At 41.4% G+C, this 144,179-nt stretch overlaps 4 protein-coding genes across 9 annotated transcripts; 3 read left to right on the forward strand and 1 right to left on the reverse strand.

Moving 5' to 3' along the window:
• Nucleotides 1-683: 683 nt before the first annotated feature.
• Nucleotides 684-32,967, forward strand: mettl9 (methyltransferase 9, His-X-His N1-histidine). Its single transcript, XM_043711397.2, has 5 exons — nt 684-1,151; nt 2,781-2,971; nt 5,829-6,038; nt 8,532-8,716; nt 31,654-32,967. The coding sequence occupies exons 1-5, from the start codon at nt 1,062-1,064 to the stop codon at nt 31,857-31,859; spliced, it is 882 nt and encodes a 293-aa protein (XP_043567332.1). The 5' UTR covers nt 684-1,061; the 3' UTR covers nt 31,860-32,967.
• LOC122560603 (immunoglobulin superfamily member 6-like) lies at nt 15,618-30,189 on the reverse strand. Of its 3 annotated transcripts, none has more exons than XM_043711401.2 (6): nt 30,070-30,189; nt 21,846-22,205; nt 20,161-20,252; nt 19,012-19,068; nt 17,945-18,031; nt 15,618-15,933 (listed from the first exon to the last, which is right to left on the reverse strand). In XM_043711401.2, the coding sequence occupies exons 1-6, from the start codon at nt 30,134-30,136 to the stop codon at nt 15,889-15,891; spliced, it is 708 nt and encodes a 235-aa protein (XP_043567336.2). In that variant the 5' UTR covers nt 30,137-30,189; the 3' UTR covers nt 15,618-15,888. The 3 variants fall into 3 exon arrangements, with proteins under 3 accessions (XP_043567336.2, XP_043567335.2, XP_043567337.2); XM_043711400.2 differs by having other exon boundaries at nt 17,930-18,031; XM_043711402.2 differs by lacking the exon at nt 17,945-18,031.
• Nucleotides 32,968-37,113: 4,146 nt separating the features above from the next.
• On the forward strand, nt 37,114-101,382 carry LOC122560601 (otoancorin-like). Of its 4 annotated transcripts, none has more exons than XM_043711396.2 (29): nt 37,114-38,987; nt 41,907-42,028; nt 45,113-45,141; nt 45,252-45,282; nt 45,378-45,405; nt 46,801-46,879; nt 48,935-49,063; nt 51,650-51,882; nt 55,660-55,763; nt 55,857-55,963; nt 56,480-56,619; nt 56,804-56,927; nt 58,114-58,329; nt 60,508-60,675; nt 61,897-62,037; nt 65,996-66,051; nt 66,613-66,730; nt 71,550-71,623; nt 71,719-71,854; nt 74,768-74,958; nt 75,687-75,780; nt 76,208-76,337; nt 77,994-78,181; nt 80,007-80,162; nt 83,689-83,831; nt 86,766-86,902; nt 97,481-97,578; nt 98,774-98,948; nt 100,659-101,382. In XM_043711396.2, the coding sequence occupies exons 2-29, from the start codon at nt 41,947-41,949 to the stop codon at nt 100,727-100,729; spliced, it is 3,378 nt and encodes a 1,125-aa protein (XP_043567331.2). In that variant the 5' UTR covers nt 37,114-38,987; nt 41,907-41,946; the 3' UTR covers nt 100,730-101,382. The 4 variants fall into 4 exon arrangements, with proteins under 4 accessions (XP_043567331.2, XP_087854022.1, XP_087854024.1 ...); XM_087997896.1 differs by having other exon boundaries at nt 60,511-60,675; XM_087997898.1 differs by lacking the exons at nt 71,719-71,854; nt 74,768-74,958.
• An 18,052-nt stretch (nt 101,383-119,434) lies between these two features.
• Nucleotides 119,435-135,230, forward strand: kdelr2b (KDEL endoplasmic reticulum protein retention receptor 2b). The gene is made up of 5 exons (XM_043711394.2): nt 119,435-119,616; nt 128,604-128,704; nt 129,361-129,519; nt 130,908-131,160; nt 134,288-135,230. The coding sequence occupies exons 1-5, from the start codon at nt 119,526-119,528 to the stop codon at nt 134,320-134,322; spliced, it is 639 nt and encodes a 212-aa protein (XP_043567329.1). The 5' UTR covers nt 119,435-119,525; the 3' UTR covers nt 134,323-135,230.
• Nucleotides 135,231-144,179: the final 8,949 nt, after the last annotated feature.

Below are 144,179 nucleotides of genomic sequence, written 5' to 3' on the forward strand. Positions count from 1 at the left end.
TTTGTCGCAAATATGGTACACCACAAAACTGAGAATTTTTACAAGACATGGCAACCCTTTTTGAAATACCTGGACACAGATTTATCTGCCACACTAACAAGGGCTTTTCTATAGCCGTAATGATTGTTTTTCATGAGTCCAATATCCAGGGAGGAGGAACTGTGAATGTATGACTGTTTTGTTTGGCTGGGCTGAGTTATTACTATTTATTTGTTTGTTGTTAGGTATTTATTTATTTAGTTAAATAGCTAGTTTAGGTTTTTTTCTTAATTTTATACTTCTCTATATATGTTCATACATTCGTATAGGAGGGTGGGTTGGGGAATTTCTTTTATAATTTGGGTTTAGTTTTGTACTGTTTTGAATTGCATTGTTTTGTATTTGTTGTAATATTTAAAAATCTATTTGTACTTAATAAAAATATATTATATAAAAAAATGATCACCACTGCCATTATCCCTCATCCATCGTTCGTGCTCACAAAACAAGGTCTTCAGTTTAAGAGCTTGAGTTCTTGACCTGGGAGCTCTCGCATATTCAAACAGCGCGCCTCCCTGGAAGCCCGGAGTAGCCAATCAGGAGCACTTTCGCCGACCCACCAATCAGGGCAGTGAACTGCGAACCAATCGGAGCCGCGGAAAACTGTCCAATGCCAAACTGGTTTGCGGGAGAAAAGTCACAGCCGGGAGCGGAAATCTCCGGGACACAGGAAGTCAATGGCAATGAGTGTCTCTGAGGCTGGATACAGAAATACAGCTTGAGTTTGGGATGTAGCCTTTCTGATGGGGTCCGTGCAGGCAGAGGTGGAGAGAGCATCCTGAACGCGTCTGCTGCAAGTTCAGCTTCTCTGCAGCCCCTGTTGATCCGGGAGCCCCGACAAAGAGGGGGAAGGGACGGGTCTCCTGTGAGAGGGGTTCCCTTGGAGTTCTCGGGACCAGACGGGGTAAGGGGTGGGTGGGTGTTTGCCCCATTCCCCCTCCCCCGCCGGAATTCCCAGAACGGCTGTGAAGCGAGTGCTGCTCCTGTTCTGCTACTTTGTTGCACTCTTGCAACTGAGGAAAATGTGGAGCAGTAAATACCTGCGGAGCCCCCTGTCCCGTTCGTTGCTCAGCAACATGAGGCAGCAAGGCGATGAAGAACACAAGTCCCAGGTAAAGCAATTTGTTTGGTTGGGAATAGGAAGCTGTTTTGACCAAGAGGGAAAAAAAATTTGGCCGTGCTATAGAAACCTTGTTGCAATCCATTTCTTAATGCACCTTTATTATTCTTCAATTGTCAAATTATCGTTTCATGGGGGTAGTAGAGGTAGTTATCTGCCTTGATTGAAGCAGGCTCGATAGGCTAAGTGGTCTACTTTTCCCACATTTTATAGTCCTGTGAGATAGATACTTGTAGTTTGACGTTCCACTCCAGAAAGTTGTGTACAATCTTGGATGATCCAGTGCTGTTCTGGGTTGGGGGGGGGGGGGGGGGGGCAGAGGGCCAGCCTTTGGGATCGGATTAGGGTGTTGGCAGAGGGCAGGCTGTGAGGTAGGATGGTGGCAGTTTGGTGCAGAAATGGCTGCCTGTAATTCTTGCTAGTGCAATAGCTGTCACAACACTTCAGTTACAAAAATAAATTGCTGTAGAAATTCACCGGGTCTGGCAGCAATTGTGGAGAGAAAGTAGAGTTAATGTTTCGAGTCCAGTGATGATCAATCTTCAGAGCTTTGAGGAAGTTCAGAGGAAGAGTCGCTGTACCCAAAACATTGTCCTATTGGACCCCAGACCTATGTTGTATAGTTTAAAGAATTGAATTTGAATTCTACTAACTGCTGTAGAAGGATGTGAGTTTATATCCCAAAGCCTTGACCTGGGCCTCTGGATTGCTAATCCAGTGACATTACTTCTTTACCACAATCTCCTCCATCCACCTATACTGGTGGCACTAGGGATTGTCCCACTGTCTTCAACAGGTCAATACACTAGTGCACCCTTAAACTGAGAAGATAATCATTAAATCAAATACAAAAATCTAATGGAAATAGAATAAACTTCTAATATGCTATTGATCGTGCACTCTGTGCTCTTGACTGCCACTTATTCTCAGGATGCTTCTAACATAGCAGTGGTCATCACATAGTCCTTCTCCAAGATTCCAGGACAAAAATAGGATTTCAAAGAGGTGGATATAGTGACTCCTCAGCCACTTCCTACACTTTTACTGTAGTCAATCATCCAATGATTAGACCTGGATCAAAATAAGATATTTTTATCAGTGACCAGAAGTGAGGATGAGAGGTTCATTTTAAGGAACATCTTAAAGGATATAAGAAAGAAAGTTGTTTTGGGAGAAAATACCAAAGCTTAGGGTACGGACAGCTGAAGGCACAACTACCAGTGATGGAGAGAGATATTAAAATCCAGGAGGTGCAGCAAGAGACCAAAATTGGAATTCAGAGTTTGAGGTCTGAAGTTGCTTGCAGAGGTAGAGTGTGTGAGATGAGGCAATGGAGGGATTTGTAAACCAGGCCAATAGTTTTAAAGTTGAAGCATTGTTTAGTCAAGAGTGAATATACAATAATGCTGACGATTGGGTGCAAGTAAAGATATGGCCAGCAAAATATTGAAAGAGCTCAAGTTTACCGATGGTGTGAGATGGAAGAATAGCCAGGCATAGGAATAATCAAATTTTGGAGGTAACAAAGGAAAAGGAGATTTTTGTAACAATTGTTTGTAGCATGTGTAATGAACAGTAATTTCTATTGAGGGTGCTGATGTTATTGTCTTTTTGTTTGCAGTGGTACACCTGTGACATGGAACTGCTGCCAACATGTCTGCAGCAACTGTTTGTTCAGAGTTATCTAGACGTGGGGACACGTGCGTTTCTCAGGCAGTGCTCGGAGAAATCCAGCTGGCTTTTTGTTCAGATTTATTACTCCCTTGTCACCTCTGTGTTTGGTCTGTTCATGTCCAAGACCTCCATCAATGGGTAAAAGGATTAATTTTTTTTTAAATTGTACTTTCACTTTTCTTACAAAGCTGCCTGATATTGGTGGCAATTCTCATCCCAGGGTGAGGTGTCTCCCAACTCCCCCACCATCAGAGATCATGAGTGTTGTGAAAGCCAAATAAAAGCATGATGTCCTTTTTAAGCTGAAAACGTTAATGAAAATTGATCTGCTCTGGAGAACAGACAATTGGCACTCTTTTGGTACGTTTTGAAGGTGGCCAGAGGAGTTCTGTCTTGGAGTCCTGGTCAATATTTATCTCTCAACTCACCCCAGTTGTTGTTGTTGTTGTTGTTGTTGTTGCCAAGTCCGATTCCAAACTGAAACTTGAGTTGATAGACACTTTATTAATATGATCTTTCACTGAAACCCAAATTACAATACTGCAGGTTCGGGTTTAACAATAAAACAAGTTTATTAGGCAAAAATAATGAAGATAAAATGTAACACATTGAAGATTTTGAATTATAAGATAAACTAGAATCCCATTAATCTCAAAAACCACTCCTTTATACCGGAGAGAATTTCCTTCTCTTTTATCTATATGGCATAATTTAACAGTGGCTTTGGTTCCCTCTCTTGAGAATCTGATAGCCTCTTCCTGGAGCCTTCAGACAATAGATTTTAGACTTTCTCAGCCTCAAATAACCCTTTGAGTTTTAATTGAACACTTCTCGTCTGGAACTTTTAAAATAAACTCATCATACTGAGATACCCTCTTTAAAATTACCTGCCTTTCTCAGGAGCAACTGAAAGACTTCTACACACTGCCCCAAATTGAAACTCAAAAGTATTTTTTTTTTTCAAGCTGTGGATGTTTCACCTGTGGACAAAAAAATCCGGTGTCTTCTATTTGAAAGTCTAATGCACTACACTGTTCACTTCATTTGCTTGCACTCTCTCCCCCACTGTAAACAGAACTCATTACTCTCTATGAAGTGTCTCTCTAATATTGTGATTTAAAAGAAATTGTCATGCCTACAGAAATTACAAGTTAATCATTAGACCCCTTCAGATGTACTGAAAATTAATGTCACTAGTTCAAAATTCAAAAATCCAAACTAATGATATTAAAGTCTACAAAAATCACATATGTAGCATTAACATGATGAAAACCAGATTATCTGTTCATAGAATCATATTTTTAATAACACAGAAGGAGGTTATTTACCCCTTATGTTGGTCCTGACTCTCCACAAGAGCAGGTCACCAAGTATCATACCTCTGCAGTTCCTCCAGTGACTTTGTGTTAAAACCCTGGAACTGCTATTTTGATCAAGGCATTTTTTTTCAAACCTTTGTGTCGAATGATTGACTTAAATTGATTGTTAAATGCAGATATAGAGTTATGGCGATGTACAGCACGGAACTGTTCTAATCAACCTATTTGGATTCTGGATCTAGATCCTAAATGCGTTCTTCCTCCTCAAAAATCTTTAAAATGCATGTTACTAGCCAGGCATGTATTGCCAGAACACTCTGCAGAAATGCTCCTTGAAATTTTATTGATCTTCACAGGATACATGTACCATCTGCTGAGAGATTTCAGAATCAATTTTTTTTTTTGTCTAAGGCACTAAGACCAGTTAAACACAGCAACACAAATCAGCTGTTTCACTGTGATCTTGGACTTCCTACTGGGAGGGCATTGACCCAATGTTGTGGAAAGTTCTGCTGGTGATTTACCTGTGGTTTAATTTGTATTTCTATTTTACAATAGGTTTAGCATATAATTATAGAGGCTTATAAAATCATGAGGGGTATAGATAAGCTAAATGGCAGTTGTCTTTTTCTAAAGTTTGGGATTTCAAGACTGTGCGGGGGCGCATATTTTTAAGGTGAGAATAGAAAGATTTAAAAAATACATGAAGGCCAATTTTTTTACATGGGGGGACTGGTTTAGTTTTGGATTATGGTCTGGTTGGATGGAAGGTTCTGTTTTCCATGCTGTATGATTCTGTGAGTATATTTGAGAATTTTTATTTTCTATTTATTTGTTCTCTGGGTGTACTGACCTGGTTTTTAAAAAAAAGTCCTTGGGGCAAGAAATATTTTTGAGTTAACCATATCATGGGGGGATAGAGACTATATGGACACTGGGTCAGGTGACAAGACAATAATTAAACCAGCTGCTGACAGGGTAGGTAGTAACTCTTAGAGTTGTCAAATTAATTTCTTCAAGGTGAAGTTTGAATTGATGACTTTTGGACTGTCAGTTCAGCACTGTGAACAGCCACATACCAATAGTGTTAGGTAAGGGGTAAATGTATGGGTGGGTTGCGCTTCGGTGGGTCGGTGTGGACTTGTTGGGCTGAAGGGCCTGTTTCCACACTGTAATGTAATCTAATCTAATCATACCAAACAGGTACATCTTATTGATTACTAAACAGAAATAGAGACATTGCAAGAGGTTAGTATCAGAATTCAAATGAAAGACTGTTAGGAAAGACTGAACAAGTTGGAGCTCACTTCTCCAGAAAAGAGATGGCTGAGGTTTGAACTGATCTTTAGAATTCTGAGGGTGTTTAACAGGATAATGGCTTTTCTGCTTGTGGGTAGTCTAAAAGAGGGTGCCAGATGTAAACAGCACGTAGTAATAAATCCAATAGAGATTTCAGGAGAAACCTCCTTAGCTAGAAATGGGGTGAGACGATAGGACCCATTACCAGAAAGTATTGTTTAGATAAATAGGCAAGATGCTTTTAAGGGGAGAGGCAATAGTGGGATACAGAGTGTGAGGTGAAGAGAGAATGGAGGAAACTCATGGCCTGGACCAATGGGTTGAGAGGCCTATTTCTGTGCTGTGCATTCTATATCTCTTTCTCTTCATTGATCCAGGCTGCTGGGGAGGGGATCGATGTTTGTCTTCTCTGAGGAGCAATTTCTTCAACTGCTCAGAGTGGGACCAGACTGGCGGGCAGCCAGAGTGCTTGATCTTGGGGCTGGAGACGGAGAGGTTACTAAAATCATCAGCCCCCATTTTGAAGAGGTCTACGTGACTGAAGTATCTCCCACCATGAAATGGCAACTTAAAAAGAAACAGTACAGGTAAAATAAAAACTTCCATCCTTGTACGTAGCAGGAGTTCTACAGAAGCATCTGTTTAGCTAGCTAATATTTAAAATACTATCTATCCCTGTTTGCTGGTCATGATTTTCATGTAGCTGAGTAATGTGCTGAACTATGCCAGAGCCAGTCAGCTATGTTTAATTGGGACAAAAGGTCTGGGCTGGATAAGAGCAGGTGTCCTTCCCTGAAGGATGACCAGATTGTCATGAAAATCTGACAACTTTATGGTCACTTTTAGTGATTACAGCTTTTTAATTTCCAATTGAAGTCAAATTTCCAAACTGCTATAATAGGATTTGAAACTCATTCAACTGAATTTAAGGAAAGCTGGTCCTAAAGTAATAATGTCCATGGATTGGTAATCCTGAAAACCACAGGGCTGTTCTGGGGATATGGATTTGAATTCTGCCTCAGTAGGTAGTGAAATTTGAATTCAGTTTAAAAAGCTGGAATTGAAAGTCGGTGTAATGGTGACTGTGTAACTGTTGTCAGTTGTCTTAAAACACCTTCCAGTGCACTAATATTCCTGAGCGGAAAGCTGCCATTCTTACCCAATCTGACCTAAAGATGACTTTGGACCCACAGAAAATAGTTGACTTTTAATTGCTGTCTGGGCAATAAGCAATGGGTAACAAATGCTAGCTTAGCATTTGTCATATTGCCATAGAAGGCTGTGGAGGCCAAGTCATTTGAGGGTATTTAAGAAAGGGAGAGATTCTTGATTAGTAATGGAATTGAGCGTTATGGGGAGAGAGTAGGAGAAAGGGTTTGAGAAACACATCAGCCATGATCAAATGATGGATCAGATGTAATGGGCCAAATGGCTTAATTCTGCTTGTGTACTTTATGATGTGGAGGAGCTGGTATTGGACTGGGGTGGACAAAGTTAATAATCACAAAACACCAGGTTATAGTCCAACAGGTTTATTTGGAAGCAGTAGCTTTCGGAGTGCTGCTCCTTCATCAGGTGGTTGTGGAGCAGGACCATAACCATAAGACACAGAATTTATAGCTTTTTGCTGATGAAGGAGCAGCAGTCTGAAAGCTAGTGCTTCCAAATAAACCTGTTGGACTATAACCTGTGTTGTGATTTTTAATTTAGTATATTTTATGGTCTTATGGTCATTGCTTCCTCACTAGTAAAGATAACAATCCATGTCTTCATTACACGAGACCTGACCATTCTAATACACTTCTAGCTGACCTCCCATATTCTACTGTCTGTCAATTTAAAAGCATCTAAAACCTGCTGTCTGAGCAGTGGCTCACACCTGCTGCCAGTCTCCCAGTACCTCTGTGCTTGCTGTCCCATGCTGGGTGCTGATTAGGGAACGCTTCAGTTTTAAACCTATCTTTGTTTTTCGATCCCTCCAAAGCTTCAGTTGCTCCCTATCCCTGAAATCTCCAGTTCCACAACTATTTGAGATCACTGTGTTCCACTAATTCTGGTCTTTGAGGGTCCTGATTGTGGAATTTCCTCCCTCCACCACCTCTTCCACACGCTTCTATTTTTAAGACTTCCTTTAAAATGTATTTCTTTGAGCTTTTGATCATCTCCCCTAATATTTCCTTACATGCCTTGCTGCTTGGTGTGAAATTTTGTTTCATAATACTCCTCTGCATTGCCTTAATGGTTAACATATTAAAGCTGATATACGAGTCCAAGTTCTGTTGTTGTAATGATTTACTAGGCAACTTGATGCTTGGATTTATCACCACGTTTCTGGCTAAAATATTACAAACAATTAAAGAAGAATTTAGCAAGTTATCGATTAGATCAAAAGCAAGTGAATGTAATAGTCACATTGTAACAGTTAGACACAGAAGAAGATATTCAGTCTATCTAGCTCATCTGTCCACCATTTCCTTGGTATGTTCTTAAGGACCCCAATTTCCATTGGTTGATAAGCAACTGTCTGGTTTCTATCCTGAAATTCAGTAAAGTTTCTTGTTCAACCCCTGACTCTGTAATCTGGACCACAGACTGACCAGCCTTTTTAGTAACTAAGACAAAAATGTTGTGTGTGCATTTCCTTCAAGAGCAGATTGTGTAACCAAACCCACCGATTCAGGTGCTGCTTTTTATGTGAACAATATTGACCAAGGTTGCATTGTCCTTCCATTTCTGGTAAAGATGCCTTTCTCAAAGCCAGTGCTTGCTCAGCCATTTCGTAGTAACCAAGGCCAGCATTCATTGCCATTCCCTGTTTGTCTTTTGAGAAGGTGGCAGTGTGTCCCTGCCTTGAACCGCTGTGGTCCTTTGGGTTATAGGCACACCGTGCCAATAGGGGAGGAATTCCAGGATTTTGGTCCAGTGACATTAAAGGAGTGACTGTGACTCAGAGGGGAACTTGCAGGCAGTGGAATTCCTGTGTACTTGCTGCTCTTGTCTTTTACAATGGTAGTTTACAGGTTTGGAAGATGCTACATTGAAATGTTTTACTCAAGATGTATTTCCCTTGCACTTTTTAGAGTCCTGGGGATTGATGAGTGGCAGGGCACTGGCTTTTATTACAATATGATTAGCTGCCTAAACTTGCTGGATCGGTGTGATCGGCCCTTGTCTCTACTGAAGGACATCAGGAACACTCTGGAACCGAGTAAAGGCCGTCTGATACTGGCTGTGGTCTTGCCCTTCCAACCCTATGTGGAAAATGGTAAGTTCCACAAAAAAGTTTAGGGTGGGAAGGAGATCTTGACATTGCAACCTTTTAGGTTAGTTCAGACATAAAGATTCTGCTGCTTATAATTGCAAAACCAGTGAGATAAAACTGAACAGGAACGTAACCCTGTCAAATCTGGATTGGAGATAAATGGCATCTTATTAAAACAGTCTGTGTGCAAAACTCAATGTGGATTATTTTTCTTTTCACAGCCTTTCTGTCAGCTGGAGGTGTGAGATTGCTCAATCTATTGAGCCTCTGACATTCTCACAGCATTGCCATCGGGCTGTTCAGTACAGGGTTGTCCAATACATTTGTCATGAGCTACATGTGATCTCAAATCCCGTTTGATGTGAACTTCAACCTTCTGTGTTTTCATGAGATGAAATCCAAAGTGAATGTTCATTTTCTGATCAATGCTGTTGATTAACTTCCTTAGTTACTATTTGATGATGGCTGTCTGCTGAATAAATCACTGGCAAGGTCAGCATTTATTGCCATCCCTATTTGCCCTTGGAAAAGTGGTGGTGATTTGCCTTTTGAACTCCTGTAGTTCATGTAGTGTAGGTGTATCCTCAGTGCTGTTCAGGAAATAGTTCCAGGACTTTCACCCAAACTGAAGAAATGGCAGTATATTTCCAAATCAGGACAGCATGTACTGATAACTTGCAGGTGGTGGTGTTTGGCTGCTCTTACAGTCATAGAGATGGAAACAGACCCTTCGATCCAACCTGTCCATGCCGACCAGATATCCCAACCCAATCTAGTCCCACCTGCCAGCACCCAGCCCATATCCCTCCAAATCCTTCCTATTCGTATACCCATCCAAATGCCTCTTAAATGTTTCAATTGTACCAGTCTCCACATCCTCTGGCAGCTCATTCCATACACGTACCACCCTCTGCGTGAAAACATTGCCCCTTAGGTCTCTTTTATATCTTTCCCCTCTCACCCTAAACCTATGCCCTTTAGTTCTGGTCTCCCCGATCCCAGGAAAAAGACTTTGTCTATTTATCCTATCCATGCCCCTCAATTTTGTAAACCTCTATAAGGTCACCCCTCAGCTTCCGATGCTCCAGGGAAAACAGCCCCAGCCTGTTCAGCCGCTCCCTGTAGCTCAGATCCTCCAACCCTGGCAACATCCTTGTACATCTTTTCTGAACCCTTTCAAGTTTCACAACATCTTTCTGATAGGAAGGAGACCAGAATTGCATGCAATATTCCAACAGTGGCCTAACCAATGTCCTGTACAGCCGCAACATGACCTCCCAACTCCTGTACTCAACACTCTGACCAATAAAGGAAAGCATACCAAATGCCACCTTCACTATTTTATCTACCTGTGATTCCACTTTCAAGGAGCTATGAACCTGCACTCCAAGCTCTTTGTTCAGTAACACTCCCAAGGACTTTACCATTAAGTGTATAAGTCCTGCTAAGATTTGCTTTCCCAAAATGCAGCACCTCACATTTATCTGAATTAAACTCCATCTGCCACTTCTCAGCCCATTGGCCCATCTGGTCCAGATCCTGTTTTAATCTAAGGTAACCCTCTTCGCTGTCCACTACACCTCCAATTTTGGTGTCATCTGCAAACTTACTAACTGTACCTGTTATGCTCGCATCTAAATCATTTATGTAAATGACAAAAAGTAGAGGGCCCAGCACTGATCCTTGTGGCACTGCACTGATCACAGGCCTCCAGTCTTAAAAACAACCCTCCTCCACCACCCTCTGTCTTCTACCTTTGAGCCAGTTCGGTATCGAAATGGATAGTTCTCCCTGTTTTCCATGAGATCTAACCTTGCTAATCAGTCTCCCATGGGGAACCTTGTTGAACGCTTTACTGAAGTCCATATAGATCACATCTACTGCTCTGCCCTCATCAATCTTCTTTGTTACTCCTTCAAAAAACTCAATCAAGTTTGTAATTTTCCCATGCACAAAGGCATGTCGACTAGCCTGAATCAGTCTTTGCCTTTCCAAATACATGTACATCCTGTCCCTCAGGATTCCCTCCAACAACTTGCCCACCACCGAGGTCAGGTTCACCGGTCTATAGTTCCCTGGCTTGTCTTTACCACCCTTCTTAAACAGTGGCACCATGTTTGCCAACCTCCAGTCTTCCGGCACCTCACCTGTGACTATCGATGATACAAATATCTCAGTAAGAGGCCCAGCAATCACTTCTCTAGCTTCCCACAGAGTTCTCTGGTACACCTGATCAGGTCCTGGGGACTTATCCACTTTGAACCGTTTCAACACATCCAGCACTTCCTCCTCTGTAATCTGGACATTTTGCAAGATGTCACCATCTATTTCTCTCCAGTCTATATCTTCCATATCCTTTTCCACAGTAAATACTGATGCAAAATACTCATTTAGCATCTCCCCCATCTTCTGTGGCTCCACACAAAGGCCGCCTTGCTGATCTTTGAGGGGGGCAAAAACAATGACTGCAGATGCTGGAAACCAGATTCTGGATTAGTGGTGCTGGAAGAGCACAGCAGTTCAGGCAGCAACTGAGGAGCAGTACAATCGACGTTTCGGGCAAAAGCCCTTCATCAGGAATAAAGGCAGAGAACCTGAAGGGTGGAGAGATAAGTGAGAGGAGGGTGGGGGTGGGGAGAAAGTAGCAGAGAGTACAACAGGTGAGTGGGGAGGGGATGAAGGTGATAAGTTGGAGGGGGAGGGTGGAGTGGATAGGTGGAAAAGAATATAGGCAGGTAGCACAAGTCATTGGGACAGTGCTGAGCTGGACGTTTGGAACTGGGTGAGGTGGGGGAAGGGGAAATGAGGAAACTGTTGAAGTCCACATTGATGCCCTCGGGTTGAAGTGTTCCGAGGTGGAAGATGAGGCGTTCTTCCTCCAGGCGTCTGGTGGTGAGGGAGCGGTGGTGAAGGAGGCCCAGGACCTCCATGTCCTCGGCAGAGTGGGAGGGGGAGTTGAAATTGTTGGGCCACAGGGCGGTGTGCGTGTCCTGGAGATGTTCCCTAAAACGCTCTGCTGGGAGGTGTCCAGATCTTTCAGGGATTCTCTTCCTAGTTACCCTTTTATCCTTTAATATATTTGTAAAAACCCTTTGGATTCTCCTTAATTCTATTTGCCAAAGCTATCTCATTTCCCAGTTTTGCCCTCCTGATTTCCCTCTTAAGTATACTCCTACTGACTTTATACTCTTGTAAGGATTCACTCGGTCTATTCTGTCTATACCTGACATATGCTTCCTTCTTTTTCTTAACCAAACCCTCAATTTCTTTAGTCATCCAGCATTCCCTATACCTGCCAGCCTTCCCTTTCACCCTAACGGGAATACACTTTCTCTGGATTCTTGTTATCTCATTTCTGAAGGCTTCCCATTTTCCAGCTGTCCCTTTACCTGCGAACATCTGCCTCCAATCAGCTTTCGAAAGTTCTTGCCTAATACTTTCAAAATTGGCCTTTCTCCAATTTAGAACTTCAACTTTTAGATCTGGTCTATCTTTTCCATCACTATTTTAAAACGAATAGAATTATGGTCGCTGGCCCCAAAGTGCTCTCCTACTGACACCTCAGTCACCTGCCCTGCCTTATTTCCCAAGAGTAGGTCAAGTTTTGCACCTTCTCTAGTAGGTACATCCACATACTGAATCAGAAAATGGTCTTGTACGCACTTAAGAAATTCCTCTCCATCTAAACCTTTAACACTATGGCAATCCCAGTCAATGTTTGGAAAGTTAAAATCCCCTACCATAACCACCCTATTATTCTTACAGATAGCTGAGATCTCCTTACAAGTTTGTTTCTCAATTTCCCCCTCGCTATTGGGGGGTCTATAATACAATCCCAATAAAAAGATCAACCCTTTCTTATTTCTCAGTTGAACCCAAATAACTTCCCTCAGCAGAGCTGTAATGCTATCCCTTATCAAAAATGCCACTCCCCTTCCTCTCTTGCCTCCCTTTCTATCCTTCCTGTAGCATTTGTATCCTGGAACATTCAGCTGCCAGTCCTGCCCATCCCTGAGCCATGTTTCTGTAATTGCTATGATATCCCGTCCCACATTCCTAACCATGCCCTGAGTTCATCTGCCTTCCCTGTTAGGCCCCTTGCATTGAAATAAATGCAGTTTAATTTATTAGTCCTACCTTGTCCCTGACTGTTTGACTCACTTCTGTTCTCAGCTGTACCCGTCTCAGATTGATCTCTTTTCTCACTATCTCCCTGGGTCCCACCCCCCAACCTTACTAGTTTAAATCCTCCCAACCAGTTCTAGCAAATTTCCCTGCTAGTATATTAGTCCCCTTCCAATTTAGGTGCAATCCGTCCTTCTTGTACAGGTCATTTCTACCCCAAAAGAGATTCCAATGATCCAAAAATGTGAATCCTTCTCTCATACACCAGCTCCTCAGCCATGCATTCATTTGCTCTATCCTCCTATTCCTGCCCTCACTAGCTCGTAGCACTGGGAGTAATCCAGATATTACTACCCTTGAGGACCTCCTTTTTAAAATTCTGCCTAATTCTCTGTAATCTCCCTTCAGAATCTGAACCTTTTCCCATCCTATATCATTGGTTCCAATGTGGACAATGACCTCCTGATGGCCCCTCTCCCCCGTGAGAACATTCTGCACCCTCTCTGAGACATCCTTGATCCTGGCACCAGGGAAACAACACACCATTCTGCTTTTTCTCTGCTGGCCACAGAAACGTCTGTTTGTACCTTAGACTACAGAATCCCCTAACACAATTGATCTCTTGGAAGCCGACATACCCCTCGTTGCATTAGAGCCAGTCTCAATACTAGAAACTTGGCTGTTCGTGCTACGTTCCCCTGAGAACCCATCACATTTTCCAAAACAGCATACCTGTTTGAAATGGGCATTTCCACAAAAGACTCTTGCCCTAGGTGCTGACCCCTCTCACCCTTCCTGGAGTAAACCCATCTATGTCACTGTATCTGAGATTTCCCCCCTCCCTTCTTATAACTGCCATCCATCACATACTGTTGCTGTTGCAAATTCCTCATCTGCTTCTATCTGTCTCTCCAACCAATCCACTTGATCTGATAAGATTCGCATCCAACAGCATTGATGGCAGATATAATCCGCAGTAACCCTTAAACTCTCTTTAAACTCCCACATCTGACAAGAAGTTCATATCACTGTAAAGGCCATTTTTGTTCCTTCACAATCTACATACCCAGAAAATAACACCGTCTTATTCCACTACAAACACTGCCCCAGGTTAAAATAATAGCTATGGCTTATATTTTAAGTTTAATCAAGAGACTTATCTCCAACAAACATATAATCAAGAAAGAATCCACTATACTCACTACTGCAGCCTTTCTCTATGACAGACTTAAAACAACAATTAACTTATCTGATTCTGTGCTGTGAACTTCACCCAATAGTTCCTCCAAGCTTAGTCGTTGAATTCAAACAGCAAAGGTAGCAACTGTGCAGGTTCTTTCTTTCTCGCTCGCTTTCTCGCTCGCTTTCTCGCTCGCTTTCTCGCTCGCTTTCTCGCTCGCTTTCTCGCTCGCTTTCTCGCTTGCTTTCTCGCTCGCTTTCTCGCTCGCTTTCTTTCTCTCTCTCTCTCCTGCACTGTCCTCACCATGTGCTTCCTTTGTCTGCTCTTCTCCCTTTTAAAACTGCTGTTGTTTTGACTTTTGTTTTCCAAAGTTCCAAAACAATGCAACAGCATATAAAATAGTAATTGCTGTTCCTGGAATTCAAGGAAATCACCTCCAACACCTAAAATACCTCAAAAAAAAGAGCAGCTCTTACAGCTAGAAATGTTTCCCATCCTCCATCTTGGATTACCCAGAATCCTTGTCCTAAATTAATCTAGTCCCATTTGCCAGCATTTGGCCCATATCCCTCTAAACCCTTCCTATTCATATATCCACCCAGACACCGTTTAAATGTTGTAATTGTCCTATCCTCCACCACTCCTTGTGACAGCTCATTCCATGTCTGCGGCACACTTTTTGTATGAAGAAATTGCCCCTTAGGTCCTTTGTTTAAATCTTCCCCTCTCACCTTAAACCTGTGCCCTCTATTTCTGGACTCCCCCAACCCAGGGAAAAGACTTTGTCTAATTACCCTATCCATGCCCCTCATGATTTTAAACATCTCTAGATGATAGAGTTTGCAGGATTGCAAGGTGCTGTTGAAGAAGCCTTGCTGAGTTGTTGTAAGGGATCTTCTGGATGTTACTCACTGCTGCCACTGTATATTGGGTTGGTGAAGGGAGTAGTTTTTAAGGTGGTGGAAGAGTGGTTGATCAAGCAGTTTGCATTCTCTTGGGTTCTGTTGGAAACCAATAAATGCCGTTTGACTATGGTATTATTTTCTAATCAACCTGGTCAGAGTGATGACACATCTGGAACAAGTGGGACTTGAACCTGAGCCTCCTGGGCCAGAAGAGCCCTCCCTTTTTTTTTTGCTCTAGTCAACCTTTTCAGCAATGTTATTACCCACCTCTGAAGTAGATGGGGATTTGACTGAGGCTTCCCAGTCCAGGGATAGGGACATTACTACTGTACCAAAGGACCCCCCCCCCCCCCCCTCCCCCGACTGTGGAATGCAAACTCTTTATAGGGTTATCAGCTTCTCAAAATATTTTGGTCTCCATCTATTGATCAATCTGACCCATATCATCAATTAGTTAAAATCACACAACACCAGGTTATAGTCCAACAGTTTTATTTGGAAGCACTAGTTTTCGGAGCACTGCTGCTTCATCAGGTGGACCCACAACCACCTGATGAAGGAGCAGCGCTCCAAAAGCTAGTGCTTCCAAATAAACCTGTTGGACGATAACCTGGTGTTGTGTGATTTTTAACTTTGTCCACCCCAGTCCAAAACCAGCGTCTCCAAATCATGATCACCAATTAGCACTTCATGATAGACTTCAGGATTCAGATCTGAATTTAATTAGTTCAAAGAGTAGTCTGAAAGAGGAAAGCAATGCTGTCTGGATATGACAAGGTCACCAAGAATGAAAAGCCTGAATGAAACACAGATTGAAATCTTAACACACAGGTCACCCTTGCATTGCTTCCTGCTGATTTAAGCTGGTTAACTGAGAGCCTCCTTTATCTTCTTTTCCACGTGAAAGGCCATTAACACTGTCCTGAGAATTCCATTCTTATCTTAGTTGCTTGGTGATTGAACCCTCAGGCATTTTGATAGATTCTGTCATTATGGGGTTGTGCCTCTTCCTGCAAATACAAAAGGAATACCTGTACATTATTATGCAGTAATGTGAAGGGTTGGTGCTGCACTGGGGTGGACAAAGTTAAAAATCAACAAGGAGAAAGTGAGGACTGCAGACGCTGGAGATCCGATTCGAGAGTGGGATGCTAGAAAAGCACAACAGTCAAGGAGCAGCAGAATTGACGTTTCAGGCAAGAGCCCTTCGTCAGGAATGAGGCTTGTGAGCCGAGGGGTCGGAGAGATAAAAATCCGAAAGCTAGTACTTCCAGATAAATCTGTTGGACTATAACCCGGTGTTGTGTGATTTTTAATGTTGTTTTTCAGTGGCCACATTAGAAACAGCTTTAAATCAGCCTGCCCTGCCCTGCCCAACCTGGGGTAGCACTAGACTTTAACTGGGTCGAAACTTCCTCGCTTGTCCTTGAGATAAACCAGACCTCGGCAGGAAAACTGGTGTAAATGACTGCAGATGCTAGAATCATCCAGACTCAGACCATTAACTTGCTCTCTCTTGATAGACACTGCCTGACCTGCTGTGATCTCCAGCATTTGTTGTAGGCAGGAAAATGATCCTTGTGTTTTGATGCAAGTCCGAGACTGCTCTTTATAATTCTGATCTAACCAAAGTAGGAGAGCACTTTTTAGGTTGGGAGTGAGGGCTGGTGAGATTTAGTAATGAGAAAGCACAGTGAAGATGAGTCCAGGATGGAAAGATGAAGGAATAATGAAACATTCTGGATTCTTTCCATACAGTTCAGCAGAAATCAGGTATTTTTCCAGTAGGTACTACAAAGGTTAGTTAGAACCACCAGCATCTACCACTTTCGCAGGTATGGTTACAACATTTAAAATAAATTTGGACAGGTACATGAATAGGAAAGATCTAGAGGGATATGGGCCAAATGCAGGCAAATGGGGTTAGTTCAGTTTGGAAAATTGGTCAACGTGGACAAGTTGGACCGAGGGGTCTGTTTCCATGTGATATGACTATCTACAAAATGCTCTGCAGCAATTCACCAAACTGCCTTCAACATCTTCCAACCTCCAGCCCCTCTCTCATACCATACGCAAGGGCAACAGGCAAGTGGAAACCCCACCACCTGCAAGTTCCCTTTCAAACCACACACCATTCCAACTTGAAACTATATTTTATCCCTTCACTGTTGCTGAGTCCAAATCCTGGAACAGCATTGAGTGTATCCACATCATCTGGACTGCACCAGTTCAGGAAAGTAGCTCACCATCACCTTCCCCACAGGAATGGGGATGGGTAATAAATGCTGGCCTTGACAGCAACATCTACATCTACACCCTGTGAATGGATTAAACAGAATGCTCCTCTGTAGTAACATACTAATCCTCAGGCCATGAATGCATCCCATAATGATCAATTGCAGGTTTAATGAAACTGATAGGTAGATGCAAGGGGACCTTACTGAAATAACTCTAGAGACTGGTATCACATCACCAAGTCACACTTTATTTACGCATGGAAAGTGTTTGACACTGATCCGACTTCCTCAGAGCCTGCTCTTGGGTGAACAGAATCCCTGACACCCCTGTTTATAGGTCAGCCAGGGCTCCCTGATTGGCCCAGATTAACAGACCCTGTCAGGGAACTCATTCTATGAGATCCACCTGACTGATCTCCTTACAATCACTACAGTTACTAGCAGGACATTTGGGAAGGCTTGCAACACCTATCTCATGAGATTTTGTGTCCTAGTTTCCAATAACTCTGGTCTCTTCTGATACTTAACAGCATGTGTATCTTTCCAGCATTTGTACGAGGCTGCAGTGAAATCGAAACTACTCCTAAGAGCTGATGTTTGAAAAACTCAGGTGGACCTGATTTTAATTCTGTGCATGTGAATGGGTTCTGAATCAGTTCAGTCTCCGCCAGTGACTCAGTGCAGCAGAAACCTGCTTCCTCTCATTCAATAAGCTCCCTGTACAGAGTTTTCCTCCACAAACAAAGGCTATATATACCCCGACTCTCACCTTTTCTGCACTTACTTCTACCTCTTGGTTTTTATTACTGTACTTTTTGTTGAATTCCTGAGCGAGCTCCTTGAAAGCTCGGCTCTTCTGTTCTTCATTTGGCTGTGGGCAGACAACAAAAAATAGACAGAAGTTTGGAGGGACAAATCTTGAAAAGATTACTTGTGTTTTGATGGTGCCGTTTGCAATCGTCAGATGTCCCAAAATGAATTAAAACTAATGAAGCACTTTTTGAATTGTAGCCACTGTTGTAACCTAGCAAACACGGCAACCCGTTTGTACAGAGAAACTCCCACAGCAACAATTTGGTATTGACCAGATAATCCAATTTTGGTGATCTTTAAGTATATACAGTGGCTGAAGATTTCTGGGTGAATATCCCTGCTATTCTTCAGAGTTGCGTCATTTACATTCATGAGAGTACAGGTGAAGAGATGGCACTTAAAAGTTGCATGTGCAGGAGATCCCCTGGCAGTGCTGCACTCCCTCAGTATTACACTGGGAACTTCAGCTGAGATTTGTGAGTTCAGTTTTTTGGAGTGGGGCTTAAAACCTTGTACTCTGAAAGCAAGAGTCTGTTTCTGGATTTGGGGTCGGTGGCTTGCTTAGAGTTTTTAATCAGTAGACAATCGTGAATAAAATTCTTGCATTTTTGTCACCCCACCTCCCAATTACTCTCCTGCAGTTACAGCTCTCCGTTGTGTTTGGAGGGGATTCATCATGAGAAATCTCTGGCCTTTAAACTGCAGTCTTTGTGGGAAGAAAAACAAATTGAAAACACTGACCTACATTTTAAGGCAGCAGCCAGTGGTTGCCCAGTGAGATCCCAGCTGTTAGAGTACTAAATGAGCAGTTTGCTGTTGTTAACTACTTTTGGAGATTTTGGTTAATGGAGGAGGATCTGATTGGACATGGTAGAGAGGGAGAATAGTCAATCCCTGCCCCTTCTGGTGGTTCTGACTGGTGTTTTGAACCCTTTGGATCAATACTGCCCAGAATAAGTAGGAAAATTGTTAATTTGTAACACCATTCTAAAAAGAAGAATGCTTTTCCAAGTTAAAAAGATAACAATGTATACATACGCTGTTTCTGCTGTGGTTATGATTGGAATTACCCTTTTGCATCAATCTGATGGTTTGCTGTAGAAAGATAGCAGTGAATGAGATATGCAGGCTGCACTGTTGACCTTAGTTTACAAATTTTGAAAATCCTGTCCTTGCCATTTGAACCACACCAAGTAGATGGCGCTAATCAATTTCCATTATCAAACACAGCTTGTTCAGCATAGCAATGGATTCTGGCAGTATTGGTTATGTGGCTAGACTAGTAATCTAGAGAAGGTGAATTTCAGTACAGTTAAAGGAAAAACATTGGGAAAAAATATAGAATTGGGATCATTAAAAGTGATCAAGATGCTGTTCATTGCCATCAGACCTGACTGGATCACAGCTGTCCCTTGGTCCCTTGGGGGGGGGGGGGGGGGAGGGGAGGGAGGAAACTTGCTGTCTTTATCAACCTGCAAATCCTTTCAACACATGCTAATGGCAGATAGGAAGTGGGAGGGAGCAATTCCTTCTTACTCACGCAATGGAAAGAATCTTTCTCCATAGTCATTACCTGATAACTTACAGCAAATATGCAAGTTATCGCATCAACCTGGGACTCCTTGGCGAAGGAGGTTGATGAGGTTGGTTGGACAACCGCAGTTTGGATCAGATTAGTGATAACACTTTGGGATTTGACCTCCATTCTGGTTTGGGGTGTGTTCAGGACCCACCTCCTTGGCCTTCCTCAGTGGTTGTTGTAGCACTGAATCTGATTTAAATTTGTTTCTTCTTTAGTTGTACCCCCAATGTAAGTAGAGGCATGGAGTACTAAAGGAATGAATTTAGGGTGAAATAATGAGAATACAAATGATGATTTGGGATGCTATCTCTGGATGAGGGCTTCAGTTATGTGGACTGTTTGGATTGGAGCAGAGTGGGCTAATGGGAGATTGAAGAGACATGTTTAAAATTTATGAAGGATGTTGCTGGAGTAAATAAGAAACTGTTCTTCGTGAACAGAGAGACCAGCAATTAGCATTGACTTGTCAGGGACCTCAACATCCCGAGATGAGACTTTTTTTTTAAAAGTTCACTCAGCTGTCCCAAAGTTCCTTTTCCTTTGCACTTGTTTAACCTCACCCTGAATAGAAAAATAGAAGTTGAAAGTGGCTTTCAGCAACTCACGACAAGGAGAATGGTAATGCAGATGGTGTATAGGGTGAGAATGATTAACAGTGTTGATTCCAGCAATTCATTTGATCCTGTGTCAGTAGATCCTGCAATTAAAAATATACAAATCTCTTACTGGAGCTTATTTAATACCAACCAGAAATCATTGAGTTTATTTTAGTCTTTCATTGTAACTTATTTTGTTGTACTTCTGTAGTCATTGTTGCCATAGTTCCTGAAATTCCTGTGCTTCACAGGAGCTTGGGATGGGTGTGTGTCCAGATCAGGAAATGATGAGCTGAATGGGCTTCTTCCAAACTCTGCACTTTGTACAACAAATGGAAACCTGTTGTCTACAACTCTCCCTAAACTTAAGATTGCTATTGGGTCACCTCATTCACCTTTCCTTTTCCATTGTAAAGAACCCCAATCTATTTTGATAGATATAAACTTTGTTCTGGAATAACCATTGTAAATCCTCTCCATACCATGATATCCAAAACTATGCACAATCCCATTTAACCTAATTGAAGTCCCAGTTAGTTTGTAATTGATGTTCCAATGATGACCAGAGCTCAATAATCTGTTCAGATGTTGTTGTGTGCTTCAATAAGTAAACCTTTTTTTTTTGATGGAGTGTCCTTTAACATAGTCTGCAAAAGAAGTGTACGCATATGCAGATTATTTACATCTCTCAATGATAAATTAGCCTTTGAACTGACTTCCATCACAGAGACCATAGCATATAAACCTTAACAAATGAAGACCATTAGCTTATACAGTGATATAACTTCAGTTTATGGGACTACTCAACTACACATTGAAATAATTTTTTTGTGACTGACCGCGTAGTGGGCTGTGATGTGTATGTTTTCCCAAGGAACATGAGCAGTCGAGGGCCTTTTAACCCCTGGAACCTCTCTACTATTCAATAAGATCATGGCTGATCAGGGACCTAACCTTTTGGTTAGCAAACACCCATCTAGCTCAGGTTTAAAATTTACAATTGGTCTCATGTGAATTGCAATGAACAGAAGACAGAGTTCCAAACTTGTACCACCTCTTGCATGTGGAAGTATTTCACAATCTCACTCCTGATAAGTTTAGGAAACTGAGCCAATCCCAGACTCCCTGACCAATGGAAATTATTATTCTCAAACTACTCTGTTTCCTTTAATATCATGAATGTCGTTCAAATCAGCCGTCAACCTTCTAAACTGGAGAATGCAACTTAGTTTGTATAATGTTTCCTTGTAACGTAACCCTTGAAATGCAGGTTCTAGCTTTTCACTATTTGGAAAATACTTTATTCTATCCATTTGAAGTCCAACGTGGATTACCCCCACATTTATCTATGTTGGTAACATGGCTGACTATTCTATCATGTCATTGATAAATAAAGTGAGAGTTGATGTCCCAGTACAAACCCTGGCAGTGTCTTGTCCTGCTCATTAGAGTATCTGCCCATTATCCTTAATCTGTGTCCTTTTTGTTCTGAATCTAACCAGGTCAACATTTTGCCTTCACTTTCACTCACTGTGTTCCCCACTCATCTATTTGCCATAGTTTTGGCAAATTCACTTATGCACAAGTGTTTCCAAAAATAAATATCATGCAATAATTATACACTATTTTCTGCACAGGTGTACCACACACTGATACCATCTCTTTCTAAGAAACTTGAAACCTGTGTAACTAACCTTTGAGCACCAGCATTGTACCATTTCCCATTTGCTTGGATTTGATGGAAGTGGATTTCTGGAAGCAGACACCACAATAATACATGCCATTGTCAGCCTGGGTCAATTGCTGAATTCTCAAGGCAGCATTGCCACCAGAACTTGCACCTGCCAGAATAAACCTCCCATTAGACGGTATACTTGAACAGACTCCTGAGCACAGATTTGTCGTTCTGTTGCTGTTGATCCTGAACCACAGCACACTGGGTGTATCCACACAATTGGAAATGAAAGTGCAGTTGATGGTCACGTTGTTGGTCAAGTGACCTTCAATGAAAGGTTCTTGATTGACAGTTACGGTACAGTCTTTAGCAGCAAAGCCTGTTGAAAATACAAACAATTATTTCATTGTGCTTTTCCTTGATGCCCAATATTAAATGTTAAACATGACTTGAGAAAAGGTAATTTTGCTCATTCAGGCTTGGGCTGATAAGTGGTAAGAAACATTCATGCTTCACAAGTGCCAGGCAATGACTATCTCCAACAAAAATCAACATCGTCATCCACAATAGTGTTACCATTGTTGAAAGAGGCGACAATGTGTTTACACATAGTACGTGGACTGTGCAAGATCCCAGGAAATATAGGTGGCCTGGAAATCTACGAACTGTTTGAGCAAATGTGAGGTCATAGCATTGACACCTCTGAGCAGCAGCCAAAATAGGAAAAGCCTCCAAAACATCAGAATGGGATGGTGGGGATTTCCATGAGACCTTTCAGATTTCAGCATAGTGTTTCAAAAGGAGGTTTTGCAACCCAAAGCCAAAGTGAGGTTTCGTCTGAACAGGAGTCACTTTGGACCGGAAGCCATCACATGTGTAAACCACCTTCAATCCATGAATGTCATGCCCTCTGAGCACCACAAGCTTGAGGCTCTGGATGGTATTGGCTACAAGCTGGATATCCACAGACACAAAGCTTGTGGCTTCATCCAGCCCCCTCTCCCACTGCCCAGCATATTCCCAACTCATGTCACTATCACAGCAAATCTCTTTGTATTTTTTAAAATAAATGAAGGGTTTGAACAGTCCTTAGTGGCGTATTACCAAAAGCTCGACACGTTAACAGAGACTATTAAAATTTAAGGTCAGAAGTCACACAACATTCCAAATAATCCTGTATGACTATAACCTGGTGTCATGTGACTTTGTCCACCTCCACATCATACCACAATTAGAAAAGAGACTTATTTTTAAAAAAACAAATCACCCTTGGGGATGATAATGCAGCCCAACTTCTCCAGAGCCCACTGCTCAAAACCTCTTTACGTTTTCAAACTTGGTGACATCACATCAACTGAATGAACTAATTGATTTAACCAGCATTTAAAGCAGGGGCTCTGGATCGCTCCGTTAAGGAATCAAATTAGTTCATTAAAAGGTGATGTTCCTTAAAGGGGCACTGTCACAAAAATCCGATTGTGAAAGTCAGTGTCAATTTAGAGAAATTTGATTTTGTAAGCACTCACCAGTTGCGGAAGAGGTCACTTTTTATATGAACTTGAGATTAATCAAACAATGCCTGCCATGTACATCCTTAACCTTAATTTGATTAACATGTAATTAACAAAGAAGCTTCACATCATTCAGGAAAAAACATCCCAGTTGATTGGCTACCCTCCATTAGGCTTCCATCACCAGTGCAGTGGCAGCGGCAGCATTTCATCTATATAGTCTCTTGTTGCTGCAGGAGCTTTGAGGTGCCTTCAATAGTTCCTTTCAATACACCACCTCTATCACATTGAAGGACAAGAGCAGTAGGCAGCAACTGATATCGTCTGTTTAATTGAATGTTCCATGACACTTCACACAAGCATCATAAAATAAAATTCAAGGAGGCCCACCCCCGTTGCAATCTCCTCATTCCTCCAACCTCATCTTGCAGCATCCTTCCAGCAACATCCTCAGCAGACGCTCCCTTCCCTGGTTTGGCCCAAGGCAATAGCTCTCAAAAGTCCAACTCCTGTCAAAAGCCCTGGTCCAAGGGAAAGGTTGCTCGGGCTCCTCTAATTACTCCCTCACACTCACCACGTACTTCCCCAACAGTTGGTGCGCCTCCAGTCAGGTGTGGGAGAATATTAACCTGTGGTTGGAGGAGCAGCACTTCAGAAGTTCTGGCCCCATTCTATGTCTGTCTCAGTAGGTGCCCCATGATTGAATTTTCTAAGGTGTACTGGGGACTTTTGAGGTAAATTTATCTTCCACTTTCAAACTTTTTGAATTCTGACTTCCAACCAGTGGAATGATTTCCCCTAAATTTTCGTTGACTTAAACTTTTCTTGATCTCCTTGGTTTAAAAAAAAATAGAAAACAGGGGTAGGCCATTTGGCCCTTCAATATGATAATTGCTGATTATCTAACTCAATCCCCTGTTCCTGTTTTCTCCCCATACCTTTTGATTCCTTTAGCCCTAAGAACAATATCCAACTGCTCTTTGAAAGCATACAATGTTTTGGCCTCAACCACTTTCTGTGCCAGCATTTCCCCAGGCTCACCACACTCTGAAGAAATTTGTTCTCATTGCGATTCTAAGTGGCCTACCCTGTATCTTTAAACTGTGACTCTCCAGTCATCAGGGACATCCTTCCTGTGTTTAGTAGTCTCATCCTGTGAAACTTTATAAGTTTTGTGATCCACACTTCACAGTCAGCTGGCATAGATACAGGCCCTTCAGTCCACTATGTCTATGTCAACCAACAAATACCAAACTACACTAATCCCATTCACCTCCACTTCATCCATAGTCTACTTTAGTCTAGTGACCAGAACTGCACACAATGTTCCATCTGTGGCCTCACCAATAAAGTTGTAACAAGACTTTCCTGCTTCCACATTATATGCCCCAGCTAATGAAGGCAAGCATCCCATATGCCCTCTTTCCCAACCTATCTGCCTGTGCTGACATCTTCAGGATCTATGGACTTGCACACCAAGGTCCCTTTTATACTTCTAAATACCAGTGAATACAGTCCTAACTGATCTAGTCTCTCTTTATTTGGCAATCTTACTATCCCAGGAGACGGTCTGCTAAATCTTTATTGCAATCTTCCCATAGCCAGAAGATCCTTTCTCGAATAAGGAGACCAAAACTGCACACAATACTCCACGTCTGGTTTCACCAACATCCTGTACAATTACAGCAAGACATCCTTGTACCTGATTTTTGAATTCTTCTGCTGTGAAGGCCAACATACCATTTGTTGTCTTCGCTTCCTGCTGTATCTGCATGTTTCTATACAATTGGACAGTTGTACAAGGATACCTATGTCTCATTGCACCTCCCCCTTTTCCAATCTACCACCATTCAAATAACCTGCCTTCTTGTTTTTACTATCAAAGTGGATAACTTCATATTTATCCACATTACACTTCCATGCATTTGCCCACTTACTCAACTTGTACTAATCGCACTGAAGCATTTCTGCATCCGCCTTACTGCAAGTTGTTGTCTGAAAACTTGGAGATATTATGTTTAGTTCCCTCATTTAAATTGTTAATATATTGTGATATATTAACCACATCATCCAAATACTGATCCCACTAGTCACTCAGTGCCACTCAGAAAAAGACCTGTTTGTTCCTACTCTCTGCCAACCAGTTCAGAATCTATATCAGTACACTACCCCATAATCCCATGTACTTTAATTTTACATGTTAATTTCTTATGCCTAATTACTAAAAGCCTTTTGAAAATCCAATTCAACTACATCTACTGGCTCCTCCTTATCAACTGTACTAGTTACATTCTCAAAAAATTCCAGTAGATTTGTCAAGTATGATTTCCCTTGTGTAAATCCATGCTTATTCTGCTGAATGCTGTCCCTGTTTTCTTCTACTGAATTTTTTTATAATGAATGTTAGTATTTTCCCTACAACAGATGTCCGCCTATCCTGTCTATAATTCTGTTTTCACTCTATTTCCTTTTTTAAAAATAATTGGGTTACGTTGGCAATCCTCCAATCTATAGGAACCGTTTCAGAGTCTATAAAATCTGAGAGATGACCACCCATTATTTCTATTTGGGATTTATCAGTCTTAATCCCATCAATTGCCCAACACTTTTTCCCTACTAATACTAATTTTCTTCAGATTCTGCCTCTCACCAGGCCCTGTGACATCCAACATTTTTGGGACGTTATTTGTATCCTCACCTGTGAAGATAGAACCAAAATATATTGTTGTTGGTCTGTCATATCTTTATTCCCATTACAACTGTGCCCCTGTTTTTGGCCAAAAGACCTATATTTGTCTTCACTCCTCACTTGTGTATAGAAACGCTCACAATCAGTTTGAATGTTCTGTTGGACTCCTGTTTCCTCCCTTTAATAAATCCTTTTGGTCTCCTTTGAAATCTGAACTGCTACAAATCCTCAGGTTTGTTGCTGCTTTTGAGGACTATTAGATCAGCCATGATCTCTTTGAATGGTGATGCAGATGCAGCAGGAAGCGAAGATGACAAATGGTATGTTGGCCTTCACAGCAGAAGAATGGGCTGAGTAACCTTCCACTGCCACATCTTTTTGTCTTAAAACATATTGTAAGTATTTTTATAAACAGGTCAATAGGAAGAGATTAGTGAAGTAAATGTGGGCCTGTTATGTCTTGTAGTCTAATGGCTTTTATTAAGTAGCTTAACATGTTGCACATTACCAAGTATCTTTTTGGAAATCCTGTTTTTTATCAATCCTGCTTGATACCCCCTCAGAGAATTCTAATGAATTTGTCAGGCATGAATTCTCCTTCATGAAGTCATGCTAATAGAATAAAATCCCAACAGTGCGGAAAGAGGCCACTTAGCCTATCAAGTCTGCATTGACCCTCCAAAGAGTATTCCCCACTGACCTTACCTGATCCCCACAGCTAATCCACATAGCCTGCACATCCCTGGACACTATGGACAGTTTCCCCATGACCGATCCACCAGACCTGTACTGTCGGAGGAAACTGGAGCACCTGGTAGAAACCCACACAGACACAGGGAGAAGGTGCAAGCTCCACACAGACAGTTGCCCTGGGCTGGAATTGAACCCATGTTTCTGGTGCTGAGAGGCAACGGTGCTGACCACTGAGCCACCTTGCAGTTCTATTATGCGTTTCTAAATACTCTGCTGTCACTTGCTTTACAATAGACTCTAACGTTTTCCAAACAATTGATGTTACGTTCACTGGCGGGAAGTTATCTCTTTCTTTTGGTCCCCTTCCCTTTTTTGACTTAAGATGTTTTGTGACTATAAATGGCAGTTTTCCAATCCTCTGGTGCTTTCAAGAATCTAGGGAATTTAGAAGGTTACTAGTGAATCCAAAGCTACTTCCTTTTAATGTCCTAGGATTGAGGAACAGAGTCCACAATAGTGATCACTCATGATTGAAGCTAGGGTAGTCTGATGGGCTGAGTGGCCTATTCTTTATTCTTATTTACATTATGTCCTCCAGCTATTGTCTCATTGTTGCTGACTATCAACTGACTGGGAGATGTCCAAAGACGACCGACGGGGGGAGGTTGGATGAAGTTCCCTGCCAGCCGCTTCTTTCTTGAGGGGAATTTGACAAATTATTTTACCCTAGTTGACTACAAGTGGTCAATAGAAGGACACGATTAATATCGAAGGATGTCTATTAAAGCGTTGGATCACATGAATTCACAGATTGTGATCTGTGTTGGAGTGACTCACTGTTAGCAGTGGGCACATGTCAGTGGATTGAACTTAGCTGTGATGCCCACCCATAGCAGAATAGCAGGTGACATTTGCCATTTAAGCTCGTAATGAACAAAATCTTGGGGAGTGCTATTTGACATGCACTAATGCAACAAAAAGAGGGACTTTTGCCAAATATTTTGTTGCAAGTGGCAATGTCACATGAGCAGAAGTTATGCAATCATACTGAAGTGGAAATAATTCCTAGTATTGAACTATTTTTACACCAACATACTTCAGTGTTGAACAATTGAGGAAGTAAGGACATATATCTGCAGAATTACTTCATTTTAGCTGCAGTTATATCCAATACATTTTTAACAAATATCAGTTAATTGGTTGAACTGCTCCTTCAGAGAGCCAGCTCAGGGATAACTGGCTGAATGGCCTCCTCCTGCACTGTAATAATTCTGAGAATAACCCAATCAAACCACAGTGGCTTTTCCTGGAGAAAAATATCCATCCCAAATGTTTCTGTTCCAAATTTTAGTTGGTGCTTTTATAGACATTTTTGTGTTTTGATGATGAAGCTATTTGTGAAATGTTTTTGTCCTCACTGGCTCACAATTCACAAAAAGCCAACTTCTAGAGAAATACATTTTAGATAATTTGAAAAATTATCCTGGTCATCTAAGATTTTAATGTTTTTTTTTGAAAGAACACAACAACACAATCTCTTTGGAGCTGGAATTTTTCAGTATAACATAAAAGTCACAATTAAGACTTAAGGTGTGGTTGGTTTCTGATAACAGCGACAACTTTACACAACTTCAGTCCCAGTACTCAATGAAAAAATGCGGAGTAGATCTTTGAGTAAAAGTAAGGGAAGGGATATTTAAACAAACCTGTACAAAATTTCTCAGTAATATTCCAAAGCACTTCACATAAGATTTTTAATTACTTACAATGTGGAAACAGGCCCTTCGGCCCAACAAGTCCACACCGACCCCCCGAAGCGCAACCCACCCACACCCATTCCCCTACATTTACCCCTTCACCTAACACTACGGGCAATTTAGCATAGCCAATTCACCTAACCTGCACATTTTTGGACTGGGAGGAAACCGGAACATCCGAAGGAAACCCACGCAGACACGGGGAGAATGTGCAAACTCCACACAGTCAGTCGCCTGAGGAGGGAATTGAACCCAGGTCTCTGGCGCTGTGAGGCAGCAGTGCTAACCACTCTGCCACCATGCCGCCCACAAATTTACTACAATGTGTTGTTACTGTTCTCCTACAGTCATACAGCACGGAAACAGAACCTTCTGTTCAGTCCACACCAACCATGTTCCCAACTAAACTAGTCCCACTTGCTTGTGCTTGTTCCATTTCCCTCCAACCTTTTCTATTTATGAACTTAAAAGATATTTGGTTAAATTTGTAACTGTACCCGCATCCAAAACTTCCTCTGGCAGTTCATTTCACACACGAACTTAACTCTATTTTTTTTAAAGTTGCCCCATGTCCTTTAAGTCTTTCTTCTCTCACCTTAAAAAATACCCTCTAGTTTTGAACCCCAACCTGAGGGGAAAAGATCTTAGTCGTTCACTTTATCTATGCCCCTCATGACTGTGTAAACCTCAGTAAGACCACCTTCAACCTCCTACACTTCTGTGAAAAAAGTCCCAGTCTTTCCAGTCTATTTTTATATCTCAAATGCTCATGAACATCAATTTTGTTTACAGATGGATCGCATTGGTGTAAATTGCCATTTAATTTGATTTATTGATTTTAGTATCTTATGCATATTAACTTAAGCACCAGGAGGTCTGCCTGGTCGTTTTTGAGTGGAGGGTGAGGATCCTTGTACTGTATATTCACCCCAACAGACAGACGGAGCCTCAATTTAGTATCTCATTTGAAAGAGTGCACCTCCAACAGAGCAGTGCTTCAAGGGCAAGCACAGTACATATTAGATACAAAGTAAAGCTCCACTGTCCCATCAAACATTTCTGGGGCAACTGTTAGAGGTTACAGCATAGGCAAAAAAAAACTATTGCCCCTTTTCAATTAGTCCTTGCTAGCGTTTACCCTTTATGCCAACAAATAATTGTAATCATGTTTACCCACTCTGTTGTCCTCTATTCTTTTTGTCATCTTTACGTTCATTCAATTAGTGTGAACTGTGAATATGTTTGAATCTCACAGCCCAGGACTGTGTCAGGCTTGGACCCCACTTCCACCCCCATCCCTCAGTCAGTGCTAGGTTCGCTAATTTCAACAGAGGAAATAATGAAAAAGCTTTGAGTATCGTCTCTGGGACAAGATCCAGCAATGTCAGTCCAGGTTGTTTCTTTACAAGCTCAAACTGGGTTCAGTTTCTCAGCAATTAATTAGCTACAATAATATTCACTGTCTAGGCATGAAAAGGGTGATATACCTAAGAAATATCGCAATTCACCTGATGCCCATTGTGTCAGCTGTTGAGCTCTTCATTGGGCTGGGTAGATAGGAACAGCAGAGTAAAATGAGTTAGAGTTTCTCACCTGCTATGTAAAAGTTGGAAGCTTGAAGGTAAAGCAAGAAAACCTGTGTAACTCTCATAAGTTCCATTGTTCAACCACTTTGCACTGAAGGAGAACTGTGTGTGCCTGTTCCAGATTGAGAAATTATTTCCTTTCTGAAGCTGTTGCTGCAATATCACTGGGAGAGGAAGTTGTGTGGGAGTGTGTGTAGGAATGATTTTGTGTCCTTTTGCAGACACTACACAATAATAATTGACTCAGTGTTGCATGAGAGGCACATGTGAAAAGCACCTGAGGGGTTAAGGTTTGACTCATTTTTAACTTTTGAGGCCCATGGTGAACTGAGTGCATGTATGTAGGTTCTATGTATGGATTATGCAAGTTTATGTATGTATTAGATTTTCACTATAGTTTGCATGTGGGTTATCAGTGCAATGTATTTAGGTTCTCTACCTGTAGATTGTATGGATTATAGATGTTTGTGCATGTATAGGAGCCTATGGATTGTGGTTTCTACATGCATAGATTTGAGTGAAATGAGTGTGTTTGGTTATTGTGGCTAAGTTATACTTGCAGATTTGTCACCTTATGATACAACTTCAGCTGTAAGCAAGTCTAATACTTTACTGCTTGCATTCAATGTTCTGTCCTGTGGAGGTAAACCAATTTTAAAATGATTTTTTAAAAAAAAGTTGTGGACATGCAGCCCCCAAGATTAAAAAAGGACACCTGATTCTTTTCCCAGCAATGGGGTCTGTGCATGGGACCCCCAGTTCCTCTTTTCCCCCAAACCACCAATCTGGTTATTCCTTTTATATATGTATCTCTCTCTTTCTCTTTCTCTCTCTCTCTCTTTCTCTCTCTCTCTTTCTTTCTCTCTCTCTCTCTCTCTCTCTCTCTCTCTCTCTCTCTCTCTCTCTCTTCTCTCCCCCCTCCCCCCCTCCCCCCCTTCTTGGGAGGCAATTTCTGTGGTGAATTGTAACTGACCCCAATTATTACAAGATGACAAGCTAATGGTAGATGAAGAAAACCATTCAGCCCACCTTGATATCATCTCAGACCCTACGTTTGCATCAAAGAAGCATCTTGCTGCCTTTTAAATAGTTCCCAGGTTTTTACCTCCACTCAGAATCCATTCTAAGTGTTCCTCAGTCTTTGTGGCTATCTCAGACATAAACTGGTTTGACACTGATCCGCTAAGTAGGGTCTGCATTGTCCACATGTTTCATAACGACTAAACTGGTTTGACACTGATCCACACTCCATTTCATTTAGAACAGTTAACTTTCTCCAACATACTTAACTAGCATGTCAGTCTCGGGACTCCTCCTTTACAGGCTGGGTTTTTTGGGTGTCTCTAGATTTTCCTCATATCTAAAATCCTGAAACAGGGATCAGACTCCTGACTTTCCTTATGTCTGATATTGTGTCCCTTAATGTTGAATAGTCCAGTAACCCCTATTGTCTGATTCCCATTGAGGAGTGGGGAGTTTGGTGAGGATCACTGGCATCTACAGAATTGGCTAAAGTGAGCTGGGAAGTAATCTGAGAAAAGACTGGCTCAATTATTTACTGTATCGACGACAATTTTGTTTTCTTTTGTAGGTGGTAAATGGGAGAGACCTTCGGAATATCTAGAGGTAACTGGAGAAACGTGGGAAGAGCAAGTGGCCAGTTTTAGTAATGATGTGTTCAACAAGGTGGGCTTTGCCATCGAATCCTTCACCCGGCTCCCATACCTGTGTGAAGGGGACTTGTACAATGATCACTATGTACTGGATGATGTGGTCTTCGTTCTTAAACTAGTTTAAAGCTGCATTGTCCAGATGTTTCATAACGACGAATGCAACACAACAATTGATATACGCTCTATGGCCTTTTTATATATACACACTGTGTCCTTTCTGGCCAAAATCTTTTCTGCTCCTCGTACAATTGTTTGGTTGTTGAGGTATTTTTCTTCTCGAATCCTCCTCTCCATCTTGCTACTGTGACCTTGAACAGAACACTCCATGCCCTCTCCCTGCTTAATGATTCATGCTTTGGTGAAGGGCTAAGTAGGGTCCCCAGCCCTCCAGGGATGGCCGAGACTCTGCAGATATTTACAATTAATCTCATGAATGCTGCTATGAACAGAATCCAGGAGGAAAACAATCATTGAAATCTCCTTTCTTAAAAAAAGCGTTGTGCTTATTCTCCACAGTTTATTTGATTACCTTGTTTATTAATATTAGGAAAGTTGGAAATCATGCGAGAAAACCAGGAATACATCCAGTCTCAAATTGGCAACCCTAGGGGTTGGTAAAGATGTTGATAGTGTTTCTATCCAATCCATGTGGTAATTCTCCACTCTTGGCATCTAGCCAGCAAAGTAGAACTGGCAACATTTAAGCAGTAATGGGGAGACTGGTTTGAAAAAATCATTCAAAAGGGTGTCTACTCCTGCACCTCAACACAACCATAATAACTGAGCCAGCACTGGCAGTGAAGTTAATTGAAACATAAAGACGTAAATGATTTATTGAAAATGTGCCTGATATTATTACTTCAGTGAAGCTGCTTTATTTTAGAGTTTTGAAATCTGGCTCATTTGTACAATGCCTTCTGCGGGCTGTCACAGGAAGTGAAGAATCATAATGGTCTCAGTTTAGGTGAGATCATTTAAATCATGTGAAATATTCTACAATGTTGGGTTTTACAATTTAACAAGCAGCCATCTGGGTTCAAGACTAGAACTGGTAAATGTTTAATATTTTACAATCTGAAATTTAATTTTTTAATCTTGTAGATTATTTACTTTTTAAAACAGGATGCCTTTTGGATGTAAGAGATGATCAACTGTAGATTGTTTTGATCTAGTTCTTTATATTTTATTCCATGTTGCCTATGGAAGAATAAAATGAGGATACATTTTCCTTACCTTTTTGAAGTTCTAATGTTTCATGTAAAGGATCGTAATAGACTAACACTAAGGTTGGATCACTAGGTACCAGGGACAAATACTGACTTCAAGATAGAAAGCAGAGAGTAGCATTACGCGCATTATTGTGAAGGGCATATATTCAGACTGGCATGAGGATCAGTTCTTCACAATTTATAATTAATGGTTTAGATTTTAGAATAGAAAACAAAATGTCTAAATTTGTGAACAAATACTAAAATGGGAGGTTCTAAGAAAGGGTCACTCAACCCGAAACTCTAATTCTGATTTCTCACCACAGATGCTGGGGGACCTGTTGAGCCTTTCCCACAATTTCTGTTTTTGTTTCTAAGATGGGAAATATAATCATACTTACTCTTGCATGGGATGTGGCTAGTGCTGACAATCATTCATTACACATCCTTAACCTCCCTTAAACTGATTGACTTGACTGTTAACTCCCCCTCCCACTCCCCCCATCATTTCAATCATATTTGTTGGTCTGAAATGTATTGCCCCTAGAGAACAATACTGAACCAGATGGATTTTTACAACAAAATGGATACATAGTTACAGTTAAACTATTGTTTTTAATTTGAGATTTTATTAATTCATATTTCACCACCTGTCATGATGGGATTCAAGTCCTTGTCACCAGAACATTAGCCTTGGCTCTGAATTCCCAATCCACTGACATTACCACACTGGTACTGCTGTCCCTTAACACTGAGGATGACAGGAAAGTACAAAAGCAAGTTAATAATCTCACAGGACAGGCACATCGTAATGCATAGCAGCATGAAAAAGTATTAGGCATACAAAAGCAAAGTACTGCAGATGCTGGCAATCTGAAATAAAAACAAAAATGTCTGGAAATACTCAACAGGTCAAGCAGCATTTCTGGAGAGAAACCGAGTTCAGGTTTCAGGTCAGTGACCTTTCATTAGAACTCTGAAGAAAGGTCACCGTAAAATGGCGAAAGTTACTTTATTTTGGTGAGAAATATAAAAGGGTTGTGTTATGATCCTCTTGGAGACCAATCGGCTTTAAAAGAAAGGAATCTCTATGAAATCAGTAGAAAGAAATCTGATGGACGAGATGTCACTTTTTAATACCTACGAGCCAATTAAAATTAACATGAATATTAATTAAAGGGTGAGATATATTTCCAATAAAAGGGTAAACTTTGCCTTAATTAGTTAATATAACAAAGATAGACGTCGCGTACAGCATTCCTAATATTGCCCACAGAAATGTATTACCACGGGTAATGTCGGGCTTTCCAGCTGGCCTTTGGTTTGTTGCATCTCTTGCTTAACTGTGTGGTTGTCAGAATGTCCTTTAAACACCACTTTGTTATTCATAAATCACTGCAAGTTACCTTTAATTCAGCTACTTATTAAGAAATCTCACAGACAATTAAATACTGAAACAATGATTTAACATTTATTGCATGTAGCAACCAAAATAAGACCCTTTGAGTAAGCCTCACAAGTCAAACTAGTTATTACTCAATTAATGGTGGAATTTAGTGACATTTCCAACCAATAGTATCTCTCTGGCAGTGTCCAGGATTCAATCCTTCCATAGAATCCCTACAGCACGGAAACAGGCCCTTCGGCCCAACAAGTCCACACCGACCCTCCAAAGAGTAACCCACCCAGATTCATTCCCCTACATTTACCCCTGACTAACGCATCTAACCTACACATCCTGAACACTGGACAATTTAGTGTGGCCAATTCACCTAACCTGCACATCTTTGGACTGTGGGAGGAAACCAGAGCACCTGGAGGAAACCCACAGAGACATTGGGAGAATGTGCAAACTCCACACAGACAGTCACTCGAAGCTGGATTCGAACCCAGGTCGCTGACGATGTGAGGCAGCAGTGCTAACCACCGTGCCACCCTTCTTCAAAGTTTTGCTAATAAGGGGTTCTGGTGTTGGATTCGTTTCTCCAGATTTTCACCTTTCAGGTCTATGCGGTGATATTATTGATGATTCTTTAGATTGTTTCATCTAAAATATTGCAAACTGCAGCTTGCCTTTTTATCAGAAGTAACTCCTCTGTTCTTTGTTACATTCTGTGATAACAGTCTGAAGATATATACTGTCTTGTAATTAACTCCTTAAATTCTTCAACAAGCTGGTCATTTATCCTTGTGGCGTGAGGCAGCTAGTTATCAAGTAGTTTTGTTCATGTAGCTTTGATTCCCTTTTTCTCCCAGACATGGCTAATTGCTTTCAATTCCTGTATAGGTTTGTTCTTGTCCCTTTAATAGTTTATTCCAGACAGAGTTTTGCTTCTTTTGTGTGTAACAGTTTATTTTTGTTGATTCTTTTGATCCATGAACAGTTAAAGTTCTGAAATTTATAATATCATAGTCTCTCCTCTTCATTTTTTTAATATGATGAGCAAATGCTAATATCATTTTCCATTATATCTGATTGTAAGAAAGTTGGATAATGCTTCACCCATTGCAGCTTTAAGATGCAGAACTATAACAAGTCATGTAATAAAATGAACCCATGCAACATGTGTGTATAATACTTCTCCAGTCCCACACACCATCCCACTAAGAGTATTCCTTGATGTTTATAATATAGAACATAGAACATAGAAGAATACAGCGCAGTACAGGCCCTTCAGCCCTCGATGTTGCGCCGATCCAAGCCCACCTAACCTACACTAGCCCACTATCCTCCATATGCCTATCCAATGCCCGCTTAAATGCCCATAATGAGGGAGAGTCCACCACTGCTACTGGCATGTTAAGCAATCTATCTATTTTGATTCTCTATTATATTGAACCTTAATTTGTAAACTGTGTGCCTTTCTCAAACATCCCTTTTATTGCATCCAAATATTCCCTTTTCAGGGCATTATGAACCATATATTTTTGCCAATGAAATATAACCATTTCTCAGACTTTCTCCTCCTGATGTTAATTAATTCCATTGTTCCTTTGCGCATAGACAAGTGAGGGTGTCTAATCAATAACAGGACAAGGCAAGTTAAGCTATTGTTGTGATAATGCTTTGCCTGCATTATCCAACTCTGATAATGCTGTCTAGAGTGGTACTTGAAAGAAGTTAACTTTCATTATGTCTGAACTCATAGCCGCATGTGGCTTGTCAGTTGTGTAAATGGGACAGGGATAAACAAATAATCTCACTCTCTCACACTCACTCTCTCACACTCACTCACTCTCTCACACTCACACACTTCTTCTCTCCCTCCCTCTTCCCACCGCCTTACTGTATAAGATAGAAACTTTGGACCTCTCCAATATTTTGTACATTAAATAGTTTGTCATCTTCAGACATAACAGATATCTTTAACACAAGACCTATTCCATTTCCTGCCATACACGAATCATTGTCGATCTGAGAGTTATGGACTATTTTACTTAGTCCTTGTCCCATCAGCTAATATCCTTAACTTAGTGTCAACACCCCATCTAGGAACTTCTCCCTTGTTCATGTGATTTGCATTTTCTCTGTGTTTACTCTAACATCCAGTTGAAAGTTAACTTATTTTGAGGGGTCTTATTTTGGTTGCTACATGCAATAAAGTTGAAATCATTGTTTCAGTAATTGATTGTCTGTGAGATTTCTTAATAAGTAGCTGAATTAAAGGTAACTTGTGGTGATTTACCCACAAAAATTTTCATTTCTGAAAAGTACCCTGTCTATCTTAAATTTCTCTGGAAAATGAAAGTATCTCAAAAATCTGAGTAACAGGTTAAGGAGCCATTTCACAGTGCTGCTAAGCTATGTCACGTGGTATTTTCCACTGACAGGATGTTGCCTTCCATTCAAAATGATGTTCTGCCATCCGGACTGGTGAACAATGTTATGCATCAATTGTAGTGCAATGCTAGGTAAGTGGGCAATATGGACAAATGATTGACTGAATCAAACAGTATCTTCCTTTGTGTTTAGCAGAGCAGACAATACTCAACTACCAATGCTTGCAAAAACCCAAAGCAAAGCATCTATTGTTAGATTGTGGTAATGGGGGGAGGCACCCGATGGTAATGTCACTGGGCTGGTAATCCAGAATCGCAGATTAATGTTTGTGGGACATGGGTTCGAATCCCACCCACAGTAGATGATAAAATTTTGAATTTGTTAAAAAGCCAGCCAATGGCAACCCATGTAATCCCTGATGAATATCGTAAAATCCCTTCTGGTTTACTAATGTCCTTTTTGGGAAGGTTGTGTGTCATCCTTACCAAGTCTGGCCTAAATGTGACTCCAGCAATGTGTTTGATTCTTAACTGCCCATTGGGTAATTAGGGATGGGTACTAAATGTTGGCATAGCTGACGATGCCCACATCCCATGAACAAAAAAACAATTTAAGATAATCCGTCAAGCTCATAATGTGCGTAATTTACTGTTTGCTAGCAGTGACTGTGTGTACATAAGGAAACTTTTTGAATTGACCAGAGCTTGGAGTCTATAGGTCCCATTTATAGAGGGAGCAGTCAGAGTTGACTTGCCAATCAATGACCACACCGTTCTCTGGAAGTACAAGTTACTGATTGCTTAAAACTTGATAGTCTGCTGTTTGACCTGATGATGCAAGACGAAAAGGTTTGGGAATATGTGTCTCTTCTGAATGGCGTCTATGTCAAATAAAGTGACACCCCGGTTAAAATTCCAATGGATTCCAGGAGTGGTTTCAAGTTCTGGAAATCTCCGCACAAATTTTTCCACTTCAAAGAGAAAGCTCAGCTCTTTTTCTCTTTGTATCTCTCCCTTACCTTCCCTCTTACTAAGTGTCCCTCTATCACTCTCAATTCTGACTTTATGGACATGTCTCTCGTATTCTTTCTCTCACTCCTCTCCTCTCTCTTCATACATCTCTCTGTCTGTTACACATGATTAATTCCACTGTGCCCTCCTGACCTGGCCCCTTTTGTTCTTCTGTACTTCAATAATATACTGTTCTACTAACTCACTCTCATTCTTAGAATGAAGACAAATGACCCTTTAATAACACCGTACTACGAATAGATTAAAGTGACAGGAAGGAGGTAATATTTAGCAATATGAATTCTTGGGATGTTGCAAAACAGAAAATTGGGTAGTTAACCTCCAGGATTTGCACCTCGACCTGTTAGGGCTGGACACCTGTTTACTCCACCTCTGATATACACAAACATCCAGTGAGGCGATGAATGCACCGAATTTGGATGGGGATGTAAATGAGGCTTTGCCATTTTGAGAAGGCATTAAAGAGAAGATTATTAGAAGTTGCAGTCCTAACATGTCCATCCTTGAATAAATCACTTTTCAGTTCAGATTGGAAAGCAAACACTTTATTTTGCTTTTGTTATCTTTAAACGCACTGTTTAAATGCTGGTCCTAGATACATCCTAAATTATACCTTCCATGAACCTCAGCCTGTGTCCTAGCTCACTTAAGTCCTGCTTGCCTTTTGCCCTCTGACTTATCCTGGCTCCCACTTTAGCAGTGCCTCAATTTTAAAATTCTCATCCTAGCGTTCAAATTTTTCCACAGCCTTACCCATCGGCATCTCCATCACCTCCTCCAGCTCTATAACCTATGCACTAACCTCTTGTCCAGACCCAACTTCTTTTGAGCCACTATTAACAACACTTTCTTCAGCTGCCTGAGCCCTAAGCTCAAGAATTCCCTCCCTGCCCCTCTACCTTTTTACTTCTGTCTTACCCTTTAATGCTTTTAATAACATAGCTCTTTCACCAGCTCTTGGTCACCTGTCCTAATACCTTTCCATGGACTGGGGTTAATGCTTGTCTGAAAACAGCCTTGGGATTTTTTACAACTTTAAACACACCTATATGAATGCGAGTTATTGAAAGACAACAGGTGTCATCTTACATTAGACTAACGTCAGCAAATTGAAATGAGGATAAAAGGCCCTTGTTCCCTCACAAGTGTCTGGTTGCTGACTTTAGTGTGGGGACAGTCAGTGAAAAAGAAAACAAGAAACATTTTTAGGACATCAGCGGCTGTTTGCACAGGTATCCACTCTTCATTTTTATTTTGCTCTTGTTTACATGGATCTAAGAAACATCACAGGGGATGTTTCTAAAGAAAAAAAATGATGCTGGGAACTGAACAATTTGTAGGTTTCACCTACAGCTCATTTACATTAGCATTTCTTTTATTTCAAGTTAATGGGAGAATGTGTTAAATTTACAGGGGTATTTCTGTATCTCCTTTTGACATATGGTGTGAAATCAAAACTTGTAAATGCCATAAGTGCATTGTGTGTGTCCAAACTTTCCATACCCACTTGTTAATTTTTACCCTGATCTTGTATCAGATTGAACAGTGAATTGATTGTCTTGTGTCCTCTGAATGAGAGAGACCGGTTCAGACCTTGTCACAACTCCATTACAAACACAAAAATAAATCTGATCTTAATTTAGTCTCTGTTAACAGTTTGATTCCATTTGCAATGCCAGCTCAGACTTATCCCTCTCATTTTTGAAGCGGCTGTTAAAATATTGTGATCAGTATTTGAGTGGAATATTTTGAAATTTCAAATTAAAAAATGTTGCATTCTAAATAATATGAGAACACTTGCAGTGACTGGATTTCATTTTTGCCATTTTATAAATTTAATCATTCAATTTTAATTATTCATGTTTCAATTATTGAAGCTTGTTTTATAGTTTGAATTAAGATTATTGGCAAAAAGAACTAGGGGTTGGGTTTACACTTGACAATCAGGAATTCCATGCTGGGATAATTACATGGAAAATCAGAAATGTTTTGGTCAATTTACCTAAAGTCCAGTATTAAAAATATAATTTCAGTAGCTAAACTTATAGACAATAGGTGCAGGAGTAGGCCATTCAGCCCTTCGAGCCTGCACCACCATTCAATATAATCATGGCTGATCATTCCTAATCAGTATCCTGTTCCTGCCTTATCTCCATAACCCTTGATTCCACTATCTTTGAGAGCTCTATCCAACTCTTTCTTAAATGAATCCAGAGAGTGGGCCTCCACTGCCCTCTGGGGCAGAGCATTCCACACAGCCACCACTCTCTGGTGCGCAGGTGTCGTTGACAAGGCCAGTCCCTAATTGCCCTTTGTGTAATGGTGAACTGCTTCATTGAGCTGCTGCAGTTACATCCACAGGAATTGAAGCATTTGACCCAGTGACAGTGAAGGAACAGCGACATAGTTCCAAGTCAGGATTGTGTATGTCTTCAAGGGGAACTAGCAGAAGGAAATGTTTCCCTGCAACTGTTGCTTTGGTCCTTCTAGATGATAAGGATTGCAGATTTGGAAGGTGCTGATGAAGGAGGTTTGGTGAGTTGAGTAATGCAACTTTTGTTATTTTATATGAGTGATTTGGATGTGAATATAGGAGGTATGGTTGGTAAGTTTGCAGATGACACCAAAATAGGTGCTATAGTGGACAGGAAAGAAGATTATCTCAGAGTACAACAGGACCTTGATCTGATGGACCAGTGGACTGATGGAGTTTAGTTTAATGTGAGGTGTTGCATTTTGATCAGGAAAATCAGGGCAGAACTTATATGGTTAATGGTAGGGTCCTGGGGAGTGTTGCTAAACAAAATGACCTGGGAGGGGGTGAAGGTGCATTGTTCCCTGAGAGTGGATTCACAGTTGGATAGGATTGCCTTCACTGGACAGAATATTGGGTATAGGTGTTGGGAGATCATTTTGTTGCTTACAGAACATTGGTTAGGCCACTTTTGGAATACTGCATGCAATTCTGGCCTCCCTGTTATAGCAAGGATGTTGTTAAACTTGACAGGGTGTGGAAAATATTTAGAAGGATAGTGCCAGCACTGGAGGATTTGAGCTATAGGGACAGGATGAATTAGTCTGGGGCTCTTTTCCCTGGAGCATTGGAGGCTCAGGGCTGACCTTATAGAGGTTTATAAAATCATGAGGGGCATGGATAGGGTAAGTAGTCAAGATCTTTCCCCGGGGTGCAGGAATCCAAAAGTAGAGGGCAGAGGTTTAGGATGAGAGGGGAGAGATATAAAAGGGACCTAAGAGGCAACTTTTCACACACTGGGTGGTGCGTGTATAGAATGAGCTGCCAGAGGAAGTGGTGAGGCTGGTACAATAACAACATTTAAAAGACATCTGGATGGGAATAGGAATAGAAAGGGTTTAGAAGGATGTGGAACTGGAAAACGGGACTAGATTTATTCAGAATATCTCATCGGCATGGACGAGTTGAACTGAGGGGTCTGTTTACATGCTGTATTTCTCTGACTCACTGTTGACACAGTGGTGAGATCATCATGGTGTAGACTACAAATGAGTGAAAACCAAGAAGGCTTCCATTGCCTGACATGAAAACAAGAATGTTGATGACATCAGCATGTGTGGTAGCACCTGAACTGGCAAAAGTTAAAAATGTAATAGGTTTTAAGTAAGTGGAAACGGTGAATGTGAGTAAAGAACAAATGGGAATCTCTGCAATAGGATGGAAGAGAGGAAAGATTAAATGACAAAACTGTTGGTGGGCTAGGTCCAAAGCATCAACCTAATAAACAAAGAAATAAACAATATGTCTGAAGGAGGTGTGAATGGAAAATGGGAAACTTAATTGAATTAATAAACCGATTGAATAATGAAATGCTCTGCCTGAAGAGTTAGTGGAAGCCGATTCAACAGTAAGAGGAATTGGTAAATTGCTTGGAATATAGCAAGAGTGAAATGGGACTAAATTGTTTGAACTTACAAAGAATCTGCACAGTTACGATGGGCTGAATAGCCTCCTGTGCCATGTGACTGTCTGAGGGACACCTGCTGAAGCCACTGGGATTAACTTTAACCTTCTGGGCTTGCCAAGTGGGTGATACTGACTTCCTGATCTTTTAATGGTGAATCTTCCCATTAGATAATTCTGTGCGAAATGTTTCTCATGATATTGTCCATCACAGTAGCAGCAACATTGGAGGAACTTGATGCCATTGTATAAAGATGCGGGGAAGCCTCTGGATTTGGCTGGTTGTCCTGACTCTTTGCCAAGCTCGGTCCACTGTTGGTGCAGACCCAGGAGAAAGTAAGAAATCAATAATTTAAATTAATATGTGCTTGGTGCCTTTTAAATAATCTTCAGATTCAGCTAAATAATGGTGGCAGTTGTGTTGGTGGGAGTAGGGGTGTTATTTTTAAAGGTAATTTTAATTAACTTTTTTTAAAAAACTGATTGTTGTTTGCTTCATCTGCTTAAATCTCCATGTAAACAAGAGGTGTATCTGTACTTGGTTTAAATTTGAACAAAGTTCAGCAGTTACCTATCAGTCATCATCTCATCTCATTTCACCATAGCAATATCTCCACCAGTCAGAGTCCACTTGCCAGCTAATCAGCATTCTCTTCTCATACAGTATGAAACGTTGCTCCCCGTATGTTGGTATTCCTGCTGATGAGTGCATGATGAAAAGTTTCAACAAAATGTGTTAATTTTTCAGCTGTACAATTATACTTGTTGCACCTTTCTAATATATTTAAAGCCCTTGTGTGAAAGTCAATCTATGCGTTTTGGCCTAATAAAATATTGTTTATCTATAACTTATATAAAAGTTACCTTCAGATTTTCAGGAATCAAACCTTAAAATTTCACTTAGGGTATATACTTCAAATACAATTGGAAATGCAAGAGTGAAACCAATCAAATGCCTACCAACAAAAGCATGCTGGAAATCTGAAATAAAAAGTTTGGAAATACTCAGCAGGTCTGGCAGCATCTGTTAAGGGAGAAACATTTACTGCTTCAGCTGAAGGGCATTTCTCTAGAACATCGATAGCTATAGAAGAAATAAATTCTGGTTGTCATTACTGTTACAAAGCGATAATTAGAGAGATGAGTTAAGAGCTGGGATTATAAATGCTGCTTTATTTTTTAAAAAGGAGGCCAATGCTGTATTGTCTGGAACTTGGTGTCATTGCAAAGCCGAAGGAAACTCGCTGATACGTCAATAAAAAAATTGTAGGGAAAGGAAAGATATCTTTTATAAATGTCGTTGAAAAAGACCTTTTTTGTACCGTATGTTAACGTTGAGCAGTAGATCAAAGTTGAAAATGTTTATTTACAGACTTCAGCTCCTTTATATCTATTTTATTAAAGCTTGCTAAATGTATTTAGAAATACCTCCATTTCATGGCCACAAGATGTCACCTGGTCTATTCGATAAAGGTTAGCGACTTGCCCTTTGGGCTAAAAGATGAATTGTGACATGAGCGGAAACATTAAATCTCAGGGATGAAAGTAGGATGCGAGCATAAGAGGTACAGTAAGTAAGTTTGCAGATGACACCAAAATTGGAGGTGTAGGAGGCAGCGAAGAGGGTTACTTCAGATTACAACAGGATCTGGACCAGATGGACCAATGGGCTGAGAAGTGGCAAATGGAGTTTAATTCAGATAAATGCGAGGTGCTGCATTTTGGGAAAGCAAATCTTAGCAGGATTTATGCACTTAATGGTAAGGTCTTAGGGAGTGTTGCTGAACAAAGAGACCTTGGAGTGCAGGTTCATAGCTCCTTGAAAGTGGAGACTCAAGTAGATAGGATACTGAAGATGGCGTTTGGTATGCTTTCCTTTATTGGTCAGAGTATTGAGTACAGGAGTTGGGAAGTCATATTGTGGCTGGACAGGACATTGGTTAGGCCACTGTTGAAATATTGCGTGCAATTCTTGTCTTCCTATCGGAAAGATGTTGTGAAACTTGAAAGAGTTCAGAAAAGATTTACAAGGATGTTGCCAGGGTTGGAGGATTTGAGCTATAGGGAGAGGCTGAACAGGCTGGGGCTGTTTTCCCTGGAGTGTTGGAGGCTGAGGGGTGACCTTACAGAGGTTTACAAAATTATGAGGGGCATGGATAGGATAAATAGACAAAGTCTTTTCTCTGGGGTCAGGGAGTCCAGAACTAGAGGGCAGAGGTTTTGGGTGAGAGGTGAAAGATATAAAAGAGACCTGAGGGGAAAGATATAAAAGAGACCTAAGGGGCAACGTTTTCAAGCAGAGGGTGGTACATGTATGGAATGAGCTGCCAGAGGAAGTGGTGGAGGCTGGCACAATTGTAACATTTAAGAGACATTTGGATGGGTATATGAATAGGAAGGGTTTGGAGGGATATGGGCCGGGTGCAGGCAGGTGGGACTAGATTGGGTTGGGATATCTGGTCGGCATGGACGGGTTGGATCGAAGGGTCTGTTTCCATGCTGTACATCTCTATGACTCTAGAGGCCACCAGAAAATGTGGAGAGTTCCGATGGGGAGGAAGTGCTCTTCAGTTGTCCTCTTCTGTTCCTCCCCCGAGACATGAATGTTGCTGTTACCTGATGTGCACATCCAAATGTTTCTAAACGTGGACATTGTATTGTAATCCGGAGTTAATTGTATTTTCTTCAACATCCCACCACAAACCTCCCCCCCCCCCCCCCCCCCCCCCGCCCCGACGTTTTTACCCAACTGCTTCCTCTGTATTCCCCTTTCTCCATATGAACAATGCCTCTGGATAAGGGTAATGGGTGAGCAGTGACTCGCAAGTAACAGGAAAGAAATCTTACCCTAAACAAAACTGGCAAAACATGCATCACTTTGTTCTCGCTCTTTAGAAAGGGCTTGTAATTCTCCTGCACCTACCATAGCTTCAGGACATCTCAAAGCATTCCTCAAAAACGGAAGTACTTTTGGAAATGTAGTCACTGGCAAAGCAGCAGACAGGTTGGTACAGCAAGCTGGTAGAAGCAGTCATGAGATAATGGCTGCTTAGCACAATTTGATGTTGATTGAAGAAGAAATGTTGACTGGGACATTGAGGAGAACTCCCTTAGTTTTCTTCAGATGTAATGTCACAGAATGTTTTGCATCCACCTGAGAAGACAGGCAGTTGCTATTGGCTAATAGCTCACTGCAAATGCGTAACACACTCAGTACTACACTGAAATGTCAGGCTAAAGCTTTGTGCTGGAACTGTCAAACATCTGAATCAGAAGGAAAATGTATAAATTACTGAGCCATAACTCAGTGCCTCAAACTCACCGATATCGCTCATAATCCATCCAGAGGCTTATAACAGTATTTTGGAATTGTTTATCTCTCTGCCATTTGTTTGTTTTAACTCATTGTTCCTTTTACAGATTTACCAGCTGAATTGAGACAAATACTGGTTAGTGACAGGATTTTATTTAAATTCTATCTTCCTTTACTTTCTGTTGCTGACTTTACTGTCACTTTTCAACTGTGCTGAATAGTTTAACCATGTCTCTTTTTGTTCAGGATAAGTTGTTGGATGAGAAGTACATAGAAGGTGAGATTTATTGGAATCCAGCTCTTTAAAACTGTGTCAGGATGATTCATTGTGTTCACATATTTAAATCTTTCATCTTCATTTTTTTCCCTCAGGAACTGTCAAAGCACTGGAGTACCTCAGGTGAGGCCTTTTGCTTTGCTGGAAGACAAGTGAAAGATTGAATAACCATGCATTTTTATAGCACCATTTCCAATCTCAGGGTGGCCAAAAATGCTTTACAACCAATTAACTCTTTTGTTATAGTATCTGAGACACAACAGCCAATGTGTGCACAGTTTGTTCCCACGTGTAGCAATGTAATTATGAGCAGATAATCTGTTCTTGTGGTATTGTTTTAACAATACAGGGTCCTCTGCTTCTCCAATAAAATAGTACCCTTTTCTTGATAGGGCATTGGCATCACCTCCAACAGCTCAAAACACCCTCAGTGCTGTGCTGTCAGCCTCATGTCAGCCTGGATTGCAAAAGCCAGTGACTGGAGTGGACTCAAACCCTGGGCCTTCTGACATGGGGAGAAAGTGAGGTCTGCAAATGCTGGAGATCAGAGCTGGAAATGTGTTGCTGGAAAAGCGCAGCAGGTCAGGGAGCATCCAGGGAACAGGAGAATCGACGTTTCTGGCATAAGCCCTTCTTCAGGAATGAGGGAACAGGAGAATCGACGTTTCGGGCATAAGCCCTTCTTCAGGAATGAGGGAACAGGAGAATCGACGTTTCGGGCATAAGCCCTACTTCAGGAATGAGGGAATAGGAGAATCGACGTTTCGGGGGAACAGGAGAATCGACGTTCCCTGGATGCTGCCTGACCTGCTGCGCTTTTCCAGCAACACATTCCCTTCTGACATGGGGGCAAGACTGCTCCGTGCTGAACCTAGGCTGTAAGCCGCAAGTTTGGCTGGTATGAGAAGTGGGTTAATGTCCTGTCGGTGCAGAATGGAGCAGGAGAAAGTGAGGACTGCAGATGCTGGAGATCCGAGTCTAACCTTGTGGTGCTGGAAAAGCACAGCCGGTCAGGCAGCATCCGAGGAGCAGGAGAGTCGATGTTTCGAGCATAAGCTCTTCATTCAGGACTGTGCGTTCCTGATGAAGACCTTTTGCTTGAAACATTGACTCTCCTCCTTGGATGCTGTCTGACTGGCTGTGCTTTTCCAGCACCATACTTTGTGACAGGATGGAGCAGACAGCAACCCTTGATATGGTTTAAAGTGCACTATCGGGGCAGAAGGTTTCGTCTGCATCTTGCAGTGGTACAATTGACTTGAGGACTGATAAAGGGTTATCTACCATTGAGTGGAGTGTCCAAAAGGAGTGTTTTCCCTAGAAATTATGGTCCCACACAGTAATAAGAGCAATAATTCATATGGTGTAACAAAACAAAAGTAGATTACGATGCCTCCTGTGGACAGTTTTAAACGGCTCAAATAGGAGGGAACAGATTTCCTTGATTCAACTTGAGAAGCATTGATTGATACATTTATATCAAACAGCGAGTTTAACCAACTGTTTTCTGGATTCCAGGGAGAATCCTGTTACTAAATATTATGCGGACATGCTGCAATACCTTCGTTCAAAGGGGTCCAGTATGCATATGCTTCAGGTTTGATTTATACCTTTCTTGAATAATTACAGTTTGTGTGTGTGTGTGTGTGTGTGTGTGTGTGAGTACGTTTATATTTATGCAAATGACAACAGCTTACATCTACATAGCACCTTTCACATAGTTTAACATTCCCAGATGCATCACAGGAATTAGGGGTTGAGGGGAGTGTCAGGTGGTGATGCCATGGGTCTTACTCTCAAACATGCACAGCAGAGAGTGGGGTCATGAGGGTGGGTTCCGGCTACAGTTGGACATGGTTTCGACACCAGACCCTCTTGTGGAAGATGGTGTGGAGATTCTGAGGGTGATTCAGGCTGTGAGGGCAGGGTCTACATTGGTGGTTAGGTCCAAGTCTGTGGATGAGACTTGATCACAGTGAGGTGGAGCATGGGAAGTGGAGATTGTAAACAGATAACAGGACCTGGAAAATGACTGAAGCTGGCCAATCAGTCACTCAGTCCATGACAGCTCTCTACAAGAGCAATTTGACTAGTCCCACTCACTCATCTTTTTCCATAGTCCTGCATTTTTAAAAAAATTTAGGTGCATTTTCCTTTTTGAAATTCTTTCTTAAAAGTCACAAATGAACCTGCCTCTATCACATTCCTGGCCTGATTAAAGTTACAGATCCTGACCACACTGTGTAATGTTTGCCACCTGCCTTGTCTCATTCTCCTTCAGTTCTTGATCTCCCTGTCTAGACACTTCATGATTTTCTCCCTTTTATAAATCTTCCAATCTTCTCTTGAACAGATGTAGCTTCTCCAACTTATTCAAATAATTGAAGTCCCTCATCTCTGGGACCATTCTTTAAATCTTTCCTGTATCCTTCCTAAAGTGTGGTGCCCAGAACTGAGGACAAAACATTGTGCCTTAATTTATAAAGCTTAGGATCCCACCTACTTTCTTGAACTTTCTCAACCTGCCACTTTTAACAATTGATGCAAACTGATCCCCCCCAGCTCCTCCTGCTCCCACACCATCATGCACTTTTCTTTTATGTCAATTGTTCTCATTCTCCCCAGCAAGAGTGCGTCACTTCCCTCATCTGCACTTTAAATATAATCTTCTACATGCCTGCTAGTTCCAACAGCCATGTCACCTTGAGGTCTACATTATCCACCTCACAGTTCACAATTCTTCCAAGTTTAGTATCATCAAATTTTGAATTTGTGCCTTCCAAGAGTATTGAGTACAGGAGTTAGGAGGTCATGTTGCGGCTGTGCAGATCATTGGTTAGACCACTGTTGGAATATTGCATGCTTTTCTGGTCTCCTTCCTATCAGAAAGATGTTGTGAAACTTGAAGGGGTTCAGAAAAGATTTACAAGGATGTTGCCAGGGTTGGAGGATTTGAACTACAGGGAGAGGCTGAACAGGCGGGGGCTGTTTACCCTGGAGCGTCGGAGGCTGAGGGGTGACCTTTTGGAGGTTTATAAAATCATGAAGGGCATGGATAGGATAAATAGACAAGGTCTTTTCCCTAGGATGGGGGAGTCTAGAACTAGAGGGCATAGGTTTAGGGTGAGAGGGGAAAGATTTAAAAGAAACCTAAGGGGCAACTTTTTCACGCAGAGGGTGATACATGTATGGAATGAGCTGCCAGAGGAAGTGGTGAAGGCTAATACAATTGCAACATTTAAAAGGCATCTGGATGGGTACATGAATAAGAAGGGTGTGGAGGGATATGGGCCAGGTGCTAGCAGGTGGGACAAGATTAGGTTGGGATATCTGGTCAGCATGGACAAGTTGGACCAAAGAGTTTGTTTCCATGCTGTACATCTCTATGACACTATAACCCCATATCTAGGTCATCAGTAAAGCACTGATCCTAGCCTTCACCCCGAGGCTATTGACTGGATACTGTCTTCCTGTGCAGAAAAACATTCAGCACTTCCTGTGCAGAAAAACATTCTTTCCTGTCCCCCAGTTACTCCAAATCCATGCTGCCCTTTCCCTTGTTCTCCCAAGGATTTTGAAACGATGATGTGGTTGTTGTTAAATTTTGTTCTGTGGGATATTTCTTTCTCAATGTTACTTTCTCTTCTTGCAGAATTCGTTCTCCAACTATTTCAGACAAATCATCCTTCAGCCAAGGAAACTGGCCACTGATCTGCACCAGATGGACACCTCAACCTTCTTACTCAGTGCAAAGTATTTCCGCAGTGGCATGAGCATAGAGGTTAGGATTGTAGCTGGTTGTTCTTATATTCAAATCTACTCCCCCCTCCTGATGATGTCACCCCATCGTCCAATGATGACCCTAAATCCATTGTCGGGAAAAACCCTTCAGGTTCACAAATGCACTTTAGTGAAGAAAACTGCCTTCCTTACCTGGTCTGGCCTACATGTGACTCCAGACCCCACAGCAATGTGGTTAACTTTTAACTACCCTCTGGGATGGGCAATAACTGATGGCCTCAAGAGTGTGGTGCTAGGAAAGCGTAGCAGGTCAGGCTGCAGCCGAGGGACAGGAGAATTCTGATGAAGGGCTTATGCCCGAAACATAAATTCTCCTGCTCCTTGGAGGCTGCCTGACCTGCTGTACTTTTCCAGCACCACACTCTTGACTCTGATCTGCAGCATCTGCAGTCCTTACTTTCTTGAATAATTGGTGTCCTGGCTGGTGATGCCTTCATCCCGTGACTGAATACAAAAAAAAACTCTCCCCAAAAAGGCTGTGGATGGTGGGGGTCAGTAGAAGCTTTCAAGAGTGAGATCGCAGGATTATTTTTTAATATCTGGAGTAAAGGATGGTGAATGGAGTTGAGACTTAATTCAGCCACTGTTCAGCTGAATGGTGGAATAGGCTTGAGGGGTTGGGTTAGGGTGAATGGTGGAATAGGCCCTCCTGAAGAAGGGCTTATGCCCAAAACGTCGATTCTCCTGTTCCTTTGATGCTGCCTGACCTGCTGCGCTTTTCCAACAACACATCTTTAAGCTTTGAGGGGTCACTGGCCTTATCATGCTCTGATGAGCTGAGGTCTCCACACAAGGGCCCTTTGTTGAAACCTAGCAATACAGGGAGACTTTTCAGATTGGGAAGGTTGGTGATGAGCTTTCCCTCCCTGATAACTTCAGGACAGAGGCCAGAATGTGGCAGAGTCATTGTCCTGCAACATCCACTCATCCTTATCTGAGGGGAAGATCGCAAATTAGTGTGTAGAAATATTTTCCTATTTTCAGTCATAGAGATGTACAGCATGGAAACAGACCCTTCGGTCCAACCCGTCCATGCCGACCAGATATCCCAACCCAATCTAGTCCCACCTGCCAGCGCCCGGCCCATATCCCTCCAAACCCTTCCTATTCATATACCCATCCAAATGTCTCTTAAATGCTGCTATTGTACCAGCCTCCACCACATCCTCTGGCAGCTCATTCCATACACATACCACCCTCTGTGTGAAAACATTGCCCCTTAGGTCTCTTTTATATCTTTCACCTCTCACCCTAAACCTATGTCCTCTAGTTCTGGACTCCCCGACCCCAGGGAAAAGACTTTGTCTATTTATCCTATCCATGCCCCTCATAATTTTGTAAATCTCTATACGGTCACCCCTCAGCCTCCGACGCTCCAGGGAAAACAGCCCCAGCCTGTTCAGCCCCTCCCTGTAACTTAGATCCTCCAACCCTGGCAACATCCTTGTAAATCTTCTCTGAACTCTTTCAAGTTTCACAACATCTTTCCGATAGGAAGGAGACCAGAATTGCACGCAATATCCCAACAGTGGCCTAACCAATGTCCTGTCCAGCCGCAACATGACTTCCCAACTCCTGTACTCAATACTCTGACCAAATAAAGGAAAGCATACCAAACGCCACCTTCACTATCCTATGTACCTGCGACTCCACTTTCAAGGAGCTATGAGCCTGCACTCCAAGGTCTCTTTGTTCAGCAACACTCCCAAGGACCTTACCATTAAGTGTATAAGTCCTGCTAAGATTTGCTTTCCCAAAATGCAGCACCTCGCATTTATCTGAATTAAACTTCATCTGCCATTTCTCAGCCCATTGGCCCATCTGGTTCAGATCCTGTTGTAATCTGAGGTAACCCTCTTCGCTGTCCACTACACTTCCAATTTTGGTGTCATCTGCAAACTTACTAACTGTACCTCTTATGCTTGCATCCAAATCATTTATGTAAATGACAAAAAGTAGAGGGCCCAGCACTGATCATTGTGGCACTCCACTGGTTACAGGCCTCCAGTCTTAAAAACAACTCTCCACCACCACCTTCTGTCTTCTACCTTTGAGCCAGTTCTGTATCCAAATGGCTAGTTCTCCCTGTATTCCATGAGATCTAACCTTGCTAATCAGTCTCCCATGGGGAACCTTGTCGAACGCCTTACTGAAGTCCATATAGATCATATCTACTGCTCTGCCCTCATCAATCTTTGTTACTTCTTCAAAAAACTCAATCAAGTTTGTGAGACATGATTTCCCACGCACAAAGCCATGTTGACTATCCCGAATCAGTCCTTGCCTTTCCAAATCCTGCATGGTCTGCCTCTAATCTTTGGACAATGGCCCTAGACCTAGCCTCCTCAACCAGCAGGAATACCTTCTCCCAATTTACTCTATTTCAACATCTCTCAAATTTCAATTTAAACATCCCTAAAATCTAAATGCTCTGGAACCTTAACCTTGATCTAATGCAGCCTTTTGGGTTAATCCATGGAGTTCATTCTGTTATCTGTTTGTCGTTTTGTGCTGGCTCTCTGGCATGGTAGCTATATAAAAATCTCTCTGTCTCTCATTTACCTAGATTGCATTTATCACCATCGACTTTGGGGATATTAAAAACCAGTTAATGCAGATGCCCGGAGGGAACCGTTCTCTCTTTGAGACCAGCTGGAAGAAATGTTTACCGTTTATCAGTTCCTTTCAGTGTTTGGAGCTGGTGATTGAGACGTTGAGACTGACTTCAGGCATCTACCTACAGCCGGAGATGGTTCAGAACCTGCCCAAAGATCTTCATGAAGAGACATTTAAAAATATGTAAGCTATAACTTATCCTTTCACAGCGTGCTTTCTAACCTACAGTAATATTCCCTGGGTGTATTCTAGAAGTTTGGTTTTCTCATTGCCTTGAGCAGCTTGGTGATCCTTTGTCTGAGAGGTTGTCAATGACCTGGTGCTGCTGGACAGTGAGGACCACAGAGAGGAGCCTCAGTTTGTCCACCCCCTGTCCTTTCCAGCAACATTCACTGGGCCACTTAAGGAAGCTTGAAACTATTGGAGACTGTTTCTCACTGGTCAATGTTTATCCATCAACCTGTCTCACAAAAACAAGAATCTGATTATTGTCACCTCTTGCTGTTTGTGGGAACTTGCTGTGAACAATTTGGCTGCCACGTTTCCCACATCACAATACTTTTTATTTTGCTCAAAAACTGCATGAATCCATGTAAGATTCTGTAAATCCCTTTTGTAGATTAGAATCAATCTGAACGTTGGATCACAGTCTCACACAGGGCACCTCACACCTTCAATGCATTATCTGGGCCAACATGGCACCTACTCTTAAAGTTCACTTGAGAATGTAACTTTAAGAAAGTTCTGGAAGTTACATTTGAAAGAACTGAAACCAACAGATCCATTCTAAATGATGAGAGACTTGATAAACAATCCGGGTCTCTTTCAATATATAATTTCAGTTACATCACACTGTAAACTTTTGCTATAAATTCTGTGTCCTACGATCTTATGTTTCACTTGATGAAGGAGCAGTGATCCGAAAGCTAGTGCTTCCAAGTAAACCTGTTGGACTATAACACGGTGTTTTGTGATTTTTATCATTGAGATACAAGACTTTCTCTTTCTTCATTGTCATGCACTGACCTGTAGCTTATTCCCATTGGTATTTTTCAAGAGTGAGAATGTAATTAGAAGCTACATCTTTATCATTATGCCAGTGGGAGGCGGATGAAATGCTTTACTCCTCTAGTCAGCCTGATTGTAAGTTAGAGTTGTCAGCCATGGTTCAGTGAGTCAGAATGGTGTAGGTTCCAGCACCCACTGGAGGATGGACTATATAACCCAGGTAACAACAAGGTCTGCAGATTCTGGAGATCAGAGTTGAGAGTGTGTTGCTAGAAAAACACAGCAGGTCAGGCAGCATCCAAGGAGCAGGAAAATTGACATTTCAGGCCGGAACCCTTCTTTAGGAATGAGGCTGGGAGCCTTTGGGGTGGAGAGATAAATGGGAGGGGAGTGGGGCTGGGGAGAAGGTACCTGGGAGTGGAGGTGGGGGTAAAGGTGATAGGTCGGAGAGGAGGGTGGAGTGAATAGGTGGGAAGGAAGATTGACAGGTGGGACAGGTCATGAGGACAGTGCTGAGCTGGAAGGTTGGAACTGGGGTAAGGTTGGGGAAAGGGAAATGAGGAAACTGGTGAAGTCCACATTGATGCCCTGGGGTTGAAGATAAAGCATTCTTCCTCCAGGCGTCGGGTGGTGAGGGAGTGGCAATGGAGGAGGCCCAGGACCTGCATGTCCTCGGCAGAGTGGGAGGGAGAGTTGAAATGTTTAGCCACGGGGCGGTGGAGTTGATTGGTGCGGGTGTCCCGGAGATGTTCTCTGAAACTATCTGTAAGAAGGTGTCCGGTCTCCCCAATGTAGAGGAGACCACATCGGAAGCAACGGATACAATAAATGATGTGTGGAAGTGCAGGTGAAACTTTGATGGATGTGGAAGTCTCATTTGGGACTTTGGACGGAGGTGAGGGAGGAGGTGTGGGTGCAGGTTTTGCAATTCCTGCGGTGGGGAGAGTGGCTTGTTTGGGGGGCGTGGACCTGACCAGGTAGTTGTGGAGGGAACGGCCTTTGCGGAAAGCGGAAAACGGATAGGGGTGGGGAGGGAAATATATCTGTGGTGGTGGGGTCCATTTATAGGTGACGGAAATGTTGGTGGATGATGCAATTTGTGTGGAGGTTGGTGGGGTGGAAGGTGAGGACAAGGAGGGTCTGTCCTTGTTGAGGTTGGATGGGTGGGGTTCAAGGGCGGAGGTGCGGGACGTGGATGAGATGCGTTGGAGGGCATCTTCGACCACGTGGGAGAGGAAATTTTGGTCTTTATAGAAGGAGGCCATCTGGTGTGTTCTGTGGTGGAACTGGTCCTCCTGGGAGCAGATGCGGCCGAATCGGAGGAATTGGGAATACGGGATGGCATTTTTGCAGGAGGTAGAATGGGTGGAAGTGTAATAGTCCAGGTAGCTGTGGGAGTCGGTGGGTTTGTAAAAAAAAAAAAAATGTCAGTGTTGAGTCGGTCCTCATAGATGGAGCAGAGGGAGGTGTCAGACATGGTCCAAGTGAATTCAAGGTCGGGGTGGAATGTGTTGGTGAAGTTGATGAACTGTTCAATCTCCTCACAGGAGGACAAAGTGGCACTGATGCAGTCATCAGTGTAGCAGAGGAAGAGGTTGGGAGTGGTGCCGATGACACTACGGAAGATGGACTGTTCTATGTAGCCGACAAAGAGACAGGCGTAGCCGGGGCCCATTCAGGTGCCCATGGCTACCCCTTTTGTCTAGAGGAGGTGGGAGGATTGGAAGAAGAAATTGTTGAGGGTGAGGACCAGTTCAGCCAAACAAATGAGGGTGTCAGTGGAAGGGTACTGGTGGGGACGTCGGGAGAGGAAGAAATGGAGGGCTTGGAGGCCCTGGTCATGGCGGAGGGAGGTGTAGAGGCAGTGGATGTGCATGGTGAATATGAGGTGTTGGGGGCCGGTGAAACGGAGGTCTTGGAGGAGGTGGACGGTGTGTGTGGTGTCCCGAACATATGTGGGGAGTTCCTGGACTAGGGAGGTTAGGACAGTATCGAAGTAGGTGGAGATGAGTTTGGTGGGGCAGGAGCAGGCTGAGACGATAGGTCGGCTGGAGTAGTCACGCTTGTGGATCTTGGATAGGAGAAAGATTTGGGTGGTGCAGGCCTCCTGAACTATGAGATTGGAAGCTGTGAGTGGGAAATCCCCTGAGATGATGAAGTTGTGTGTGGTCTGGGAGATGATGGTTTGGTGATGGGAGTGAGGTCATGATCGAGGGGGCGGTAGAGGAGGTGTCTTTGAGTTGGCGTCTGGCTTCAGCGGTGTAGAGGTCAGTGTGCCAAACTACCACTGCACCCCCTTTGTCCGCTGGTTTGGTGGTGAGGTTGGGGTTGGAGTGGAGGGCTGCATGTTGTGAGGGCAAGAGGTTGGAGTGTGGAGTGGGGGAGGCGGTTGGACAGGTTGAGGTGGTTGATGTCATGGCGGCAGTTTGAAATGAAGAGGTCAAGGGTGGGTAGCAGGCCAGCACGGGGTGTCCAGGTGGATGGGGTATGTTGGAGGTGGGAGAAGGGGTCCTCGGTGGGTGGGCAGGTGTCTTGGTTGTAAAAGGAGGCGTGGAGGTGGAGGTGGCAGAAGAAACGTTCAAGGTTGCAGCGTGTGATGAACTCATTAATCTGGGACCGTAGAGGGATAAAGGTGAGGCATTTACTGAGGACTAAACATTTGTCCTCAGTGAGGGGGAGGTATGGGGGAATGGTGTGGCCAGTCTTTGTGTAGTCCTGTTGCTGTTGTACCAGCTTCTGAATTGACAATGTTCCTTGTTAACCGAATGTGTGAACTCAACTGACCAATCGAAAGTCCAACCTGAGCAAGTCTCTCTTGCTGTGAATGGATGTTTAATGTCTACAAAGCTCCATTTATTGACTTTTGTAGTTTCATCTGGTGATAAATCTTGCCTTCCATGATGCATTTTGATTCCCAGTTGATAAAAAGAAGAATTACTTTGGTTCTTTCAGAACAACAGTTTTTAAGGAGCTCTATAACAAAATGGCTGCTCGCACACAAAGAGCGATATATGAATGGATGAGGCAAACACTGCAACGATCCTATAAGCCACCTGGTAGGTTGACCTGAACTGGGATGGATTGGCCCTTTCAAGAAAGGGATGGACATTTCACAATTGATGAATCTTTGTTCACTTTCCCCAAAACAGGGCTGAGTGGGTCAGGATCGTGGATCACTGCTGAGAACCTGTGGTTTTTGGGTCAATATATTGTCCACCTGCCTCTTGAGGAGATCCAGAAGATCAACCTAAATGAGGTGAGAAATAGGGGATCAGAATGGAGTTTGACTCTCTTCCAAATTAGTCAAAATCAGTCAGGATAGCATTTGTGAGGGGCTTGTTCTTATTCCATGATCGCTTCTATCCTTTGAATATGTCTGAAAGAGGCCAATGATTTGTTTGTTGAATAAAAATGAACAGCATCACACATTGTCATTGTTCCAATGATTCTATTTCCACGCCTTTCTTCACAGCTGAGTCAACATGTGAAGATCAATAAAGAAGGTCCATTCAACCCTGCTCACACTTTCACTTAAATTAAAGAGGTTTACATTATGGAGTAAAAATGGTTATTGAACTGGAGGCTAGAATTGGAAAGAGTGTTGTGATTTTGAAAGGTTATAGGGATACAGGATGTTACAGTGGTGGAGGAGATTAAGGTGGGCTTACTAATGTTGAATGACCCTCTTTAAGGGTAGACTGGAGTAACTGTGAAATACCCATTCTAATGTACTGGGGGTGGTGATATGTGTGTGTGTTTTCTTTAAACTCAGATTCGACTTTTCATTAATTATGACAATGCGACAAAGCAGCTGGATTCAGTGTATGACATTACACCTGCGACTGCCAAAGCTTTCCAAGAAAGGATTGATGCCAGTGGCTTTGACTTGATCAACACTTCCACAGTGTACAGGTAAACAGCAGCTCCTTCTCCACACTCTGCCCTCCAACTCATTGCTCAGACCAGCCCCTCCACACTCTGATGTGACGTCCTGCTTCCCTTCTCTCATACACGAAAGCATGTCTCAGCAGTTGGGTATGTGACTTGATTTGGTCTCTCTCTCTCTCTCTCTCTCTCACTTTCTGAACTTTCCCAGACTTGGTCTTCTGGTCTGTTTCTTCGACAACGTCCAGGAGCTGGACGCAGGGGAGGCTCGCAGCTTACTGCACCAGATGATAAAGTGCAACCGTCTCAAGGGGTTCCAAGTTGCTGTGAGGAAGGTAGGACATTCCTAGGGAACACATGTTTCCTGCTTGGTGTGGGGGGGGGGTTACACAAAATATTTGTTTCTGCTTGTGTACGAGACAAAAACCTAGGGCTTTAAATATCACAGTAACCAAGAAATCCAAAAAGAAATTCAGTAGAAGCTTCTTTACCCGAGAGTGATGAAAATGTGCAACTCACTACCACAAAGAATAATGGTGGTGTGCAACATAGAAAAGTTTAAGGGGAAATTAGATAAAGATTTGAGGGAATACCTGACAATGCTGGACTGATTATGCAGATGTCAGAGCAACTCTAATAGGCCTCAGAATCCTCCTCAATCCTGAGAGTGGGGAAGGAGCAACCATTGTTCTGTCCCAGGCTACCATAACTGCAGCCAGCCTCTGCTGGAGAGCATACAGCTGGTGACAATTAGAATCCTTTGTGATGAATACCTTGGCCAAGTAGCCCATTGACACTGACACAGATGTACCAGGGCATTGCTCATTTCATTAAGCAGGAGGACACCAAGTGGCGACATTTCCAGAGGATAAAGGGGCAATATTGTCTTGCACATGTCCAGATTTAAACAACAACCACAGAGTTAGGTTTTAAGGAGCATATTTGTATTTGGAATTCCCTTCCTCAAAAGGTAATGGATACAGAATATTTAAATATTTTAAGGCAGAGTTGGATAGATTGTTGATCATCAAGGGGATAAAAGGTTATTGAGGAAATGCAGGATTGTAGGGTTGAGGTTAAAATCAGAGCAGCCAGTATCTTACTGAAAGATGGAGCAGGCTTGAAGGGCCAAATGGCCTACTCTTCCTCTTAGTCCAAATTTATGAAGGAGTGAGAGAGAGGAGGAAAGGTTTGGGGTGGGAATTCGAGTTTAAAGTTAAAGCCTCCTGTGGTGGCATGAATACAAGTAAAAGGCCAGGATTATAGGAGTGAAGGGGCTTCCAGGGTTGGTTCTGGGGATTACAGATAGTGGAAGGGCTGAGGCCTTGAAGGAATTTGAAAATACAGACGAAACATTGCCAGATTTTGAGTTACAATGTGCCAGTGAGCGGTTGAAACATCCTTTTCGTTCGTAATTAACCCTCCAGTAAGCTTTGCCACTTTGGCAGCACCTTTAATGAGTCCAAATTGGACTTTGCAATGGCAGAAACTTAACTCTTTACATTTCTTCCTTTTTCTTAGTTGAAATCCCAGCTCCTGGAATTAGTCCTAAAAAATCAAACCCTGAATGAATCGTTGGACTCCATCTCTGATGCAATTGCTGGGCTGTCCTTCACACAGCTTGAATCACTGTCCGCAGAAGCTGTGCGGAACGCCATTTCTGTCCTAAGGACGGTGACCGGGTGGACAAAGAGCCAGATGATCATCCTCATCGACAAATTTATTGGTGACAGTAAGGTGAATAGTGGCCCAATTGGAGAACTTGTACAGGCCTGTATCTTAAAGAGGAAACCTTTGCATTTTGAGAAAATACAGAGAGTGGCTGATGGAATTTGATTCCATCGATGTATGGGGCAGTAACTGGAGGACGCTGAGCTGAATTTTACCAGAAATTGACCAAGTGTCAATTTTGGAGACTTCCTGAGAGTGGTTCTCTTCACAAGGCTGTAGCATTAACCTGACCACTGGGAGACGAGAGGGTATGATCTGGCACAAATGACGTCAGTCACAGCCTTGATAGATTTGTAGGTGAGGATTGAGTGATCCCACATGGAGCCCAGGGTATCCTTGCACTGCATAAAAAAAATTGCTCAGCTGTCACCTTCATGACGACCCAGATAGGATGGCCACTCACTCTGTCCTGTCTCAGGTCCTGCACCAGCAGCTGGCCTAGTTCTGTGACATGACTGGGAATATGAGAGTTCTCAAGGATAAGGTCATCATGTCACTGCCAGGATTCGGAGTGATTATGTTCTATACTGTGTCGACCTCCAAGGTCCATCCATGGGAACCAGTGCATTGGCACATGTGGAGAACCTGCCAACGGCTGCATGGCCACACAGCTTAGAGGTCATGGGAGACCCTCAGGCCATGACAACGTTGCACCCCTCTGACCCAGAGGGACCAGAACTCGTGACTACCCCCCCCACTTCCCCTTGGCACATCCTGAGGGGATCTTCCGCTGTGAAGGTCTTCATGTGGAGGCTGTTCACTATCAGCTGGAGGTCATTGCTGGACTTGGGTTTGCAGTTCCTCCTCCATTTCATTACATCACACTAGCAGGGATAATACCCTCTGCTCTGGCTGGACCCATTGGTCATGCTTCCAGTGTAGGGAATATCAGAAAAAAGATCTGATCCTCAGTAATGTGGGCAGTCAACATTCACCTCTCACAAAGATAACAGCATAGCATTCTCCTGCACCCAGCAGAACATTGGAGGACTCTAACATGGAGCGCCCCCTACTTGGAACTTTGACGTAGCAATCATCTTCTGATAAATCAACACAAGTCATGTCACAAAGACATAGCGAGAGATTCGATGTGTTGTATGATTCTCCTCCCAGTCCCATATCATCCCAGAAAGGCCACCATTATAGCGAAGAGCAGGTTGGCAAATACATAGAGCTCAAGTTGGGAGAGAAATCGGTTCCATTGCTCACGTATGAGCTAGCCTATGCATTACCTTTCTCCTGTGTGGCCCTTGTGGTCAGCTGGGATTACTTTTGCTTCACAGTGATGACTATCTTCAGTCTGTAATGGCCAATAACATGTTAATATGTACAATTCACATGCATGAAGTTATAATTACAGATGACTTCAACCTACACTGATTAATGCAGCCGCCCCTTGAAGGGCTGAATGTCTCCGACAAGTACAGCCCCCTCCTCAGATAGGTAAAGACCACTCAGCCTAGTTATGGTTGCAGCTATTCTCTATTTGGCCTCGATATTTATGATTCACATGAGTGCTGAAGGCAATGCAAGCCACATGTGGCACAGTTAATAGCACGATCAACTTTGTAATCAAGGACCTCCCCCAGCCCTAAACCTTCATGTCCTTTTTTGGTTCTGGACTGATCTTTGTGCAGTTCTCTAGCTATCTTATTCCAAATCCCCTGCCTGTTTGAGCTGCACCAGCAAGCCCACTCTCCTTGGATGTTTGTGATGCTGACCCTGTGACCAGCCGAAGCTGATGTTTGCAAATTGCTCGTGAATGTAGCTCTTGTCTTGCCATTAGTAAACAGGACTTTTTGGTCTTGAGATTACGAAGTTACTTACACGTGATTTTGCCAGCTCTCTCACTAACGCCCACATCATCTAGTACCTGGGGAAGATTCAGCCCACCGCTTACAAACAATTGGCGACTGTCTTACACAGCGAGTTATTTCTGGAATGTGGAACCTGATTCAGCACCAACTTTCAAAAGAGAAATTATAAGAAATAAAAAAATTCTGTCAGGTTATAAGGGATTAACAGGGGAATGCGACAATTGGATAGATATTTCAAAAGCACTAGCAGAGGCTTGATGGACTGAATGGTCTCCATGTACGTTGTATTACTTTATGGTGACATTTAGTAGTCAATGGGAAGGGCACTTTTTCAGCATGTCTTTGTTTTATTCCCTCCACTTTGCAGCAGTTGTCGGTGTTTAACATTAGCCAGTTGGGCGAGCTCATGTTGGGAGTCAGCGCAGGCTTGTTGTACAACATGAGCGCTGAGGGACTGGCTCAGGCTGTAAGAGGCCCACTGTCTGAACATGCAGCACAGCTTTCCGCAGTCCAACGCATGGCAGTGGTCACTAAGGTAATCTGTAATCTTTAATCTCACAGTTGCCCTGCTGGTCATAGAGTTATATAACATGGAAACAGACCCTTCAGTCCAACTCATCCATACCAACCAGACATCCCAATCTGATCTAGTCCCATTTGCCAGCATTTGGCCCATATCCCCCTAAACCCTTCCTATTCATATACCCATCCAGCTGCCTTTAAAATGTTGTAACTGTCCCAGCCTCCACCACCACCTCTGGCAGTTCATTCCATACTCGCACCACACTCTGCGCGAAAAACCTATCCCTCAGGTCCTTTTTAAATCTTTTCCCTCACCATAACCCTATACCTTCTAGTTTTGGACTCCCTCACCCTGGGAAAAAGACCGTGGCTATTTACCCTATCCATGCCCCTCATGATTTTGTAAACCTCTATAAGATGATCCTTCAGCCTCTGACGCTCCAGGAAAAAAGCCCCAGCCTATTCAGCGTCTCCCTAAAGCTCAAACAATCCAGTTCTGGCAACATCCTTGTATATCTATTCTGTATCCTTTTAAGTTTAACATCTTTCCTATAGAAGTGCAACCAGAATTGAGCACAGTATTCCAAAAATGGCCTCACCAATGTCCTGTATAGCTGCAACATGACATCCCAATTCCTATACTCAATGTTAGACCAATGAAGGCAAGCATGTCTAATACCTTCTTTACCACCTTATCGACTTGCGAACTCACTTTCAAGGAACTATGTACCTGCACCCCTAGGTCTTTTCGTTTGGCAACACTCCATAGAGCGCTACCATTAACTTGTATAAGTCCTGCCCTAGTTTGCCTTAGCAAAATGAGTCACTTCACTATATTCTTAATGAAACTGCATCTGCCACTTCTTGGCCCATTGGCCCATCTGATCAAGGTCCTGTTGTACTCTGAGGTAATCTTCCCTGTCCTCTACCCCACTATTTTGGTGTCATTTGCAAACTTACTAACCATACTTCCTACATTTAAATCCAAATCATTATATAAATGATGAAAAGTAGTGGATCCAACACCGATCCTTGTGGCACACCTCTGGTCACAGGAGTCCAGTCCAAAAAACAACCTCAATCACCACAATCTGTCTCCTACCTTCAAGCCAATTTTATATCCAATTGACTAGCTTCCCCTGGATCCCATGTGATCAAACCCCACTAACCAATCTACTCTTGCTTGTTTTCAGTTTTTCTTGTCTCGATCCTGAGCGTTTATTCTGATTTACAGATGGTCGAAACCAGTGATATCTCTTCTGTGTTGGACCTGTTGAATGGGTCCTTCTTAAAAGAGTTGTCTCTCTCCAGCCTGCTTAAAGTAAAAGACTACAATATTACTCGGCTTGACCACAAGGAGCTGAGGAGAAGTCAGGTTTGTTTTCCACATTAACCTGTGGCTTAAACAGCATCTTAATATTGTGTAACTGAGGTATGAATTTATAAAGAGAACATGATAAAGAACAGTTTTTTTTTCCAGAACTTTCAGCATTCACAAGTGGGATTGGGCCTGTAATACCCCAGTTCCTATTTCAGCTTTACTTTGTTGTGTTTTCTGGACTTCCACAGTTCTGTTTGGCTACGGATGGTTTCCCTGTGTGAGACTACCCTTCTGCATTGTCTAAAAGACAAGTTTTATGACGTCAAGCATATGAATTAGGAACAGGTGTAGCCATTCAAGCCCTTGGGTCTGCTCCGCCATTTAACAAGATCAAGACCAATCTGATTGTGACCTCACATCAATGTGCCTCCTCACCCCCAATAACCTTTCACCCCCTTGCTTAACAAGAATCTATTGATTCACACTGTAAAAACATTCAGAGGTTCTGCTTCCACTATATTTTTGGGAAGACAGTTCCAAAGACACTGAGTGAAAGAAATGCCACTTCTCCATTTTAATCTGGCAACACAGTTTTTTTTTAACTAATAGTGACCGTATTTCTAGATTCTCTTAAAAGAGGAAACATCCCCTGTAAATATCCCTCATGATCTTATATGTTTCAATCAAGTCACCTCTTACTCTTAGTCCCAGTGGATACCATTCCGAGCTTGTCCACCCTTTTTTTTGGAAGATGACCCCCTCCATTCCAGGTATTAGTCTGGTTAATCTTCTCTGAACTGTCTCTAGTGCATAAAATCCTTCCTTTAAATAAGGTGACCGCTAATTTGCATTGTACTTCAGATACGGTCTCACTAGTGCTCCATATAACCGAGGCATAACCTCCCTACTTTTATATTCAATCATCCTCATGACAAATGATAACATTCTATTTGCTTTCCTAATTACTTGCTGCACCTGCATACTAACCTTTTGCAATTTATGCATGGAAATACCCAGGTCCCTCTGCGTTACTGAGAACTGTAATCTCGCAACATTTTAGATAATGTGCTTCTGTTTTATTCTTCCTGTAAAAATGAATAATTTCACATTTTCAAATATTCATTAGGTAGGTCCCCTATTTCCTGCGGTTTCACACTTAGGTGGTGTTGCTGATCTTTATGGGACCCTATTCTCTCCTGAGTTACCTTTTTGTCTGTAATGTATGTGTAGAATCCCTGTGGACTCTCTTCAACCCTATTTGCCAAAGCCATACTTTGTCTCCTTTTTGCCTTCCTGATTTTTCTGTTAAGTATAATCCTACTGCCTTTATACACTTCTAGAGATTCACTCAATCTCTGCTGTCTATAACCAATAAATGCTTCCTTTGTATTCTTGACCAAAACTCCAATTTCTCTAGTCATCTAGCATTCCCTTCACCTACCAGCCTTTCCTTTCACCCTAACAGGAACATACTGTCTCTGGACTGTCTAAATCTCATTTTTGAAGGCTTCCCATTTTCTACCTGTCCCTTTACCTGCAAACATCTGCTTCCAATAGCTCTTGCCTAATGCCATTAAAATTTTGCCGTCCTCTAATTTAGAACTTTAACTTTTAGCTCCTGTCTATTCTTTTCCATCACCATTTTAAAATGAACAGAATTATGGTCACTGGCCCCAAAGTGCTCCCTCTCTGACACCTCAATCACTTGCCCTGCCTTATTTCCCAACAATAGATCAATTTTTTAACCTTCTCTCATAGGTACATCCACATACTGAATCAGAAAATTTTCTTGTACACATTTAACAAATTCCTTTCCATCCAAGCCCTTAACACTATGACAGTCCCAGTCTATGTCTCAAAAGTTGAAATCCCCTACCATAACCACCCTAGTATTCTTACAGATAATTGAGATCTCCTTACAAATTTGTTTCTCAATTTCCCTCTGACTATTAGGGGGTCTATAATACAATCCCAGTAAGGTGATCATCCTTTTCTTATTTCACAGTTCCATCAAAATAACTTCCCTGGACATATTTCCAGGAATATCCTCCCCAAATAAAGCCATAAATGGTGTCCCTAATTAAAAACATCACTCCCCCTCCTCTCTTGCCCCCCCCCCTTTCTATCCTTCCTACAGCATCTGGACCCTGGAACATTAATGTGTCAGTCCTGTCCATCCCCGATCCACATCTTTGTAAGTACTTTGATATCCCAGTCCCATGTTCCTAACCATGTCCTGAGTTCATCTGCTTTAGCCATTAGGCCTCTTGCATTGAAATAAATGCAGTTTAATTGATCGGTCTTAACTCATTCTCTACTTTGCTCCTACCTGCTCTGACTGTTTAACTCACCTTTGTTCTCAACTGTACCAGTCTCAATTTGATCTCTTTCCTCACTATCTCCCAGGTCCCCAACCCCACCTTACTGGTTTAAATCCTCCTGAGCAGCTCTAGCAAATCTGCCCACCAGTATAGTATATCCCTTCCAATTCAGTCATCTAAGTAACTTATATAAATTGTAAACCTGTTGAGGTCCCAACACTAAACCCTGTAGCACAACACTCATAACATCTTAACAACTAGGGAAAAAAAACTCCATTATGCCCATTCTCTGCTTCCTATTCACTAACCAATCTTCTCCATGCTACTCCCTGCACAATGAGCTTTTATTGCCTGCAATAATCTTTGATGTGGCACCTTGTCAAATGCCTTTATCCACAGCACGTTATCTCCTCAGAGAATTTCAACAGATCTGTCACAAAAAGTAATTGACTGTGCTTAATTATTTTGAACTGATCCAAGGTCTTGCTGTAACTTTAATAATAGTCCTAACATTTGCCTTATATTGGATCTTGAGCTAACTGGCCTACGGTTTCCTGCTTTCTGTCTCCCTCCCTTTTTGAATAAATGAATTACATTCACTCTCTTCCAATCTAATGGAACCGTTCACATATCCAGGGAGTGCTGGAAAATAAAAAACCAACACATTAATTATCACATGAGCCACTTCTTTTAAGACTCTAGGATGAAGTGCTTCAGGGCCTGATAATTGTCAGCCTGAGCTGGGGAGGCAATGGCCTAGTGTTGTTATTGCTAAACTATTAATCCAGAAGCTCACCTAATGTTCTGAGGACCTGGGTTCAAATCCCATCATTGTAGATGGTAGAATTGAATTCAGTAAAGAATCTGGAATTAAGAGTCTAATGATGATCATGAAGCCATTATCAATTTTTGGATAAAGCTATCTGGTTCACTCATATCCTTTAACGGAGGAAATCTGTCACACTTACCTCGTTTGGCCTACATGCCACTCCAGTAATGCGATTGATTCTTAACTGTCTTCTGAGCAAGTACAGATTGGTAATAAAGAGGCACCCACATCCTGTGAGTGAATGAAAACAAAACTCCAACAATTTAGTCAATACCACTTGCTTGGTGTTTGTGGTTTTTCTCAGTTCTTCCCTCCCTCCCTTCCTGATTTACTGCAGTTTCTGTTATGTTACCTTGTTTCTGAAAGAGCTACTGACTTTGTTGGGTTGGCCTGGAGTCACCAGGAATGAATCTCTTGGGACACTGTACTGAGTATAGCCCCAGAACAGCCAGAAAGCTAAGTTTTTAAAAAAAGGTCTCCGTTTCCCCTCACTATGATGACTTTTTTGCTGGTTATGGAAGCATCTGAGATTGGGTGGATGGGAAATGATTGCTCATTTGATCAGGTCAGGAAGAGTCTGCCTGCTTCCAATTGGAAAGTGAGACACTGTGAAAACCCATCTGATGACCAGTGGTGGGCATGAACATAGATGGGATTGGGGTGGTGATGGTGAAACTGCCAGGCATATGTCCAATCAGAGTTGATGACAACCCAACTGCTAGACAGGAGGAGGACCCTGGGCAATCTAGTGGGTTGACAAATTTTGCTGCTGAGCTTGGGAGGAGTATGTTGTTTCCAAGTTCCACCCCCCCCCCAACCAGTTATCAGCAGTTTGCTCACTGATCCTTCTTATTGTTTGCAGGCTTTGTATCTTTACAATGTAGTGTCTGATGGGAAGCCTGGCAGTGAAATAATCAGGTAATTAAGCATTTACAAAAAAAACTATATTGCCAATTATCGCTGGGAACCCCAGGCCTAGCTAGAGAACTCTACGCAGATAAGGAACAAAATTAAATAGTTCTGGATTAGTATGTATCAGTATTGTAACAAATTGCTTTCTCCTATGTGGGTGCTTCCCTCTTCCCCTCCCTCTCTCCCGCTTGAGCTGTATGTGGGGTTTGTTTTAACTTGTGCATGTTAAATGCTAAGATCAAAATCCAGCTTTTCTCCACTGCGGAGAACTCCCCATTTTTTTGAGATAATTGTTACTGTGTCCTGAATGTCCAGCTAGTTTCAAATGCCATATTAAAACGATGGCACATCTAACAGAGCAGCACTCCCACAGTGCTGCCCTCCCTGGTTACTCGTTTTATTTGCTATTTACCGGTTCTTGCTGTGTACAGTGCGGATTGCTGGTCTCTATTACAATTATACAAACACTGTTTGTTCATTCATGTGGCTGTGCAGTGTCGAGGCTGTGATACAAATGTTGCTTCCAGCTCCTGTTTCACCTAATTATGCTATTTCCTGTTTTCTCAGTGTTGGAGAGTTAGCGAAAGGTTTAACCTGTGAACAAATCCAATCCTTGGACAACACAACATTTCTCCCAGTTGCTGAAGTCTTGAAAAGTAATCTAGACCTTCTGTCATCTCATCAGGTAACCAACGTGATACATCTGAACTTGCATTTATATAGCATCTTTCACTGTGGTTAATAGGTGAGAAGAAGATGGTGATAGAAAAGAAAGGATTGTGCGTAAGAGCGTTTCTAGATATAAAAAAGAAAAATAGCACCTTTTACAACCTCAGGATGACCCAAAGATGTTTCCACTCAATGAGGCACTTGTTGAAACATAGCCAATGTTGAGATGTAGGAAATATGACAGCTGCTTTGTACACAGGAAGATCTCAAAATAATTGAGGGATAAATGTTGACTAAGATATCAGGGAAAAAAAGCTTGCCTGCTCTTGTGAAGTATTGAAGTACTGTAGAAACAATTTGTGCCCACCCTACAGAGCTTAACAGGGACCTCAGTTTAACACCTTAACTGAAAGATGATATCTCAAATAATATTGTAAGTCCTCAATACTGACTCTCCTAAAGTGCAGTGCTCCCTGGCTGCTGACCCTCTTGTCAGTGCAACACCTCCTCTGTAATGCACCTCCAACACTGCGTTTTGAATCTGTCCACCTGGCGATCCATTTAATGCAAACATTCTTGCTAATAGCTTCAATGTTTCACTTGAAAGTGCTTTGATTATAACACCATGAATCTGCTCAACAAACTAACTTCATATCCTGATGTTGTGACCAAATTTGTTTCTTAACTCATACCACACAAAGAAAAATAGATCAGCCTGTTAATATTTTACATTTTATACGATGTTGCTGTGCTGTTGTATTTTTCTTGCAGAATGGTGTCTACTTCATCATTATTCTATTGCTTGTGAACTGACCTAAGACCTTTAGAAAAAGGAGCAGATAGTTTGGCCCCTTGAGCCATTCAGTTTGATCATGGCTGATCCGGCATTCCTTGTGTCCATTTTCCTAATTTTCCCCATAACCCTTGATTTCCCTACTGATCAAGAATCTCTCTATTTCAGCCTGAAACATACACAAGGATTCTGCCCCCACAGCTGTCTGAAATGATGAGTTCCAAAGACCCTCAGTCCTCTGACAGAAGAATTTCCTCTTCATCTCAGTCTTAAGTGTCCTGATGGGAATGTTCTTGCACACTGAAGGGGCATTAATGTTGGAGGTTGACATGACCTGTGTTATGCAACCCAATGCATTTGCTTACAGTGCCACTGGATGAACTTAAAGAGATCCATTACTGCAACATTGAATGGTACAACGCAGGACTGGGCTGTTCAGCTGGTTTTAGATTGTCTTTGCTAAGACCAGTGATGAAAGAGACTAATTGGCTCAAATCTGATGAACTAAGTAATCAGCACATGGTTTAGATACATATTACAATATTGCTTGCTCTGAAGTTATAGAATTGAAAACAGGAGGCCATTCAGCCCCTCATGTTTATCCCATTAGTTGCTGCTAATGTTCCCCTTTTCAAGTATACATCCAATTCCCTTGGCACCATTTTGACAAAGGGTGTGGGGTTATCCCTACTTTCCTGACCAATACTTATCCCCCATTCAACACCAATAAAAAATCTATCTGGTTATTATTACTTTCTTGATTGTGTGACCTGGTTGTATGAAAATTATGTTTCCTCCATTACAATTGTGGCTACACTTCAAAAATTCATCATTGACTGTAAATTGGGGCACCCCTTGGTTGTAAAAGGCTATATCATTTCAAGTATATGTTTTTAGAATATTCTATTCTTAAAAACTATCAGGTGACACTTTACTGTTAAATGTTATAGTGAAGCTGGAAGACCTAAGGTACAGTAGTCAATGAACCTCCGATGGTGAAATCCTTATGAGATAGTTTCTAATGTTGGGATGGGATTCCCATGTCACCCCACTGTCTTCTACCTTTGCCCAAAGTGGAATTAAAGACAAGTGAATATTCTACTTGGATGTGTTGTGTAAGTGATTTAGAAGTTTTCTTAATCTAAATTTTCTTCATCAATATGTAGATATACGAGTAGAGAAGTCGCAAAACTTGATCTTCTCTTAGGAAATAAGGCAGCACAAGTTACGAAGTGTTAGTGGGAAAGTAGTTTGGGACCAGTGATCATAGCCTGGTGCTGTCTGGAAACTTGGTAGCAATGTGGGGCTTGGTTGGAAGACCACTATTCTGAACTTGTATTTTTGCAATGCTGGACTTTTTATTTCTTTATTTCTAAGATCATGTAACTAAAGAAGCTATACCTAGGTACCTTTGGACCTAAATTGGCACTGTAGGTGGTAACATATGAACTTTTCACTATATTCATTTAAGTACGTGACAATAAAGCTAATTCAATTCATTTCATAATTCTATTAGTTTTAAAATGGTTATGGAAAAGGAAAGGCCTTGCATGACAGTTAAAGTTCTTAATTGGAGTAAGGTATGAGATGGTATGAGACAGGAACTTTCAAATGTTGATTGGAGTAAATTGTTCACAGGTATACTAGCATGACTGGAAAGTGGGAGGCTTTCAGAATTAAAATAATGAGAATTCAGAGGAATTATGTTTCTGTTAGAGTGAAGGGTAAGGCTGGTAAGATTAAGGAATAATGAATGAATGAAGATATTGAGGCTCTGGTCAAAAATAAAAAGGAGACATGCATTAGGTATCGACAACTGGAACCAAGTGAATCTCTTGAAGACAATAAGGAGTGTTGTGGCAGTCTTAAGAGGGAAATCAGGGGGGCTAAAATGGGATAGGAGATAGTCTTGGCAGATAAGCTTAAGGGTAATTCATAGAGATTCTAGAAGTACTTTAAGAGTAAAAGAGCAACTAGGAAGAGAATAGGACCCCTTAAAGATCAATGAGGTTAACTTTGTGTTGAACCTCAGGAGATGGGATAGATACTAAATGAAGATTTTATGTCAGTTTTTACTGTGAAGAAAGAAATGGAAGCTAGGGGACTCGTGGAAATAAATATTGATGTCTTGGAAACAGTCCACAATACAGAAGAGGAGGTGATGGAGGTCTTTAAAAAAACATAAAGGTGTATAAATCTCAAGTGTATCCCAGGATATTGTGGTAAGTTAGAGAAGAAATTGCAAGGCCCTTAGCAGAGACATTTGTACCATTTATAGCCATGGATTAGGTGTCAAAGGACTGGACGGTGGCTAATGCTGTGCCCTGATTTAAATAAGGCCATAAGGAGAAGCCTGGAAACTATAGACTGGTGAATCTGACATCACTGTTGGGTAAGTTGTTGGAGCGGTTTCTGACAGGTAGGATTTACATGTATTTGGAGAGGGAAGGATTGATTAGGCATAGTTAGCCTATGATTGAGTCTTTTGAAGAAGTAGCAAAAAAGATTGATGAGGGCAGAGTAGGAGATGTTGTCCACATGAACTTTAGTAAAGCCTTTGACAAGCTTCTACATGGTAGACAGATTAGTAAAGTTAGATCACATGGGATTCAGGGTGAGCTTGCCAATTGGATACACAATTGGCTTGACGATAGGAGACAGGTTGGTGGTAGAGGGTTGTTTTCCGGACTGAAGGCCTGTGCCCAGTGATGTTCCACATGGACTGGTGCTGGGTTCACTTTTGTTTGTCGTTTACATAAATGATTTAAATGAGAATTTAGGAGGCATGGTTAGTAAGTTTGCGGATGACACCAAAATTGGTGGTATGGGTTATCTAAGATTACAAAGGGATCTAGTTCAATCGGGCCAGTGAACTGAGGAGTGGCAGATGGAGTTTAATTTGCATAAATACAAGTTGTTGCATTTTGGTAAAGGGAATAAGGGCAGGCCTTACACAGTTAGGGTCCTGGGGTGTGTTGTCAAACAGAGAGACTCAGGCTCAGGTACTTATTTCCTTGAAAGTTGCATCACAGGTAGACAGGCTGGTTAAGACCCTTGTCTTCATTGATCAGTCCTTTGAATATAGGAGTTGGGATATCATGTTGAGGTTGTACAAGACGTTGGTGAGGCCACCTTTGGAGTGCTGTGTACAGTCCTGGTCGCCCTGCTATGGGAAGGTTATTATTAAATTGGAGAGGATTCACAAAAGATTTACCAAAATGTTGCTGGGAATAAAGGGTTTTAGTTATAACAAGAGGCTGGATAGGCTGAGACGTTTTTTAACTGGAGTGGAGGAGGTTGAGAGGTGACCTTATCTGTGGGCCTCATGATTCTATAAGGTGAGCGAAGATCTTCTCCTGAGGGTTGAGGGTTGAAATTTGAAATTAGTGGGCATTTTTTTTTAAGGTAGGAGGAGATTGATTTAAAATGGACACTGGGGCAACTTTTTCACACAGAGAATGGTTCATATGTGGAATAAACTGCCAGATGAAGTGGTAGATGCAGGTACAGTTACAACATCTCAAAGACTTTTGGATAGGTATATGAATAAGTGTTTAGAGGGATATGGCCAAACCCAGGCAAGTGGGACTAGTTTAGTTTGGAAACTTGGTCGGCATGGACAAGGTGGACCAAAGGGTCTGTTTTCAAGCTGAATGACTCTATAAGTGGTTGCAGTTATATACAGCAAGTTAAATTCTAGGATGCACTCCCTGAGAGTGTGGCAAATTCTGTTGAGGCTTTCAAAATGAATTTGGATTAGCATTGGTAAGAAGGCATTTGCCATGAGATAGAGTTGGGGAATGGAACATCAGAGCTGCTCTTGTACACATCTTGCACAGACAAGATGGGCCAAATGCCTTCCAAGCTGTAGCCATTCTGTGATCCTGATGAGCTACTTGTGTCAAACTGAGTTATATTTGTGGAGCCGTGCATCAACCTTGGTGAATTTGCACACACTGTCGGTTACATCACTACTTTTCATGTTTGTGGAACATGCTGTCACAGGATCTCTGCTCTCTAAATGTTCTTACTGCTGTTTCAGTTGAACTGCCTGGCATGGAAGTACCAACAAGAAGCACCCACGTTAATGCCCCCGCTTCTTCTTGCAACCCTGCCGTAAGTATTCTCTGAATGCCAAGCGCTAAGCCATTAGAGAATATGAGAAGGAGAAGAGCAAAGCTTGAGTTTTATTTTCTTTCTGTTGTGTCCAGCCATGTTGTTCTGGAAGATGCAGCTCAATCTGTTTGCAGACTGTTGTTGTTCAGCCTGGGCAGGGCTGAGCTCCAGTTAATCATTCCCGACTCCACAAAGAGGAATGAAGTGATCAGAAGAGCATTTCAGTGTCTGGTAAGGAGCTATACAGCAAGAGTTCGGGTTAATGATCAGCCCAGTTACGTCAAGGCTATAACACGGGTTGGGAATATGAACCATTGAAAATGCTGAGTCATGTTCCTGATTCAGGGCATTCTGCTTAACTCAATGGTCACCAGCTTTATTATCCAGCTGTGGGACAGTTATTTCATTACTGATCAGAGGCTGGGAATTCTGGAGGGAGTAATTCTGCACTTACCTGTTCAGTATCTACCAAGCACAATTCTGGAATGTGCTGGAATGTACTGGACTACTCCCACTTGTCCAGATGAGTGTAGTTCAATAACACCAGAAGCTCCATACCATTCACGACAAAGGACCTCATCTGCCTCTTTAAACATTCACTCCTTTCTCCATCAATGCACAGTAAGTAGCAGTGTGTACCATCTACTGGAGCAACACTTGAGACTCCTTCAACAGCACCTTCCAACTTCACTGCTCCTCAGAACCATAAAGGTAGCAGAACACCAGAGAATCACAGAAAAGTCATGGCACAGAGAAATGTCACTTGGCCCATTATGTCAGCTAACCAGCCAATCACAAGGTCCAGCACTTGGTCCGTTGCCCTGCAGGTTACAGCACTTGAAGTGTATATCCAGACAACTTTTAAATGTTAAAAAGTCACACAACACCACATTATAGCTCAACAGGTTGATTTGGAAACACTAGCTTTCAGAGTGCCACTCCTTCATTGGGTAGCTGTGGAGCAGAATCAGGTAGATCCACAGATGAAGAAGCAGTACTCTGAAAGACAGTGCTTCCAAATAAATCTGTGGAGTATAACCTGGTGTTATGTGGTTTTTAACTTTGTCCACCCCAGTCCAGCACCAGTACCTTTACATCATGCTTCTACTACCCTCTCAGGCAGTAGGTTCCAGATTCATACCACCCTCTGGGTGACAAAATTATTATTAGGACATAAAACATAGGAGCAGAAGTAGCTCACTCAGCCCATTAAGTCTATTCCACTATTTAATGAGGTCATGGCTGATGCTCAATTCTCTTATTGATTAAAAATCTGTCTGTCTTAGCCATGGGTATGCTTAACTTACAGGCTCAACAGCACTCTGCAGTAAAGAATTCCACAACCCTACGCAAGAAGAATTTCCTCCTCATCTCTTTAATAGACAACTCTTTACTTGGAGATTATGCTCTCTGGACCTAAACAAAGGGAAACATCATCTTCTACCCTGTTAAGCTTCCCAAGAATCTATCTTTTAAGAATTCAATAAGGTCTCCTTTCATTATTCTAAACTCTTCTAACCCTAACCTACTCAATCTCTCCTCATAGGAAAATCCCTCATGAGAAAAATCAACTTCGAGATCCTGTTCTCCATTCCTCATCTCCCCTCTAATCCTTTTACCCAATTTCTTCAAATCAAAGGCCAGTATCACTGACCTCTCTGCTAAGGTAAGTAGGCTATTTTGAGGCTGGTCACAACGTTGTGGATCTCAGTCAAATCTCCTCTGTTCCAAAGTCCAACCCAACCTATCCAATCCTCCTTCATTGCTGCAATTTTTCCTGTGCTGGCAACATCATTGTAAATCTCCTTTGTATTCTGTTCTGTACAGTTACATCCTTCCTGTAATGAAGTAACCAAAACCGCGCAATGTGTGCAAGTTGTAGGCTAACTAATGATTTCTAAAGTTCCAGCATACCTGGCTGTTTTATTCTATAACTCAGCTCATAATGTGTGGAAAGGTTTCAACATGCCCTCTTAATCACTTCCAGTCTGTCTTACTACCTTCAGGAATTTGTGAACATTCACTTTAAGATCCTTTACTTTGTCTACACCTCTCTATATTCTCATGTTGTGTTTTCTTTGTTTAGTTTACCTCATGCATCACCAGGATCGATTCCACTTACCACTTGTTTGCCCACCTGACTAGTCCATTAATACCTTCCTGCAATCTTTAGCTGCCAATCAATTGGACAAGTTTTAATCATCTACAGACTTCTTGTCCTTACAATTTATTAACATTTACCACAAAAAGCAGGGAACTGGATACTGAGCTCTACACTCGAAGCACCCTTTCAGCCACAAAAATGCACATCAACAGTTACTACTACTTCCTGCTACTGAAATTTCCATACCTATATTGCTACATTCCCTCATATGCCAACTGAAGATTGATTTAGTTGGGACAAAGATCAGAAGTAGAAATGGAAGGCTGAAAAATTGCAGAGGAGTCTGGCTTGACAGAGGAAACAACAGTTTGGAAATAAAGGAAAAGTTTGGTTGTGCTTTGATGCAGGGAGTGTAACATAAAGCAGATCAGCTGATGGCACAGTTACAAGCATGGCAATATGATGTCATAACTATGGGTTGATGTCCTGGAATTGAACTGAGTGTAGTTAAACAACATACAGGGCAGCGGTTCAAAATGGCAACTCACCACCACTTCACTGAAGAGCAATTACTGTCCCAGTAGCAACTCTCATGTCTGTGAATGAATTTAAAGAAAAAGCATTCCTGCATAGAGCCTGATTTGGAGATGCTGGTGTTGGGCTGGGGTGTACGAAGTTAAAAAATCACACAGGTTATAGTCCAACAGGTTTAATTGGAAGCACTAGGTTTCGGAGCACCGCTCCTTCATCAGGTGGTTGTTGACCTGATGAAGGAACACTGCTCTGAAAGCTAGTGCTTCCAATTAAACCTGTTGGACTTTGTATAGACCCTGATTTCTTAATCCAGACTACATATGTATCCTTCAAACCTTAAAAAAACAATCTACAGGAAACATTTTGCTTTAGAAGTAAAATGTACTTCTAAATTCTATATTCATATTCATCTATATTCATATCAAGTTAGCAGATGACAGGCTTGTATCTTATTGATTTGAGGAATTATTCTAACTTTTAATTGTAGATCACCTTTTCATTTTCAGAATGACACACTGCAGGATGAGTATGATGTGGATGTCTTGGGCGGAATGATTTGCAATTTGTCGCCACAAACCATCAAAACGAATATATCCCTCAAAGCACTGACTGAAGCATTCATGCAGTTCAGGTCTTGCAAGAACCTCAGCAATGACCAGAAAATAGAAATTCGAAATAAAATTAGAGAATATTATAGGTAAGGCAATGGGCCTTTGGACTATTGGAGAGACTTCTCAACAGCTCAGTGAAGGAATCCTGATGATGTTGGGTTTTGTATTTTGTATGATTCAGTGGGTAAATGGATGTATCAATGATACAACACAATCTTCCTCAACATAATGCAGCCAGGTTTGTCTGCTACTCTGTGCTGATTCAGATGATATAAGCTCATTTATAAGGGGAATGGTACAATTGTTCTCCATTCATCAAGGTCAGGAAATAGAAAGCACCACCTAAGGCTTTTCATTTTTGACTGCTTTCTATTGCCTTCCTTACCTGTTTCTCCATGTGTATGGACAGTTACTGAAGACATGCTTTGGCTCCTGTTCATTGTGATACAGCTGACCAATAGTAGACTTCTGGGCTCGTTGGCAAGATACCAGAAGAGTGGATGGTATCTGTGTCATGTCCATCTTGTAAGGAAGAAAGAAGAGAATGCTCTGGGGAATGAGAGGGAAGATCACTGAGATTTGCCTGTAGAAACACCATATCAATCCAAATACAATTAGATGTTACATTGGCACAGAACATAACAACCAAAGGCCATTTTAGCCCCTCCAGCCTGTTCTGCAATTCAGTGAGATCCTAGCTGATCTGTGACAAAATTATATGTCCTTTTGTTATCAAAAATGAATAAATCTAGCAAACTCTCACTTCCCTTGTCTTCAGTACCTAATCTTCTAATGATCTATGTTTTCAATTTAGCACTCCAACTGCCTGGCAACCCGAATTGATACAAGATTTGGGACCTTTAGTTACATTCTTGTCAAAGGAGGATCTGACCATTCTTGCTGAAAAGGTACCTAATCCTGCACCTCTTTGTTTGGGTCTTTTTGCAGCTATTGACCATCATCTGATCTGTCAGATTTGCCAGCTAGTACCATGGACAGAAAATTGCTTTTTCAGAATCGCTACTGGATCTCTTAATAGAAAAGTCAATAATTATGTGCAGCAGAGGAACATACAAGGGCCATGGTGGAGGAAACGTGGGGCTATGGGATTAGTTTTAGATTGCTCAAGCAAACGGCCAACATTGATATAATGGGTTGAATGGTTTCTTTCCACGCTGTCAGCTTTTGTAGTTCTTAATCATACTGGATGGTTACACGGTTTGAAATGTCTGATTAATTACCATGCAAAGGGCCATGGAAAAGCTTATTTCTTCAGTTCAGTTTAATTTAGTAAGTTTGCATGCTTTCATCAGATGATGTTCCCTTCTTCCTCAGTTTCCGGATGTATTGCTGCAGTTAGCTTTGGATGTCGAGGGGATGGCCATATTTCAGGACTTCCTGGCTGTGGTGTTCAGCACTCTCATAAGAGCAACTGAGAACGATAAACTCTCCAGTCTGACTCCAGGTGAATCTGTCTTATTTTCACAAAACTGAGTGGATCTCATCTCTCCCCGTCCATCTGTAACTAAAGTTGTTCCTTTTGAAAGAGCCTTATGTTTGAGTTTGGTTAATTTTAATCATGAGAGATGCCCCTGGACAGGCTCCAGGCGTACCCCAGTGGAACTGATCTATTCACTCCCCAGCAGCTTGACAAGATCCCACCTCATATTCATCTCCAGCAATTTCCTACAGAGAGATTACTGTTTAATTTTTCATGTTGCATTTACTGTAAGTTTTGTTCACATGGAAACATGACCAGGCAGAAACCTGACCTGGCCATTGACGCTGAGTGAAGCCATTCATTACCTGAGTTGATGTTGATTACAGCAGAGTTGAGATGAGTCAATTTCAAGCCAATTTCAATTGACTTCAGTTTCAGTGAGTGGTAGAAAGTACAATCAGGAGATCTACAACTCCACAGACCTGAATCCAGCACAAAAGGCATTTACATGTAAATTTCTGGCCTTTAAAGCAGAACTGACTGTGTGTAGTCCCTTGGACCTTGGGAAGTGCTCTCTGTCTCACCCAATCACCAGTCCCAGAGCTGGATTCTGGCATGTGACAATGATTGCATTTGATTTCTGATTCTTTTCAAGTGATTCTTTTCAGGAATTCCTTTTAAGTGCACAACTTGTAACATTCCAAATGCTGCCAATCAGCCAATTGAGTTTTGATCCTGTTAATCCTTCAAGAGATTGAAAGACTTGATTTTCAATATGAAATGACCAGATCATCTATTTTTATGATGATAATTGAGGGATAAACATTGTCCGATACACAAAGGAAAACCCCACAGCAACTATTTGAAATATTGCTATCCGATTGTCTGAGAGAGCAAATAGTTCTTGATTTAACCTTGTCCAAAAAACAGCATCCAGACAGGGCAGCTGACCCTTGGTGCTGCACTCAAGTCAGTCTAGATTTTTGGGGTGTTCATGTTCTGGGATTTGACGTGAGCCCTCAACCTCCAACTCTGAGGCAAGTCCATGACACATCCTGATATTTTTGCCTTATTCCCAAAACACTGGGTTCCCCCTTTCCTTTAGCAAGCTATCCAGCACATTCCGAAATGTTGAACATGTCTGTGTTTCATTGCAATATGTGAATTTACACTATCGCAATCCTGTGTTGTAGTTTTTGAAACAATGAATATTTTCTCTTATCTGCCATCCTAAATCGTTTCATTTAATCTTCTATCCATAGAGTGCATTTTGATAATTTGCAGTCACATGTACAGATGCTATTGAGTCAGTAGCTTTTTTTTTAAATTTACTCACGGGATGAGGACATTAGTGGCCAAGCAGCATTTATTGCCCATCCCTAATTGCCCCAGAGGATAGTTAAATGTCAACCAAATTGCTGTGGTTCTAGAGTCACATGTATGCCAGATCAGGTAAGGATGGCCGTTTCCTTCCCTAAAGGACATTTTATTCTTAATTTAGAGATTCATCTTGAAATATGCATGTTGAATTTAACATTCTTCTGTTCAGTGGTGTTTCCTCCCCATCAGCCACCCTCTCCTGCTTAGGCAGACTCCTGCATCACATTGTTTTAAATCCAGAGTGCTCGAGAGTTCTGCAGTGAACTGATGAAATGTTGGCTCATTTCTGTTTCCCTGCAGGTTGCCGTGGATTTACAGTACCTTCTTTTGATCAGATACTCAAGCTGGCCGATGCCAACTCCTATTGGTCAGTCCAGGAACTAAGCTGCATGTCCACTCAGACTTTTATCAAAAGTGTCGAGCACCTCGGTGCCTTGAAGAGTTTTGACATGATACAACTCATTGCTCTAAAGGACAAGGCCAAGATGGTATGTGGGCATACCTCATTCAACACTACATGTATTTACATAGCATTATGAGGAGACAATGGCCTAGTGGTATTATCACTGGACTGTCAATCCAGAGACCCAGGTAATGTTCTGGAACATTTCAAATCCCGCCTCAGCATATGGTTGAATTTGAATTCAATAACAATCTGGAAATTGGAGTCCAATGATGACCATGAAAACATTGCTGATTGTCAGGAAAAAACAACAACTGGTTCACTGATGTCTTTTAGGGAAGGAAACTGTCATTCGTATCTGGTCGGGCTGACGTGTGACTCCAAACTCTCAGCAATATGGTTGACACTTAATTGTCCTCTGAGCTAGGGATCAGCAATAAATACTGGCCCAGCTAGTTAACACCCTCATTCCATGAATAAATTTAAAAAAAAAATAATTTTAGACAAGCACCTTTAAGGTAGCAAAATGTTCCAAGATAGTTTTCACTAAACCACATTAGGAAGGATTAAGAAGAAGAAGAATTATTGTCTCATGTACACAAATACAGAAGTGAAAACTTTACAATGTTTCCTCTCATGGTGCCATTGTAGGTAGAAAAATTGGAATAAAAAAGAAAAGAAGTAGTGTTACCTTACAGTAACTCAATAGAAGTTAGAAATAAGATGTAGTTAAAAGGATAGGCATTACAGTCAGACAAACAAATTACAGATAAACATTACATTACAGTAGATCAGCATAGGGTCTTTCAAAAGTGGTCTGACAAGCCTCACAAGCCACTGACTGCCCACACCAGACCCCAGTCCAACAACCATCTCTGCTCTGCTCCAGGCCTTCAGCCTGCACCCCTCCAGATTAGGGCAGATAACTATAACGCAGATAACGATAAACTTGGTCAAAGCAAGTGGTTTTAAGGAGTGTTTTTTAGGAGGAGAAGAGTAGAAACGTGGAAAAGGTTAGGTGGGAAATTCCTGAATTTGGGCCACTGAATGTGTTGTATAAGGTAATCAGAAAGAGTTAATGTTGGAGACTGCATTAAGCTCCAACAAATCTGATAATACCATAAGGAATTGGGTTGGGAGAAAGGGGAATATCTTTAGACCTTGTAGGGCAAAGGCCTGTGTTCATTCATCTCCCTATAGGCTTAATAAGAATATGTAACTTAGTCATTTGTACCTGATTGCTATTACACACTGACTGACATCTTGTTTAAGACAAGAGTCTTCTCATTAAGACTCATCATTGGCTTCCTTCTTCAACTTGAAACATAGTGGGGCCTTACATCTAGTCAAGGAAAGGAAATATTGGCAACAAACTACCCAACCACAAACTGCTAGTGATTGGCATTGCAAAATGTACAACAGAAGGTCAGAATTGGATGATTGCAGAGATTGTGAAGAGTTGTATGGCTAGAGGTTAGAGAGGTAAAAACATTCCAGCACCTCTCTAATCTAGAGGTTAGAGAGTTTGAGTGGGGGTGATACCATGGAAGAATTTGATAATCAGGATGGGAATTCTAAAGTTGAGATATTTCTTAATGAGGAGTTAATATAGGATTTGTGAGGGCAGTGGGACAAATGTGGGGGTGGGACAGAAATCATTAAATAGGGCCTGGTACAAGATATGCTGCAGATATTTTTAGGATGAGTGAACTTTACAAAGGCTGACCAGGAGAACAGGAGAAGAGTTTGGACCAGAGAGGTTGAGGCTGTGGGATTGTCTGCCGCAAGTTCTACCAGGCCAGGAGCTGCTCCTGTCAAGTGGATGTGATCTTTCTTTATAAAGGTGATTTGCTGTTTGGTGAGATGTCAAGAAGTGTCATGTTGACTAATACTAATTACCATGTTTCAAGGCTTGGGGCCCAATTCGAAGCTGGAAAAAATACCAAGTTGTTGCACTTGGACGAATTGCGCTGGCTTTAAATGAGAGTGAAATCAAAGAGCTGGAGCTTGGTTCCATTGACACTGTCGCTGCCCTGAGCCAACAGAAAGAGTGGACACCAACACAGGTGGGAAATGGCTTCAGTTATCTTTGAATCAGTCAAAAACGCTGAGGGCTTTTGTGGACCCAATAACATTTGATTTCCTCTCTACGGTATGGTTCCTTAATTATTGATGCTCTTCTGCTATTGGTCCCAAGAAGCTATTAGTCTGAAAACTAAAAGGACAGATTTTCCAGGGTAGGGGCATGAAAAAGAGCTAAGTCGCAGCTTGTTCTTGCCTGAGGGGATTTGTGGTAGTTTCCCTATCTGTGAGCCAAGAGGCCCAGGTTCAGATCCCACCTAATCCAGAGCTGTGTAATACCATCTCTGTCCTATCGCAAACAAATACTTGGGAGCCTGTTAGCTCAGGTGTCTGGGTATTTGGTTTGTGACATAGAATGATGCTAATAGCTAGTGTTCAATTCCCACACCATCTGAGGATACCATGAAGGTCCTGCCTTCTCAACCTCTTCTCTTGCCTGAGGCACAATAACCCTCAGGTTAAACTCAGTGCTGGTTGTCTCCCCTCTAATGACAGAACAGTCCTCTGGTCCTTTGGGACTATGGCGTCTTTACCTTTACCTGTACTTCCCTGGGATGTCTCCCAGCTTGGTGAATGGGAGTGAGCGAGGACCTTGCTTTCAGTGCTGAGGCCTGGAGAAACTGCTAGTCCAGTTTGGAGCAGTGAGCTCAGAGAAAAGGGTTTGCATTGAAACATGAGCCATGTTGTAATGTAGGAACAGAGTGAGCCTCCATGAGGCTGGAATGCCCCAATGTGACCTGTGATGGTCACTGGCTGCGGGAAATGTCTGTGTATGTGCTGCAGACGTCACTGCACTTAGGTCACCACCACCCCCTTCTCCAATTGCTATGCTAATTGGATGGGGGGGGTCCCTGTTGGAGACCATGCTGAGGGGCAGTGGGTATGGCGGGGTGGTGTTCTTTCACTTGTCCCCTGACTGCTGTACCCCGTCACCACCACCTCACACAGGTTCACATCTCTACTTATGGACGGCCATTGAATGGTATCACTACTCAGGCCTTACTGCTGCAGCCAGCCATCGAGTGACCTCACAGTCTGAGTCCTGTCACTCGTATTCAATGTGGGATATGATTCAGGTCTCCGATCACATGGAACCTCTGGCTGATTTCCAGCAGCACCGTCTTTGAGATTGACTCCGTCTCTGCTTTGGAATGACAATGGGTGCCTGCACACAGCAAACTCCCATAAACAAATAATGTCCAGGTAATTAGTATCTGTGATATGGATTGAGAGAGCAGGACACGAGGGATAATTTCCGTTCTTTTCTTTCAGATGGAATCTTTTATATCCACCCAAGCAGGCAAATCGAACCTCAGCTAATGTCAGACTTGAAGGCTAGTTCTTCCAACAGTGCAGCATACCCTCAGCTCTGCACTAAATAACAGTGTAACGTGGTTTGTGTTGAAGCCCAGAAGTGGAACTTGATCCTGAAACTTAGTAACTCAAAGGCAAGAGTACTACCCACTAAGCCACAGCTAATGCTAAAGAAATGAGTGATGTAGGAACAACAGGAGGCCATTCAGCATCTTGAGTGTTCTGCCATTCATGGCTGATCTGCATTTTAACTCCATTTATCTTCCTTTGCTCCATATGCTCTCAATTCACAAATGTAACAAAAATTATTCATCTCTGGATAGAGAAACAAAGTTACTATTTCAGGCCTATGACGTTTCATCAGAACTCAGCCTCTGCTGCCTTTTGAAGGAGCCATTTTTGGGAAGAGGAGCTTTTCAATGTCATCACTGAACAGGCTAGCTCCAATTTGGAAGTTATGTCTCCATCTTTTGTCTCCACTCCTTGGAGGATTGGTTACTCTCCATCTCCCTGATCGAATGCTAGGCTCATCTTAAACGCCTCAATGATATCATTCCTTCATCTTCAATAAGCAGGAAGCGTACAATCTGTACAAACTGTCCTTACAATTAGGCCTGGATATGATGTTTGGCAAGAGACTATTCAACCAAAGAATGATCTCTACCAAGCATGATAGTACACTCAGGATTTCGAGCCCAGGCAAAAAACCAGCTGAAAGTGTAATAGGTTGTTGATCATGTATTGCCAACTGTGGGTAAACCATTTCATAAGACCAAAAGGATAAGAATGGGTTTTGTGGAATTATATTTAAGGGATCACTGTCATGTGCCTTTAGTTTTGAATTATCTTTTAGTTAAATATTTGGTGGAACTTTTAATCCTCAATATTTTAGAATCTACAAATTAAAGGGGGGATTTGCAAATACTTAATCTTCAAAAAACATTTGTTTAATTTTATCCAAACTACATTGCCATAGGGATATGAATATCAGAGAATCAGTTGCACATTAAGAACACTTACAATGAATTACAATAATAAAAATTAATTTATAGCAAGTAGGGAAATTAAGCTCAGTTTCATTGAATCATTCCCAGAGAGGAAGTGTGAAGCAGATACATTGAATGTGCCCTAGTCCATGTGTTGAAAGCAGCCAATCAAAGTCATCACCATGAAATGCTGGATGAGGCTTTGAAAGCAGCATGGGGTATTGAGGCATATGGCTTTCAATCCATCTCAGCCTGATTCAAACCTGCATCCATGAGGAGTAAGCAGATTGAGAGAACTTACAGCAACCACCTCTTCTCTAACCTTCCCAATTCCCCATTCCCTTCAAACCACCAGACCCTCACCTTCACTATTGAAGTATAATTTGCTTTGAAACATTGTATGTTACATGCATGTGACTGAGTTGTGAAGTTAGTGATATTAAATGAAAGCTAAGCACAAAATGGAAGAGTGAAATGATAACTTCAAGATGTTTTAAAACAGCCCAATCCTCTATATCTGTCAAGTCAGTTTAGATACTATGAATACACTTCTCATTTTTTATTTTTGTAATCCTTAATCTAGTTTTCAAATGTCTCCCTTTTTCCATTTCAGTGATCTCCTCCAGCCCCACATCCCTCTGAAATCTCTGTGCTTCTCTAATTCTGCCCCTTGTGCATCTTGGATATAACCACCCCGTCACTGGTCAGTGTGTTTGCAGAAGCCTGGGTTCCTAAGCTCTAGAATTTGTTTATTAATCCACTTCACCACCTCCTTGCCTTTCTTCACTCCTTTAAAATGTTAGTTAAAACCTTCTATTTTGTTTAATTAGACTCCAGCCCTAACATTTACCCATGCAGCTCAGTGTCAAATTTTGTTCAATCATACATTTGTGAAGGATGTTGAGGCATTTTATAGTGTTAAAGCCCCCATAGTGCTTAGTACTTCTGCCTCACAGCACCAGAGATCTGGGTTTGATTCCAGCCTTGGGTGACAGTCTGTGTGGAGTGTGCACATTCTCCCTGTGTCTGCTCCAGTTTCCTCCCACAGTTCAAAGTGAAGCAGCCTGGTTGGATTAGCCATGATGAATATGGGATTACCTGGATAGGATGGGAGTTGATGGACTGAATGGCTTCTTTCAGCACTATTAAGGGTTTTATGATTCTATCGTTTTTTTCTCTGTGTAATTACGTGTTCTTTCTTTCTTGACAGGCTAGGTCTATGTTGGAAGGCTTCCTCCGAGACTCTGGTCTGACTGTTGATGCAATGAAGGAATGGGACCTAGTTGGATTAGGAAGCTTGTTGTGTGCAATGACTGACCAGGAGGTCATCTTCTTGAGTGCTTCAACCTACAGGTAGAACCTATTTTACACAACTTCAGCCATGTTGCCTGATGGTTTAATGATGGTCTGGAACAAGAATTAATTATTCTTTTCATAGCATTGATCAGGGCCGTTTTTGATGTGAAATCTTTGAAAATGTGTATCAGGTGGGAATCTCCTGATCTACAGTGTCTCCGTAATGTATAATGAGTGAAATCTATATTGCCTGTCCACAGGAAATTCTCCCCTTGATTACTTTCAGGCTTTTTATTGACTTAGAATTTTTATTTATCCAGTCTGAGACTGTATTCTGCCTATTTCAGATCACCCAAGCAATGAGGGTTAGGAGCTCCATGTTGGTCAGTCTGGGTATGGAGGCAGGTTCTTTTCTGCTCAGGAAGTTAATGAATGCAGCGAGCATGTACAGTCGCTTTTAAAAGCAAGACAGGTTCGTTCAATCCCTTAAATCTGTTTTACCATTATCTGCTAACTCCAGATAACGACCTTTGCCCCAAAAATGCCTCAATAACTTTTCTTAACATATATATATCAATCTCCGATTTAAAGCTAATAATTGATCTGGTATTGATTACCTTTTGCAGAAAAAAGTTCCAATTTCTGCCATCCTTTTGACTCTAGAAGTATTCTCAAATTACAATCCGGCTCTAATTTTTTTAGAACCCTAGCCAGTAGAAATAACATCGCTCTATCAATCCTCACCGTTCCCCATAGTATCTTGAAACTTTCAGTCAAGTCAATGTTGAAGAGAAAGAGGATTAAGTTTCATTGTTGCCACTTAGAACTTCTTCACTTGTTTCAAGTAAAAAGTGCTATGCTTTATTCCCTGGCCTGCACCTTGTTAAAATTTCTTCATTCAGCTCTCTTGTAGTTTGCTATACTTGGGTGCCTAATTCATATTACCAAAGGCTCTGCACTGTCATTCTATAGCACCAAGAACAGTTTTAATGGAAGATTATTTCCATTTTCTGTTCTCCAGCATTGAAAGGAATGCATTGTCTAAGTGGAGACCCTCTGGTCTAACATGATGGTTGTTATAATTTCCCTAAAGAAATGAAAAGCTGCCATTTCCCACTTTTTAAGAATCAGAATATACCCAGTCACAGGCTGGAATACTTTGTGATGAGATCTGACCTGACCCTGCTGACAAGGTCAAAAATCAAAGAGATGGAATGTAGGAGGTTGAGGGGCGGCCTTATAGAGGTTTATAAAATCATGAAAGGCACAGGTAAGGTGAGTACAAAGGCCTTTTCCCTGGGATGGGTGAGGGCAAAGGTTTAAGGTGGGAGAAGAAAGATTTAAATGGTACCTTTTGTTGTCATTCTCGAGTACTTGTCCACAGATAACTGCGTTCAGTTTAACTGCATGCCATGGTAGGATTTTAACTTGTAGCTTTAGGAGTTGCTAACCTGGTGCGCTCTGATTGTTAACGTTAAGACTCTGGCTGGTGAATTACACTTGACTGTTGTGTGGAATGAACTTCCAGAGGAAGTGGTAGATGCAGGTACAGTTACAACATTTAAAAGACATGAACAGGAAAGGTTTAGAGGGATATGGGTGAAACGCAAGCAAGTGGGACTAGTTTAGTTTGGGAAATTTGGTCAACAGGGATATGTTGAACCGAAGAATCTGATTCTGTTCTTGTATGGCTCTATGACTCTCTGTGACATGGAGATAGTGAAGACTGCAGATGCTGGAAAGTCAGAGTCAATAAATTGTGGAGCTGGGTAAAGTATCATCAGAAGAGCAGGGGAACAGACGTTTCAGGTCGGAAGCAAGGAGTCCTGATGAAGGGTTCTGAGCTGAAGATTCTACTCCCCTGCTCCTCTGATCCTATTTGATCTCCTGTGCTTTTTCCAGCTCCACACTTTATCAACGTTGTGACTCTCTGTGACTTGCTGATTACAGAGGAAGATAAATAAACTTGTATCGAGTGATACGCTGGCCCTGCATGTTGAAGTTGATTTGAAATTGTAGGGTGATGAGTTCACATGTGAAAGCCCTTTGTGTTTTTCTTCACAAGGTCACACACAAAACAATGTAATGGAGGCAATTTGTATGCAGCTTGTCTGGGAGATTCTGGGTAACTCCACACCGGGGTGGCACGGTGGCTCAGTAGTTAGCACTGCTGCCTCACAGCACCAGGGACCCAGGTTCGATTCCAGCCTCAGGCAACTGTCTGTGTGGAGTTTGTATGTTCTTCCCGTGTCTGCGTGGGTTTCCTCCAGGTGCTCTGGTTTCGTCCCACAATCACAAAGATGTGCGGGTTAGGTGAATTGGCCATGCTAAATTGCCTATAGTGTTCAGGGATATGTAGGTTGGGTGCATTAGTCAGGGGTAAATATAGAGTAATAGGGTAGTGGGATGGGTCTGGGTAGGTTACTCTTCAGAGAGTTGGTGTGGACTTGTTGGGCCAAAGGGCCTGTTTCCACGCTGTAGGGAATCTATTTCTCTTTATCTTAAACAGAATATTGCCGATAGCTATTAGGCTGTCAACAATAAAAGTTAACAAGTGCCAAGGCACCAACAATAGACAATAAATGTTAATAAATTTAAAGAAAGCCTAAAAATAGAGTAAGTTTTAGCCACAACATCGATGGTATATTCCAGCCCCCCTAATGCTCACTGCAGAAGGCATCAGGTATAACAGTGGACATCAGTCATTCCCTATCTGGAGATACTTGGATGCAAACATAACCCCAATAGAGAGGCAGGCAGTCGAGGGTGAGTTACATCCATGCAGATGCTATTTGTGGCAGGACTGTAGTTAAATGGTACCTTTTGTTGTCATTCTCTAGTACTTGTCCAGAGATGACTGTGTTCAGTTTAACTGCATGCTATGGTAGGATTTTAACTTGTAGCTTTAGGAGTTGCTAACCTGGTGCGCTCTGATTGTTAATGTTAAGACTCTGGCTGGTGAATTACACTTGACTGTTGTGTTCCCTGCAGTGCTGCAGCTGCAAGGATCAGTGAGATTGTCTGCGGAGTGGAGATCCTCCAGGAACTGCTGAAGAAAGCAAGATATGGTTTTGGAAATGTCACTGCGTGGGACAACTTCATTCTCCAGGAGGTTGGAACAGTAGCAGGTTAGACTAGTGAGACTGTGTGAGAGAATGTGCGTGAGTGGGAAAAGATGATGATGAAAGAAGAGCACAAGAGATAAAAAGATAAATAGCAACAAAGTTTAAGAATTTAAGAGATCAAAGATGATGAAAGATCTTAATCCCCATAAAAGGTCATTTCCCTCCTCCAATTTTCTCTGACTCGTTCAGTCCCTCCTACTAAATCTCCTGATGGCTTCATCTTTTCTGAGGTACAGCTTAACAGCTAGGGATAGAGAAATCAATATATGTTGATGGATGTAATTTAATAATGTTTAAAAGCACAAACTGAACTTGTGCAAAATAATGAAGAACAAATAAAAACATTTACAAAATAATAAAACTGAAACAATTAAAATGATAAACTGAGGGAAGATAAAGTTGAGGAACAGAGATGAAAAACTCTAGTGTTATTATTGAGTTATACAGAACAAGAATCTTTTGGGTTTAATCCCCAGTCTGTGCTGTTAATTAATCTTGGCCAGGTATCCTGTAGCTGGGAGAAAGTGAGGTCTGCAGATGCTGGAGATCAAAGTTGAAACTTTATTGCTGGAACAGCACAGCAGGTCAGGCAGCATCCAGGGAACAGGAGATTCGACGTTTCGGGCACAGGCCCTTCTTCAGGAATGAGTGGGATCTTCAGGAATCCTGTAGCTGGGGCCAGGGGGGTTGTGGATTTTGAGGCAAGTGCCCCTGAATGAGAAAATGGATGACTATTGGAGAGAACTCTGATTGGGGGAGTGAAAATGCAAACCTGTGAGCCCGCAGATCTCTGTGTGGGTGAGTTTGGAATTTTTGGTATCAGTGATATTGGCAAGACCATTGTTATTTCCCACCCCTAGTTATTTTAATGGATTGAATCAAACTCATGTGGGATTAAGTTACACTCCGAACAGACAAGTACCTTTGAAGGACACAAGTTAATCCATTGAGTTATCATGACTTTCCTGGTGTGAAACCCAAGCTTGCAATATATCAGAATTAATGACATGAGTTACACAAAATTATACAGCATAGATCAGCAATGAGTGGTGATAATGATTTGTTCATTCAAGCAAGGTCACTGTAAGAAAGGTGATTTTATTTTGTTGGATGAACAATTGAGACAACAATCCAATTCCTACAGCCAAGAATTAATTCACCACCAGTCAAACCTTTTATTAAGGGTTTTTTTAATGCTCATGGTCAATCATCAAGATAGTGGCAGTCTGAGGATATGCACATTACAGCCAACTCTCTTTGCCAGAAATCCACTTCCCAACTCACAAGACAATGATCTTTAAGCTTAGTTAAAAGACTATCTCACTGCCTCCTTTGTGACTCTCGTCCCCGTCTCAACTTCCATTCTGACATTCCCATTGGACAGTGCCCTGTCCCTGAAACAACAAGAGCTTGGCCCCAGTTTAAAGCTATAAAGCAAATCTTGTGCAAAAATGTGAAAGCCTGACGTTATAACCTTTGACATGTTCAAAGGTTTTTAATTCAACAGCAGAACATAATGCCAGTGAAAAAATATAATTTATCTGTATAAAAATATTTTTTTAAATTAGTCCTTCAATTTTGGGAGGACATAATTTTAATATAACTCGCTGGGTAGAAATCCATCTGATGAAAGGTCACCCACATGAAACCTATTGTATTATAGCACAACTTCCAAATAAGTCACATTTATACTTTATGACAGTTCACAGCATCGTAGATATCACATTTTGGTATAAATGTATCTTGCTGTCCTTCACTTATCCCACACTGTGTCACAAAATCAGTGTAGTGTGTTTCAGTCAGTTATTGTGCAGTAACATCATTAAGCATTTGTAAGTCTATGATGCTATTAGCAATGTAAATAGTTGATGATGTTATTAAATATCAAGATATCTGACAGAACAAGAGCCTGCTGTGCTTGGTGTCTATTTCATGGGTTGACATTAGAAAACCACAAAGTGCATCACAGCAGAGGTTGCCTGGTATGTTGAGTAGTTCCAGCTTTTCTCTTTTTATTTCAGATTTCCCGTACTGTATTTTGCTTTTGTGTTTGTAGAAATCCCGAGGTTTGGGGAACAGGGAACACAGGTTTTATATTCTAGGCAAAAGTGAGGACTGCAGATACTGGAAATCGGAATCTAGATTAGAGTGGTGCTTGAAATGTACAGCAGGTCAGGCAGCATCCAAGGAGTAGGAAAATCGATGTTTCAGGCAAAAGCCCTTAATTAGAACTGAAGGTTTTATATTCTGCCCAGTACTGTTCAGCATTCCGTTCAAGACAGAGTTAAGAGCAGCTAAGTAAAGACAGCATTATACCAAATGCCAGTTCACAATGAGTGAGTTAGGTTAACTTAATCTAACAACATCACTACAGCTGACTATCTACTATTAATGTCTTAGCTCTATTTCAGTGCACTCTGTTGGTATAATGGGAGACCTGTTGCCATGAGCCAGATCTCTAAGGGAGGTCAGATTTGGAGATGGTGACCACAAGCATTGGCGTTTAACCAGATTGATGTGAAATGGCCTATAACTTGCTAATAACCAGCCCATGAATACAACTACCTGAGCTGTAGTCCCCAGAACAGGAAAAGGAAAGCCTGAAATCCAAAGAGAAGGCTACAAAATTGCACTGTTGTGAAGTCCATGTGCTTTTAACTTCTCTTTATTTTTGATTATGGATCAAAGTGAAGCAAGGACTGTTTTAAACCAAGGACAGTGTAAGGAGTTGCTGCACTTTTTTTAAAAAAAAAAGTTACTGGAATTAATTGTGAGTTGCATTTACCTTGTTACTTTGTTCAAGCAGTTAGGAATGATATCGAAGATGCCATAGCACCATGGGTGTGCATGAAGAGCAAGTTTTCTCATTAACAGACTGCTGATTTGTTTCTGCAATCAGAAATAGTTGTGGAAGCCAAGAATCAGCAACATGACAACAACTGCTCCTTGGGCAGGTGGACAGTGTTTATGTGTGTATGAACAATAGAGGAGAAGTACATTAGGCTGCAAGACACTGCAGCTCTCTCTCTCTCTCTGTAATGAAATAACGAAGAATGATAGCTAATAGTGATAGTTAATCTCTCTTGTTACTTGTTATAAAATGTTGCTTTGTTATAAAAGTAACCGAAAGACTGAACGATTAAGATGTTAACCACCCTATGTCTTCACTGTCACAAAGCTAATCCCTTTTACTTCTAAAAGCTGTTTCTTGGCTCAAGGAGACTTTGTCCTTGATTGTTTTTCAGAGGGGCAATAAACGGGACCAGGCTCCTATTGGTCTGGTTAGGTACAGGGATGAAAGGATTTTGAGTGGCCTTTTGTTTATATGTAAACAGATGAGACTTCAGGCCAAAGTGGTCATGTTTTCGAAGTGACCTGTATAGGGAAGAGGGAGTGGTTAGCTTTCAAGCTGAGCTGAGCAGTTTTGAGTTGAGTCCTGAACTGGGAAGTTCAACAGGGAGCTGTGTGGAAACTCTCTCTTTTCTGCCCTTCAACTTCATCCTGTAAGCATGTGTGCCATTTATACTGGTTTTTAAAGGGAGGTTGCTCATTGGGACTGTTGTGTATATTCGGAACAGCATAATTAAGTTTAGTTTGGATAGGTTGAGTTCTATAGGAGTTCTTTATTCTGTTATTTATGTTTCATTATGTAACTTTGTGAATAAAGTTTTGTCTGTTCTAAAATCTAGTAGTCAACCTAGCTATCTTATTCCGGGTAATTTTCACTTACACTTACCGAAACAAATTGCAAAGTTATTGTCTGGGGCTGCCTGCTTTAAGAATATTTTGAGTGTTCTGGCCTAGTCCATGAAAGATTGAAGGCCTTTGCGGGATTTTAAACAGTGAGTGGTAGGTGCTAGTGTCTTTATTTCGGAGGTTGGTTTGGTTGGGTAGATAAAGCTTGGGATAATAATGACTCTTTAAGTCACCAAAAGGTTTCTGGATGTGGATGCAGTGACTTTGGAAGTTTTACAAAAAGTGAATGAGACCAAGTTTCAAGAATTAGCAGAGAAGCTGGAATTGGAAATACCTGCTTCTGTGAGGAAAGGAGAGGTAATTACAGCAGTAGCTCAGCATTTAAACTTGTTGGAGAAGCCATCAGAATCTATAGAGATGATAAGAATTCAATTGCAAATAAAGCAGCTTGAGTTAGAGGTGAGAGATAAGGAAAGGGCAGCAGAAATGAAACAGTTTGAGTTACGATTAAAAGCAGAAGAGAGGGAAAAAGAGAGCATCAGAACAGAGAGAAAAAGAGAAAGCAGCAGAAGAGAGGGAAAAAGAGAGCAGAGAAAGAAAAAGAGAGAGCTTTTGAACTTCAAAAACAGACATTTAAAAAGGAAAGTCAGCTTAAAAGGATGGCGATAAAGGCTGACGGTAAGTTTCGTGAGGAAGACAGTGAGGATAAGCAAGCCGTTGGTAGTCAGAAGCCTAGTGAGAAACTGTTTATGTTCAAGCATTGCCTAAATCTGATGAGAAGGATGTGGAAACCTTTTTCATCACATTTGAAAAGGTGGCTAAACAAATGCAGTGGCCAGTGGCAATGTGGGTTTTGTTGATCCAAACGAAACTTTAGGTAGGGCTAGTGAGGTATTCGCATCCCTATCAGAGGAGGTTTCTGGGGAGTATGAGGAGGCGAAAAAAGCCATTTTAAGTGCATATGACCTTGTACCAGAAGCCTGTAGACAACATTTCAGGAATCTAAGGAGCGACCCAGATCAAACCTATGTTGAGTTTGAAAGGATCACACAGAGTAATTTTGAGAGCTGGATAAGAACTTTAAAAATCAAGCAAATCTATGATGCCCTTAGAGCGGAAATTATTTTGGAGGAATTCAAAAATTCACTGCCTGAAGTAGTGCAAACTCATGTGGAAGAGCAGAGAGTTAATACAGCAAGGTTAGCAGGTGAAGTGGCTGAAGATTATAAGCTGGTCTATAAAACTCGGTTTAGCTTCCAGAATCAATTTCAGTCCATGAGGGATAGAAATTGGGGCAAAGAGAAACCCCATGTGGAAAGGGAAAGGTAGATATCTGTGAAGATCAGAAGGATAACTTACCACAGGATAAAAGAAAAACCATTGAGGGGGAACAAAAGTTAAAAACTCCAGTCTTTTCATTGTAACAAAGTGGGCCACACAAAATCACAGTGTTGGTGGAGGAAGTGCCAGATCTACATAAAAAGTATACATGCATGGGTAAAGTTTATTCACATAGGCCAGGAGTAGTAAGTAAGGAGGTTACCACATTAAGGGACACTGGATCATCTCAGTCTGTAATACTGAAGGATGAGGAGATATGTACTCCTGAGGGACTATTGCCAGATAAGGTGCTGGTAACAGGAATTCATGGTGAGACAAAAAGTGTTCAGTTATGTAAAGTGAGGCTAGAGAATCCAGAGAAGACTGGAGAATTTGTGTTAGGAGTACTGGACAAACTCTCAGCTCCAGGAATACAATTTGTCCTTGCAAATGATATAGCTGATTCACCAGTAGTGTACTGCCTACTGTAGTTGAAAAGCCAATGGAGACCCAGGCAACTGAAGACATGGAGAATGGTTGTCTAGGAATTTTCCCTGATTGTGTGGTCACAAGATTACAGAGGCACAAGTTCAAGCAGGAGAGATCAAAAGGCACAGATAAAGAAGCTGGCATAGAGTTATCTGAAACTTTCTTGGATCAGATAAGTGGAACAGAGAAGGAGCAAATAGGTAAACGTGCCAGTATCTTAGCTCTGTAAGCTGATTGAATTACAACAGAAAGATGAGGAGTTAAAACAGCTACATCAAAAAGCATTTACTGAGAAAGAAAGTGAATGCATTCCTGTGTTATTACTTAACAAATGATGTCTTAATGAGGAAATGGAGACCATCACACATTCAAGCAGATGAGAAATGGACAGAGATTCATCAAATTGTTTTGCCAATAGGATATAGAAAGGAGGTGCTGTGGGTGGTGCATGAGTTACCATTTGGCGGTCATTTAGGGGTGAGGAAAATACAGGCTAAGATACAAAGACATTTTTACTAGCCTGGACTACACAAAGATGTATTTGAATTTTGCCAGACGTGTCATACATGTCAACTAATCAGAAAACCACAGGCAGTAATAAAACCCACACCTTTAATATCTATTCCAGCATTTGAGGAACCTTTCACAAGAGTCTTGATTGATTGTGTAGGTCCCCTATCTCAAACAAAAAGTGGGAATAAATATTTATTAACAATAATTAATGTGTTGACTAAATTTCCAGAGGCAATCCCATTACGCAACATCACAGTAAAAACGGTTGTAGAAGAATTACCTAAATTTTTTTACTAGATATAGACTACCAATAGAGATCCAGTGGGATCAAGGATCAAACTTCACATCCAAGCTGTTCAAGGAGGTTATGGATAAGTTGGGAATGAAGCAATTCAAACCTATTGCGTACCATCCAGAATCTTAGGGAGTGCGAGAGAGATAGCATCAAACACTGAAGACCATGTTAGGGGCTGTGGGAGAAAATACGGGTCTCTGCCTCCCCGTGGCATGGCCACAAAATAGACAATGCAAAATTTCTGTACTTAGCCATTAAGCCTATCCACAATGCCTCAAATTGGCCAACCAGCCGCCGTGGACATCTCACATACCTCAGGGCATGACTCATTCAGCCCGAGACCAAGAGAATATATTTCTTCAGATTAACTGATAATGAGCCGCCTTCTCCAAATTACCAAGCACCTCTGACGTCCTTAGGCACAGCTATTCCCACTAGGAGTCAAACCTTCTCAAATTGTACCCAGACAAGGAGGCACCAAAGATACTTTGCTTGCCGCTCAACAATAAGAACACATTGATACCAGGATAAAACCTACTAACACCTACTCCAGCCAAGGATCGGAATCTCCTAAGTCAATTAAGAAACTCGTTATTGGACACCGGACACTTGAATCTTTTCAATGAATGAACTTTATTTCTCCTTGTTGTACAATCACACACCATTGTCTCATAACTCTCACTGCATTGTTGTAAGGGTATAAAACTCCATTGTATACTCTGTTTGGGGAAGAAGCTGTGGTTCCTTCTGAGTAGCCTATCAGTGACTGTTTCAGTGGGTCAAGTCTCTTCCGCGATATCGCTGTTTGTTAAATAAATCCTTGTCAGTTTTCAGTCCAATCTGTGTGTTTGTGATCTCTGATTAATTGGGCTAAATTCTATGACAAAAGCTTATGGTCAAGATTATCCAGATGATTGGGATAAAGGAGTTCCGTTTGTACTTTTTGCGATCAGAGATGCACTGAATGAATCGACCAAATTCAGTCCATTTGAATTAATTTTTGGGCATGAAGTAAGAGGACGGTTAAAATTGATTCAGGAGAAATTAATAAGTCAGAATTCAGAGACCACCCATTTGGACTATGGAGAGAACGATTAAATAGAGCTGGAGAGTTGGCTAGACAGCATTTAAAAGTATCACAACATACAATGAACCAAGAAGTGGATAAGAAATCACAAATTGTCAGTTTTGCAATTGGGGATAAGGTATTGGTGTTACTTCCTGTAACAGGTGAGCCTTTAAAAGCAATTTTAGTGGACCTTATCAAATTGAGAAGAAATTTAGTGAGATGAACTATTTGATAAGGACTCCAGGCAGGAAGAAATTTCACAGTGTGCCATGTGAATATGCTCAAAAGGTATTTTGATATGGAAGAAAAGCAAGAGGAGAAGGTGTTAATGTTTACAGCACAGAAGGAAGAACCAAGTTCAGAGGATTCTCAATTGGACATTATCCAAATTGATTTGAGGAATGAGGAAGTTGTTAAAAATTGGGATAAATTATTGAATTACCTTCCACAAGAAAATCAAAATTACCTGAAAGAGTTATTGCTATCACCTGGGGAGATATGCAGAAATAAACTGGGAAGTACTAACCTAATTGTGCATGATGTAGATATAGGAGATGCTGTTCCGATTAAGCAATATCCTTACAGACAAGACCCTCTAAGATTGGCACAGGTTCAGAAGGAGATAGAGCACATGCTCCAAGATAGCATTGTTGAAATGAGTTACAGTGACTGGAGCTCACCCCATAGTCATGGTGCCAAAACCAGATGGTATCCAATGGTTATGTGTGGACTATCGCGAAGTCAGTGCTATTACAAAGACTGATGCATATCCAATTCCACGATTGGAGGACTGTGTTGAAAAAGTGGGACAAGCAACTTACATTTCTAAGTTGGTCTTGCTCACAGGCTACTGGCAAGTACCTCTGTCAGAGAAATGGATTATGTCAGTTATATCAGAGAAATGTAATGCCAAATGGATTATATCAGTTCAAAATCATGCCATTTGGAATGAAAAATGCTCCAGCTACATTTCAGAGACTGACTAATAAGGTCATTGCTGGATTACTCAACTGTGTGGTGTGTATTGATGACCTGGTAATTTTTAGTCACTCATGGAAGGAACATTTACAGCATTTATTGGACTTGTTTGATCGACTTTGGGAGGCAGGCTTGGTGGTAAACCTCGCTGAAAGTGAATCAGCCAAAGCCCAAGTCACCTTATTGGCCCCACGGGATGTGAAAACAAAAGTAATTGGGGAATTTCCCACACCATCGACGAAAAAGCAGTAGTACGATTCCTGGGGTTGAGCCAATTTTACCAGAGGTTTGTGCCAAACTTTAGTAATGTGGCTGCTCCATTCACCGAATTGTTAAAAAAGGGCAAGAAGTTTCAGTGGACAGCAGACTGTCAAAATGCATTTGGCAGCCTAAAACTGTGTTAACCACTGCCCTAGTATTAGCCAGACTGGATGACACAAAGTCTTTCAAGGTGGTTATCGATGCCAGTGATGTGGGTGTCAGTGCGGTGCTCCTGCAGGATGATGATGAGGGAATAGAAAGACCCATCAGTTATTTTTCCAGGAATTTGAACAGAAATACTCAATGGTAGACAAAGAGACTTTTAGCTTGGTGTTGACATTACAACGTTTCAGCATCAATATTACCAGCAATGCATCTGAGACAATCTTATGCACTGATCATAACCCATTGACATTTGTGGAAAAATTTAAGGATAAAAATGCCAGACTGTTTAGATGAAGCTTGTTGTTGCAGCCATTCGATTTGGCAATTATGCAGGTGGCAGGTCGCAAAAATGTGATTGCCAATGCAATCGAGACTCGAATACGGAGGCGTTTGGTGGCGGGTGTACAGCATCCTGAATTTGTGTGTGGTTGTGCATCTTTGCATGTTTATAGTTAGTGTAGTGTATATGTGTATATTTTGGTATTGATCCTTCATTTCTTTTAAGGGGAAGAGGTGTCACAAAGCTAGTCCCGGTTTTCCTAAAAGCTGTTCCTTGGCTCAAGGGGACTTTGTCCTTGATTTTTTTCAGAGGGGCAATAAACCAGGCCGGGCTCCAATCAGTCTGGTTTGGTACAGAGATGAAAAGGATTTTGAGAGGCCTTTTGTTTATATGTAAACAGATGAGACTTCAGGCCAAAGTGGTCATGTTTTCGAAGTGACCAATATAGGGAAGGGGGAGTGGTCAGCTCTCTAGCTGAGCTGAGCAGTCTTAGTTCAGTCTTGAACTGGCAAGTTCAGCAGGGAGCTGTGTGAAAACTCTCTCTCTTTTCTGCCCTTCAACTTCAACCTGAAAGCATGTGTGCCATTTATACTGTTTTTTAAAGGGAGTTCGCTTATTAGGACTGTTGTATATATTCGGAACAGCATAATTAAGTTTAGTTTGGATAGGTTGAGTTCTGTAGGGGTTCTTTATTCTGTTCTTTGTGTTCTGTTGTGTAACTGTGAATAAATTTTTGTCTGTCCTAAAATCTAGTAGTCAACCTAGCTATCTTACTCCAGGTAATTTTCACTGTACACTCACCAAAACAAATTGCAAAGTTATGTTCTGGAGCTGCCTGCTTAAGAATGTTTTGAGTGGTCTGGCCTAGTCCATAACACTAAAGTTAAACATCACGTAACACCAGGTATGGTCCAACAGGTTTATTTGAGAGTACAAGCTCTCGGAACGATGCACCTTCGCCAAGTACATGTTCACCAAATAAGTCAAAGGATCTGGAAATAAGAAGACTGGACATCACAAAGACTTGGAAGAAGCAAGACGGACTCCTCATCAGATCTTGTGTACTGATGCTATTGAACTGTGTTACTCTATTACATTTTGCACCTTAAAGTCTGTGTTTGCGTGTATGTGTAGAAATTTAGGAAGGGGATATAACTAACAGAGTTCTAAATTGATCTTTCATATTTTGTTTCCCAGTGTGAGTAAATCTGACTAATTAGTAATAAATAGATTTTTACATGTACCACCGTTTTCTGCTAACCTGTCTCTGTTAGGATGGGCAAACTAGGGCAGGAGTAATTTGATTAAATCTTTAACTTTTGTACTCAACATGAGCCTGTTGAAGAGAAAATTCACAGATATACAGATAAAGCTCACTCTTGAAATAATCTGCTGTCCTCCTGAAATGGCTTTAATGAAAGGGGTCTGTTAATTAGAATCCAAAAATAATTGAGGGAAAGGGCCTGATCAGTCTTGCTTGGAATTTAGATTGCTCACTATTTATTCTCTTCACAGCTGGAATCCGTAAGGAAGAGATAAAGATGCTGAATGAAGAGCTGATGCCCTACTTCCGACCAGCGGCAATAGCTGCTCTACCCAGTGAAGTATTTAAAGTGAGTAGTGACAAACCAGGTGGGACTTGAACCTGGGCCTCTTGGCCCAGAAGTATGGGCACTACCACCATGCCATAAGAGTCCTGAAAGCATATGCTTTCTTGTGCATAGCGCATCACAAAGATCAACGAGTCCCCACTGGGGAGTTGACTCTCAGTCACCCACGTGACAGGCAGAGAAGGTAACAACCATACTAACAAAGTGGTTCCTGTCTTAGCTTTATAAGAAAACCACACGTGGATAACTGACCTTTCGGGAGGTAAACGTCGTATAAAGTCTCAATGCAGGGTGAAGTTAATGACTGTCAACTAATTCATTAAAATGTCTTGTCAGAGGCGGAAGGAACAATGTGGCAAAGTGGGAATCTGTAAAGTTGATCAATGTTTAATAGAAACTGAGAAATATTAAGTTGAGTAATATTGGCACCCATGTTGTCATACAAAGTGCCACCTAGGACTCAGTGGATAATACTTTCTGGAGGTAGGCTATTGAAGGTCTGCTTCAGCAGAGTGATGCTGAGGGATACACTCATTACTGACAGCATCCCTCTGGGGCGTCCAGATATTGAGCAATTTGAATACATGGGAAAATTGAACTCAACAAAGTCATTCCTGGGAACTGTGGACATCAGAGCTGAAAATGTGTTGCTGGAAAAGCGCAGCAGGTCAGGCAGCATCCAAGGAGCAGGAGAATCGACGTTTCGGGCATAAGCCTGAAGAAGGGTTTATGCCCGAAACGTCGATTCTCCTGCTCCTTGGATGCTGCCTGACCTGCTGCGCTTTTCCAGCAACACATTTTCAGCTCTGATCTCCAGCATCTGCAGTCCTCACTTTCTCCTCCAACTGTGGACATCAGCAGCCTACTATGTCACGTAGTGAGTATTTATCCATTGAGCCATTTAATCTTTATCTGAATAAAAATAAAGGTGCACTTCAGATCACGGCTTGATCATAAGAGGCATGTGGTGAAATGTTACCGTCGGATCTTTGAGCCCACTTGGGAGTGCAGTGTGACCTATCTGAAAGGTGGCATAGTCCCGCACACTGTCATTTCTCCACTGGGAGTGTCAACCTGGAATTTATGTTCAGTTACCTGAGTGTGACTTGACCACCACTTAACTGTCTCGGAGGCAAAATCCACAGCTGGATTTTGTTTGAACTGGTGGATTCACAATTGTTGTATTTTTTTTTAATAGGAGCTCTCCCCAAAACAGCTAGCAAACCTCGGACCTGAGAATGCAGCCATTGTCACAGAGTCTCAGAAAGCCGCACTGAGCAGAGAACAGCTTTCCAGCCTGCAGGCAGCAGTGGATGGAGCAGATTCAAACCACTTAATTCAGATGTTGCTCTCTGCTTCTCCAATCCTCAATAGTGAGTCCTTAACTATTTCTGTGCTACCCTGAAAACAGCTTGTGTGCATACATCTGATACTTGAGTACATATCTGACAATAAACGCATATCCATAATGGACTAATAATTGAACTTAATTGTGTAAACTCTGCAGGCTGCAACATAGTTTGCACAAAGTTCCATTCGCTCGTCGCTGCTGTGTTCACTGACTTGCTTTGGATCCTGGTTTGACAAATCTCTCTTTTATGCACAACCCCTCCATTACCATTCTCCATATCTCTCTAATCTTCTCCAGCCTTACAGCCCATTTTGAGATCTTTGTATTCTTCCAATTTTGACCTTTTGTACATGCCTGGTTTCCTGCTTACTATTGTTGGCCATAACTTTGATCTCTAGAGCTGCAAAGTCTGGAATTCTCTCACTAAATCTTTCTTTGTTCTTATTTTCAAGACTACCTGATTGACCAAGCTTTTGATGAGCAGTGGTCTCTCTAATTTTCTTTGCAAGGTCAGCGTGTGGCAGTGACTTCCAGAACTGGACACCAATCACTGTGTGCGGTTCATTGGAATGCACAGCGACACAGGGAACATTTGTCCCAGTGTTTTTTTTTATTTGAATCAATGTTTGTTTGTCAATGTGTTCTTGTGTATTGCCTTAGGATGTTTTAGCAATGCAAGTTGGAATCTTCAGTTAAAAGGTTTGATAAGATGTGTTTCTTCAATCTGGATGCACTTATTGCGAGGGCAAAGGAGGCAGATTCAACAATAACCTACAAAAGGAATTGGATAAATGTTTAAACAGGGGAAAAAGCAAGGGTGTGGGATTAATTGAATAGCTCTTCCACTTTCCAGTGGGCTGACTGACCACTGTAGTGATTGGAACCAGCTGGGTCTTGTTGACTACGAGGTCCAAGTTGTTAACCTGGGCCAGTCAGGAAAGCCCTGGCTGACCAACATAAACAGGAGCTAGTTTGGCAGTAAGGACCGGGGGAGGGGGAGGGGGAAAAATAGTAAGAAGAAGAAAAAAATAAACAGGAGCTAGCCAGAAGATGTGTAGCTCGGCCGAGAGCCAGCTCCGGTGGTTGTGTGTTTTTTCCTTACTATTTTGTATTACTGCTCAAGATAAGATGTGATGTTATGGAATGCTTTATATTGTACCTTACTTTCAGTGATGAGCTCTGATGCATAGTGTCTGTTGTTGCATATTGTGGATTTTGCCTTACTGCTCAAACTTTTATCTCTGGGGGTGTAATGTTTTCTTTTTATGCAATATATTTAGTTTATTCCTGTACTTTTTCTAAAAGGAGAAGATTACCTGTGTGATGCTTTTGTTCCGGTTTATGTAATGTTTTTTGATATTGTTTATGTTGAGATTTGGGGAGTCCTGTGTTGGCATCTCTATGTCTCCATTGTATGGTGATTATTGTTTCATGTTTTAACATTACGTGGACTTTCAATAAATCTAACCAGGAGAAAAAAATATATAACCAGGAGATTTAGGATCTCCTCAGTTCCGAGGACTGGCTCCAAGCCGGCTGGCAACAAGTAAGTAAAGGGTGACTTGTTGATGGGAGACTGGCCTCTGTGCAGTTATTTCAACCATCTTGTGTGTTGAAGAATTCATTACCAAGTACTGGAATTGTGAAATAAATATTCTATATTTTTGTATTGCATGATTAATGTGCCTTCTGTTTCTAATACCTCCTTTTGTGTTTGTTACCTTTCCAACAGGTTCAACTTTCCCTGAAGGAAATCTTCTCTTAGGTTGGGCTGCGTGTATCATCGTGTATTTTGTTTCCTAAGGATCAGCCTACAGATGAGAACCACTGTTCCAATGCACAATATTTGTCCATTAGACAGATACAGTATGTAGATAAGTGTCAATGTATCGCTGCTAAACTGTAAAGTATTAGGCTAATGAATTTTCAGAGTTGAATGAATGTTCATTTTTAAGGTCAGAAATACCTGCCATTTTTTATTTAAATCAGTTCCCCTCATGATGTTCATTTGTTAGTTCACTTGGAGCAGATTGCAGCCCAGCCAGGGACCTGGGAAGATTTATATTTGTATTTTGGATGTGAGCCATGTGTTGCTGATCCTTGGTTGCTTTGAAGGCTTTCAAAGTCAACTGCAATATCTGGCATTGGAGTCATGTATAAACTAAGACTGGATATAGTTCGACAGGTTTCCTCCCCTCCCCCAGAGAACATTATTGACCCAGCTAAGGGCTTTTTGAAAATGTCAGTCAGATTTTATGCATGTTTTCTGGTGCCAATTCAGAAACTACCAGATCTATTAAATTCATTGCCATTTTGGGATTTGACCTAATGAGCGTAGGTGTTTAGATTGTTCAGTAAAGGATTCATATGAACTGGCAGGTCTGATGAAATACCATGGCCAAAATCCCACTGAAAGATGGAAAAAAAAGCTTAAAATAAAACTATAATTTTCTTGATCTCATATTGTTCTGAAACTTTACAGCCAATGAAGTTATTTTGAATTGTCGTCACTATCGTAATGTCGGAAACAAGGCAGTCAGTTTGCACGCACATAAATCCTTCCACAGTAATGAGCTAATCATCAGCAAATCACATTTTAGTGATTTCTGGTTGAAGAATAAACATTAAACCAAGAACATCAGGGAAGACTTCGTTTCTGCTCTTTTGAATAGTGCCTTATAATTTTCCCCATTCACCAGAGTAGGCAGATGGAGCCTCCATTTAATGACCCCTCTTTCAAAATGGCAAATCCGACAGTGTAGCAATCTCTCAGTACAGCGCTGTTGACCTAGATTCTATGATCAAGCCTCTGGGATAGCATTTGAACCTATGATCTTCTGGCTTATACGAAAGAGATTGTAATCCACTGAGCCACAGTTAATCCATTTCTGGACAGCCATAATTTCTGTAGTTCGATACAGGATGGATAGAGATATATTCCATGGAGTTCCTGGCTTCCCTGTACTCCTGTCAATTCATCAGTTGTCTGGCTTCTGACTTCTTGATGATCTTACAATGCAATTCAGAAGCATTTCCCAAATGTGCTCTGTATGCTCAGGATCTCTGCATCCATTTTGCCTCTCAATTTAGGCAAAATAGCATTAAAAGTGGGATTAGGACATAATTGGTTCTCAGGAGATAGTATCACTATTTGTTTCTTCTCTTCCACATTTGCCCTGCCCACCCCCAGTGGTTAGTTTCAATACAGTCAGCAGTTTTCCAAAGTGAGTGCAATTCCACATCTCAGTATTTAGTAGTCAGGACATGAGACTGATGTGGAGGTTTAATATTCCATTAACACACAAACACACACACATGATAATTAATGCAATAAAATATGATAAGGCACTTTACAGAAGTATTATTAAACACTGATTTGACCTTAAACCATCTATTGAGGAATTAGAACAGATGGGCAAAATCTTGTTTAAAAACATAGGTTTTAAGGAGCATCATGAAAGAGGAGGTTTAAGATTTGAATTATAGAACTTGGGGCCCAGGCAAATGAAAAATCAGCAACCAACTGGGCAGCAACTAGGGTCAGTACTATGTAAGCTCAGAATTGGAGGAGCACAGAGATCACAGGCAGCTATAGGGCAGAAGATTGTTCGAATATTTTAAAAATGCAATTGTGTTCACAAAATGTAAAAAAAAATCACAAGTTCATGAACCTCTGGTTGCTCAGCTGTATTTTGTTTAATTGTCCAGTAGCTCTTCCTGTGTACCCCAACCTGACTTTTAGATTTCAAGCATTAGTGTGGATATATTTGGATAAGACCGTAGGAGCAGAAATTAAGGCATTCAGCCCATTGAGTCTGCTCTGTCATTCAATCATGGCTGATGAGTTTCTCAACACCATTCTCCCACTTCCTCCCTGTAACCCTTGATAACTTAAGAACATATCACGTTAGACTCTACATGAGGAGAAGTGGTTAAGGGGTCCCGCCTTAGTGACATAAGTTTGAATCCAACATGGGTGAAATAAGTTGAAGATTTCTGATGGCCTGAGGTCAGTTGCCCAGGCTCATGTGGACAGACAGCCCATCATGTCACTCAGTAGAACCAGAGGGTGGCTGGGCTGGGAAAAATAAAGATCCTGCAACTTCCAGTGGAGGAAGCACTTTCTGCAGAACTGCATTTTGCTCCCTAGAGAGATAAAAACACCATTGGATAACAAAATGGATATACTTTCTACTTAACCAAATTTAAGAATGGACAAAACTAATTTTGCAGGTGTTCTGATACACAAACCACTAGATATTGGAATCTGAACAGTTTGCAAAAGACATGTTTGGATTTTAACTTTGAAGTCTCTAGTTCTTCAATTTACAAAGTTGTACATAGTCATTAGGTTGTCTGAAAATGTGAGATATCATGTCAGTCATGCTGTTCATAAAGGCTATCATTCATTTTGCATTTGTTCTTCTCTTGTACTGCTGAATTGAAGCTCTGCTTCCTTGGACCATGCAAAAGTGGAATTAAACCACATACAAGTAATAGATATGACAAGTGTTAGCCTGGACTGTGTCTCCGAAATGGAATCTGAATCCATGGACACCTAACCGATGAGGACAGCGCAAGCAACTGAATGAAGGCTGGCAATTAAGATGACAGCCAGAGGCCATGAACACTCTGTAGAAACCTGTTTTAAATAGATGTGCATCGGAGCTAGTAAAGAGAGAAGCAGAGTAAATTTCAGGATGCAACTGCATGCAATTCTGATCTCCCTGCTCTAGGAAGGATGTTGTGAAACTTGAAATGGCTCAGAAAACATTGACAAGGTTGTTTCCAGGGTTGGAGGGTTTGTGCAATAGAGAGAGGCTGAACAGACTGTGGCTATTTTCCGTAGAGCGTCAGAGGCTGAGGTGTGACCTTGCAGAAGTTTATAAAATCATGAGTGGCATGGATAGGGTAAATAAGCAAAATCTTTTCCTGGGGTGGGGGGAGTCCAAAACTAGAGGGCATAGATTTAAGGTAAGAGGGGAGAGATTTAAAAGGGATCTAAAGGGCAATCTTTTCACACAGAGGGTGGTGCATGTATGGAATGAGCTGCCAGAGGAAGTAGTGGAGGGTGGTACAATTATAACATTTAAAAGGCATCCGGAAGCGTTTAGAGGGATATGGGCCAAATGCTGGCATATGTGACTAGTTTTATTCAGGATATTTGTCAGCATGAATAAGCTGGACAGATGGGTCTGTTTCTGTGCTGTATATCTCTGACTCTATAACAAGAAACCTAGCTACTATGAAGTTTGTTTCTTCGAGCCATCATTGCAGTCACAAAAATGCATCCATTGTGAAATTGGGTACTTAGAGGGAAATTGGTGTCCTACTTCAAAAAACACTGCTTACATTCAGGTACAGCATGCAATAAAGAAGGTATGTGGTATATTAGCCTTTGGATAAAAGAGTAGATAAATCCTGCTGTAATAATGTAAGTTTTCAGTGAAACCACACTTAGGATATTGTGCAGAGTTTTGTTCTCTTTGCCTGAGGAAGGATATACTTGCCCACGCAAGTGCAAGATAAATTAACTGGTTTGATTCCTGGGACGAGAGGACTCCTATAATGCGAGATGAAGTAGAGGTGGTCTCATTGAGGCCATATAAAATTCTTAAGAGGACTTGACAGGATAGATATTGCATCTCTGTTTTCAATTGGCTTGAGAGTCTCGACTGAGGGGGCATAGTCTCAGAGTAAGTGGTCAACAATTTTGGATTGAGATGAGAAATTTCTTCAAGCAGGATTGTGAGATCATTGGAATTCTTATCCCAAAGAGCCAGGAGTTGAGTTCAATTTTGGGTCAGTTAGAGGGAAATTGGTTTGTGTAAAAAAAAAAAAAATCAGGAATGAAGGTGCAAGCTCAAGAGGCCGAATGACCTCCCTCTTTTGTTTTCCTTCCTTATCTTATCCCAACCAATGATATTTGTTTGAAATATGTTACAATGTAGATAACCCCATCTCATTGCTCACATGGCTTCCTTTTCAGAGAGCTGTTCTTTTGACCATCTCACTCTCACTGTTCTTTCAGGTAAATCAGATCACCTTTATCTTGATGTTTTTTTTAAGATGGGTTAGAGTGGGTTTGCAGAAAGCATGTCAGAAGCAAGACACATCCCCTGATGTAAGGTTATCTTGATAATAATAAGCTGGATATGATGTTCCCACCAAGTGTGCTTTCAGCAAAAGGGCAGGTAAATTCAGGTGGATGTCCACCCTCCCTTCCTGAACTCTCCCCCATAATATGGAGAATGGGCAGATGCTAAAATTGGCAGTCCATCTATCAATAAATAAGGTTGAATTAAACTTGTTAAAAGCTCAATTGACCTCAATATTACCCTGTCCATCCATAATGGAGCTGGTGTGGACAAGTGGTGGCATGGTGGCTCAGTGGTTAGCACTGCTGCCTCACAGCGCCAGGGACCCATGTTCAATTCCAGCCTCGGGCAACTGTCTGTGTCAACGTGAGTTTTGTCCGGGTGCTCCAGTGTCCTCCCACAGTCCAAAGATGTGCAGGTCAGGTGAATTGGCCATGCTAAATTGCCTGTAGTGTTAGGTGCATTAGTCAGGGGTAAATCTAGGGGAATGAGTCTGGGTGGACCTGTTGGGCCAAAGGGCCTGTTTCCACACTGTAGGGAATCTAATCTAATCTAAAAGAATAAGCAATTTGTATTTTAAAGCTTTTCAAGCACCGGAAGGGAATGAGGTATTATCTTCAGCGGGTGTCCTTTACCCATCAGGGGCGATACCTCCATTACATGGTACTGGCATGTACTCTAAACCCCCCCCCCCCTCCTGTTCATTTCCTCACCCCCCCACCCCCGATTTTGTTATACCTGCCTGAGGAGGGTAACTCCTCCCTGCCCCTTGCCTCAGACCTGCTTAGGTCCAGGATCCATCAGGCCTCATCCGCGAGATTTCCTGCAATCTGAGGTGTGCCTATTACAAGCCAATCTGATTGGCTGACAGCTTCAGAGGGTGTGACTCCCGCCACTGAGAGGCCTCATTGACGCTGCACATTACAGCCATCGGGCAGGTTTGTTTTGAATCTGTTGATTCATCGTTAACTTTTCATCTGGTGGGCAGTGGAGCTGGTGAGCTGTTGAATCCTCCCTCCCCCACCATATATTTTTGCTTATTTACTCTTTCTTTCCACCTGTTGAGCATTTCCAGCAATTTTGTTTTCTTTTTATTGCAGATTTCCAGCATCAGTATTTTGCTTTGCAATATTTCTGCCTGCCAGGCTGCGTACAGTTTCAAATTTTGCTATGTTGGCCATTAAGATGATTTTTTTTCCGAACAAAAATCTTCTAAATTAATTATCTTTGCAGCCGACTTGTCTTTTGTTTTCCATTTTGTATCTGGCTAAAGCAACCTACTTTTGAATTCCTGCAATTTAAAATAGACTTCAAAATAAAGACAGATTTTATCTAATTTATAAAGTCTAATACTGGACTTAAGTTCACCCGCTCACAGGATTTGATTTCCCCATCACGCTGGCCCAATTTTAAATAACCGCACCATATGAGGAAGCATCTCCGACTGCAGCCATTTGCTGAAAGCATTAATCAATGGTTCGCATATGACTTCCCCATTCCCGTAAATAACGGAGGATAAATTGAATCCTGTCCTGTGGGACTATTTATCTTAGATCTGTTAACCTTGGCCCACATCACTTCACATGTGACTTATAATTTAATCCAAATGGAGAAAATATTGTCAGTCAACTCTGTTCAGAGATGGAACTTGAACCCAGTCCCCTGTCTCAGAGGTAAGGACACAACCACTACCCCACACGAACCCTTAATCCAAACAGAGTTCTTATAAATCAACATTGCATTCAAGTGTAAAAACATTTACATATATCCACTAAACTCCTTCGCCATCTTTTTAGCCTTGATAAGAATCAAAAATTTTATTGAACACTCAATCTATTTTTCCTAGGTTACTTTTCAATTTAACCTATTTTCTAATCAACCTAAAGACATACAACACCAGGTTATAGTCCAACAGGTTTATTTGAAATCACAAGCTTTTGGAGTGCTGCTCCTTCATCGGGTGAAGTGAGAGAGAAGGGCACACTGCTGCAGAATTTATAGGCAGAGACATCAAAAAAATCATACAGCTGGTGTGAGTGGACCCCAAGGTGTCAGCAGTGAGGCCAATGAGATGGACGATGAACCAGAACAGTCAACGGAGAGATCCATGGTACAGCAACCAAAGAATTGGACCCTTCCAGAAGGCTGCTGCCCTACACCAGCATCCCCCATGATGACAGCATCACTGTAACAGCCTCAGTACTCAATACCAACAACTGCCAATCTCCAGGCACCCTCCGACAACTTATTCGCTTCATTCTTAACCATAATGTCTTCACCTTTGACAATTGGTTCTTCATTCAGACACACAGAACAGCCATGGGGACCAAATTTGCACCCCAATATGCCAACACTTTCATGCACAAGTTCAAGCAAGAATTCTTTGCTGCACAGGATCTCCAACTATCACTATACACCAGATATATTGACGACATTAACTTCCGTTGGACCCATGGCGAGGAGTCACTGAAGTGACATAACAACAATATCAATACGTTTCATCCCACCATCAGACTTACCATGGACTAATCTTTAGAAACAGTCTCATTCTTGGGCACACACATCTCAATCAAGCCTGGGCATCTCGGTATGTCATTCTATCGATAACTTCACAATGCTGCATTTCTCTAGCTTCCACTAAACGTGTTGAAGAAGCCACCCCCTATGGACGAGCCCTACGTATACAGTACACAGGATCTGCTTAGATGAGGAGGAACATGATGGATACCTAAAGATTTTGAAGGATGCCCTCATAAGAACAGGATACAGTGCTCAACTCATGAATGACAGTTCCGATGTGTCACAGTGGAAAACTGCAATGACCTCCTCAGAAGACAGACACAGGTTACAATTGTTAGAGTATCCTTCATTGTCTGGTACTTCCCCAGAGTGGAGAGACTACGCCATGCTCTTCGCAGCCTTCCACATATCAATGATGACTAGCGTCTTGCCAAGATCATCCCTATGCTTCCACTTCTCACCTTCAAACAACTGCCAAGCCTTAAACAGACCATCGTTAGCAGTAAACTACCCAGCCTTCAGGACAACATCGATGACAACATCATACAACCCTGCCATGGAAACCTCTACAAGACATGTCAGATCATCAAATTGGATACTACCATCACATGTGGGAATACCACTCACCACATAAATGGCAGATACTCATGTGACTTGGCCAATGTTGTCTATCTTATACACTGCAGGCAAGGATTCCCTGCGGCGTGATAGGTTGGAGAGGCCAAGCTGATGAATGGACATGCACAACAATCACCAGACAGGAATGTTCCCTCCCAGTCAGGGAACACTTCAGGGGTCAAGGACATTCAGTTTCCAATCTTCGGGTAACCATCCTTTGAGGCAGACTTTGAAATATACTACAACACAGAATCACTGAACAGCCAAGGTCTGTACCCACAAAGATGGCCTCAACTGTGATCTTGGATTCATGTCACACTACAGGTGACCCCACCACATGGTTCTGTATCTGTAAAATCTTTCTTACTGTCCTGTTTTGACACGATTTGGAGATGCCGGTGTTGAACTGGGGTGTACAAAGTTAAAAATCTCACAACACCAGGTTATAGTCCAACAAGTTTAATTGGAAGCACTAGCTTTCAGGGCACCGCTCCTTCATCAGGTAGTTGTGGAGGACACAATTGTAAGGCACAGAATTTATAGCAAACATTTACAGTGTGACATAACTGAAATTATACATTGAAAAATACCTTGATTGTCTGTTGTGTCTTTCATCTGTTTGAATACCATGATAGTTTCACTTCTTTCATGTGTAAATCACAAAACCTTTTTTTAAAAGTTGCATTCTCAGGTTAACTGTAACAATTGGTGTTAACTAGACAATATGTTGAAGGTGTTAGCCCCCTGTGTTCTCTGTTTATGCTATGATGTTTAGATTGATTCTAATATAAAAAGTGAGATAAGAGTTTTTTACATGAATTCATGCAGTTTTTGAGCAAAGTACAATGTAATTCTGCAAGTACAAATTCACCCCACAAAATATATGTGTGCATGTGGGTCTTTGTGTCTGTCTGTGTGTGTGTCAGTCTGGGTTGGGGTTCTGAGTGTGAGAGAGTGTATATGTGTGTGTAGTGAGTGTAGAGTGTCTTAAGTCTATGAGGGGGTGCATGTGTGGGAGTTTGTGTGTGTCTGGGGTGGGGGGTTGAGTGTGTCAGTAAGAGAGAGTGTATATGTGTGTGCATGAGTGTAGAGTGGTCTAAGTCTCTGAGAGGATATATGTGAGAGTGTCGGGGTGTGTGTGAGTGTCTGTGTGCGTGTCTGTGTATATGTGTGTCCATTTGTGTGTGTGTGTGTGTGTATATGTAGATGTAGGAGTGTCTGTGTGTCTGTATAGTTCAATGGTGGTCACCTGTAGTGTGACATGAAGCCAAGGTCCCAGTTGAGGCCCTCCCTACGGGTATGGAACTTAACTATCAACCTCTGCTCGGCCACGTTTCGCTGCTGCCTATCCTGAAGTCCGCCTTGGAGGATGGTCACTTGAAGGTCCGAGGTCAAATGTCCTGGACCGCTGAAGTGTTCCCCAACTGGGAGGGAACACTCCTGTCTGTTGATTGTTGTGTGGTGCCCCTTCATCTGTTGCCAAAGTCTTTGCTCAGTTTCCCCAATGTACCATGTCTCACAGCATCCTTGCCTGCAATGTATAATATAGACAACATTGGCTAAGTCATATGAGTATCTGCCACATACACGGTGGAGGTGTCCCCACATGTAATGGTGGTATCCATGTCCACACTCTGACACGTTTTGCAGCGCCTACCCATGACAGGGTTCTATGGAGTTGTCCTGAAAGCCAGGCAGCTTGCTACGAACAATGATCTATTTGAGGTTTGGTGATGGTTTAAAGGCAAGCAGTGGAGGTGTGGGGAAGGTCTTGGTGAGGTGCTCATCCTCATTGATAATGTGTTGCAGGTCACGAAGAACATAATGTCGTTTTTCAGCTCCTGGGAAGTACTGAACAATGAAGGGTACCATGTCGGTTGCAGTATGTGTCTGTCTCCTGAGGAGGTCATTACGGTTCCTTGCTGTGACACGTCGGAACTGGCGGTCGATGAGTTAAGCATCGTACCCTGTTCTTACGAGGACATTCCAGGTGCCCGTCACATTCCTCCTCATCTGAGCAGATCCGGTGTACACGTAGGGCTTGTCCATAGGGGATGGCTGTTTTAATATGTTTTGGGTGAAAGCTGGAGAAGTGTAGCATTGTGAGGATGTCTGTGGGTTTGCGGTAGAGTGTGGTGCTGAGGTGTCCATCCTTGATGGAGATGCTGTGTCCGAGAATGAGACAGATAGTCGAGGGTAGTCCATGGTGAGTTTGGTGGGATGAAATTTGTTGATATCACTGTGTAGTTTTATCAGTGACTCCTTGCCATGGGTCCAGAGGAAGAGAAAGTGTTGTCAATATACCTGATGTATAATTTTGGTTGGAGATCCTGCGTAGAGAAGAAGACTTGTTCAAACCTGTGCATGAAGATGTTGGCATATTGGGGTGCAAATTTGGTCCCCATGGCTGTTCCATGTGTCTGGATAAAGAACTGGTTGTCAAAGGTGAAGACGTTGTGATCCAAGATAAAGCGGGTGAGTTGTAGCATGGTGTTTGGAGATTGGCAGTTGTTGGTGTTGAGTACTGAGGCTGTTGCCGTGATGCCATCATTGTGGGGGATGTTTGTCTACAGTAACACCTTAACTTTAATTATGCGTAATTCTCTCTCTGCCTCATTTAGTCAAATTACAGGTAATCCCTTCATTTTTTATTCAGCTGTTGACACTTTACTCACACAGTCTAACTCTCTTGGTCACTTGCAGAGATTTATTTTTCGACACTCCACTCACATCAGTTGTATGATCTTTTGATCTCTCTTTTGACCCCTTGAGTTCTGTGCCTATAAATTCTGCGCTCTTCTCTCTCATTTCACCTTACAAAGGGGCTGACAAAGGAGCATGTGATTTCAAATAAATCTATGGGACTATAACATGATGTATGACTTCTTGCTCTGTCCACCCTAGTCCAACACTGGCACCTCCACATCATGACTAATCGACCTGTTCACAAATATTATTGTACACCTCTTGAGCAAGTGGGAATCGATCCCAGGACCCTTGGTCCAGGGATAGGACACTACCACTGCACCACAAAAGGGTCCCTATCTTTCCTGTAGTAGGATTTTCAATCGGTTGAATCAGGCAAATGGTAATAAATGGTTTAATTACTTGCCTTCCTTCACTGGCTGTGCCCGTCAGACCATTGAAGAGAGAGATATTTGCAATTTCTAATGCTACTGGTTCTAATCCCCTGTTCGTATTTATGTATGAAGCCACCTTCCTTTAGCAGTGTGTTGTCCTGGTGGATTAAGATTGATACCTAGTATCAACTGAGATCTTAACCTTTTGTATCAAATTGTTTCTGTTCACCCCCAGTGGTAGAATTCCTCTCGATTAACCGTTTCCAAATAGAACAACTCTAAAATATTTACATTTCTTTATTTTCATTGTAATAACATAAAGAAAATGTTGTTTAAAAAAAAATTAAATCAGTCTCTCTGGCATTTATGCTCTACTTGAGCATCCTTCTTCCCTCCTTCATCTAAGTCTGGCAGCATAACCCTCTTCTCCCTTTTCTTTCATATGCTTCTCCTTTAGTGCAACTGTAACATTTACCTTGATTATTCTCTATGCTACTAGTTACTCCCTGTCATTCCAAAAGTATCCAAATTATCAATTCGAACCTATATCTTTAATTCCAGTAATTTGTTCTTAAGGCAGCCCTACTACAGGTTGGGGAAAGAGAGGAGGGAGTAGTAATGGAGCAGATCTCGAAAAACACAAGGAGAATAGAAACTTGAGAAGAGATTTTGCAGTTTTGCAAAATGCTGATTTTAGTTATTTGATCACAGTTACCCTATCTAGGCAGTTGATGATTCACAGAAATTTTCTGATAGTTTATCGGGAAGTGGCAGTTTGGATATGGTACATTAGTTAATCACACAAAGAAGGGAACTCTATAATCTGTGCCAAACGCCAGTGCTTCACTGATCCCACAGCCTTCCTGTAAAAGCAGTGCACTTTTATGTCCCACTGGTCCTGCTGTCTTTTGGGGTGGACTTTACTGGTTTTGGTGCCAACAGTCTTTGTTCTTTCCCTAGGCTGATATATGGGGGGAGCTCCTGATCTTCCCCAGGAAGAGAATGTGGCTTATCTCCCTGAATCATCTTTCCCCTTACCCCTTCCTATTCATATATCTTGTTTTGATAGCCAGCCCCCAAACTTATGCCAATCTCCTGTCTAACCTCTCTTGACCAATGGCCATGGAACAGCTACTCATGAGTCAGATGACCAATGTCCTATTACTCATTTGAAGGTTTGTTTTCATACCTTATATGACCAAAATCTCCTTATTTTTGGTGTGCTGCATTGATAATTGAGTAGGGTGGTGCATAAGTCAAGACCTTGATGATTCTTATGACCTGTTTTTAAATATAGGGACCATCTAAGAAAAATCTACACCTGAGGAAGAAACAAAAGCATTTGATGATGCTTTCAATCTGCAAAGAAACCCATTGTTGAGTGGATTAATTTTAATTAATGTACCTAGTGAAGAGGAGACAGTATTAATATTTTTATAATTGATCTGCGTAGACCTACAGCAGACTGTGAACAAAAAAACTTAAATTAATAATAAATCAGGGATAAATTGTTGTTGGAGCTGTGTAGTGTTGTTTGAGCACTTAGCAATCAAGCAATGATTTAATATGAATAAAGGCAATTCAGTTGAACAGACAAACTTATGTCAGGTAGCAAAAACTGTTTCCCAAAGACAGCCACCTCAGTGGAACATGTTCAGCTTAAAGGACTGAGATGGCATTATAAAACCAAAGAGGGAGGGTAAGTATGAACATTGACCATCTGGATGTTGGTTTGCTCGCTAAGCTAGAATGTTCTTATTCAGATATTTCGTCACCATAAGTGAGTGTCCTTGGGTAAAACCAAGGAAACCTAAATGCACAAATAAAAAGCTGGAAGCTCACTGATGATGTTTCCTAGTATAGTGACGAAATGTCCTGCGAACTAACCTTCCAGCTTAGCAAGCAAACCTACATTCAGAACCTCAACCTGGGCTACAAATTTTCTCAAAACTTGTATATTGACCCATCTCAGCTGCTTATTGGTGTGCAAGGAAGAAAAATGGGTATAAAAATCATCCTGATAAAGAAGCTGATGCAATGTTTGCAAGAAGAAAGGTCATTTCCATGCTGTTTTGTTGTAGCCAAGAAGTTTGCACAGGACTAGCCAAAAGAGAAGTTCACAAAATATGGCAAGACAATAGGCAATAGGTGCAGGAGTAGGCCATTCTGTCCTTCGAGCCTGCACCACCATTCAATATGATCATGGCTGATCATCCTTAATCAGTATCCTGTTCCTGACTTATCTCCGTAACCCTTGATTCCACTACCCTTGAGAGCTCTATCAACTCTTTCTTAAATGAATCCAGAGACTGGGCCTCCACTGCCCTCTGGGGCAAAGCATTTCACACAGCCACCACTCTCTGGCTGAAGAAGTTTCTCCTCATCTCTGTCCTAAATGGTCTACCCCATATTTTTAAGCTGTGTCCTCTGGTTCGGCACTCACCCATCAGCGGAAACATGTTTCCTACCTCCAGAGTGTCCAATCCTTTAATAATCTTATATGTCTCAATCAGATCCCCCCTCAGTCTTCTAAACTCAAGGGTATACAAGCCCAGTCGCTCCAGTCTTTCAGCATAAGGTAGTCCTACCATTCCGGGAATTGACCTCGTGAACCTACGCTGCACTCCCTTAATAGCCAGAATGTCTTTCCTCAAATTTGGAGACCAGAACTGCACACAATACTCTGGGTGAGGTCTCACCAGGGCCCTGTACAGCTGCAGAAGAACCTCTTTGCTTCTATACTCAATCCCTCTTGTTATGAAGGCCAGCATGCTATTAGCCTTCTTCACTACCTGCTGTACCTGCTTGCTTACCTTCATTGACTGGTGTACAAGAACACCCAGATCTCTTTGTACTGCCCCTTTACCTAAATTGATTCCATTTAGGTAGTAATCTGCCTTCCAGTTCTTGCCACCAAAGTGGATAACCCTACATTTATCCACATTAAACTGCATCTGCCATGCATCTGACCACTCACCTAACCTGTCCAGGTCACCCTGTAATCTCCTAACATCTTCCTCACATTTCATCCTGCCACCCAGCTTAGTATCATCAGCAAATTTGCTAATGTTATTACTAATACCATCTTCTATATCATTAATATATATTGTAAAAAGCTGCAGTCCCAGCACTGATCCCTGCGATACCCCACTGGTCACTGCCTGCCATTCCAAAATGGAGCCGTTTATCACTACTCTTTGTTTCCTGTCAGCCAACCAACTTTCAATCCAAGTTAGTACTTTGCACCCTAAGTTTGCTCACTAACCTCCTATGTGGGACTTTATCAAAAGCTTTCTGAAAGTCCAGGTACACTACATCTACTGGATAACCCTCGTCCATCTTCAGAGTTACATCCTCAAGAAGTTCCAGAAGATTAGTCAAGCATGATTTCCCCTTCATAAAGCCATGCTGACTCTGACCTATCCTGTTACTACTATCCAGATGTGTCGTAATTTCATCCTTTATAATAGACTCCAGCATCTTTCCCACCACTGAGGTCAGACTAACTGGTCTATAATTTCCTGCTTTCTCTCTCCCACCTTTCTTAAAAAGTGGTACAACATTAGCCACCCTCCAATCCGCAGGAACTGATCCCAAATCTGTTGAACACTGGAAAATAATCACCAACGCATCCACGATTTCTCGAGCCACCTCCTTCAGTACCCTGGGATGTAGACCATCAGACCCCGGGGTCTTATTAACCTTCAGACCTAACAGTCTCTCCAACACCAATTCCTGGCAAATATAAATTCCCTTCAGTTCAGGTCCTTCAGCCACTGTTACCTCAGGGAGATAGCTGGTGCCTTCCCCAGTGAACACAGATCTGAAGTACCAATTCAATTCTTCTGCCATTTCTTTGTTCCCCATAATATATTCCCCTGTTTCTGTCTTCAAGGGCCCAATTTTAGTCTTAACCATTTTTTTGCGTTTCACATACCTAAAAAAGCTTTTACTATCCTCCTTTATATTTTTGGCCAGTTTACCTTTGTAGCTCATTTTTTCTCTGCGTATTTCCTTCTTAGTAGTCCTCTGTTGTTCTTTAAAAGCTTCCCAGTCCTCCGTTTTCCCACTTATCTTTGCTATGTTATACTTTTTCTTTTTTAACTTTATATGTTTCTTAACTTCCCTCGTCAGCCAGGGCCACCCATGCCTCCTCCTAGGATCTTTCTTCCTTTTTGGAATGAACTGATCCTGCATCTTCTGCATTATACACGGAAATATCTGCCATTGTTTCTCCACTGTCTTCCTGCTAAGGTATTGCACCATTGAACTTTGGCCAGCTCCTCCCTCATAGCTCTATAGTTCCCTTTATTCAACTGAAATATTGTCACTTCCGATTGTACCCTCTCCCTTTCAAATTGCAGATTGAAGCTTATTGTATTATGGTCACTACTTCCCATTGGCTCCTTCACTTCGAGGTCCCTGATCAATTCTGGTTCATTGCACAATACCAAATCCAGAATTGCCTTCTCCCTGGTAGGCTCCAGCACCAGCTGTTCTAAGAATCCATCTTGGAGGCACTCCACAAAGTCTCTTTCTTGAGGTCCAATACCATCCTGATTCTCCCAGTTTACCTGCATGTTGAAATCCCCCATAACAACTGTAGTAACATCTTTGCAACAGGCCAATTTCAGCTCCTGATTCAACTTACGTCCGACATCCAGACGATGTAGATAACTCCCAAGAATTTCTCAGCTCTATCCATACTGACTCTACATCCCCTGATTCTAGGTCCCCCCCCGTGCAAGGGACTGAATATCATCCCTGACCAACATGGCCACCCCACCCCCTCTGCCGGTCAGTCTGTCCTTACGATAGCACGGGTAGCCTTGAATATTCATTTCCCAGGCCCTGTCCACTTGAAGCCACGTCTCAGTTATCCCCACTATATCGTATCTGCCAATTTCCAAGAGCATGAAATAGAAGGGGAGGGCTGAAGGGCCTGTTCTATACTGTACTGTTCTATATAATCATATGGAGATGCTTTTCCTTGGAAAGATACTGGAATCAAGCAGAAACTACTGGAATGTTGACATCCTAGTAGAGGGAAATAAGATGAGCTTTAAGTTTGAAACAGGGATAATATTTTTGGCTTTTTTAAAATTCATTTTCATGAGATGTGGGCATTGCTGGCTGGCCAGCATTTATTGCCTGTACCTAGTTGCCCTTGAGAAAGTGGTGATGAGCTGCCATTTTGAACCACTGCAGTCCATCTGCTGTGGGTTGACCCACAATGCCATTAGGGAGCAAATTTCAGGATTTTGACCCAGTGAAAGTGAAGGAACAGTGATATATTTCTAAGTCAGGATGGTGAGTGGTTTAGAGGGGAATTTGAAGGTGGTGGTGTTCCCATACATCTGCTGCTCCTGTCCGAGATGCAAGTGGTCATGGGTTTGGAAGGTGCTGTCTGAACTTCTGCAGTGCATACTGTAGGTAGTATATGCTGCTGCAGCTGAGCATCAGTGATGGAGGGAGTGGATGATTGTGGATGCAATTCTAATCAAACTGGCTGCTTTGTCCTGGATGATGTCAAGTTTCTTAAGTGATGTTGGGGCTGCATGCATCCAGGCAAGAGGGGAGTATTCAATCACACTCCTGACTTGTGCCTTGTAGATAGAAGTGAAAATGAGGACTGTAGATGCTAGAGATCAGAATCAAGGTTAGAGTGCTGCTGGAAAAGCACAGCAGGTCAGGCAGCATCTGAGGAGCAGGAAAATCGATGTTTCGGGCAAAAGTCCTCCATTTCTGTTTTTCAGCGGCAGCAGCAACTCGAAGGGCGGCATGCAAGAAGTCCTGTTTGATGGCTTCATCAGGTTGACACCTCATTTTTAGGTTTGCCTCGTGCTGCTCCTGGCATTCCCTCCTGCACTCTCCATTGAATCAGGCTTAATCCTCTGACTTGATGGTAATGGTTGAGTAAGGGATATGCTGGGCCATGAGGTTGCAGATTGCGCTGGAGTAAAAATCTGCTGCTGTTGATGCCCACAGCACCTTATGGATGCCAGTCTTGAGTTGCTAGATCTGTTTGAAGTCTGTCCCATTTAACATGGTGATAGTGCCAAACAACACAAATGAGGGTTATTCTCAATGTGAAGGCAGGATTACTGCAGTGGTCACGCTTACTGATTCTATCAGATGTATCTGAAGCTGGCAGATTGGTAAGGATGAGGTCAAGTATGTTTTTCCCTCTTGTTGGTTATTTCACCACCCACTGCAGACCCAGACTAGCAGCTATATTCTTTAGAACCCAACCAGCTTGATCAGTAGTACTGCTGCTGAGGCACTCTTCATGGTGGACATTGAAATCCCCCACCCAGAGTACATTTAATGCTCAATGCTTCCTCTAAGTGTTGTTCAACATGGAGGAGTACTGATTCATTAGCTGAAAGAGGATAGTACATGGTAATCAGCAGGTGGTTTCCTTGCCTATGTTAACCTGAAGCCACGAGACTTAATGGGGTCCATAGTCAATGTTGAGGACTCCCAGAGCAACTCTTCCCAACTACATATTACTGTGCCGCCACCTCTGCTGGGTCTGTCCTGCCGGTGAGACAGGACAAATCCTGGGATTGATGGTGGTATCTGAGACATTATCTATAAGGTATGAATCGGTAACTATGACTATGTCAGGCTGTTGTTTGACTAGTCTGTGAGACAGGTCTCCCAATTTTGGCACTAGTCCCCAGATGTTAGTGAGGAGGACTTTGCAAGGTTGACAGGGCTGTTTCTGCTGCCTAGGTCAATGCCTGGTGATCCGTTTCATTTCTTTGAGACTTTATAGCACCCTATCTGCTTTCCGCAAAGACCATTTCCTCTGCGACTTCCTGTTCAGGTCCACGCCTCCCATCAATCCATCCTCCCCTCCTGGCACCTTCCCCTACCACTGCAGGAATTGCAAAACCTGCGTCCACACCTTCTCTTCCCCCCCCCCCCCCCCCCCTCCGTCCAAGGCCCCCAAGGAGCCTTGCACACCCATCAAAGTTTCACCTGCACTTCCACACGTCATTTATTGTATCCGTTGCTCCCGATGCGGTCTCCTCTACACTAGGGAGACCGAACGCCTTCTCCCAGAGTGCTTCAGGGAACATCTCTGGGACACCCGCACCAATCAACCCCACTGTCCCGTGGCTGAACGTTTCAACTCCCCTTCCCACTCTGCCAAGGACATGCAGGTCCTGGGCTTCCATCGGCACTCCCTTACTACTGGATTCCATTCCTGATGAACGGCTTTTGCCTGAAACATCGATTTTCCTGCTCCTCGGATGCTGCGCTTTTCCTGCACCACTTCAGTTAGCCCTTTAACCTACCTTTCAAATCTATCCCATTATCCCTTGATTCCCTTAGAGATTGATAGATTTTTGGGTGCTCTGTCATAAGTTGCTGTCATTGAGCATATTTATGAGTGAAGAACTGCAACCACCTCGTAGTCCTAACTCACCACTCTCATTTTGAAACCGTGACAATGTGTTCTCAATTTCCCAAGAAGAGGAAAAACATAATCTGGTCAACTTTCAAACTCTTGTTTAAAGTAAGAAAAGGTGCAAGTCTGAACTCTTTCATATTTTGTTTTTTGCTGGAACATCTGGGCTTCCGAAGGTAGGTTCACTGCCACAAAACCTTCAGTCAAAGGTACTGATATCATGTGGGGAAGGATGGCTACTCGATGTCTTCAAAAAAGAAGTCCAAATATAAAACACAGAGCTGCGGATGCTGGAGAAACTCAGCAGATCTTGGAGCATCTGTGCAGAGAAAGCAGAGTTAATATTTCGATTCCAATGACCTTGTATCAGAGTAGTCCGTCATAACCTGATAACTTAGCTTGTGCTATCAGTTAATATTTACAAATACACCTGCGTTAACAACATTTGGGTAGAACGGCATATTTTTGTGTCTCAAGCTTGCATCAAACATAGCGCTAATTTATGGATAAGTGAATACATCAGCTTCCCTTCCCGAGACAGGGCAGGGCTCTATCGGAGGGGCGGGGCTATGGGAGAGGGCGTGGTTTTGCCTGAGTAGCCTTGTCAGAGCGCGCTGGATGCGAAGGGGCGCGGCTTAGCCCTCGAGGGCCTCGTGAGGTGTTGGAAACGATGACGTTGCCACGTATCCCATGATGCGGAGCGCAGCTGGCCACGTCCCCGGGCCACGTCGCCGCCGCCGCCATTTTGAGGGGGACGGCCGGCGGAGGGAGGAGCTTTTCCAGCTCAGCCGTCGGACGGGCTCCTCTTCGGACTCTTTTTCTGTCTCCTATACACACACGCTGTCTCTCTCGGCTAACTCATCATGAATATCTTTCGGCTGGCCGGCGATTTCTCGCATTTAATGGCAATCATCATCCTGCTGCTGAAGATATGGAAGACTCGGTCGTGCGCTGGTAGGTTCCGGATCCCACTTTTCGGTTGCTATGGGGGAAGGAGGAGGTGGGTCGTCAGGCCCCACGACCGTAGAAGGAGGTGTGAGGGTGCTATTTATTATTTCAAATTGGATAAAATGTCATTTTGATATTTACCTTAATTACTCTTTTGCTAACAAGTTGCACCATGTGGAAGTGAGTTTGTGTTAATCAGATCACATTTACGTGATGCCAATAAGCTCCTAAAGATGCATGATGGCAATAATCTCTCATTCCAGTGGTTTATTCTTAATACTTGCTGACATGTAGAAAGCGTGTGGGTGGTCTGGAGTGCGGTGACCAGCGTAACCTAGCCACCCGGCCTTGCCCTGGGCTGTTAGTGGAAACCGGCCCCCTCTTCCTGCTGTTGCGGTGGCCTGGGTAGAACAACAAAACTGCTTATGGAGTCCGGTTACCTGACAAAGAACAGGGGTCAGTGAACTTCCTCCGCCCCCACCCCCACCCCCACCCCCACCCCCCCCCACCCCCACCCCCACCCCCACCCCCCCCCAAAAAAAAGACGCGCGCAAAAGTCACCACTGCTGTACTACATTGCACCCGTTCCATTTCTGCAGCTGGAGCTCTGATTTAAAAAAAAAATCACTGAAGAATTGCAATTGTATTTTTGTTGGCAAGGTGTAATAGCTTTGCAAGCACTTCATTCGAAGTTAGTTTCTGTTCGCAAGTTTGCTTTTTCGTTCTAATTTTCTGGCATGCCTAGAAGATTCAAACCATTGGTTTGTGTTTACATGACGAGTTAACTGTCAAAGTTCATCGATTGCTCAAAAGGCTTTTGTACTGTTTCATCCTATGTTTCATTTCTGCTCTCTTTCCATTGTGTGGCCCTCAGTTTGCCTGTCCTGCTCTGACGTGGCAGCCCGTTGTAGGTGTGGTGAGGGAAGGAGCTGCCTTCTCGCACTCTATAAAAGAGAAAATGTGTGCAAATCGAATGTACGTTTTTAACTTCATGTTGGTCAATGTTTAGCATCCATGTCTTTGTGTTGTTTCAGGCATTGTGCCCTGAGAATTAAAAACTGCACGACATTTTGTGAATCCTAATCTTTGTGCTCCCCTTTTGATTGGCACTTGTAACGCATGCGTATAACTTACATCCGATTCGCTAATATTCAAGATGTTTAGGTTTAAAAATGGAGAGACTGTTCAGCTTTCTGCTGCACCATTTAGCTGGATGTTTTGGTTGACTTGAAAGAGTACAATTGAATGCGAGTAAAACTGGAGTTTAACTAAATATGCAACTACAAAATATTAAGTTTCTTGCTTATTTAACTATGAAGAGCTGACCAATAAAGTACTATATTAGTTGGCAGGATTATCTGCAGGTAAATGAATAAAATCTCTGCCCTCGGTGACAGACTATTCTATCTATTCAGGTTTCATCAATGAGCTAGGCTATACCATCAGACATGAGACTTGCGTAAATCCGGAAATGATTGAGTGTACTACATATAATGGTTTTTTTTCACAATCCATTCATTGCTGAACAAACTTATGCTGGGGTCAGCTGGACCCTGAAGGGCCCCTGCCTACACTCTCTACTTCACTTTGCAACCTCCCTAATCCTGAATATGTGGAAGTTGATGTGACTTTAAAATCCTAAAAGTCTTGTAGCTTGTCTACATCAGTGTTTTTTATAATCCATTGCTTTGTAGTTTCTGCACTTGTTACTTTGCTTGCTTGATTCCAGTACAGTGCATCTACCTTGTTTGTCATTCATGTTTAATTTGTGCCTGTGTGTGAAGAACTTGGGCAAAAAGACATGTAAGCTCTCCTCTCTGAGAATTTCTAAAGAAGATATTGGAGTCTGATATATTTCTGAGTCTGCAACTGCACATCAAAATAAAACCAATATAATTTGAACACACTTTTAGCTCTAACTTTTGCAGTGCCAGCTAACACATTTATTCAGAGTATGGAGAATATTAACATGCTATTTTGAGGAAAGGATGAAAAGATTAGCCTGTTTGTTTTTGATAATATTGTAAAACTGTCTTAATGCCTTAACAACAAATTAAATAACTTGAATGATATGCTTTTAAGCAGGCTGTCCTTTGGTTACCTCAATGTTGTTTTCTGAGAGAATCTAATGTTTCTGAGCACATTAAGGTTAGGGATTGCAACTCTGACAACCACTGTCTATTTAAAACAGAGCCAATTGCAGATTGAAGTACTTTACCTTTTCATAAAACAAATCCTTAGACGTGTTAAATATATTGAATATTTGCAGTTTTGGAATGTATTTGTTTATCTGCAAAAATGTCAGACAATCGCCATTTACTACCTCTGTGACCCCTTTTTAAACGAAACAGCTCTCAATTGATGTGCCTCTTAAATTAAGCAAATAAGGGATTTGCTTGGGAAAGAATATCCTGTCTAATTGAATAGAAAAGTTTACAGCTCTTCCCTACAGTGCGTTATGTCCTTATTATTCATTCATGGGATGAGGGTGTGGCTGGTCAGGCCAGCATTTCTTGCCCATTCCTAATTGCCCGCTGGCAGTTTAGAGTCAACCACATTGCAGTGGGTCTGGAGTCACATGTAAACCAGACCATATAAGGATGGCAGATTCTCTAATTACAGTAGTAATTAAGGGATTGAAAAGAGAAAAGAAAAGGCTGTTGGTGAACCGGGTAGGTTTTTGTTTAATAATTGACAATTAATTCATCATTAGATTCTTAAGCCCAGTTTTTTTTAATTGAATTCAAATTCCACCATCTGCCATGGTGGGAATTTGAACCAAGGCACCCAGAACACTGTCTGCCTCTCTGGATGAACAGTCCAGCAATAATATCAATAGGCCATTGTCTCTCGTAAAGTTCATGAACTCTAAATTTATAACTTGAAGTTTAGATTTTGAAAATTTTTCATTTGTTTTTGTTTTAAAACTGGCTCTGAAAATTTAAAACAGCTGTCTTGTTCCTAAACACACTACTTAGAATTTAAGAGACATTGTTGGGTTTAGCTGCAATTAAGTGAGTCCGGTATTAAATTATTTTATTTGCTAAATTGTGTACTTATATATTAGCTGGCAAAAAAAAAGTTTTAAATATGCCATATTGCTTTGTAGGTTAGTGCACTTATTCCAAGTTCTTTTGGGCCACAGAATGACCAGTGTGAACTATGGGCCCCTTCAAATGTACCCTCAGTTCATGTGATTCTCCTAACTGCTTGACTTCCTTTTTTCCTCAGTCATCATTAACCTACTTGAGCTTTTATTTTAAGCATTTTTCTCTCTGACAACTATAGTCAATGGCCATCGATTCCACAGTAGGCAAATGTAATTGCAATGTATATTTTTGCTCAGATAAATTAATCTGACAATCTGGTTCATACTTTGGGCCTCTATAGTATTGACAGTTGCTACATCATGTGCAATTGTTTTATTAGAAAAATTACATTAATTGTACATCAAATTGTTTAAGTTATATCTGTCAAATCATCTTTAAAAGTCCTTGCTCTAGTAACTAATTTCTTGTCAAGAAATTCAAGTTAAGCAAGACTCATCAAATTCCACGTATGCTCTTTGGGAAGAGGGTGGGGTAGCTTCTTGTTACATAAAGTTCATAGGTACAGATAAATTGTAGCATCCAATCAATGAAGCTTGGGTATTTACCTCCACTTCTAAAATGAGTTTCAGATTTCTAGGGGTATGTTTGAGTACCATCTTCAGTGTTGCTGTGGAGCACTTTTGGACCCAACTTTGCAATTCGCAATACCTTGTCACAGGTTGAAGCTGCAGATCCGAAATGATAGTTGATACTGTTTTCGTTGGTATGGATTCCAAAAGGCAAAGTTCAACAGGGTTTGAAAGGGAATTATTGTTCCCCAATTGATTTGCTGAATATTTTTGAGACATTTTCCAAGCTAGTTTATGTAATAGCATCAATGAATTGTATACTAGTAATGTAATTTGCCCTGTATTATTTTGTATCAACAATTGTGAAGTTGCTGTAACAAATTTATAAGGAGTATTTATAATGTTAGTGGTTTGGAGTAAATTGTGGGTGTGCTTTGCTACTTTGGACTGCTGTTTGGATTGTCTCGTTTCTGGCAACTCTGCAGAATATGGATCAATGAGAATATAAAGTGCACTCACTTGTGACCCACCTTTTTAATGAGCGTTTCTAGTTCACCTTGTCATAGCTGTGGATAGCAGTTTTCTGTTTATAAGTGATATCTGTTACCGCGATAGTTAAAATCTGAGTTGGAAGATTTGTGGTTCCAGCCCCAAAGCATGCAACCTAAGTTGATTCAAAATAATGCTAGGGGAGTGATATATTTTTGGATGCCATCTTTTGGATGGAATGTTGAGGCCCTGACTGTCGTCAAGGGTAGATCTAAAAGATTCTACGATAATGTTTTAAGGAGGACCTAGAGAATTGTCTGTGTCCTGATCAATATTCACCCCTGTCCAGCATCATTTCAAAAATTATCTTGCTGGAGTTGAAATGATTTTGGATACTTAGAGGGTGAAATTCATCGTAGAACTGCTTGTTTCCACCTTGCTTTCTTTTTTGTCTTTTGTGGATTAGTATAAATCAGTTCCTGTGATTGCTTAATGTAAGAGTTAGATATAATAGCTGATCAAACAGGCAGCTTAATTGCTTGTCATTTCCCTCGTGAATACAGTTGCAGTTTTTCTTCCAGTAACATCAGGTTTTTAAATAAGAAACCTGTGAAATTGAAGTGCTGAGAGAATACTTCTCATGAGAAAGGAAATCCTTAAAGCTTGTTCCAGTTCAAACAGTATGTGCAGCTGAAAGGGATGGTAAAATTACCTAAAACAAAAGGATAACTGCTAGCTTCTAGGACTTCCTGTACACTGGATATAATTGTGCAGGGATACAAAACTTATTTGCATTTGATGCCTGACAGTACCATGAAATCAGAGCAACACATGCCCTTGTTATGAAAAGGATTTGAAATTGATTAGAGGAGAAGTATATTGGGGAGGAAAAGTCATGAATACAATAAAGGATACTAACTACCTGTAATTATCCTTGTTAAGTAGCTTGGGTTCTGGTTGTTGTTTAAATTTTGGGCATGTATTGCTGATTATTAATCCAACACCTTATAGCTTCTGCATTCTCTACTATCCTAAATCAATATTCTCTATATTTAGCATTAACTGTACACCCCCAATTTTATAATCCAGTTACTGTAGATTTTTTTTTTCATTCAGCAACTGTTGAAGAAAGTAAGGAAGCTGTATTGTAAATCCTTTGGGGAAAGTCACAAAATGTAACTTTGTCGGGACTGGTTTTGCTTTTCATGTCTGGGATTAGTTATCTTAATGCCATTATGTACCAAAGGAGTTGAGATGTCTGCTCCAGCTCTGGAAGCTAGCCAGATGAGTTTCCATCCTCCTACATTGATTGCAGATTAACACTATAGCCAGAGAACACGCCTGGCCCAACATTTATAGAAATATAGGACCAGGAGGTGCCAGTTGTGATTCTCAAAGCAAATGTTTTCATTACTTTGTCCCTCTCCTTTAAAATCAGATTAGTTTTGTATGTGGAGGAAAAAATGAGGACTGCAGATGCTGGAGATCAGAGTGAAGAGTATGGTGCTGGAAAAGCACAGCAGATCAGGCAGCGTCTGAGGAGCAGGAGAATTTATGTTGCCCTCGGACGCTGCCTGATCTGCTGTGCTTTTCCAGCACCACAATTAGTTTCATATGTCTATATATTCTGTATCAGATCTACTTAAAATTTGATTAAATTTACGCTGCAGAAAGGTATATAACACGTTCCCATGATAGTTGTTTGGTTTTATGAAATGACAGTTTTGTGTTTCGTTACTGTTGCTTTCAATCATACGGGTTTCCTTATTCAGGTGCTGAGGACTATATTTGCAGTTAAAAAGAAACATGCAGAATACATCCTTTTTGGAGCAAACGTTCTTTTAAATGTTTAAACCACCTGGGAGGTCGTAAATATGCTCGCTGTATACTTTTATTGATAATTTTCCAGATAGGTGACAGGTTTCTTGGTGCTGACTTTTTTCAAAAAGGTTGTACGTCTATTTGAATTATTTTTATGTATTGCTTGAATGCTTTTATTTAAAACATATTGTGCTGTCATTAATGCATGTATGGGACTTTAAGTATTTTTGTCTCATCAAAAAAAAAATCCAGTGTACTTCCAAACTGGGCTGTTACTGCAAAGAGCTGATTTCAATGGTGCAACTTAGCAATGCTTAATGAGCTACACTTCTCAAAGACTTGGGTTATATTTAAATTTCCTGATGTTTTACTCATCAATATTTGCCAAAACTAGCTTAAAAACAGACCTAAATGCTCTTCAGCATAGACACCTAAATGCTCTTGAATTCTATTTGGTTTTCTTAGCATCACACAGTTCCACTAAATGATGGAGTGTGAGTTTGATTTAAAAAAAAATTTGTTTTCAGAGGACTATGAAAGTGGTCCTTCAACAGTATGTAAGAGCTAGACAGGCCAACATGCTAAAGGCAATTGCTTTACCAAATAGACAATGGAGACAGGATTTAGAGTGGTGCTGGAAAAGCACAGTAGGTCAGGCAGCATCCGAGGAGCAGGAAAAGCAACGTTTTCTGCTTCTCGGATGCTGTCTGATCTGCTGTGCTTTTCCAGCACCACTCTAATCTAAACACTGATCTCCAGCATCTGCAGTCCTCAGTCTTTAACAGGAAAACATTACTCAGTCTAGAATGGAGCTGTTTAGATGTCTAGCCTCTGTGGGTGTGATGCTTTTTCAGTTGAACTGAATTGCATGTATTCTGTTTACTTTAGCCAGGTTTCAGGAATTGGATTGATTTCCAGGTTAGATATTTGAATGTTAAGGACAAATTGAAATTTGCTGTGATTCCTCTGCTCAGCTTTGTCTCCTCCCTGTGCATGAAATCCCATCACAAAGCAAGACGTCTTAAAAACAGCTGATATCTGGAATTATTTCATGATAAGGATGAGCATAGCTGGCAGGACTGGCATTTATTGTCTGTACTTCTTGTTAGCAAGATGTACTATATTTGGGAGGAGGGAATGTGAGGAAGTCAAGAGGCAGTGGAGTTGAATGTTGAAAACTTTACCTGTATTAATGTCCATGTCATCTTGAGCTATGATTGAATGGGTTGAGGATGTTTGAAGTTCAGAATGCTTTTTTTTTATATAGGCTGCAGCTGGAAATAAAAACAAGCCAAGTTTAATTTGTGCTGTTGACCCTGATAGGCATGTTAAGTTTTGAAGTGATTGTACAATGCAAATTACTCCAGTATCATTGCACTGAGAGTTTATGAAAGCAGTTTTATTGACCCTTTGGCTAGAGCCAGATAAATGCTAAATTATTTTTGAGATGCTCAATGAAGGAAAATAAACTTGTATTTCTGCTACTGAGAGGTCTGAGTGTGTGTACATCTTAATCCTCTTGGGCTAAATATTCCAGTTTGGTGCAACATTCCATTTAGCTTGCAGTCTGTTTGCTTCTGTCAACTAATTTTGGAAGTTCAATTATTGTAAACTGACATTGTAGTCCTATGGGTTGCCAAGCAATGCTGATATCATTAAATGTAAACAAAAACAGAAATTACTGGAAAATCTCAGCAGGTCAGGCAGCATCTGTGGAGAGAAATCAGTTAATGTTCCAGGTCCAGTGACCCTCCTTCAGAATGGGATCATTAAAGTTTTGGTAGCAGTATCTGTTAGTATCTTGGTATTTGCATAGCAAACTAGTGATGACAGTTTCACAGCTTAGTTTATCTAGGCCATTGTGAAATTGAATCAAATTAGAAGCTATATAAAAAATGTTCTTCCCATTAAATATTGATGACCCAGTATTTAGTCAGAGTCAAATCTGGAAATGATTCTCAACAGTGAGAAGATGTTCCTTATCCTAATTTAGTTTTTACTTTGGCTAACCTGAGAAACTACTTGTTGTTCTTTGTGGAGGAGCTGGTGTTTGGACTGGGGCGGACAAAGTTAAAAATCACACAGCACCAGGTTATAGTCCAACAGGCTTATTTGGAAACATTAGCTTTCGGAGCGCTGCTCCTCCTTTGGGTGGTTGTGAAGCAAGACAATAAGACACAGAATTTATAGTAATTTTAATATCTAAGTATCTGTATCTCTAAATCTCTTGTTCTTTGAATTGCATTCAGAGTTAGAGAATGATTTATTTTTATGTCCAAGATTTGCCAAAGTCTTTAATCTCTGTTCCTGGCTTAATGCCAATCAATGCCATATGCATGCAGTAGGCATATTTTGATTTTCGTATGCACATAACCTATTCCAATGCTGTCATACATCTTTATGTAGATGGCTATAAAGAGACCACTATCTTCCATGAACTTGGCTGTGTAGTGTTTTCAACCTACTTAGTGCAGGACAGCACTGTTGGATGACAGTACATCTTTGATGTTTTAATGTTTTGGATAATCCTATGATCAATTTCAAAATAAGATTTATATCGGGTTGACCTTCTCATTTTGGGGGAACCCTCACCCCTGCCCAGTCATGTCATTATTTCACAAAAGGGATCAGATTAAATTCAGTTTTGGAAAATTAAATGTGATTTCCCCTGAGAAAATTCTAGTAAGGTGCTACTACATAAATGTAAGTGGAAAATGAAAGGGATTTTGGTCCAATAGAAGCAATCATACCAAAGCTCAATAGCAGTGAGCAATGTAAATTAGATCTTGGAATATATGAAAATGTTGGTGTTGAGCTAAAATAATGTGGAAATCTTGCCATCCAAAGGCATTTGGGATGCTTTATGCAGTCTAATTGGCCCCAGTACAAAGTATAATATCATCAAACTGATTTTAGATTTCCCAATGATGCAAATTTGAGATTCTTGCACAATCCTTAGTATTTAGCGTATGCATTTAATTTATTTCAGGTTAAAAATAGGAAAAATTGTTAGTTCAAACTGTTATTGCATTTTTGCATTGGTTGATTTTTGTTCCTCCTTTAGGTATCTCTGGGAAGAGTCAGGTTCTGTTTGCATTGGTCTTTCTCACTCGATACCTGGATTTGTTCACTATTTTCATTTCTCTGTACAACAGTTCCATGAAGGTAAGTCTCAGACAGTGGAATGAATACTATTTCAAACGTTTATTTCTAAGTGCAGGATGTTTAGGATTACCTCTTTTGCGGTGTTGTGCATTGGAACACTTGCCATGAAGTAACAGACACCTTTGTCCATCCTCACCATTCCAAAGTTTGTAAGTACTGGCCATGTCCAAGTTTGCATATTTGAACTCAGCACACAATTTCTGTCTCTCCTATGCGTGTTCTAAGCAAAATGTTTGAAATTTTGCATTTGATGTTTTGAATATTGTTTTGTTCAGTTTATGTCCTAGACTGGCTATATTGAAAACATCTTAGATCATGGTTTTAACTTTTGTATGTCTCCTGCGTTCTTCAAAGATTCCATAGTTTTTAATCTGGAGATACTGCATGAGACAAGCTTGGAAATTGGTGACCTGATTGATAAACGTTTAACAAAAATGTATTGAAGTCCAGTGTATTGAATGAACTATGATATTGCTGCAAGCGCAGTTGTATTGAATCTGGTTGTCTGTCAGCATGGCCTTTCCAAAGCAGGGGGAAAAATAATAGGTCTCCTGGAGTTTCTGGGTGCTTACGTAAACTTTCAGAATTGCTGAGGATTGCTTGGATCAAGAGTTTTATTACTGTTAATAATTGACCCTTTTTTTCAAAAAAAAAAGGTTATCTACATTTCTTGCTCAGTTGCCACGGTGTACTTGACCTACTTCAAGTTTAAGGCCACCTATGATGGAAACCACGATACGTTCCGTGCTGAATTTCTGGTTGTTCCTGTGGGCGGATTGTCGTTCCTTGTCAATCATGACTTCTCTCCGATGGAGGTAAACGTCTAAATTGTTTTTGGTGATTTCAAGGTGTTTCCAAAAGTATTAACTTCTGTTTTTCACCCAGGTTTAAGTACAAGCTGTTTGTAGTTTTATTTTTCTGTTTTCTTTTCCAATTGTCTCCATCTATCTGTCCCAGCTGAGGGCATAGATTCGAGATTCTGCCAGGGTATCTTCTTGGACTGGACACGATGTGTAATAGCAGCAAAAATAAACTGTTTTTGGTTATTGTACTCATTGGTAATCTCTGACTGTTTTGCATCTCCTATTATGGTAGCAGCCTGTAGTGTAGTGTAGAAAAACTAACATTTCTCTAAATGTCCTCCTTTCTTGAGTAACCACTTAATAGCTAGTCCGCGTATGATTTTTAAATCTTGTTGTTCCGTCATAATGTTTGATCAGCAAGTGAAATATGGTGCAGGCTTATAGAAAGCATGAACAGTAGGACACCTTTGGGAAGGAATGTAACTATGTACTTGCTCAATCTTGTCTGACTCTTCAGTCTCAAATTAACATTATTGACTGTTGACTGTCCTGTGAATTGACCTAACAAACCGCTCAACTGCAAAAAAAAACACTTAAGCTTTATGGGTAACCAGGGATCTGTAATTAATACCAATGTTGCAGCAACACCAGCCTGAAGGAACCAATTTGGCATTAAAGTTTACTTTTTGTTGTCAGCTCAAAGCCTATTTGCTTTTGAGAAATTTCCTGCCACTGCCATCTTTTAATACATTTATTTTTATACATTATTACTTAAAGTCTTTTGTTAGCTGCTGTTCATTTGCCCTCCACTGGTGAATTACATTTGGGATTGTGAGATTAATAATAATTTGGATGGCAATGGGGTGCAGTGAGGGATTTAGATGGGAAGAGGCTTATCACAGTTTTATGGAATTTTTGTTTTGAAGGATGGAACATTTGGATCAGAACTGTAAGTAAACTTAGAGTTGTCTATGTTTTTAATATCAGAATGTTGTGTTCTATTGGGATGTCTAGCAGCACTAGCATTTAATACCCATCCCTATTTGATATTGAAAAGTGATAGTGAGCTATGTTCTTGAACTTTGTCAGTGTACCCAGGGAGTGCTATTAGGGAGGGAGTACCAGGATATTGTACCGGTGATGGGATTGCAGTTATTTTAAAGGTGCAATGACTCCTCACTTGCAGGGGAGCTGGAGGTTTGTATTGGCCCAGGCACCTACTGCTCTGGTCCTAGGTAATAAAGGTTACAATTTTGAAAAGTGTTGTAGAAGGAGTTTTGGTGAGTTGCCCCGTGGGATTACATAAGTCAGCGCTGTTGGATGACAAAAATCTATGTCTTTGTATGGGTACAAGCGGCATGGAAATTGTAGCTTAAAGTTTCAAAAAACCTCTCTTCTAGATCCTGTGGACATTCTCTATTTACCTGGAGTCAGTTGCAATTCTCCCCCAGCTCTTCATGATCAGCAAGACAGGTGAAGCAGAGACCATCACGACTCATTATCTCTTCTTTCTCGGCTTGTATCGTGCCCTGTACCTTATCAACTGGATCTGGCGTTATTACTTTGAGGGTTTCTTTGACCTCATTGCTATTGTCGCTGGCTTGGTTCAGACTATTCTCTACTGCGACTTCTTCTATTTGTATGTCACAAAAGGTGAGGAATAGAATATTTGCATTTTTCCATTCTCCATGTTTCATACAATATACTGTTTAGGAACCAAGTGTTGTGCTTGTATTTAAGGTGGTGGAAAAAGTGTCGCAAACTTTCTTGATTGAAACCAAAGTGTGCAATTTTGAATCCACTCTGTCCCCAAGCTATCCAACTGCTAGTAAGCACCCTTAATAATCATTCACAGATATCTGTAAAATGTAGTCTTGACCCATCAATGATTATTATGGATGAAAACATTTTGTCAGATAAGTCATATACAAATTTGATACATGAAAGCTTCATTAACACTTGCCGAACCATTTTAACCAGAGCACAGGCAGTTGAATATGTGAGGTGGTATGTGAAAAGAGGAGTAACCTAATTTAATATTTTAGCAAATGTATACTGTTTGTTAGCCCTAGAGTATTTGGGCTATGATTTTATGCTCTCTTAATATTGCATGTTGTAGCATGAACATGAAATTTGGGTAGAAATATTGGTTCAGGAAATGAAAAATGATAAGCCCAAAGATGATCAGAAGCTGATTCAAGTCTGACCGTAGGACCTGAGTGGTTAACCTGGGCTGATATTCCCATACAACAAAGAGGAAGTCATTCCTGGTCAGAGGTGGGTCTTTCAAATAATCACAGGCTGATTTAGGATGGTTGAGATCACATTAGATAATGGAAAGCCATGACCACTGGTCCTCACTCAGCCAACATCGTCATCAAAATGCAATTACCTGGTTATGTTAGTGTGATTTGCAATACAGTTTTAGTTGCATTTGCTTGTGTGATACATTGAGTACTCAGAGCAGTATGCTTTGTTAAACTTTGTATTTCAGACAGAAGTAGCTGGGGAATTGGAATGCACATGATGTGCAGAAAAGCCGCAGTTAGTCAGATTGTCATAAAACCACCTCTACTTCACTAATGTCCTTGAGGAAGAAGATCTAATATTTGCCTAGTCTGAACTATGATTTCAGGCTTGCAGCTACACAACTGGTTCTTAACTGCCCTCGTAAATGATCCAATGAGCAGGGCTGATGCAACTACTAGACAGTCACTAATGCGAGGAAGAAGCTAATTCAAATGGGCCATTGGGCCAAGGATTAATGATGGAGTTTAATTTAGATAAATATGAGATGCTGTATTTTGCAAAGGCAAATCAGGGCAGGACTTATGCACTTATTGATAAAGTCCTAGGGAGTGTTGCTGAACAGCAAGACCATGGAGTGAGGGTTCATAGTTCTTTGAAAGTGGAGTTGCAATTAGATAAGATAGTGAAGAAGGCATTTGGTATACCTTCCTTTATTGGTCAGAGTATTGAATATCTGAGTTGGGAGGTAATGTTGCAGCTGTATCAGACATTGGTTAGGCCACTTTTGAAATACTTTGTTCAATTCTGGTCTCCCTGCTGTAGGCAGTACATTGTGAAACTTGAAAGGGTACAGAAAAGATATACAAGGATATTGTCAGGGTAGGAGGGTTTGAGCTGTAGGGAGAGACTGAATAGGCAAGGGCTGTTTTCCCTGGAGCATCAGAGGCTGAGGGGTGACCCTTAGCAAGTTTTAGAAAATCATGAGGGGCATGGATAGGGTAAATAGATGTGGTCTTTTCCCTGGGATAGGGGAGTACAGATCTGGAGGGCATAGGTTTAGGGTGAGAGGGGAAAGATATAAAAGGGACCTAAGGGGTGACTTCATGCAAAGGGTAGCGTGTATGTGTCTGGATTTGAGCTATCAGAGGAAGTGGTAGATGCTGCATCTGAATGAGTATTGTATATGAATAGGAAAGGTTTAGAGGGATATAGGCAAGTTGGTGGCAAATGATCTAAATTGACTTAGGATATCTGGTTGGCATGGACGAGTTGGACCGAAGGGTCTGTTTCCGTGCTGTACATCTCTATGACTCTAATTCGTTAAACTATGTTAGTAAACTGGCTGTAATATGGGAATGAAAGATTTAGATCTACTGGTATGCCTATGTCCATACATTATGATTTTCCATGTATTACCATAGTCTTTCCCAACTTGTCATTGAATCATTATATTTTCTGAAATTTCAAATTTATATAACCCATCATCTATTCCCAGGTTGCAAACCAGTAGATAATAAATACCTTAATCATTGCAACAGTGATATAAATTGTGCAAATTGAAAAGATCTAAACATTTGGCCAGGAACAAGTAGCATTGTATCTGATGAACTGGAGACAAAGCTATTAATTTCTTCTAGTAAGTATGCTTTGAAAATTGCAGTAATGGGAATGTACAATGAATAGCATCATTTTTCATGTAAAATAAATCTAAAGGTTTGTCTAGAGCACCTAATACTCTTGCTCTGGTCCTATTCCCGAAACGGCACACTAGCCCCTTCAGAGTGGCAATAAATTATGATCTTGCTAATAATACCAATGTCTCTCATGAATAAATAAAAAGTTATTCCACATTGAAGTAATTGATGGTGAAGCAGTTTGACATGAAGGTTGAGTCAAGGATTTGTCATGGACTTGACAAACCCCCTCAAAATATGTTAAACAGCCTAACATTTTATTTTTGGGAGGTTGTATTCCAGGTGCATTTCGATTGCTCAAACTGATCTACTTTAAGCAAAACACACTTTATTTTCACACTACAGTTCAGACAAAATATAAACAAGAATTGGCTTAACTGTAACTCTATAAAAATGCTGAACAAAGTAATGTGTGTTAACAACTAATTAACTATTCCAGTATAGTAGCATCCCATAAACACGCCTTGGCAAAGGCAAATTCAGTAAAATAGATTCTCTCGTGCAATTCTAGCAACAGGAAGAGAACCCCAGCTTTTAGGGGGAGGAGGAATAAGCACTTCAACTTCCAGTTTCAAGATCCTAGGAACTGCAGAAAGCTAAAACCTGGTTCTGTGGGAGCTTGACTCACCATTCAGGCGGCTTCTGTTGTTCTAATGTCTTATTTTTTTAAAAAAACACAAGCTGTTTACTTTATTGGCTTTGAGCAGACCGCTCTTCATATCTCTCAACTTTTTTTCTTACATCTCTTAAACCATAATAACACTTTTTTTAAAACAGATGTGTCTGTAAAAGAAACGTTATTGCCTTAACTTTTCTCTCAATTTTTATTCTTTTAGTTCTCAAAGGAAAGAAGCTGAGTTTACCAGCTTAAGTGCCAAAGATCATCTACGTTTCTGTCGTTGGTTGCATCCAGGCAGAGGAAGCAGAAAACTTACCAAGAACGTAAGATGCCTGAGACAGAGAGCAAGGGGACACACTTAAGAATTGCATTTAAATGTCAACAGCTGTTCTGTAGTCTGATGGACCACAAACATCAGTTTTCTGTTTTACGCATCTTGCCTTTTTTATTACAGTGTAAAAATATATTTTCTACAAAAGGAATATATACTGAAAGGATGAATTACTTGCAGTGGTTTAAAATAAAATTTACGAGCATAAATTGGAAATACTGAATGTGTTTCCCTTTTAGCTGTTTACAAGGATTAAGTGCAAATTGTTTAAATAAAATTTGAAAATGACCAGTTCAATTGCTTAAACATAGTATCTGATGTGCAAAACTGGTATGTGATTTTTCAACCACTTGCTGTATTTATTTGAATTTGCCAAATTGTTTTGAAGAATTCATTCTTTCCACGGCCCCCCATAAACACTAGAATTTCTTGAAGCTAATATAATTAAATATGCCTTGTTGTCTGGCTGACAAGGTTTCCTTTATTCAATCAGTGGTTAAGCCACCTTCAGATGGAATGCATGTATTCTGTCCTTTGGCATATGTTCTTGTGAACATAGAACATGACGAATAAAGATTACAGAAACCTTACTAGATGTGCATATTACTGACTGAAAAGTGATTTGGACCTTTTAACATTAGATATTCAAGGGACCATGAGACTGAGTTTAATCTTTGGGATTTTGTTGAACAAATCACTTTTAGAATTGTTGGTCTTCGCTACCACTCTTTTGAAAACATTGGGAGGTTTATCTTGGTTTTTTTTTACACACTAAGCTGTTGCATGATATCTTGTGATACTGCCCCAAATAAACATTTTATGGAAAATGCTTCTGCGTGTTGTATTCTCGTATGTCACTATACACTTAATTTAACTTACACATAACTTTCAGAAATATCTTGCTATGAAAGCTGTGATTTCCAAGTCCCACACTTGTTTTGTGAGGAAGCTGCAAGATCTGGAGAGTCCAACTATTTATTGATGTGTGGTCCTAACTGTCTACAATTCCACACTCAAACTTATCTCCTCATAGCAAAGTCTTAAATACTGTTATTTCTAGTATGTTTATTGATTTATTAATCTAAAGACTTTGGATCTGTAAGATTCCGAGATCCTAATTTGAAAACATGAATTTGATCTTTGATCATAATCTTGCTTCATTTTCTTGTCCTATTTCCTACATGTTAATTTTAGGATTTGATTTGCAGTGTCCATTTTTGGGGGATGACTAATCTAGGCCAATTATTTTATTAGTCCAACTGGAGGAATAAGAGGTCATTTTTATAGGTTTTCAAGTGCTGCCAGTTTTTGTCTAAATGTGATCTAAGCATTAAGTGAAACAGCATCTTTTTATAACCCCTTTTTATGAAGTAATTGTTTTGATGCTTCAAAGATATTCTCAAACAAAATGCCTCTGAGCTAGAAGGCTGGTTCAAGTCTCAACTGCTTCAGAGGCATTTCATAACATGCCTGCATAGACTTTTTTAAAAATTTCAAATGACATCCAGCTACAAGATACTGGGTGCATTTAGTCAAAAGCTTGGTCTGAGGTAGGTTTTATGAAATGGCTTAAAAGATTGAAGAGAGACCAAGTCATTGGGAGGGAACTAGATGGTCTTGGCAGCTCAAAAACATGACTGTCAATGGGAACAGCATAAATCTTGAAGGGTTGGGGATCTGAGAGGAGCTAGGCTGAATTTTAAAATCAAGGTGTTGTTTGCCCAAGAGTTGTTCAACTCCATCCTGGATGATGGGTTATAGTATAAAGAAAAGCTGAACAAGTTAGAACTGTATCCAGTGTAATTTAGAAGAAAGATGATCTTTTGAAACACGAGATCCTGTGTCTGCATAAGGCAGTTAACAAGATGTTTCCTCTTGTAGTGAAGATTAAAACTAAGCGAATAAAACATAACTGCGCTAAAGACACAAAATAAAAACTGAAATTACTGGATAAACCCAGGTTGGACAGCATCTTTGGAAAGAAAGCAGGGTTAACATTTGAGTCTAGTGACCCTTCAGAACCCTTCTTGAGTTCCCGAGGGTCTCCCTTTTAGGACAAATTAGAATAAATTGTTCCTAGGTTGTTAGACTCTGGAATTTTGCAAAAAGTCATGGAGGTATGGTTTTTAATCAATCTCGGACAGTAAATTTGGATTTTTAACAGACAAGGGAGTCTAGGGTTATGGAGTATATATAAGAAAGTGAAACTCAGACCATAACCAGGTAAGCTGTGATTTTATTAATAGTGAAGTAGACTCTGAGCTAAATTGCCTAGTCCTGCTCCCATGTACTAATTGAGAGATAATGTAAGCCATCAAGCACAGGGTGGTGATAAATGAGATCTTATGATGAGCAGGTATGATATTCAGACAGGCAGCAGAGTTTTGTTTCAACCTTCATGCAACAGCTTGTGCATTTGTTTAGGTAGTTCTCAATGTAAGTAAGTTGGCTTTACCGTATTTGTATAGTAAATTATTGCTGGATTGGAGGAGTTTTGATTTGTGAATTGCCAAAAATAACTTAAACATGAAATTACCTGGTCCATACTACAGATAAAACAAATGCAGCAAAGGTAAGCTGGGCATTGTTTTGCTCATATAGCAAAATTTCTTTGTGAAAGAATGTGATGTGGTTTGTTGATAGGAAAATCTTTTATTAAAGATGCTTTTTGTGATATCTAACTTTAGTATTACTGTTTTTGGGGTGGCTCACAGTACCAGGGTCCCCCAGGTTCGATTCCTGCCTCTGGTGACTGTCTGTGTGGAGTTTGCACATTCTTCCTGTGTCTGCGTAGGTTTCCTCCGGGTGCTCTGCTTTCCTCCCACAGTCCAAAGATATACAGAGCAGGTGAATTGGCCATGCACAATTGCCCCATAGTGTTAGTCAGAGGGAAATGGGTCTGGGTGGGTTACTCTTTGGAGGGTCGGTGTGGACTGGTTGGGCTGAAGGGCCTGTTTCCACACTGTAGGGAATCTAATCTAATCCAAGAACAAGATATCATTGATGCTGAAAGTCAAAAACAAAACGTTTAATACCAGGTCTTGCTGAACAGACAAATTTGGAGTCGGCCATTTAGTTTGAGTCTGCTCCACTATTTAACAGAATAGTCTCTGACCAGACTGAGTACCAGGCCGTGCACTCAGACCATGCACAGATCAACTGGCAGAGGTCTTCTTGGACATCTTCAACCTCTCCATGCAGCAGACCACTGTCCCTGCCTGTTTCAAGAGGGCCGCCTAAAAAGACTTGTGCAGCATGTCTCAATGACTATCATCCAGTGGCCCTAACTGCAGTGGTCATGAAGTCCTTTGAAAGGCTGGTCATGGCATTAATCAACGCCAGCCTCTCCACTACTCTTGACCCACTCCAATTTGCCTTTCAGACCAACCAATCCATGTCAGATGCCATATCACTTGCCATTCATTCCTCCCTTGAACATCTTGACACCAAGAACAGCTATGTAAGAATCTTATTCATTGACTACAGTTCAGCCTTCAACACTATTATCCCCTCGTGATTGATTACGAAACTTAGTGATCTCCTGACTAAGCCCCACTCTCTGCAACTGGTTCCTCAGTTTCCTGACCCACAGGCCACAATTAGTAAAGACTGGGGACAATATTTCATCCTGACTAATGCTCAACACTGGAGCCACCACCCCCGAGGGTGTGTGCTCACTCACTGTATACCTATGAATGTGTCATCAAATACTATGCTAATTCAATTTACAAGTTCGCTGATGACATCACCATAGTCTGTTGATCTCAGATGGTGACGAAACAGACTATAGATGGGAGGTGGAAGACCTGGAAAAATGGTGCACAGAACAGCCTCTCAATGCTGTCAAAACCAAGGAACTTGTTATTAACTTTTGGCCGGATGTTGCACATTAACAGCACAGAGATGGAACGAATGGAGCGTGTTAAACTCCTGGGAGTGGCCATCCACAACAAGCTTTCTTGTCCACTTCATGTGGACACACTGGTTACAAAGGCCCAACAACATTTCTTCCTCAGGCAGCTGAAGAAATTTGGCATGACCCTGCCAACTATTATAGATGTGCCATCGAGAGTATTCTGTCTGAATGTATCGCTACCTGGTATGGCAACTGTACCACTCCAGATCAGAGACTGTTACAGAGAGTAGTGAACTCTGCCTGAACAATCACAAAGGCCGACTTCCCATCAATAGAATCCATCTACCAGGCCTGCTTGCAAGGAAAGGCTGCCAGCATTCTTAAAGATCCATCCCACTCTGGCAATGTTTTTTTTCTGCAACCCTACCATCAGGAGAAGTTACAGATGCCTGAACAAGCACTAGTCAGTTTTGAAACAGTTTTTACCCTACTGTTGTTAGAATAATGAATGGACTCACAAACTCTTAACATTAACCTGTACCTGGATTTTGTTTTTGCTGCTGTTTGCCTATTATTTACTTAACTATGCTACTTAACTATGTGATCTGCCTGTATTGCTTGCAAGACAGTTTTTCACTGTGCCTTGGTACACATGACAGTAAATTCAATTCAATTCACCTTTAATTCTATTTTCCTATCTGTTCCTAACATCCTTTGTCCTAACTGCATATCTCTGCCTTAAAAATATTCCATAACCCCAGGTTATAGTCCAACAGGTTTATTTGGAAGTACTAACTTTCTGAGCGCTGCTCCTTCATCAGGATCATAAGACAATTTATAGCAACTGGTTGCAGTGTCATGCAACTAAAATGATATATTGTTCAATATACCGTTTCAGTTGCATGACAATGTCATTTATCTTGCCTCCTCTGCTTACTATCCTCAAAGTTAATTTTCCTTTCAACCTTAGTTAATATTTTATGCCTCCTTGTTCTGATACTTTTCTCCTGAGAACGTTGATTTCTCTTCAGATGTTTTGGGTATGGTAACTCTTAGCTCCAATGTTTATTTTTTTCTTCTTGTCAACCGATAAATTACCAACACCGGGTGAGTGAGATCTGCAGATGCTGGAGATTAGAATCGAGAGCGTGCGCTGCTCCTCGGATGCTGCCTGACCTGCTATGCTTTTCCAGCACCACACTCAAATTACCAACACCGCAAAGTGTTAGGATTTGGAAGTATTTTGATACAAAAGGAAATCAATATCGTTTTAAATGATTCAAGCAAAATTATACAGGTTTTGGGGGCAACATTGTATTTCATAATTCTCCTAATTATCCAGTAGAGGGAGAGGTCTCCATTGGAAGGAATTTCAGATTTGGACTTAACTAGCTCTCTTACCATAGACTTTCAGATTGCATCAACTTTACAGCAATGTGCATTTCTTTTCGTAACGTGAACCGGTATCAAATGCAATCATTCACTGCACTTTCTCCTGAAAGTTTGCAAACTGCTTGTCTCAAAAGATTTCAGTTTTTCTGCATCGAAAACACGACGGAACTTTTTCGCAGCCAATACGCCCAAAGACAGATTATCCAGCAGCGTTTGGGACACGATTTTTTGAGATGCAGATGAGATATCAATCCATCAATCACGCGTGCCTAACTGACTCCTATTTCCCAAGTGGAGAAAGTTAGGATACAGCGCCACACTTTCAGACTCCTATTTCCCACTTCCCGAAAAAACTGCTGACTTACCCTTTCTCCGCACCCACAAAGATATTTAAGGAATTGACCATAAATTCCATACATATGCTGCCTCTCCGATAGCAGTGAGAAGGGGGCCCTGCAGTAAACTGACACACGGCTTTTTGCCTGGAACAGTACACTCAATGTTCCCAATTGCTTATAAACGATGGCTACGTTGCACAGCCTGTAAAGCGAGCATTTATTATAATACTACCTCAAAGATGCGTGTACTATAGTTTTATTATTGGGTTCTACAGGACTAACAACAATATGTTTACAAGCTTTAGCTAATTGCAGAACGATAATTTCTGTCTAAGTATGCGTTCTTGTAGATAAAAGTAACTCTACAACCGAGTTCTAATTTTATTGTAGTCTCTGATGGGTCCAGAGGCATCACCTATGGCGAAAGGCCATTTGGCCTGTACACGTATAGAGGTCCAACTTGTCCATGCTGAACAGATATCCTAACCTAAGTAGTCCCATTTGCCAGTGCTTGGCCCACCCTTTCTATTCATATACCCATCTAAATGCCTTTTAAATGTTGCATTGGACCAGCCTCCATCACTTCCTCTGGTGGCTCATTCCATACACTCATAGCCCCTGTGTGAAAATATTGACCCTTCGTCCCTTTTAAATTCCCCCCAACCTAAACCTATGCCCTCTAGTTCTGGACTCCCCCAACCCAGGGAAAAGACCTTGTCTATTTACCCTTTTCCATGCCCATCATGATTTTATAAACCTTTATAACGTAACCCCTCAGCATCTGACATTCCCAATTAATTCCTTTTGAATTACATTAATATTAGGTATTATAAGGCAGGAAGCACCATTCAATTTGCATACAGCAGTCCTCTATAAATAGCAATGTAACCTTTTTCATAATGTTGAGGGATAAATATTAGCAAGAACAATCTGCTCTTTAAAATAGAACCATTGGATCTTCTATGTTCACTTATGCAGGCTGGTGGAGCTTCAGCTTAAAATATTTCACATCAAAAGACCACACCTCTGCTTATGTAGTGTTCCCTCAGTAGGCACTGAGTCTTACTTATGTGCTTAAATCCTGTAGTGGCTCTTGAATCTGGAAATTCAGAGGTAAGGGTGTTACAACTGAGTTACACTATAAGAAACAATGCTGACACATCTATGCAGTGATGAGAATGTGGTGAACTGTCAGCAGAGGCATCCTTCATTTGAGAAAAGTCCCCAAGATCCCATCTGACTTCGGAGGTGGATTTTAATATTCAATGGCACCATTCAAAGCAAAACAAGGGAATTGTCCCAATGTCAACATCTATCCCTCAATCAACTCCTAAGAGAGGTAATCTGGCACTTATTTAATTGATATTTGTGGGATTAATTAACTACCGTTTTCCCAACAACAGTGATTACACCTTCATTGGCTGTGAATTTCTTTGGAGGTTGTGTAAAACAAAAAACAAAATGTAAAGTCTTTACTTAAGATAGTTTGAAGTGGATCCTGTTGTGAGTTTTGAGTTTTTTGGTGTCCCAAGTTTACAAGGAGTGGGTTGCATTTGATAAAATGTCACAAAAGTGTTAGAAGACCGTACAAAGTAAAAACAGGAGTAGGCCATTTGGCCCCTCAAGTCTGCTTTGCTATTCAATAGAATCATGGCTGATTTAACATTCCTCATGTCTACATTTCCCATAACCCTAGATGCACAACTGATAAATCTGACCCTTTACACACAAGGACTTTGCTCCCACAACTTTCTGTGGCAAGAAACTCTCAACCCTCTGAGAAAAGGAGACCTCTTCATCTAAGTCTTAAATTAGTATTGCTTTATTCTAAGACTATGCCCTGTGGTCCTAGACTCTCCCACGAGGGGAAATACTCTCTCAGCATTTACCACGTCAAGCCCCTTAAAAATTCTAACTGTTTCAATGAGACCATCTCTCATTCTTTTAAACTCAAGGTATAGATAACACAGCCAGAAGCATAACTTCAACCAAACTCTCAGATGTAAAAGGCTTCTGAGCTTCTAAGCTCACTGCACCACCTAGTTTCCTTCCATCGGTTTTAATGGAGCAGTTTTCATTCTAAAAGAAAGTGAATGCTTCAATTCACTCTTTCCTAACATTAAAAATGAATTGTCAGCTAGTGGACTACTGTGTGTGCATCAAGCATGTATATGAGAAAACTTTGTTAGCACTAAGTGCAAGTTAAACTCAAATCGTTGCATACCATTACAAGATTCTGGTCTCTATACAATGCAACCAATTAGCAAATACCATTTTCAGGTAATATAGATAATCTTTCTTGGTATATTAGGTTTTACTTACTTTGTTGCCTTAAAATACATTTGGATTGGTCATTTTCACCCAATCAAAAACAAGAATGAAGGTGATAGAATCAGATGCATGTAACAAAAGTTACATAATTTTGGCAATAATCTAAAAAAAGACTCCACATGCTCTTTATTTTAAAAGTTCAGTTATAAAGCTTTAATCAAATTGCACAATACTGTACTTATACATTTTGTTTACTTTCTAAACTCTAAGCAGGTTTATGAGTCTTACCATGGTGGAATATTAATCTACTTTTATTTTGAGAGTAACAATCTTACATTTACTCTGGTATTTCCTGAATTGATTCTGTCAGACTCTAGGCTTATGCCACAAAGCAGTTACTTACTAATTCTTTAAAGCTGTATTAATCCATTTTTTAAAAGTATTAAAATAATTATTATAATAAATGTCCTGATGGCATTTGGATGATGTAAACATATCGTTAAAATGGCAATGTATTGACATCAATCAATTCATCATGCCATTAAACGTTTTGTTATAACTTTGAAAACTTAAGTAATTGCAACGATGCAGAAAGAGGCCATTTGAACCATCATGCCTGCACCAGCTCATTAAATGAGCACCATTACCAGGTGCCAATCTCCTGGTTTTTCCCAAAAACCTTGCTCATTATTCTTAATTCAAGTAATCATCCAATGTCCTCTTGAATGCCTCAATTGAGCCTGCCTCCACAACAATTCCAGGCAGTACATAGCATACCCTAACCACTCACTGTGTGAAAAAGGTTTTCCTAATCATGCTCTTGATTTTTTTGTAGATCACTTTAAATTTATGCTTGTTTTTGTTCCTTGTACAAGTAGGAACAGTTTCTTCCTGTCTATTCTATCCAGCCCACTCATAATTATGGCAACCTCTATCTTAGCTTTCTTCTTTTAGGAAGAATAGAAACACAGCAGAAGTGGGCAATTTGGCCTTTCAAGGAGAAAGTGAGGACTGCAGATGCTGGCAATTTGGCCTTTCAAGCTTGCTTGACCATACAATATGATCAAGTCTGATTATCCAACTTAATACATGATCCCACTGTCTCCCCATACCCTCTGATCCCTATAGCCTTAATAAGTATATTTAATTTTTTCTTAAAAACATTCAGTGTTTTGGCCATAACTGCACCGATGGAAGAGAATTCCAGTCTCTCCACTCTCTGGGTGAAGAAATTTCTCCTCATTTTACTCCGATTAGACTGTGACTGCAGGCGGGAGACTTATCAGTCATCAACATGATCTTTCCTGCATTTACCTCATCTTGTTCTGTCAGATTTTTATAGGTGTCTAAGAGCTCCCCCTTCATTCTTCTAAACTCCAGTGAGTATAATCCTAACCAATCCAGGCTCCCCTAATACATCAGTACTGTATTGCTATTCCAGGAATCAATCTAATAAACCTTCGTTGCACTCCCTCTATAGGGGAACATCCTTCCTCAGGTAAGGAGACCAAAACTTCACACAATACTCCAGGTCTGGTCTCATCCAAATCCTGTACAATTGCAACAAGACATTCTACTCCTATACTTAAATTCTCTTTCTGCCTCTCCACCTGCACGCTTACTTTCAGCAACTGTTCTACAAGGACACCCAGGTCTCATTGCATATTGCCATTCAGATAATATTCTATATTCCTGTTTTTGCTACCAAAGTTAATAAACTCACATTTATTCAAATTATACTTCGACTGCCATGTGCTTGGCTACTCACTCAACTTGTCCAAATCATACTGAAGCGTTTCTGCATTTTCCTTGCAGTTCACCTTCCCACCCAACTTTTTGTCATCTACAAACTTAGGAATATTAGAATAGAATATCCTTTATTATAATATGTATTTCATTGTAGAACAGTGAAAACCTTTTC

Source organism: Chiloscyllium plagiosum, unplaced genomic scaffold, assembly GCF_037043375.1.
Source record: "Chiloscyllium plagiosum isolate Xiang-an unplaced genomic scaffold, Cpla_swu_hap1 HiC_scaffold_20, whole genome shotgun sequence".
Lineage (NCBI taxonomy): Eukaryota > Metazoa > Chordata > Chondrichthyes > Orectolobiformes > Hemiscylliidae > Chiloscyllium > Chiloscyllium plagiosum.

Excerpts from the sequence above, each read along its gene's own strand:
- mettl9 (XM_043711397.2), top strand. The coding sequence starts at position 1,062 with ATGTGGAGCAGTAAATACCTGCGGAGCCCCCTGTCCCGTTCGTTGCTC. Across the intron at positions 2,972-5,828 it reads TCCAAGACCTCCATCAATGG|GCTGCTGGGGAGGGGATCGA; the intron begins GTAAAAGGATTA and ends TCATTGATCCAG. Across the intron at positions 8,717-31,653 it reads CCAACCCTATGTGGAAAATG|GTGGTAAATGGGAGAGACCT; the intron begins GTAAGTTCCACA and ends TTTCTTTTGTAG.
- LOC122560603 (XM_043711400.2), bottom strand. The coding sequence starts at position 30,136 with ATGGAACTTATGAGAGTTACACAGGTTTTCTTGCTTTACCTTCAAGCT. Across the intron at positions 19,069-20,160 it reads GCATTACCATTCTCCTTGTC|CAAACCATCAGATTGATGCA; the intron begins GTGAGTTGCTGA and ends ATCTTTCTACAG. Across the intron at positions 18,032-19,011 it reads ATAACCACAGCAGAAACAGC|CCAAATGAAGAACAGAAGAG; the intron begins GTATGTATACAT and ends GTCTGCCCACAG.
- LOC122560601 (XM_043711396.2), top strand. The coding sequence starts at position 41,947 with ATGCGGGGAAGCCTCTGGATTTGGCTGGTTGTCCTGACTCTTTGCCAA. Across the intron at positions 66,731-71,549 it reads ACCTTCTGTCATCTCATCAG|TTGAACTGCCTGGCATGGAA; the intron begins GTAACCAACGTG and ends CTGCTGTTTCAG. Across the intron at positions 71,855-74,767 it reads GAAGAGCATTTCAGTGTCTG|AATGACACACTGCAGGATGA; the intron begins GTAAGGAGCTAT and ends TTTCATTTTCAG.
- kdelr2b (XM_043711394.2), top strand. The coding sequence starts at position 119,526 with ATGAATATCTTTCGGCTGGCCGGCGATTTCTCGCATTTAATGGCAATC. Across the intron at positions 119,617-128,603 it reads GAAGACTCGGTCGTGCGCTG|GTATCTCTGGGAAGAGTCAG; the intron begins GTAGGTTCCGGA and ends TTCCTCCTTTAG. Across the intron at positions 129,520-130,907 it reads ATGACTTCTCTCCGATGGAG|ATCCTGTGGACATTCTCTAT; the intron begins GTAAACGTCTAA and ends CCTCTCTTCTAG.